The sequence below is a fragment of the Cupressus sempervirens genome, chromosome 11, assembly GCF_028749045.1.
Source record: "Cupressus sempervirens isolate cs-2001-9-10 chromosome 11, ASM2874904v1, whole genome shotgun sequence".
Lineage (NCBI taxonomy): Eukaryota > Viridiplantae > Streptophyta > Pinopsida > Cupressales > Cupressaceae > Cupressus > Cupressus sempervirens.
Genome location: NC_143128.1, coordinates 482,468,308 through 482,612,486, shown reverse-complemented (window position 1 = coordinate 482,612,486; position 144,179 = coordinate 482,468,308). Strand labels below are relative to the sequence as shown.

General features: G+C 35.0%; 1 protein-coding gene across 4 annotated transcripts; it reads right to left on the bottom strand.

Annotated features, from left to right (window-relative positions):
• Positions 1-29,922: 29,922 nt before the first annotated feature.
• On the bottom strand, positions 29,923-107,879 carry LOC149530480 (O-fucosyltransferase 38-like). 4 transcript variants are annotated; one of them, XM_089808755.1, is made up of 12 exons: positions 107,478-107,879; positions 80,665-80,839; positions 55,705-55,783; positions 55,251-55,318; positions 32,620-32,708; positions 32,286-32,463; positions 32,018-32,146; positions 31,702-31,835; positions 31,377-31,590; positions 31,048-31,232; positions 30,865-30,960; positions 29,923-30,736 (listed from the first exon to the last, which is right to left on the bottom strand). In XM_089808755.1, the coding sequence occupies exons 1-12, from the start codon at positions 107,519-107,521 to the stop codon at positions 30,607-30,609; spliced, it is 1,521 nt and encodes a 506-aa protein (XP_089664881.1). In that variant the 5' UTR covers positions 107,522-107,879; the 3' UTR covers positions 29,923-30,606. The 4 variants fall into 4 exon arrangements, with proteins under 4 accessions (XP_089664881.1, XP_089664883.1, XP_089664882.1 ...); XM_089808757.1 differs by lacking the exon at positions 80,665-80,839 and having other exon boundaries at positions 107,478-107,652; positions 107,795-107,872; XM_089808756.1 differs by lacking the exon at positions 80,665-80,839 and having other exon boundaries at positions 107,478-107,878.
• Between the last annotated feature and the right edge of the window lie 36,300 nt (positions 107,880-144,179).

The following is a 144,179-nucleotide window of genomic DNA, read 5'->3' as shown; positions in this document are numbered from 1 at the left end:
GGAAAATCTTTGGCCTCTTGTGCTTGTTGTTCAAAACCAGACATCATTTTCTCTAAAGAGTCTGCGTCACTATCAATATTAGCAAAGCTAATATTATGGCTATTTGGCTTTAGAGAAGCTTTTTCAGGAACATTTTCATGTTCAAGAGTATGAATTACATGCCCTGGAGATTATGTAGGTGTATGCATTGGAGATTCTAAATCAACAATTGTGGGGGCAGAGATTGTTTGTTTACCCGTATTATCAACAGATTTTCCTCTCTAAAGGTTAGATATAGTTTCTTGTGGCACTGGAGGTGCTTCCTCTAAATCTTTCCTTGTGGTATTTGTTTGTGATTTTCTCCTCTTAGAGTTTGAAGCCCTTAGAGGTGGAGTTCTCTTTTTCATAGTCTTGGGTGTAGACACAGAAGCTGAAGCTTCTTGAACTATTTTATATACTACCTTTTTGACTCATACGACAATTTTCTCTCTCATCCCCATTCCTTGCCCTCTAGGTCCACCCCTTTGGGGTCCCACTATTTTGAGTTTTACAAAATCATCCCATGTCCCTAGATGTTGCCTAGTCAATTCCCTTTCAATTATGGTTCATTTTAGCAGTGGTGGGACATCGATTGGGTCTTACCTTGTTGCACATAAGCAACTTTCCTTTTAACAATACTATAAAGGAAACTAGGGAGATTTATAGGACAGTTATCATGCCGCGGACTACTCAAAATATTCAAATGAATAGCATGCAAATAGGTATACTTCCCTTCACAGGTAAAATACCTTATGATAAACTCAACAGGTTGAATGAATTGAAGGGCAAGAGATAATTATAATGTACCTTGCTTCTTGTTTTCCTCCAGCAGAGGGTCTCCATACACTGTGAATTGTGCCTTTGCGGCTTGTACATCCATGTCTTTTGTCCATCGTTCCCTGTCTGTAGGTAGACCAGTAACCTCTACCACCACCTATTATGTAAATTCTATCATGATACCCTTGACATTGGCATACCCATCCTGTAGCGTATTATGAAATTGCAACACAATTTCTTCATCAAATTGCTTGAGGTTGAGGCAATAAGCTAACCAACCCCACCATTGAAACAAATTGCATGTTGTTGGGTTTGCAAGAAAGACTCTGTGATTCGTTGGTTCATGTCGTTGAGGTTCTCTACCCATGTTATCCTTTGAAGAGTGCTATAGCTGATGAGTTCATCTATGGTTGATTGAAAATTTTGAGCAAAAACAACTGCAAGGGTTTCAATTTAAACAATGGCATATTGGGAAAGAAAAACAATTTTAAGCACTTCTAAACATCATATCCTTCAGTACTATATGATGGAATTTTAAGCACCAAAGCATAATGAAGATGAAGATTGTGCTCAATACATATGCCATATTAATGAGGGGTTATGTACTTTGAGTTAAATTATAATTTAATGGTTGTTTTTTAATTATTTCTCACACACCATGGAAGTACAAAGGACTGCCAACTCATCACTGAGATGACCTTTCCCCTATACATCATACATGCCAAATTAAGATCAACTTATGATTTTGATTTTCCCTCCCCCCAACTAATCAGAGGCTAGGTCCCACTAGATCTTAAACATTACAAATTCTAAAAATCAAAATAACACAATTTTCTAAATAAATAATAAATTAAATAAATGTAGAAGGGTCAAGTGTAACCAACCTGATATGCAATAGGAAGGGTGCTCCAACTAGTATTATAGTGGAGAAATTAATGAAGTGGATTGGGAATGAAAAGACAAGAAGATGAAATGGGGTGAAGTAGAAAAGGAAATGGATTTCACATAAAATGCAAAAAAAATTATTATGAATGCCTTGAAATAAATTCAAGGTGCTACAGGTGTCTAAGTGGAAGACTCGGGCAAAGTGGCTATAGGAAGTAATGTTTAATTTGTGTTGAACAGTTGAAGAAATTCTTCCTAGTTTGTTGGTTTGTGATATAGCTTCAAGCGATGCCCATTAAATAGGAGTTTGAACTTGACCAAATCAATTGTTGACGGTTGAACTGCTCCATTGTTAAAAATTGCTATGATTTCATATGGACCAAGCCATCTGGTCTGAAATTTCCCTTGGTGATACTGATATCTAGAGTCATATAGGAGCGCCCAATCACCAACAAAGAATTCTCTATCTTTGATAAATTTGTCATGCCACTGCTTCCACTGACTCTAAATTAGTTATGCGTTGTGAACAGTTTACTTCCACCATTCATCCAACTCATTGAGATGCAAAATGCGATCCTATTGTGTTGAAGGAAGAGTAATATCAAGTTCCAAAGTTGTCTATAGAGTCTTATGCTCAAATTCAATGGGCATGATACAGTCTTCCCATATCGGAGTTCAAAAGGCGTAAACCCTATAGTAGATTTCCATGTTGTTTTGTATACCCATAAGGCCTTAGGAAGTTGAGCTGCCCAATCTTTCCTATGCAAGGACATTATTTTAGTGAGTGTGTTTTCTAGCTCTCTATTTTCACTTCAACCTATCCATTGGCCTATGGATGATACGAGGACGATTTTCCTTGTTGAATTTTGTATTCCTCTATGAGAGCAGCTATCAAATTAGATGTAAATTGAGGGCCTTGATTTGATTGTAATTCTCTTGGAACACCAAACCTTGTAAAGATACATTCATACAAGAACTTTGCAACATTATTATCATGGGGGTGCTTCATTGGTTTCACTTCTGCCCATTTGGTGACATAATCAATGCATACCAAAATGTAACTCTTCCCTTTTGAAGGTGGCTCAAAAGGGCCAACAAAATCGATCCCCCATTTATCAAATGGTGCTACCACTATCTGTGGTTGCATGGGCATTTCATCTATTTTCGTTGGTTGACCCATTCTCTAGCATTTGTCACATCTTTTGGTATATTGAGCTGCATCCTTGTGAAGTGTGGGCCAATAGTATCCTGTATTTAAAATATTTAATGTGGTTCTCTTGGAAGAAAAGTGGCCACCACAGGGTTCATCATGACAAGCGCAAAGAACATCATTAGAATCATCCTCTCTAAGACATCTTTGTGTCACCTAATTTGGTCCAGTATAAAACATGAACCCAAAGATCCATGAAAATTTGAAACTCTTATCTACCAACAACCGTCTTTCCTTTGTAGAGAAATGTGAAGGTGCCTTACCAGTTGTTAGGTAGTTGGTAATGTCAGCATACCACTAGTTTTGTGCTAACAAAAGAAAGAGATGCTCATGGGGAAAATTGTTGTGTCTTCTATGGCTGCAGGATCATTAGGTGTTTGAAGATGAGATAAGAAATCAGCTACAACATTTTCCTTACCTGGTTTTTCGATAATGGTAATGTCAAATTCTTGCATTAACAGTAACCATCAAGCCAAACGTTCGGAGATTGCCAATTTATTCATTAGATATTTGATAGTGGAGTGATCTGTATGTACAAATATCTAGTAGCTTGTAACATAATAACTGAATTTATTCAGAGCATAAATTACAACAAGCAATTCTTTCTTAGTTACAGTGTAATTATACTCCACTTTTTGAAGATTTTTATTGATATAGTAAATTGCATGTTCCACTGAATCTATTTTTTGGCCAAGCATTGCTCCAATGGCATGATCTAAGGCATTAGTATGTATGTAAAAAGGTAGCTCCCAATTTGGTCCTCGGAGAACTAGTGTTGTTGAGAGGACTTCCTTAAGCTACAAGAAGGTTTTTGTACAATCAAAATTCCATACAAACTCTGCATTTTTTCAAAGCAAATTATATAGAGGAGCTGCAATTTGACTAAAATCTTTGATAAAACGTTGATAGTACCTTACATGTCCTAAAAAAACTCCTAACATCTTTCAATTTAGCTGGTACAGACAATGTGTGTATAACCTCTATCTTTGTTGGATCCACTTCAATTCCTTTGGGGGAAATAAAGTGTCCCAACACTGCACCTTCCTACATCATCATGAAACACTTTTCATTGTTTAAGGACAGGTTGTAGTCTTTACATCTTTGCAAAACCTTTTCTAGGTTTTTTTGAGCTTCTTCAAAGGTTTTCCCATATGTGGTAAAGTTGTCAATATATATCTCCAAACAATCTATAGATATGTCAAATAAAATACTTAGAACAACTCTTTGGAAAGTTGCAAGTGCATTGCATAGACCAAATGGTAGGACTGAATAAGAAAATGTTCCCCATGAACATGTGAATGTGGTCTTGTCTTGATCCTCTGGTGCTATTTGTATTTGATTGTAGCCACTGAACCCATTCAAGAAGGAAAAGTACTTCTTTCCTGCAAGATTATCGAGAACCTAATCTACAAATGGCAATAGGAAATGGTCCTTCTTGGTAGCTGAATCGAGTTCTCTTTAATCTATACAGACTCACCATTTTCCTCCATTTTTTGGAATGATAACCAATGGTGAAACCCATTGACTGTCTGAAATAGGATAGATAAAGCCAGCATTGAGCAACTCTTGGAGTTCATTTTTGACAATATCTCGTAATGCTGGATTTATCCTATGTTGAGGTTGTCTTACAAGGTTGCAATTAGGACTTATATAGATCCTATGAGTACAGAGTGATGGGTCCAAACCTTTCATATCTATATAATCCCAAGCAAAAGCATCTTGGTTTTTTTGTAATAGTTGCAGGATATCGTGATGTTGTGCCTAAGATAAGGATTTGCTTAAGTTTAGTTCTCTCCCTAGGGCAATCGCTACTTTAACTACTTTTTCAACCATTGAAATCTGAGAAATTGGTGGTGAGTCTATTTCATGTGGTAGGAGTGAGTGTAGAAGCTGTGTAGAGTCAGAATAGTGAAGTTCACATGGCAATGGCAGAATATTTTCTAAAACACAATCCTCTTTGGAAAATGTTTCAGGTTGCATTTCATACTCATTCAATATGATAGAAGAAATGACATCATCATCCTCTTTAGTGCTTACAAATGAGTCCCTTGAGATCATCATCAATTGTTTAATAGAATCTATGTCCATATCAAAATCACCTAAATTTGGCCAGACAACTTGATCATCTTGTAGCAAAGGCTGAGCAAGAGAATACAAGGTTAAGTTTTTTTAGTGTTCATACCATCTAAAATGGTCATTTTCCCTTATTGGCATGCAATATAATCATTTTCTATGGCTAACCATGGTCACCCTAGACTTATAGGATACCCTCTAGTACTTATTTTTGGAGAGATTACCACAAAATCAATTGGGTAATCCCATGAATGTAGTGTAACATTGACACCTTCTAACATACCATCAGGAATGATGGTTGAACTATCTACTAATTGTAAAATTATTGGTGTTTCTCTAAGACAAATTATATTTAATTTGGACATGACTTCATTGGTCATTACATTAATGGATGCTCCTAAGTCTATTAGGACATTTTGCACTTGTATTCCTTGAATGGCAAGTGTTACTGCTGGACTTCCAAGGTTTGCATACTTGGGTATCTTAAGGTTATCAAGAATAAGATCAGAAAACTGGCCAAGGACATGGATAGTCTTTGGGTCCTTCTTTTTCCTACTTGGATTTTTAGTACAGGCTTCTTTGATAGCTTTTGTATACATAGATACTTCCTTTATTGCATCTAGCAACAAAATTTTTACTGTCATTTGTTTGAGTTGTTCAAGAAAATCCATTGCAACTTGATTTTCAACTAGTGGAGCTTGCTCTATTAACCTACCAAGAAATGGTGGTTTCTTTGTTGTAGGAGAGATAGTGGTTGCAGGCTCTTGAACTAACTCAGCAAACGTATCATCAACTTCTGTTATAATGGGCTACTAAGGTGATGCGTGTCATCCCAAACCATAAATGAATGTTATTTAAGGTGATGGAATAGCTTTATTGCTTAGTTGAAGGCTTTGCATTATTGGGATTAGGCATAGGTTGTGCAGCCAACTGTGGCTATTTTGGAGGGGTTGTATTGGCTACTGGAGGCATTAAGGCTTATTGTTGAAGAGGTTGCATCAAGGCTTGTTGGTGCTACTACTGCTAGTTTTGGGGTTGTTGCCAACCCTGTTGAGGTTGTTTCCAACCCTGGTAAGGTTGCTGCCAACCCTAGCTAGGCTATTGCAAACCCTAGCTAGGAAGTTGCCAACCTTGTTGAGGTTGCTACCAATCTTGGCTAGGCTACTACCAACCCTGCTGAGGTTGTTGCCAACCCTGGTTAGGTTGTTGCCAATTATTATAACCACCATGTTTCTATTGTTGTCATTGACTATTACCACTATAATTATGAATTTGATCTTGGGGAATACCTGATCTTGGAGCCCAAGGCCTTTGTTGAGCAACATAGATGACTTCTCCATCTTCATCAATTACCTTGAATTTAGTAGGCACGTACTGTGACTCTAGATTAGCAATAGGCTTGCACCGGTAGTTACATTTATTTTCTCTACAATGAGGGCAATATTTTGCTAACATAATTTCAGCATCCTCCTTTTTCTTCCATGCTTGCATGGTGTCTAGTTGTGTAGTGACATCATTAATGATGTCTTGCTTGAAATCTAATTAGAGGTTTGACAGCTCTCTCTTGGATACTTTGGCACCAGGAGATTTTTGGAGTAAGTCCCTCAAGCCTCATCCTTTTTTTATTGTTGCTCTGGAATAATTCAAGAAAATATTTTGGATTTCAGCCCACATCTTCTATGTAATGTCACCTCCAGCCATTAGGTCTAAGGCTTCCATACTCGTTTCGTGCACTCCTTTTAAAAAGAAATGCTTTTGGGACTCCTCGTTCAATTGATGTTGTGTATTATGTTGTAAGTTGAACATGAATTGTGCAACATAGTCCTCCAAAGTTTCATCCTCTTTTTGTGACATTTTGAAAATGTCATCCACTTTTAAGTCATGGCCCCTACAATATTCCTTATATTTAGTAAGGAACAAGTTACTCATAGTTAGCCAATCTGCCATAACATTAGCACCTAGACTCATAAACCATCTCAAAGCAGCTTCTTTTAGAATTAATGGAAACAACTTCAATTTATGAGCATCTGTGGTGTAATCATAACTTCGGCAAAGAATGTCAAACTCAAAGAGAAAGGTTTCTGGGTCTTCAATAATGAGGCCATAATACTTTGGAAGGGTGGTTGAGGGTATTTTTTCAAATTTTGATTACCCTGACAAGTGGGAATTGGAAAGGGAAAGGTAGGCTGAGCAGCTGCCATTTGTGGATTTCCTGGTGGGAGTGGTTGGTAAATAAGTAAAGCTAATAGATTATCTTGATATTTTGGCTCAGCAAAAAGATCATTTAAATGAAAAGATTCTTCAGATGTGGCTGGTGATTGTACTTGATCAGGTGCTTTTGCAAACACGTTCTCAAATAGTTCTTCTTCTTCTCTTTCTTATGCTTTAGGATCAGGATGAAAGGGATCTTCTTGATTGAAGTTGGAAAGAAATCTTCCAAGGTGGTCTCTTCTCCTATGCATGAAAAATACTAAAGAATGAAATTAACTAAGTGACTTGATAGTGAACACTAGACTGACACCATCCCCAAAAATGGCACCAAAAATGTCAAGCTAATATAACACCTTTTTAGTTGAATGATTTGACATCCTTTACTACTAAAGTACTATGTTGGTCTTCATTAAACATCAATCAGGAAGCATGAACTTGAGATGATGTCTGCAAAGTATATACTACCTTGAATAAAATAACCATTAAAAAAATCAATTTTATCAAAAAGAAAGATAACTATATTATGACTGGAAGGAAACTCAGATAATTACTTAACCATACACCTATGCACCTACTCCTACAAGAATAGTAACTAGTTCTATTTCCAGTCGCTGTAAGAATAGCAATTCTAAACTTAACTTAAAAAATTGAGTCTAACTCCTAATTGCTAAAGTAAAATCCAGCTCCTATGTTGGCCCCAACGAAAGAGTAAAGAAAAGATTAACTCAGACTGAAGTGTAGAAACTTAGTAAACTCATGTGTTCATTCAATAAACAACATTACACTTGCTTTAAAAACAACAGAATATAACTGATAACTCTCATCTAACTTTGTTTGTTCATTCACTACTTGACCTTTTAGCTACAATCAAGGTCTTATTTAAAAGAAAGGAAGTAACAAATTCCTACAATTATGACTTCCTCATAAAGGATAATTCATTATAGCTCAAGATTCATGTAAACATGAAACATGATAAGAAACATCAGGTACCTCCTTAATTTCCTATAAATATAGAGTGTAGTGGACATTAGATCTACTCTTCTACATGACATAAATGATTCCAGGAATTCAAGTATCATGCAATAGTTTCTCATTAAGAATGTATGTTGACTAATTGATTGCCATGTTAAATTGCTTTCTCATACAGCTACCTCATTAGGTCCTTTATTATTGTGTTGAAAAGGTCCCTAATTATTGCTGCTAAGTTTCTGGTTGTAATGGTGCCATAATGCACCTCCTTTAACACTTGCGATTCCACAACGCTAGACCTTCGCTTGAGCTATTTTAACTAATTCTGACTCAGCTTGGATACCTATGGTCATTATTCAATGCACACAAGACTTCTTACAAACATTTATTTATATTTATTAATTTATAAAGAGAAAGCATTAGTATTCAATTAATAGTCTTTGCAGTCTCTTCGGCTGTAGGAAGATCTACCCATGCCAAACATTCATGAAGAAAGATTTTTATCAAAAAAATGAACCTTTTGAGACATAATTCTGATTATCACTTTTATGCCATATGTTCATAACTTACCTCAAAAAGTACAAAATATTATACTTAAAGGATGACAAAGTTCAGCATGTTATAAACAAATGTTCATAAAAAGGATAAAAAAGACATCTATTTCTTCATATCATCACCCAAGTATGGAGAAATATAGTTACTAAAAAACTTGCATATTTTGGCTTCTTTGTTACCTAATAGTTACTACTGCTAAGCAACTACTAACTTGAATATCCTACAAATCAAAAAAAAAAAAGTTGGAAAGCTACTTTGTACCTTCAAAAAGAGAGGTATATATCCTTTATACTTAAATATCTACTACAAATTTATAATATATGTAATGACATTTATATGTTTTCAATGTAGGTGTAGTCCAAGACAACTTACAAAAAAAGGAAACAACACAAATTGAAAGAAGTTAGCTCTCTCACAATTTGAAATCAATTGACATGGTTGTAAAACCTCAAAAATCTTCTAAATTGAAAGGTATACAAGATATAGTTTGCTTCTTGACCAAAAATTGGTATATTTTGCAACGACATTAATGTCTATTTAATATTTACATATACATAATTTCTAATATTTCACATTCATTTTCAAAAATAGGATTATTTGAACAAGACTAGAAAAAGGAAGACATTACCAAACATAATAAAAAATATTGCTTCTCATTGGTGGAATAAAAGGATATGAGTTGGAAAACTTGACTCTATCATGAAAAAACCATCAAAGCTATTCACAAATATGGCTGCAAATCTAAACATTGACTGCAACATTTTCTACAACTCACCAAGTGATCGAACATGCACAAATTCTTTTCTTATTGCAAATTAATTAACACAAAATAATTTTTTATCTAATTGTTAATAATTAAAATAATCAATATAAATTATCTTTTTAATTAAATAAATATATCAAAATTAAAATAAATAATAATAAGATATCTAATTCTCTAGAATAATAAATAAAATAGATTTTTTTTAAATAAACTAGATTTGTATAAATTGAGAAAAAAAAAATTTTAATTTTGACTATAAAATTAAAAACATTGACTATTTTTTATAATTAAAATAATTAGTATGAATTATCTATTTTATTAAATAAAAATAACAAAATACAAACATTTATAATACAACTTCCAAACTAACATACAAACATTTACGATACAATGTCTCGCTCACAGATGGTTTGCATTTTGAATCGACATGGCCCCAGAGGGCCCAAACCTGTAGGAGATTCTGGTGTGCATGGACCTACACATGGTGTTGGTTCTTTAGAGAGAAGATTCTCATGCTTTGTCAGGTAATGCTTCTAGTCTAGTCAACATACCTATGCCAATTTCCTCATAACCTGGAGTTGACTCTACTCGAGAGGAGGATGGGAACATTGGTTCTTCCCCCATCCCCAATAGAGGTTGGAGAAATGCACTCATTGCTGGAAAGGATGGGAATCCAAGCTAGTGAATCCCAAGGTTATCCATGGTGCTACCAAACCAAAAATCACCTACTTAAATAGTGTTATGGAAAGCATTACTACCACCCTGAAATATTGTGTAATTGGTAGATTTATTTCCTTCCAACCCATGATTGAGATGACTAGGAAGTGGGTGGTATAGAAGTGTCCTATGAAGGATAGTGTAAGCATCTTGGACATTCCTAGTGGCCTTTTCTACTTCTGGTTCATGACTATTGAGGATCTAGCAACCATACTTTTTGGGATGTGGTACTATGGGAAACATTGTTTAGCCCTGGCCAAATGGAACCCTACTTTTGATGCTAGCCAAAAACTCCAAAGCTTGTCCTCGGTGTTGGTTCACTTGTTAGGCTTACCGCTGGAATTTTGGGATGAAAGTATTTTGAGATGGATAGGAAACACTTTTAGACATTTTATCGTTGCAGACCAGGTAACTCTACAAAAATCTAGATTAGTTTTTGCTAGATTTTGTGTGAATTACCATCAACAAGGCACTCCCGAACATGGTACTAAGTAGGGTAAAAAAGTCTAGACTATAAAATATGAGAACGTTGGCCTCTACTACCAAAAATGTGGTCATTTTGGCCATGTAATGACAAATTGTAATGTCCTAGCGTAGAAGGATAAGAAAAAGGAGGGCTCATCAAGTATAGTTAGGTCTACCATGGTGCTAGGGGAATCTTTGACTACTCTTGTGGGGGTAGAGGTTGAGAGGAAGGAAGATAACCTAGAAGGTCTAACCACAAAGGGTAGATTTAAGAAAGATAGAGAAGTGGTAGCTGACCCCCTAATTATGTTGTCAAGTGTTGTGACAAAAAATGGGACAAATGTGGAGGAATACCCTTTAGGAAGGAGATTGATGACCTCCTAAACTCCCTAGTTATGGGAGGGGATACCACACACCAAATTTTGGAAGAAGGTGAGATTGGGACCCCCCGAGGAGACCCAATGGAAGAAGAAGTTACATGCAATTATGTTGTTGAGTGCCAAGTGAACTCAGCCAGGACTCCTTTGGTTACCCAAATCATTTTGGCCTAGAAATAGACCACAATGTTGGTGACTTATGTCAAGAACTCCTTACCTCTAAAGGAGGTAGGAGGAGTTTTCAACAAAAGAGAACTACAAAATATTGTTAACAGCCCCCATCGGGGGAACGTAACCTTGAAAATGCTCAAACTAGTGACTCCAGGGGAAGTTGTTGCCAAAGTCATGAGAAGTATTGAGGTGGTTGAGGATATGATGGCTCACTCAGTTCCTTCCTCCCCCAAATGAGTGTTACAGGAGATTGGGAGTTCCCTAAGAAGAAAACTAGGGGTGAGAAGAAATCGAATGTGGAGGTGACAAATATTTTGGGATGTCCTAATAGCATAACAAAATGAACAAAGCAAGAAACAAGGGAGGTGGCTAGTGGAAGATATCTTACACTAGAGACAATCAAGAAAGGTAAGAAATGAAATTTCTTTCTTGGAATATTAGGGGGTTGAATAACTCCTAAAAACATTATGCTTTTAAGCATGTATTCTAGTTGAAAAGGTAGATTGTATTCTCATATAGGAAACTAAGATGACTAATCAAAATTTCATTAAGCTTGTTGATAAGTTATGGCCTAGGGTTTTCTTCTTCCATTTGGAACTGGAAGGGGCCTCGAGGGGGTATAGCAACTATGTGGAATCCCAATGGATTGACTCGAAGGGAGGTCCATAAGGAAAATAATTTTATGATTATGGAGCTCAGCAATGGAAAAATGTTGTGGAACCTAGTGAACATTTATGCTTTGAATTCTAGGGCTAGAAGATGTGAAGCTTGGGGGAGGGTAGGAGGAGTATTGGGAAATATGAAGGATAAAAATATTATGTGCATGGGGGACTTTAACACCCCCCAATATCCCTCAAAAAATTTGGGGGCGAACAATGACTTCTCATAAAGTATGCAAGATCTCTTAGATTTTATTAATACATATGACCTCGTGGATGTTGAACTATAGGGTAACCCTTTTACTTGGACCAATAATAGGAAGGAAATGATTTGATCCAATTTAGATTAGATAAACTCCTAGTCTCATGGGACTAGCCACACCTCATCTCCTTGTCCCTAGTTAACCTTTCACGAACTATTTTTGACCATTCCCTGATTTTGTTCAATTAGGTGAATGGTCTGGTGAGAAGGCCTAAACCTTTTAAGTGTGAAATTATGTGGCAATCTCATCCAGACTTTAGAAATAAGGTGGAAGAATGGTAGAACATCAGAGTGGATGGGACTGCAATGTTCAGGCTTACCTAGAAACTGGATTATGTTAGGAGGAATGTAAAGGAATGGGCAAAGAGATCTTTTGGGGATCTGTTTAAAATTAAAAGGGAAGTTAAAGAGGAACTTAAAAGGTTACAAGTAGCCATGGTAGCTGGGGACAACACAAAGGCTACCACCTAAGAGGAGGAGCACTACAGGGGGAAGTGGAAGGAAACTATTAAAAATGAGGTCTTCTGGAAGAAAAAATCCTAAATTGCATGGTTTTCTGAAGGTGATAGAAATACCTCCTTCTTCCATAGATCTTCTTCAAAACACAAAAAATGGAACACCGTTACCTCCCTTGAAGAGGAAGGAGGGAGGAACTGGAAGGAATAGGAGGATAAGGGGAAAAATATGGTTGAGTCCTTTGTGAATGCCTACAAAAGGGAGGACAAGAGGAAAAACAATATGATTAGGTGAAGTATGCTCAATATCATCCCAACTGTGTTGGGGAATGAGGAAAATGATGAACTAAGGGAGAAAGTCTCTAAAGAGGAGGTGAAGAAATTTGTGTTTTCTATGAAGGCTTTCAAGGCACCGGGCCCTAATGGCTTCCCTCTAGTCTTCTTTCAACACTTCTGGGAAGTGATTAAAAATGAACAGCACTTCTAGGAAGTGATTAAAAATGAACTAGTTTGGGACACTAGAGACATTATCAGAACTAGGAAAATGCTAAGGATCAATAAAACCTTTATTGTTCTCATGCCTAAGATCCAAACACCCAAAACCATTAAGGATTTTAGACCAATTAGCCTATGTAATATAATATATAAAGCCTTCTCCAAGGTGATGGTCAATAGGATAAAACCTTTTTCTAGAAAAGGTTATTGGGGACCCATAAAAGGGGTTTGTCTGGGGTCAAAAAATCCTAGATGTTGTGATTACCACCCATGAAATCATTGACTCCATGGAAAAAAGTAGAAGATTGGGTATGACCCTTAAATAAGATATTTCAAAGGCCTATGACATAGTTAATTGGACCTTCCTATACGATGTGTTGGAATAAGTGGAATTCATAGAAGACATTTTGAATGTCATAAAAAATACGTGGAAACTGCTCAATACGAGGTGTTTCTCAATGGGACACCCTGGGGAAGTTTTGAAGTTGGTAGAGGTCTAAGACAAGGTGACCCTTTATCCCTTTACCTATTAATTATGGTGGCAGAAGTGTTGGGTAGGTCATTTTCCAAGTTGGTTGCATCGGGAGATTTAAAAGGCATCCAACCTACTACCACACTATCTACTGAGGTAATACAACAATTTGTGGATGGAACTTTCCTTTTTGGAAAGTCCTCTATCTAGGAGGCTAAAGCTTGGAGGAATCTACTCACCAACTATGAGGATTGTTCAAGTCAGCAAATAAACCTAGTCAAAAGTAAGATATATTTTTTTAACACTCCTGAGGTCTTGCAAGTTAAAGTTAAAATATATATTGGGATGTCACTTAGCGAACCTCCTGGACACCTACCTTGGTCTCCCCTGATGATAAAGGATGTCTCCACCACCTTCTGGAACACTGTTCTAGAAAGGATGCAAAAGAAACTTGTTAGGTGGAAAGATAAAATCCTTAGCAATACAGGGAAACTCCAACTATCGATGGTGGATCTGTATGGAATACCTCTATACTTTCTTTCCATCTTCAAGATTAATCAAACTATGGCTGAAAAACTTTAAAAATTGCAAAGGAACTTCCTATGGTCAGGCACGAAGGAGAGAAACAAATTGAACCTTGTCAATTGGGAAACTGTTTGTAAACCCAAAGATAAGGGGGGGTTAGGAATAAGAAGAATTATTGACTTGAATAAAGCCCTTCTCACTAAAATGGGTTGGAGATTGTTGGAAAACAAGACCGGGTAGGGAAGAATCATGAGGGCTAAATACCTTGCCAAAACCCAATTCAAGTATAATCTCCTCAATAATAACCTCCTAAGTGGTTCTAAGGTTTGGAATAGCATCCTTAATACTAGGTCCCTTCTAAGGAAAGGGGTGAGGTGGTTGGTAGGAAATGGTAAAAAAATAAGATTTTGGGACGATAACTAGTTGGAATGAAACCACTGATCTATAGCAAGCTTAATGGTCTTCAGGAACCTTTAAAAAGAATGGTGGGGGAGAAGATGGCAGACTATATTGATGTCCAAAGGAAATGGGAGCGCTTATTTACTATTAATATTCACAATAGGGATGACCCTTTGGTTAAAGAGTTGGAGGAAATGATCAGTTACCACAAAATTCCCTTTCATGCTCAGCATGATAAGGTGGTTTGGGATAAGAGGACTAATGGTCAATTCTCAGTTAAGTCTACCTACCTCCTTATAATAAGGATCAAACCCCTATCAGCTGGAGAAAGATCTGGAATAGTCAATTGCTGCTAAAAGTTATTTTTTTCTAGTGGACAGTCATGCATGACAAGATCTTAATTATTGAAAATCTAAGGAGGAGAGGCATAGTGATTACTAATAGATGTTATCTCTACAAGGAGGAAAGCATTGTGCACCTCTTTCTTGAATGCCCCTATAATTAAAAGGTATGGTCCTACATTTGGAACAAATTCTCATTCATTTAGGTCATGAACAGAGGAATGGAACAATTTGTGGAGAACTGGAATTTTCCCTTCGACAACCCCGGCTCAAAATTCTTTGGAATATCCTCCCCCCACATGTTTTTTGGGGTGACTAGAAGGACAGGAATAATATATAGGATCTTCAAGGAGGAAGAAATGGGGGTGGAGGTTGCAGGGGAGATATTGAGGAAGCTTTTTACGGAGAATGTTATAGTAGCTAAGTTTAGACCACCACAGGAACCCCCAAGCATGAAGGATGGGGAGATTGCTAGAAATTGGAACATTCTCCCCAACTTCCAGCACTTTAACAACTCAAAAATTTTAGTAAGAAAAAGAACCAATTGGATCCCTCCCACCATGTCTACTATCAAGCTCAACTTTGATGGTGTGGCGAGAGATGGTTTGGCGATAGCTAGTGGTGTGTTGCAAAACACTAGGGGAGAAGTTTTGTTAGTCTACTCTGAGAATTTTGGATAGGGAACTAATGATGTGGCTAAGGCCACTGCCTTACTTTGAGGTCTAAAAATTTTTTTGGAGATAAGGTTTAAGAAGTTAAGCATAGAAGGTGATTCTAAACTCATCATTGACTCTATCCAAGGGTGGGCCCAACCAGGCTGGGCTATACATAGAATCTTGGGTGATATTTGGCAATTCTTGATGGCCCTTGATCACTATGAGTTACAGCATACTTACAAGGAAGGCAATGTGGTGGTGGCTGTTATGTCAAGCTTGGGATTTGATTCAGGTAGCCTAAAAAACAAGACGAGCACTAAAATGCTACCGAACTATATTAATTCCCTCATTAGCAGGGAAAAGACCCCTCCAAACTATGATTGATGAATATCCAAATTTGGAGAACTGGCAATTTTGGCAGTCTTCCTAGTTTTATTACTAGGATGGTTAAGACTGCCTTAAATTTGACAAGATAGTTCGCGAGGTTCAATTATGTGGATTTCATCATGCAAGGGCACAAAAAAAGGAAAGGCGTTGATAACTTCGGATTTAGAAAAAGAGCCATTATTTTTTGTGGTATTGGCTAATTACAGAAAAAGTTATCATTATTATTATTGTCAGATCATTAAGGGATTTCACTCGGATCCTTTTCACTACCCGTAATGATGTTTTAAGACTGCTTGAACATTCTAGATATTGCATCCCCATGAAGTGTAAGGAAGAAGTTACTTTAATCTTCAAACACATTATTTACCTCTAGGTATGCAAAAAATTTGGTGGTGTTCTTCTTGCAAATGAAAATTACCAAGCTTGTTGAAAGTGATAATGTTGAGGAGCAGTATTCCACGGATGGGGACCTTAATGGACTGTTACCCATGAAGATGGAGTATTTCTCCAAAAGACATGCAATCTAGATAATCCTAAAGGAAGGTGGGTTTGTCCCTTACATGCAAGCCATAGTTGGTTACGACAAGAACTATTCTCAACAATTCATCCATAGCTAGAAAGACAGGAGGGTCACTATCAATGGTATCACTTTTTAGGTGAACAAGGAGTCCATGGCTATGGTGATGGGCCTTGAAATAACTAGCAAGAAGTGGCAAAAGATCACGAAGGTGACGGATGAAGCTAGCTTGTCTATTTTTTCAGAGGAAATGAAGCCCCAGACCGGTATTATGGCGAAATTCAGAGGGATAAGTTATCAGAGCCTTGGGACAACGTGTGTCTGGTCATAATGAAGTACCTCACCCTATAAGGTAGCTATGGTGTGTACTATTTCTACCATTTTCCTTTCCTTAATCACTTTCGTAATAGGGATTTATTCTACATTTCTTTTTTTCTGATGAATGCCCTAGAAGAGGTGGTTATGGATGTCAAGAAAAAAAGAAAGAAAGGGGCTAATTTTATGTGATATCCCCATTTCGGCATATAAGTATTATACATAGTATAATATTAATAATCGATAATTTATGTAAAATATTATTATACTAAGACACAAATATAGTTTGTTATATATTATATAATTAGATGTTTGAATATGTCATATATTTATATATAATTAGATATATGAATATGTCATAGATAATTAATACATATATGTATGGCAATAGTATATGATATTAATCTTGTTATATATTAAAATGATATTTAATGATTCATATAATCATATATAATTAATATTAATATATATCATTAATATATAATATATAATCATATATAATCAATATAATAATATATAATATAACTACCTTATTAAATTTAATGAAAAGACACGTTCCTATGAAATGCTGGATATATATAAGAATACCAAAATTAAAGAGGAGAATATGGAAAATATTATAGAATGGATTCAGATAAGAGAAAAACCTGAAGATGTCCTGAAATCGGACATTACAAGTGGTATGTCTAGAAACGGGACATTACAAGTGGTATTAGAGCACTCGATTCTACCAACCTGTGAGGACTACAAGAGTTTGTGACAATATATGAAGAACTAACAGATTTCTCATCCACTTAACCTTCAAAACATACCAACTAAAGAGTTTAGTTATTAAAAATATCATCATATGACATATGAAGAATCTCACTTTGTTAGCGTCTTGATGTGATAAAGGGAAAACGTAGCATCTCCAACGCTCCAAGGAGAAATAAAACACAAGGTTGATGCTCTTATGAAGAAGATTATATTGATAGCGGACCTGTGGTTCTCACAGTGAATTAAGTATTTAAGGAAAATTGAAGTGCAGGAACCATGTAAAAGAAGGGTGTAAACCGTAGCGATTTGACCATCTGACTTAATAATGATAAATTTTGGTCAAAAGTTCATCCTTGAGGAGTATAAATGCGTAGAGAACATAGTAATTACCAACATATCCGATGTAGGATGACGGGAATGTGATCATATATTCAGAGAATACTTTCTTCTTGTGTTTCAAAGATTGAAATAGCATATCTCATTGAGAGGGGTCTGCAAGTATTGACACTATAAATTTAGAAGTAATCATGGATGAATAGGGACTAGTTAAAATTGGATCAAAGGATTCCTAAAGCATTTGATTCTATTGAAATCAACTGTGAATGCAGATAATTGGAATAATATCTAGATTGATTAATGATAGAATATATTCGGTACACATCGTAGAAGAGATTCAACAAAAAGTGGATCAGGTCATATCCCCAAACTGACAACAACTCAGAATATCAAATTATCATCAGATGATAAGAAGCCATCTAGTAGTGTATTTGAAGGAAATCAATAGCTACAAAGATCGAAATAGAAGGATATAGCTATACATCAAAAACAAGGAAATTTCCCATATGTCAAAAGGAACCAACAAATCATGAGATTTGGATTAAAAAACGTGGGACGAAGTATTAGACAGATGCACTGTTCTCCATCGGGTTTTGCATGAAGATTCACACCAAACATCATTGGTTTTGGACATTAAGATTTGAATAAGATCTGCATCGAAGGAACAGATAGGATATTCACCAGTTTCTGTGCCAAAGTACACCTGAATGCATACGTTGATTCCCATCAAGTTCCATGTGGAGGTATCGACTGCAATACGCCTCGCAACAGCAAGGATTCTATTATAGGGAGATGAAAAAAAAAGTGTGGAAGGAAGGATATACAACGAATCACATTAAAATTGCATTTAAGCAAAATGTGGATCACAATGACGTGCAGGGTGGTCTTAATTGGGTTCCACACCAGTAAAACAAGGTATGACCGCATGTGTGATAGGATCGGTATGAAGACTCTTATAAGCATCCACGTCGAGTTTTGTAGCAGCACTCGGTGACATGGATGTTAATTGAACCATGAAAGCTATTCCATATATTTAATGAAGACCACCCGAGTGAAAGTTATATGAACTTTAAAGAGAAATTGCCAATGATTCCATAAGACGACTCAAGAATGAATCAAGCAACAACAATAATGCAAGCGCAACGATAAATTTTGAAAGTTTGAATTCTTCTACAACAATGAGAAGTATTATACACAACAATTAAAGGCTAGATGATATAGGATGATATACCATCGAGAGTTATTAACCATCAGAGGGTAGTATTCATGATATCGGATGCCAATGCAAAGTATGGAGTTTGAACAATATATCGTTGTAGATCATAATTAATGAATCGATCACGATGATTCTATACCATAGATGTCATCTGAAGTAGTCAAACTCTAAACTAAATACACTCAAATTTACGTGTATAAAGGTGCCTTTGACCAATAAATAATGATCGATCAAGATAATTCGAAGATGAATTAGGGGTTGTAAAATAATATTTTAATGAACTTCCTTGGAACATCCATCTTTTATTGGAAGGGGCAGACTGTTGTAAGGATGAAAGACATAGGTAATCGAATAGAATGAATGAAAATATATTAAGGAAAGATGTAAAGAAATTGCAGGTTAAAAGAGGAATAGAAGAATAAATAAATAAAACAAAATTATTCGAATAGCATGAAATCAAATCGACATATATATAGGTGGAGTGGATCCCATTGATTTGTATGACATGGAATGGGATGTGCAATCAAATTGATGTGACATGAAATACCATTCTTTAACTTGGAAATGGGAATCATTGCAAAAGCAATGATTTAGTAATCACATCAAATGGTATGAGAGGTGAAAAGTTACGTTGAAAAATTAGACCATTGATCAAAGATGAATGGTCTCCATGTGTCAAGTATTCTATTGAAGGACATTCATTTAGTAATCTCAAAGAAATAATGGATCAACTTCTATAGTACCAGTGTAGGAACCACACTCATCTCTATATGGATGTTTGCATGTCACTATAAAGGTAACAAGGTAAGTTCTTTATTATCTTCATATATTTTAATATGAAATAATTGTTAGTGTCTTTGTTATTATTGACACATTTTGTTCTTTTGATGAATATTGAATAGTTTAAATGCTTACTATCAATGATTCTAATCAAATAATTACAAGGAAATGGCATTGATTTTTAAGTTGATAATTTAATCAAAGAATGTTGTTAAAATAGGATTATCTAAGGTCATCATCTTCCAAGATAAGGTAAGGCCTACGGTGGAATGGGCTGGGTCACACCACTTGGAGGTAGTGGATAAAGCCTATGAGTATCGGGTAAGGCCTACGATGGAGTGAATATCCCAAGGTACATCATACAAAGGCACTATCTTGGAGATGATGGTTGGAGAGAGGTAACGATAATGAGGGAGAATGGTGAGACCTACTAATTTGGGTAATAGGGCACCCCATTATGGTTTCCCCTCCTATAATTGAATGATAGGATTAAGTATCTGATATTTCAAAGATTATGCTTTAAAAGGACTTCTTATTAAAAAATAGTTGATAGAATCACCTTAAGATCATGATTCTCCAAGTTGAGATAAGGCCTACAATGGAATGGGCTGGGTGACATCACTCGGGGTACTGAATAAAGCCTACGGATATCGGGTAAGGCTTACGGTGACGGGATATCCCAGGGTACATCATACAAGGGCACCTTCTTGAAAATAATGATTGGAGAGAGGTAACGATAATGAGGGCGAATGGTGAGGCCCACTGGTTGGGTAATAGGGCACCCTATTATGGTTCCTCCTCCCATATTTAGAAAATGATGAGTTAATAAATAGATTGAGACTATAAACACCTTGTCAGGAGATTGATTTATATATAATGTGTACTAATGATTTTGTTGTTGTAGGTTCACAATCAAGGAATTGCATAACATGTGTCTTCATCTGTCTACATCGTGTTTGCTTCGTGTCTTCATCTATTTGCATCTTGTTTGCTTCGTGTCTTCATCTGTCTACACCATATTTGCTTCGTATTTTTATTCATTAAGATGTATATTCCATTATTAAAAAATTAGGACTTTTCTATGCAAATATGTTTGTATCTATGAAGAAGTTTGTGTATGAATGATTTTGCTTCAGGACAAGCAAATTTGAGAGGGGAGGACTGTGATATCCCCATTTTGGCATATAAGTATTATACATAGTATAATATTAATAATCAATCATTTATGTAAAATATTATTATACTAAGATACAAATATAATTTGTTATATATTATATAATTATAAATATTAATTATACACACACACACACACATATATATTGTTATATATTTATATATAATTAGATATTTGAATATGTCATATATTTATATATAATTAGATATATGAATATGTCATAGATAATTAATACATATATGTATGGCAATATTATATGATATTAATCTTGTTATATATTAAAATAATATTTAATGATTCATATAATCATATATAATTAATATTAATATATATCATTAATATATAATATATAATCATATATGATCAATATAATAATATATAATATAACTACCTTATTAAATTTAATGAAAAGACACATTCCTATTATATGTTGGATATATATAAGAATACCAAAATTAAAGAGGAGAATATAGAAAATAATATAGAATGGATTCAGATAAGAGAAAAACCTGAAGATGTCCTGAAATGGGACATTACAAGTTGTATGTCTTGAAACGGGACATTACATTTTACTATTTTGTACCAAGGGCTCTTAGTTTCACATAGCCCTATGCCCTCTCAGAGTGATTGTCATTGATAATTTCCTCCCCTCTATTAACCCCCTTTGTCTAGAGTTTACAGGTGGTAGTTATGCCCCTACTCCATAACCCTCACCCAGCCAAACCCCAGTCAAGAGCAAGAAGAAAAAACCCCAGGTTCCAGAGTTGGTTGCCAATAAAAAAATCAAAACTTAAATGAGGGTGGAGGTGGTGAATGGGGACTCGAAAAGAGATCTGTGGGAACAAAAGAAGATCAATTACATTGGCCAAGACCAAGGGTAGGTTCAAACAAATGGCTCAACACTCATAGGAGGATTAGGAGGAAGATACTAATTTAGAGGAGAGTGTTAAGATTTCAGGGGATGGTAAGGAGGAAATTGAAGGATGATACTGATAATAAAGAAGAGAAGTGGGATGACACTATTGATGGCACCTGGGATTTTGAGGCGAAGAACCCTACCAACGACTTGTCCCAAGACCCCACTCACATTTCTACCACTTTCACCCTATTATCCATTGCTAACCAAGAAGACCCCAAATCTAATAAAGCTTCTCCCAACACTATTTCTTCCCCTTTGAGGAATGATGGTACGGAAATCTTAAGGGATCCCACTAACATTATGGATGTGCAGGATAAGAGGAAGTCACCAGTGAATTGCAGCAAGGCAATAAATTTAAGTAATGTGGAGGAGATGGTTGTTACTCATAAAGACTTCCAAGAATTGAAGGATCGGTGTAATGTGCTGGAGGAAAGCTTCACCTTCTTCTCAAAGTTCACTCTGAAGGTGGCCCATACAACTACGACCACCCTCCAACTTTTGGCTCAAGAGGAGGAGGAAGAGAGCCTTGGGAATGAAGATTCAAAGCTACTTTATAACTTCCTTGCGGAGGACTAGGCCAAAGTTCTTTTGGCCTGGAAAAGAAAGAGGGTTGCTAGTTAGTGGTCCTTTGTTCCTGTTCCTAGGGTTATTTTGTGGGTTCTTTGTTGGTTGTTTCTTTTTGCCAGTTGTAATGGTTTTTCTTTTTCTGTTGAACTTGGGTATGGGTTGTGGGTGGTACAATGCACTGACCACCCATATGCCTTTTGTAAATTTGTAAACTCTGTTAGTGTTAAGTACATGAACCTTAGTACTTTTATTAACTATTATTGTGTTACATGTTTTATGTAAATTGTTAAGGGGTCCATTTGGTTGTTTGTTGGTAGTGTTGCCATTGTTATAAAGGGCCAACCCCCTTGTTTGGTTGCTTTTATATCAAAAACAAAATTAGAATAAATAATAATAAGATTCCTAAATCTCTAAAATGATAAATAAATAAATTATCTACTTTTCTAAGTATTTTAAATTTGCCTAAAAAATAATGCAAAAATCTTCTCATGTGTTGAGCTTATGCCTATAAATATACAGTCTCAGTATTTCAAAGAACCACAAAATTGAGAAGACTCACACAATAAAAGGTATTTGACATATTTATATGAATAAGGTTCAAATTATATTTTCAAGTGTCAATGTTTTGGTAGTTGACTATTTTGTATAGTGTTAAGTGCCAATTATTCATTTAATATACTTATTGTTGTTCTTTCTTGACTTTTCTATAGCAATGGCTTGCATTTATTCTTTCAAAGTAGAGGAGGTACAAACAGAAAGAGGAATGTATTTGTCATTCAATCTTTAGAGAAAATATTTATTTCATCGTTCTATTATTTTAGTGATTTCTTATGTGTAAGAGAATATTTATGTGTTTGTTATACAGTGTTCTCCAACTTCTCTTTGTTCAACTCTTATTTTGTGTATTCCTTTTGATATTGTACTATTTTGAATTAAGTCCTTCAATGTTTTTGTTGGTGTAAAAAAAGTATTTTTCATTCATTAATTGGTACACTTAGACTAGGCAATCCCTATTTCCAAGGTATAGTGTCCATTTATCTACTTTATCCACTATCTTTTACTTCCAGGTTATGGAAATTAATAAACTACCTTAGCCAATTATAGACATTTTAAGTGATGATACTGACAAGGATGTCCCAAAATTGACTGAAATGTCAATATTAGTAAATACGATAAAGTTGAAGAACCTTGATTTCTCACCATTGTATGTCTTCTAGAGTGGCCACTATAACATCTCTAACACATTCTAAAGGTGATTGGCTCATAACCAATATGGGTAAATTCAAGTGACAAGGAACCACTATGTCATCTATCTAAGAAGAATCATATAAAGACTTTGGATAGAACCATCACACTATTCTCAACAAGAATTCAAACTGGTAAATGGCCAAAAGAACACATCTACATGGAAAAAATCTCACATACAATATTCCTACAGAAAAAGGCAATCCATTTATGCAAAATTAGTTCAACAATATTCATACCAACAAGATTATATTGTATTATTCTTTATTACCTAATAGTGACTATTGTAAATAAAATACTAAGTACAAGCTCTTCTAGATTAGGTCACTACACACTCTAATTTAGCGAAATTACTCATTTTACCACTATAGGGAACAAGAAAGACAAGAATACAAGGTTTACTAGGCATCTCAAACAAAAGGTATATTACCACACCACATTAATACCTCCTCAAAATTTTCAAATAATTTTATTTCAAAATCGAATGTTTTTCAAAATAAATATTTTCAAGGCGATTGACAAAAGCAAGGCAATAACCAACAATACTAAAAGGTGTAATTGAGAATGATAGGGTACTAAACAAAATGATCCCATGTTTACAATAGTCTACTTGTTCCAAATACAATACATCAAGGGAGACAAAGGTAGCATAAAAGAGGTTTATCGGGTATGGAAAAATAGATATTGACAAGCTTGTATATTTTGGCTTCTTTGTTACCTAATAGTTACTATTGCTAAGCAACTACTAATTTGAATGACCTAAAAAATCAAAAAATATACTGGAGATCTACTTTGTATCTTCATAAAGAGAGGTCTATATCCTTTACACACACACACACACACACACACACACACACAGATAGATAAGGACATTTATATGTTTTCAATGTAGGTATAGTTCAACATAGCTTACAAAAAAAGGAAACAACACAAATTGAAAGAAGTTAGCTCTCTTACAATTCGACATCAATTGGCATGGTCGTAAAACCTCAAAAATCTTCCAAAATGAAAAGTATATAAGGTATAGTTTGCTTCTTGAACAAAAATTGGTATATTTTGCAACCACTTTAATATCTAATTAATATTTACATATACATTAAGTTCTAATATTTCACATTTATTGTCAAAAAACATAATTATTTGAACAAGACTTAAAAAAGGAAGAGAATGACAAGATACCAAACAAAATGATCTCATGTTTACAAAAGTCTACTTGTTCCAAATACAACACATCAAGGGAGACAAAGGTAGCATCAAAAAGTTTTCTAAGTATGGAAAATTAGTTATTGACAAGCTTGTATATTTTGGCTTCTTTGTTACCTAATAGTTACTATTGCTAAGTAACCACTAATTTGAACCACCTACAAATCAAAAAATATAGTGGAGATCTACTTTGTATCTTCATAAAGAGATGTCTATATCCTTCACACACACACACACACAGAGATAAGGACATTTATATGTTTTCAATGTAGGTATAGTTCAACACAGCTTACAAAAAAAGGAAACAACACAAATTGAAAGAAGTAAGGCAAAAGTACTTAAGGCAATAACCAACAATACTAAAAGGTGTGATTGAGAATGACAGGATACCAAACAAAATGATCTCATGTTTACAATAGTCTACTTGTTCCAAATACAACACATCAAGGGAGACAAAGGTAGCATAAAAACGGTTTTCCAAGTATGGAAAAATAGTTATTGACAAGCTTATATATTTTGGCTTCTTTGTTACCTAATAGTTACTATTGCTAAGCAACTACTAATTTGAATGACCTAAAAATCAAAAATATTCTGGAGATCTACTTTGTATCTTCATAAAGAGAGGTCTATATCCTACACACACACACACACAGATAGATAAGGACATTTATATGTTTTCAATGTAGGTATAGTTCAACACAACTTACAAAAAAAGGAAACAACACAAATTGAAAGAAGTTAGTTCTCTCACAATTCCAACATCAATTGGCATGGTTGTAAAACCTCAAAAATCTTCCAAAATGAAAGGTATATAAGATATAGTTTTCTTCTTGAACAAAAATTGGTATATTTTGCAACCACTTTAATGTCTATTTAATATTTACATATACATTAATTTCTAATATCTTACATTCTTTGTCAAAAAAACATAATTATTTGAACAAGACTAGAAAAAAGAAGACATCACCAAACATAATAAAAAAATATTCCTTCTCATTGGTGGAATAAAAGGATATGAGTTGGAAAAGTTGACTCATCACAAACAAACCATCAAAGTTACTCACAAATATAGCTGCAAATATAAACATTGACTGCTACAATATTTTTTACAATTATAACTCACCAAGTCATCTAAGATGCACAAATTCTTTTCTTATTGCAAATCAATTGATGAAGTAACCCTCATTCACCAGGGAAATAAATCTAAGGACATAAATATCTTCCTTCGTACCCAAATTGGGCATTGGGTTATCTTTACAATTTGCGCAATTAATCATTCCTCCAAGCTATGCACACCAAAGAAGTATCATTTCTTAGATTGTTTATGACATAGGATTTTGGGATAAATTGTTAGCATGCAAACTCTTACATTAATTGAGTTGACTTATTATGTGTTACATCAAATTTGATGGGCATCATTCACACATTCTAAAAATAGATGAGTTTTTCTTTGAGAGAACCATATAGGAATGCACTAATTGTTAATAATCCAGAATGCCCATGCACCATCTACATGTAAACTCTTCAAATGATGAAGATTTAAAACTCACTATCCTTTTAGCCAAGTCATTCCAATTAAGGACTCGACAGATTCTAGCAAGAGTTTCTTACAGTTTCACCAATTGCTACTTGATCTCATTTTGCAAAGTTTACACACACACACACACACACACACACACATATATGCTCCTAATTGTGTCTATTTTGTTGTTTTTATTGCTTTTCTAATCCGTTAGCCCTATTTATATGATTTTTGTTTATATTTGTTCTATGGTTAATTTTTTTAACTTTACTAATTTGTTTAGCATTATATATTTAGCTTCTATTGTTTATAGGCTTTTGTCTTGTGTTTAGATTTTTTGTTTAGTTTGTTGTCTTGTTCTATGTATGTATAGGTCCTATTTTTTTATTATATCTTATTTACTTATTGTGTTGTTTTTTCTTTTCTCGTATATATATATATATATAATCTTATTTTAACCTTATGTTTTTGTATTGATTATTTTCTTTATTTTTAATTTTCTTATTTTTCTTATTCTATCTTTTAGCACTACATATGTATATTCAAGTTATACACATATATATTTTGAGTATTATATCTCATTTCTATTTTTATTTAGCTTCTTTGATTTAGTTCCCTTATTTAAATTTTCTCTTTTCTTAACCTTTTCAATTTTTATTTTTATTTTTATTTTTATAGTTAATCTCTTCCATCCTTTTCTTCTTCTTTTTATTTTCTGCTTTCTTGGGTATTATTGTGATTACATCTTTAGAGAAATACACAGTAAATCCTTACATGAGTTAGTGTGTTGTTGATCTACAAAATCATACTATGTGAAAAGTCAAAAGGTCATTTCTTGACAAAATAATGGTTTCCAAACTGAAAATGACTTGAATGTCTGCATTTCTACAAGATGACTAATTAAAAAAAGAAAGGTTGAAAAATTAGGCAATGTAGGTAACTCTACCAGGGCTACGAATGCATGACTGGTAGTAGAGAAATGTCATGTGAAAATTGAGACAATAACATCGTTGGGTCTATAGATGTTTTTTTGGCAATAAGGCTCTATTTGATTTGATATTAGGAATGACCAAACTATGTAGCTCACTATGACAATGGATTTTAGACTATGCTCTCTCTAAAGGGGAATGCTTAATTCACATGCACACATTAGAACACATGTTCAATTCAACTCCTCTGATAGAATGACATTGCAATCTATCTCTTGATCTATAAATTTGTAGCTTGACAATGTCACTACTAATTTTATACACTAGGTTTGTTAGATATTATGCATTGTACTTACCACCACACTCTTCCCCTCATTTGTACAACCATTTAGTATTTTTATTCCACACCACAAGTCTTAAATTGTCTTGATTTTCTATCATTGTAGGTGTTTCTTTCTTCTGTTGCTTTCCATGCCCTTTTACACCTCATATTTCTACATCCAAGCCTTGGGGATGCACAAATATGTAAGAAAAAAAAGACTATGTGAATCTTAAAAAGGTAATCTTCATTGATACATTCTACAAAAATTGGGTACAACAACCCATTATAATACAATTGTTCACAAACTTCTTATTGCATGATGAAAAATATTATCTATATTTAATTAAAATATATACAAACTACTACTTTAAGCTTTACTGATTTTACATAATCTAGTAGCTAAATGTAAATATATTTGGATTTATATTTAATGATAACATACAATGTCATGTCCAAATATTAAAATTATTATAATTTTAAGATAGCACTCCAATTACTATGACAAGTGAATTGATATTAAATAAATGTCTACTAATTGAATATCTAAATAAATCAAATATCACAAATCCAAATGAAACTTTCTTTTCCAATATTTTTCTAAATATTATAATTGCAAAAAAGATCGCATTTCAATTATATAATAATGTTTTCTTCAAAGTTGTACAACATAAGATAACATTAATTCTAATCAAAGATAAAATATGTTTAGATATTTATTAGTTGTTATCTTCACTTTTAACTATTGTTTTTCTTTTTCTATTTATTAGTTGTGATCTCCACATTAGCTCATGTTTTGATCTTTTTATTTAACTTTTGATTTTTAGAATTGATTTAGATTTTAGTTTTAAAATTATTTTTATTTATTTTTATTTTTATTAGTTTAATTTTTTCTTTAAAAAATTTTTTGGTTTCTATAATTTATTTAGTCAATAGAATATTTGTTAGACGTTTTTTTTTTTTTTTGGATCTCTTATTAATTTTTCATAATAGACTTTTTAATGAGTTTTTTTTAAATGATTATTTTTGTTCATGTTTGAGAAATTTAATTTAAATAAATAATATTTATTAATCTATTTGAAAGATTTTAGTAAATATTATGTTATTTAAATTAAAAATTATTAATAATCTAATTTGTTCACATAAAATTATATTTTAAATATCCACTCTTAACTTTTTTTTCTTTTCTTATTTATTTAAAAAATAATTACTTATGATCTCCACATTAGATTATGTTGTGATCTCTATTTACTAAACTTTTGATTCTTTAAATTGATATAGGTTTTAGTTTTAAAATTACTTTAAATTTTTTTTTTATTATTAGTTTAGTTTTTTCTTTAAATATTGTTTTTTTCAATTTCTATAATTTATTTAGTCAATAGAATATTTGTTAGAGATGTCACTATTTTTCATATTATTTTTTTGTATTTCTCTTATTAATTTTTCGTAATAAATTTTTTGATGATTTTTTTAAATGATTATTTTTTCATATTTGATAAATTGAATTTAATTGTAAAATTCTGAAATCATTGAACACATTTCTTAAGCAATATTCAAATTTCTTAAATATTGTAAATTTTATATTTATGTTTTAATTTTTAAATTTTTTATTTTTGTATTTTTTTTATTTTTTTAAATTATATTTACATTTGTTCATTCTACATTTTTCTCTTAAATCTCATCTCCTATCAGTGTATTCGTTGCATGCACAAAAGCATGCGACTTCTAGTATTAAATTAATGTCTACTAATTGAATATCTAAATAAATCAAATATCACAAATCCAAATGAAACTTACTTTTCCAATTTTTTTCTAAATATTATCATTTTATTTCTTTACTTGTAGTAATAAACTAATTATTTTGGTTTTATTTCTTTCTTTAGTTGGTAGTTGTTCTTGATTTGCGCATGACTCTTCCCTACCCCTCCCTCTCCTCTTATTGCTTAGCTTGGTCTGCAACATATCATTCTGTTTCTTAGCTCTCGTTATCATCCTAATGATGGATCATAGAGTATGATCCGAAACGTTGATGTTAAAAAACATACACAATCACACCCAGAAACGAATACAGAAATATTATAATTGCAAAAAAAATCACATTTCAATTATATAATAATAAGTTTTCTTCAAAGTTGTACAACATAAGACAACATTAATTCTAATCAAAGATAAAATATACCCCAACATATACTTAGACCAATAGATCAATGATTACATATTGATCACACACGACAAATAATTTATATTTATTATTAACATTAATTAATTCAATCATTAAAATGTTCTCGATAAAATTAGAACTTTTAATAAATTAACAATTATCAAAATCATCACATCCAAAATTGTCTATGAGCTGTTCCTTGCACACCCTATCGTGCAAAGTGCTAGTCTATCTATATATGGGTAATCATTTTAATGACTTCACATCAAAATGATTCACTTGACTCCTCTATATACGCTATATTCCTCCCTTTAAATTAAAACCGTGACCATACGTCAGCTCAGAATATAACACTATATATGTTCGAGAGAAGTCTTCGGATCGGCCAGAGTCATAGCCAGAAGTAAAAAAATGGCTCCTCTTTTATCTCAGTTTTCCTGACATTGTCACGTAGCTTTCACATTCCCTGATTTATCCACTTGCATTACTTTACCAGCAATCATCTAAACGTAGGTTTCATTATGCATCAAGAAAATCTCCCAGTTTATGACAACAATTTCCTCTGAAATACTTCAGACCATGATTGGCATTCCAGATGTTACTTTTCTCGGTTAACTGAGGTGTGTCATCCAATACAAAAGGATGAATCCCCACTGGTTCTAGGTCTCAAAGGTCCAGAAGCCAGAACTTTTTGAAACTACTTGAAGATTCATTACGGAAGGACTATAGAGACACTCGTATCAAAACGGATACTTAAAAACATATAAAAGAATGAATTGGGTTCTGAAGAATCCAAAAATCCCTTCTATCTTGAACGATGCGTTCTGCAAATGCATTCAGGAAATGGGTTTTCATAAAAACTCTCTTCTGTCCGAAAACGACCCCGACCTTTAACTCCTGGTAGTGGGCCTTGTCTTTTCCGTGGAGCTCCTTGCCTGTAGTTTCCAGTCTCAATTCGTTTTAGAAATTAATCTAAACCAATAATAGGAAACTTCAACCACGTATTCAAGGAAAGAAATAATAAGCAGATCAACATGTTTGATAGACCAGAGGTATAGGTTACCTCAGCCTGTGCATCTCCATTACTGATCGTGAGAACTCCGGACCTTCCAGCAACTCTCCCTTATCAAGTTTCTGAAACAAGGCAACTAGCCCTTTCCTGTAACGTGCAAGGTTTTTAGATGTCATATGAAATGTTATTAAATCTCTCGGGGAAGATAATAATGCCCTAGCTCTCTAACAATACCTGTCTGGGTTGATTGTCTTGCGATGACCAAGAAACCTGCGGTGTCCTTCCACAGCTCTTGCCATGTTTCCCGAATAGGAAGGAACAAAAGCATTACTTTCTACTGAAATGATATAATCTAAGGCTGCTGTTTGAGAGGCGTGATTATAAAATGGTTTAAGTTCATTTCGCGTTGCAAGTGTCTCCTGATACAAAAATAAGAAATCAATCCGCAGGGGCACATTACTTTGAAAGGTTTACCAGGACAAAACGGAATTTAAAAAATAAATGAACAGGCTCATGAGACAAAATTGTTAGATTCCAACAACATTTGACCATATCCGATAAACCTTGAAAATTAAATTTGGAAAATGATATTGAAGTTCTCCAAGATGTTTGCTACCACCATATATCTCTCCAGCTGCTATGTAAATCCTGGTGTCTCGAGGATATCCAAGAGCCTGGAGAAAGATCCCAACTTCTTTCGGTGTAAGTGGACAGTATCCCCCAATTCTTTGGTCAGTGGAATTAATCTTTTTAGTTTTCCAGTGATTAGTATTCTGCCTGCCAAGTGCAAATACATTTTAATTTGACCTTCATATCATACAGCTTTTGAAAAAAGCAGACATCGTATATTACTTTATAATATCACAGAAGGTAAAGAAGTGATCTCGCCTTATTGTTGTCAGCTCCTCGGCCTCAGAAGTTGTCAGACCATATGTACAGCCAGTAAAAGCTAACATATCTTTCTCGTAACGTAAATGAAGAGCAATATAAGGTCCATGTCTTCTCATCCTTTCCACCAGCTTCTGTTGTGTCACTATTACCTATGCTCAGAGCCTAACTTGGCAAGGATGTGCCGTGCAGATTTATTCAAAATACAAACTCAAATAATGCCGACTGCATTAATAATAATTTTACTTTTATGGTGATAACTGCTCACATAACATTATAAATTTAGAGCATACCCCTTCTAGGTGAGAAAGCATACCTTTCCTAACAAATCAATAGGGGGAGCAAAGCGCAAGGCATAATAAAATGCCCGACATCGCAGTCTCTGAAGATCTATTGGCAAGTTGTTATTTGAGAGACGTGAATCTGATTTGGCAACATTAATAACCTGTAAATCTGTTAGCTGATTAAATTTTGTGTCTATGGCTTAACAATTCATGAACCAGACACGAGTAAAATTTCTGGATAGACCCTGTAATACATTTAATAACATTCTTGCCAGAGAAATATAAGAATGTGTTACTCACCCTATACTCCTGATATAGATGGGCCATCTCTTGATAATAAGTCAGGCCTGACCAGGTTGTGAAGTGTTTCCGAGCTTTTGGAGTAGATTCCAGCTCTTTGGGGAGCTCTTTTATGATTTTCACATCTCCTTCAAGAGTCTTGATAAAATATTCTTGATCAAAAATGTCAGAGAAAATGCTGGATGCAAACATTAAACAAAAATTGAGTGAGAAGCAAACATTAAATAGATGTGGAAGAAACAAACAAGTAAAGTTCTGAAGACACTACTTAAAAAGAAACTATTAAAATTGTCTTTAAAAAATCAGTGCAAAAGAAGCTTCAGTGGCATCGCACCTTGAATCATGCCAGTAAGATCGCTTATCTAGCTTTGGGATAACAAGTGTGGCATTCATGATCCGTGCCACTGCCACCATGTCACAGATCTAAGCCAGAGTATTGGAAGTGAGAAATAAAATTTTGAAATCAAACCAGCAATTAAATTAACACGGTGTGCAGCTCATTTTGTGTTTCATCCTTACAATATAATGTCTATTCTGTTTCTTGAATTGAAAAGTAGTTTGCTGCCAATACATAATCAATGCAGATAAAGACATTCATAATTCAAATGAATTTTACCCATACAGAACTATAACAACAATATAGATGCATGTTGGGAGATGGATACCGTGACTATAAAAAGGTTTCAATTTTTCAGGTCTGGTTTAATATCCCCATTTTTGTGAGCATCAACTTCTAGAGGATTGGCCTATTCCTTGACCCCTCAATAGGCTAATGGAGCTGTTCAGAGGGTCCAATTTGGTTATCACAGAGTTTTTCAAGTGGCAGTTAACCGTTACATCACTAGATCTTTCTTATGTTTTGAGGCTAAATTATGTAGAGGTTTCTGGCTATGTTTTAAGGTACTCAATATTTATAGTAAGAAAGTGCTTGTTTGAGAGGGACCCTTACCAATTTTAGCAAGGCAGTTGGATGCATAGTGAAAACAATGGTGGGACCTCTTGGTTTTGATAGAATCAGATGCATAGTGAAAACAATGGCGGGACCTCTTGGTTTTGATAGAATCGAGAAATAATGAGTATTTTTGGAGTTATGACAAACAAGTAATACTTTATTAATAATTAATTAAAAGTGGCCTGTTAATAGGCTTTTGAGGGATCATCCTCTTCCTCATGGCAGAAAAGTTAAATTGGCATCCATTGGATCCTGGTTGGCTAAAGATTAATTTCGACAGGGCATCGAAGAGTCACTGCAAAAAGAGAAGATGGCAGTGTCATAGCACTAGTAGCAAAACAAATTGCAGACAGAACCAACAACCAGGCGCAATATTTGGCTGTTGTCAAGGCAACTTTGCTTGGAATCAAGTTGGGCGCCCACAAGATCCATCTCAAGGGTGATTTGCAATTGGTAGTGAACGGGATAGCTAAAGGGGCGATGAACACATGGTATTTGGACAAGCACATCAGACAGATCCAAAACTTGTTGGAATGTGTAGAGGAGTTCAGAATATCGCACGTGTCCAGGAAGGCTAACAAACTAGCCAATCATTGGTCAAACGTAGGAGTTAAAGGTTCACTAAATGATAAATTTCAACTTTTCAAAGATTATAGGGATATCACTCCATCAGATTTTGAGCCATCAAATCATGAAAGTTGTGGAGGCCGTGATTCATAATCAAGTGGAGGCAGAGTACTATGCTGAAGCGTGCTGAAATGGACAGTTGACATGTGTGCATAGGAGAGAGAGTCTGATTAATGATGGTGTGAACTCTGATTGTAGCCCATTCTGGAGACTTTAAAACTTGTTTTTAAACGGCCCAAAGCTTGTTGGCCACACATTGAAGAGCTCCAAGCTTGTGGTGAGTGCAAAGTAGTCTATGGTAATAAATGGAGGCAAACTTTTCATTGAAGACGATAGGGAAAATCCCATCCCTTGAAGGACCAATTACAGTAAAATGACTGCAGAATGTTTTCAAATATGATGACAAGGTGTTCTGGGAAGCGGTGAGGCTAGTATTTGGGCAGGAGTATTTGGAGAAGGATTGGAGGCCACACTCAATTCTGGACATCTCATCATTGTTCCTGGCCCTGGTGCTAATGGTGGCAGAATCAAAACCAGAAGTCTTGAGTGTGGTGAGGAGTTTGTGAACCGTGTAGTTTTGGGGGTCGGGCTGCATATGGGTAATCGTCCATGGAGGCTCATCGGTCGCGGTTTAATCGAATTGCAACCTTTGCTGATTTGATCATCAGCAGAGCCTAGGGAGGTGCATTTACCAGTGGCACAAATGCGCTGGTGCAAGTTGATTCTGTACCTGCACACACACGAACAAGTTGAGGCTCTGAGGCTGGGTGATCGCCTAAGGAAACAAAAGGTGACACCGGAAAAATCTTTGACGCCAATGAGTGAAGAAGGCTGCCCATTAATTAGCAGGCAGATTCCAATAAAGCAGCAGAAGGTGGCAGAAAATGCAAGTCATACTGACAGTGTTGTGACGGGTGGATATTTCCCTTTCGAATGATCGCAGTGGCGCTGCTGGGGATGCAACTGATAGTGGTGATGCCCAGGCTAGGGTTGGAGCTACTGATGGGTCTGCTGGTATTCCCCATTTCACCAGGGAGGAGGCCTTCAGCTGGTTCAAGTAATTCCTGGGTACAGTTCGATAGTTTTTTAGAGATGGTGGGGTTTTGGGTTTTTTTTTGTTGTAATCAGTGGATCAATCTTTCTGGTTAGGTAGTGTTCTTAGGTGATGATGAAGTATTTTGCTTCGATGCCACTGGGTGGCCTATCATATATGTAACCTTTTTTCTCATATTAATATAAATTATTGTGTTACCAATCCAAAACAAATTAATTAAAAAGTGCATATCATTAAAGGATATTTGACTTATTATCGAAAGGGATTATTAAATGATCATAAAGTCAAATTATAAAGTGCATATGAGGAATTATTTAAAGAGCCAATTTAAAGGGAGATATTAGTGATTATTAAGAGATAATTTATACTATTTTGTTGTGCACCAAAAAAAGGGAAAGGTAAATGAAATAACAGTGAAATTTAATTAGATGAAGCCAAATGCAAATTAGATATTATAAGAAGGCTCTGAAGAGGGATTGGATTATTCTTGAGCATTCAACACTTGTCTTTTCTGGAGAAGCTTTGGCTTTGAAGAAGAAACCTAGGGTTTCATTTTTAATTCAATCTTGGAAAATGTAGCCTCTCTTTGATTGTGCTGGTGGCTTCATAGAAATATCAATTGTTTCACAAAGGGTTTTGAAGTTTAGTTCTCGCAGATCAGAAGTTTGTAGATAAATATTTATTGAATTCATTTAATCAAAATGGTGGTTTGTGCTTGCTTCTACATTGGCATGTGGGAGTCTTTCTTGTGCTATAGTATTCATGTGGAGACATTAATAAGTATAGCAGATTGAACGATTTATCAGTCATCTACTCTACTGTTTCATTTCCAGAATACTGGTAATCCTGTTATCTTCTAGATTCTGAGTATGCTTTGGTATTGTCGAGGCTTTAAAGAGATAATCAATAGATTAAAGGTTGCATTTTAACTGTTTGACAAGTTATCCATTACCGTTGATGAAAATTAGTCTTGAATATGCATGCCAAGTGTTCAAAAAAATGTCCCTTCGCTGTAGATGAATATTGATTTTCCTAGGATGCATGGAAAGTATTTGACAATATGTCAACTCACTGTACAAGTTGATTTCGGCCACTCGCATGTATGAGAAATGTCAAAAACAGTTTGTATATCGTATCTATTCTTTTGTCAGCCCATCATCGATTATTGAAAGCATTCAAAAACATCATTTGCAATCTCATTTCACATCATTCCAAGTAAGCTTATACAAACTGAAATGCAAATCCAACAAGCATAAAGATTGTATAGAGAGTGTTTGATGATATTCTGTGAACCTCTAATCAGCAATTTGAGGTCAGAATTAGCAAGGGATTTCACTGGTATTAAAAAGCGGCACTCATCCAACATACACTTGAAGATATGATAACTAATTATAATTGATCCATCAAAAGATTGCTATAGAACATTTGATCAGTCCAAGACAAAGTTATCCAAGGCATATTTCATGAAACTTGTAATTTATTGAGGACTGAACAATTATGGAATAGTGCATGTGAAGAGGAGGAATTCTCTTTATAATTCCCTCCAACACTAATCTGCCGATGCAGAAAATTGGGTAGTACATCTCACCAAGAGTTGAGAAAGTAATCTCTAAGCTTGAGAAGGCTATAGGTAAACATGGAAATTTTAGCACTGAAAGTGGGGAAGAGAAAGAAACCCCTTAGAACTTTCAAAAGTACAAATAATTCTCTCAACTCAAAATAGACGTTAATAGAGGATATAATAATGTGATGTCAACTGCTGGCTGTTTTTAAAAACAAGAAACATTCAACACTTCAAGGATACAAGAAATCATGGCAAAGGATATGTGCTCTTCAAAGGGGGTACCAAATATCATATCATTTATAGTTGATTTATATTTCATACAGCAATTGTTGAATTATTGTTCTCTGAATAAAATAATTCTCCCTCCTAGTTTTCTAACATTGTACAAGAGCCTTTTTGATGTTACCAATGTTTATTACATTTACTACAATGCTGTCAAATTTGCTCGTGTTAACTGACAATTTCTGGTAAAAGCATTTGTACAAAACCTAGCAGATGGCCTCCCCAAGGAAATGTGAAGTTTTAGAAAATACAAGAAAAGATTGATTAATGGTTAAAGTCTTAAAGACTACGTTATGGGTTGAGGAATGCCTGTACAACCAAAAAAATGGAGTTGCATTATGTTGTGAGATTTTCGCACCATCGCAAATGTGGACCACCTCTTTTCGCTCGTAGTTGTTAGGTCGGTTAGTTTTTGGCGTTAAGTTTGGCAGTTTGACACTTTAAAAGATTGAAGGGTCGTATAGAATTCAAGTGGCCAAGTTGTGATTTTTAAGTGGAAATGTTAATATTGAAGTTGGTTGGGGTCATGTTATAGTGGGTTGGACATAAAATATTAAGCGTATTTTGTTAATGTTTAGCCCATAAATAAAGATAAACAACAATAAACAAAAAGAAGAACAAAAAAAGGCACATAAAGATACAACAATTTGTCTTGGGAAAACCCTCCAACTTGAGGGGAAAACCCAGCCATACCAAGAAAATCTATTTTATTAAAATAATAAATATCCAAGTACAAAGTTTTCAGCTGAATAAATGATCATCACAAAGCAACCATATGTTTATATTGAATAGAGAGACTCTTCATATCATAACTAACGGTCTCTTCATTTACCAAATACATGTCTCTTCATATTTCCAAAATGCATGCATGTCTCTTCACACGTCACATGTCTCTTCGTATTATTAAATGTCAAATATTTAGAGTGAGACACATGCACACCTTGGATGCCATGTCGTGCTCACTTGGAAATACCATGAAATGTCAAGAAATCCATAAGTTAAATTCATAAAATATTAAATTTGGCCTATGAGAGTTTAGCAAATTCTAAAATGGCTCATTTTAATATTATAAAGGGGGTAAAAGATGACAAAGAAGGAAAAGGATGAAGGGAGAGGAAGGAAGCTCAAAAGTCACATGTTGGTTCCTTAAAAGAAGAATGAGGAGTTCATTTGGGATATGCTTGGTTTATGATTCATACTTCATTTTCTCTCTTGGAGAGTTATCTGGAAAGCTTCGGCTTTCATCCAGTCCAAGGACAGAAACCCTTGTGCCGGTAGACAATGGACGCAACCCCATTGTCCATGGAGACTTTTAGCCCCTTTTAGAGGTTGATTTTTCAATAAGTCCAAATTTTGAAACTTGTTTTTCAACGGTCTCATTTTGAAAATTTCCGGAGTTGGCTTTTATCTTCTTAAACCCTAAGCAATCAAAGAGAGGGTTTACCTTTGTTTTAATTTTGAACATCTTTATTTTAAGGTTTTTAGTTTTGCTAGGGGGGATTTTAAAAGCTGTTATATCCTACGTCCTTCATGACTTTATTTTGTTTATCCCCTTTTCGCAAGCATTGATCATGTCAAATCCTTCTATTTTAATTCATTTTCTTGATAGTTCCTCACCTTTGGTGGACCCATGTCATCGATTTGTTTAATAGCCGACAAATCATGATTGAATCAACATTGTCGCCTTTTCGCTATAGGGACGTGCAAAGGTTTTAATTATTGACAAAATACGACCATTTGACATGTGTTTGATTGGCCATCAAAAGCATCAGATGAAGGGTGTTTTAGACCATTGGATCCTAGCAAGATCAAGGGTAGTCATTTTGTCGCTATACCAAGATGAAAGGTCTTTATTCTTTGCGACAATGCGACGTAAGCACACGTATACCTGGTGGAGCCTAGGCATTGATGAAACTTGTTTTGCTTATGTTGCATGGATTGATGAACACGTGTTAGAATCAGGAATGATTATAACAGGAGATCAAATAATTATGTTGCCGGTTTTGACACCGTTGATCTTCATCAAGATCAATGGTTGTTGTGTTATCGCTCTAGTAAGGAGCAAGATTTTTAAAGAATGCGACAACACAACAATGTGCCACACATCCTTGGTGGGGCCAAAGTGTGTACAAGGTTTAATGATTTATGTTTGTGTTCGAATGCTTCCATGTAGCACAATCTTGGATCAGCTCATTGCTTGAAAGACTACGGATGGTGATCGGTTACAAATAGTTGGATCAAAAGGAGATCAACGATTGTCGTGTTGATATAAAAATATTCAAGGTTTTTAGCAAAAGCAAGATAGTGACCGGGCGACATGTGTAACGATGATGTCAGAAAAAATAAAAAGAGGTTATTATTTCTACCAAAATCTAGGCTGTTATTTTGAACAAAATCAATGAATGTCGCTTTCTCGCTTATTAAAACTGTATGCTTGTTATCTTGTTAGAAAATGCGAGCGTCTGCCACGTGTCCAAAGGTTTTTCAATTGTCAGGGATTTTTGAGCCGTTGGATCAAATCTACATCAATGGTCATCTCATTTTTGCCAAATAAAGATGCGAAGTTTTTAATACTATGACAATATGACATGGTGCTACGTGTCATAGGTGGGCCATCTATCTAGCAAAGCAATGAAAATGGCAAGTTTTAATCTGTGCCACACGGTGCAAAGGAGATCGATGGCAGTCACTATGTCACAATATAGACATGCAAGGTTTTTACTCATAGCGATAATACGACATGTTGACACACGTCCCAAAGTTTCTAGCGAGTACAGCGAGAGCTCGTAAAGACAGTGGTTTCTAGCTAGCGAGATGTGATTGGTTTGACTACCATATCGGCATGCATAAAGATGATTCAGCAATGAATTTCAACTACGACTGTCGAATGTGTTATTAATCAATAGTTCATTTTCAAAATCGCCTATGAGACATGCATACCCATTCTCTGCAACATATTAATGGTGAATTAATTTTCCTCGTGTAAGTATAATCTGAGAATATAATGCGTATACATCACATCTTATTCTGCAAAGGCAATCAATTTCTAGAGCAGAGCAAAAGAATAAGAGATTTAGCGCTAGAAGGTTTTGAATTGCTATAGAAAAGAGAAATGAGAAATAAATCAGTAAGTTTTTGTTCTCATCTTAGTAAAGAGATTTGTTTGTACATGAAGTTTTCATATTTCTTAAAAGATGCCTCCCAGAGGAGATTTTTCGGGAAAGACAAGAACGTTGATGATGATTTCCTTGAACAATTGAATGCCTCAACAAATGATTTGGCCAAGAGCAAGGAATTGGTTCCCAAAGCTCCTAGATTGAAGATTGATGAGGGTTTGTATGACAAGGAGAATTTCCTTAGAGATGCACAAACATCTACAGGTGGTTTGGAATTGTTTAAGAAATGGTTTTCCCAGTGAAAACAAGACACCCCTCACAGTAATGTATGGGAATTTGATGTTGCAAGGCTTATCGTGCCAAGAGTTTTTATGGATGTAGACTTGCTAACCATGCTTGCCAAAAGATGACCCTGTGTTATGATTGGTGAGAAATCATTCTAGGGATGGCCTTTTCAAGATTACAAGAGCAGTAATCAGCGAGGTTTTTATGTTGAATCCTTACATCGCCCTTCATGAGGAGATTGATTTTGGTAAGTTACAAGTGAATTATGATGTTCAGAGGGTCTATCTCAGGACTAGACCACTGCAGGAGCACTTTGCCAAAGTAGGAAATCTGACATTGGTTACGTCATTTACCCCAGAACCACTAAATCCCAGAACTCAGGCATTGTATGTTTCTTTGTGTAAAATTTTTGGCATGGACGAGCAAGATTATGTTCCAATTTCCCTGATGTACATGATGGTCCAAATCTTGTAATATGGAATGAACTCCATTTTTTATTTTGCATCCTTTTTAGTAGAGGAGATACATAATGGAATGATAGGGATAAGTAAAGAGAAAGTTGATAAACCCTTTGGATGGTATTCTATGCTCATGTACATGTGTTTGTTTAAGGGAGCCTCTATTTTTTAGAAGGGGATGAAGTTAGAGAAAGAATGTGGAGGTGAGAAAATGGAAATGTAGTTGAGGAGTGTTGATATGTCCTAGGAAGTAACGGATGCCAGTTTTGTTAGATTTGGTAGATATTTTGCATTGTTAGTAGAAGACAACCCTCGAATCCCCAAGCCTCTGTTGGAACTAATCGGACCTAAGGAATATGCCACTAGGTTGAAAGTAAGTCACAATTGGGGGGATATCATCCCATACCTGGTGTCTACTGCATTCAAAGTCTATGGTTTTCACGAAAAGCCTCATGTATTACCCTACCAAGTTCCCCTCAAGGTAGGTGAAACTGAATTGTTGTAGCAAGTTGGAGGGTTAGAGAAATAAGAATTGGTTGGAAGATCAAGAGGAACAATATTTCCTAGTTTCACTATAGCCCACCAATTTGTTATAACAAAGGATGAATGGAAGCATTTGGGATAATTTTTGGATAAGTACCAAATGGCACAATCTCACCCCAAGTTCCCAGATCCAGAAGGCTTTTATGAGATGTTCAAGGAGAGGACAAAGGCAAGGAGTTATGTGCATAATTTCTACTATCCTAAGGATGTCACAAGTAATGAGTTCTCTTTGCAAGAGCAAGAGATAAAGAAAGAGAAATGGCGAGTATTTAAGAAAATAATGGACTTTATAGATGCTCTAGATAAAGATTATGATCCACTAAAGGATATGAAGTTTTGGGGTGACAAACTAAGTTAACATCACATTTTGCTGAAATCATGCAAGTCTTGAATGAGAAGAAAGAAGCCCTAACTAATACATATCCAAAAAGGGCAAAAGAGGTAATGAAGAAGCTTGCAAACACCTCTGCCATGAATCCAGGGCAATACACCCTCCAAAGAAGAAATACTGTTTTGCGGAACATAGATGTTCACCCTATTCTAGTATACCAGAGGCAATATTCTGAAAACCCTCCCTCAAAGCCATCTGCAAAGAGACAAAAGTTGGAAGTGGGGACTTCCTCAAGGGTTGAGGAATATTCACCCTCCCAGACTCCCATGCACTTTGATAGTGAACACACGATGAGGAAGCAATTTAGGCAAATGGGGAGCCATGGTTATGTTTTGATAACAATAGCAAAATTGGAGGAAGGAATGCCACAGGAGCCCCCAATGTCAATTTTGGACCTCACAATTGAGGATTGTAAGGGAAGAGAAATGGATCCTGTTATTGAACAAGCTTCCAAGAAATTCATTTTTGATGATGATTTTGTCAAATCAAGAGCATTCATTCAATTCTTGTGGAAAGAAAACATTTCAAATTTTGAGGCAAAGTGTAACAAATTGAAGGCAAAGTAACCTGGTAAAGAGGACTGTGTGATAGAAGGGGAAGTAAAAGAAGAGCTAATGCAAAATTGTGATAGTATAACTCTTGAAGCAGGAAGGCAATTGCTGAAAGATGTTGGTGTCCTGATACTCCCTAAATGGGATATTGCAAATGCTATGGTATTTGATGCTATCAGAAGGGAAAAGGAAACGAAATTTAGGATAGAGGAAGACGCCAAAGAGGCTCATAAAGGGGTGAAGTATGGTGGAGACCACCAAGCATTAGTGATGTGGTCATTACAGACTAGAAATGAATCTAGGCTTCAAGAAATTTTTGATGCAACATGTTGGTTCCCAAAACCGCAGATTGGAAATCCAAGAGCTTGCTACTTCTCCGATAGGATTCTACAATCAATTCTGGCCAACGAACGGGAATACTTCTCGATTCCCCTGCACTTCAGGCTCCGCTACACCCAGGCGAGTAAACTTTCACCTCCAACGCTGACTCTCTAGTTCAAAGTTTTTCTATAGCAAATTTAAACTTTGGAGTTCTCCAGCTGGCAAGGTCCTTGAACTCAATCAAACTGAAACTGGATGCTAGATAATCGTTGAATGTTTTATATAATTGAATAATAATTAATTTAATGCTTGTAGGAAGGAAGTTATAGATTTTTTTACTTCAATTATAAAAATACTAGTGTCTCTGCTCATCCAGGCAATAGAGTCAACTTCAGTGAATTTTCATGTACAACTTCATAATATTTTACACACTTTACTACCAACGATTAAATAATCAAAATGTGACAGATCAATTATTATGGAATCTTAAATTAGTCCAAATTGAATTTTAACTCCTCTGGGAGACAAACTAGACATAGATATGGAAATGATTTAATGTTTCACAATATTTGTGATGATCAAATTTAAAATGCTAAATGACCATGTTCACTTATTTAATATTTAAATTGTATACAGAATTCTAAAAAATAATTGCAAAGGACGATTCGCCTGCAATTTAAATCTCCATGCCTTTAATAATAAACAAGACTTTTTATTTTATTATTAAAATAAAATAATTGAATAATAATAAAATAATTGACTTCATATTACAAAGTCATATTATTGCTCCTTATTCCTCCGTACAAATAAATATAAAATACTTTCTCCTAAGAGAATATGGATATGAATGTTCCGATATTTTTTTTTTGGTTCAATGTTCTTATTATTATTTATATCTCTTCCTTCCTAAAGTCATGCCTTTTAGAATAAAAGGTCATATCTTTTCTTAAAACATAACTCACCCTGTTATTTATTATTTATTTAAACACACCTCCTCTTCTAATCGCATCAAGTCAAGTTTTTAATCTATGCTTAATCAGATTATATTATTAACCAAAGTGTATATGGTAATAATATGTTTGATGAATATCTAGAACCGCCATTGGTATATGATCATAGTTTTTTTTTATAGTTACTCACTTTTGACTTCCTCTGATTATCGGGCTGCTCACGGAGGCCATTCTTATGCTCAGATTATACTTTCACCTTTTTTGAATCCACAATAATTTGAAGATTTTTTATTTATTGTAACCATAATCTGAAGTTTGTCATTGTTCCTTGTCTCTAACAGATGTCGTGACTTAATTCAAGCTTTCCGTGTCACTCGTTTCCATCTTTTTGACGCCACTGTTGTGGAAGTGTCTGAATGCATAAAATTATCCAAACTGGGGCGGCACATCTTCCATGTTTGCTCCATACATTCTAACGTGGCAACGTCTATAAATGATGAAAGTTAAATGCAAAAATCTAGATATATCACCATCTGACCTCACATTAATCCTTTTGCCTTTAAACTCTTTATATTTCTGACCTGTGGCTTCCAATCTCATGTTCAAACAATTTGTACTTCATCCATATATGCAAGGCATATAGACCAACGTCCGTCTTGCATTTTCATTAGTCCCACGATACTTCTCATGAATATGGAGGTTGACTGGAATCTATATTCTGTATCGTTTTCATGCCCTCCGTCCTCATTCTGAATTACAAGACTCATTCTCTTTGATTGTCGTCACCACTCACGTGAATTTGTATTATGGGCACTAGAATCTCCATTATCGTGGATGAGAGATGAATCAAAGATCACGCCAAAATACTAAGCTCTTCAAGAAAATCATTTCCGGCATTTGGGAATCCTATTTCAAACTCCTTGAATGAAGAATCAATATGTAGTTTTTGTTGTATTATATATCACTGAATATTTTGTTACTAGTAGAATCTTCATATATATCAACAGTCCAAATTTGCTTAAAACATTCAGGAATAAATGTTCCTACTGTTTCTTTAGTGTATGGAGTTGTTCATACTGGGTTACTAACCTGGGACACAGTGTCAAACACTAGTAAACTTGAATGAATTTTTTCACAGTGAATACGTTCTAGTACGAATAGTTCTGTTTAAATTGCCTTTACCATGCTCGCTCTCTTTGTACATTTGATGTTAACATTGTTGTTCATTTTTTGTCAAATGGAGGCAAAAGAATTTTGAGCTCCATCACAACACACAAGAAGCCTGATGGTTTACAGGGTATCAAAAACTGATAGTGAGCAGTCAGCCCTTATGAATAAAGAAGTTGCTGATTTTAACATAGATGTGGCCAGGAAAGATAAGCAAAAGTTCATTGATTTAAACACCAGGTTTGAAAAGGTCTTAGAAGTTTATAATGAGAAGGGTAGGAAAATTAGTGAAACGGAAAAAATCATTGCTAAATTTGAGAAGCGGCAAGGAAAACGAAAGATTGTAGAAGAACCATCTCAAGCAATGATTGCAGCATCCCCTGTTGCACCTCCTCCTACTTGACCAATTGTTGAGATACCAGATACCCCTCTGCATCTATGGTATAACACTAAAGAGGAGTTGGAAGAAAAAAGGCCAAACTCAAGGTAGCACAATTAGAAGTGCTACAAAGATATGAAGATAAAATCAGTGATATACTTATGTTTTTGGCTAACCATGTTAATTGGAGATTGATTTATTATAAAATGTCTAAGTTAGTGAACATGTGGATTGATATAAATAAGAATGAAGGTGTGCTAAGGAAAATTTTGGATAAATGGATTGGTAGAGAAAACGATATGGTCAGCTTATGTGCTAATGTGATTGACCAAACAAATACTAGCACACTAATTGAGAAAACATATGATCAAACGATTGATTTACTAGATTTTGATATAAGGAGAGAAAAATAAAAGGATGTTTCTCCAGATATGCCAATAGAAGTTTTGATCTTTTCCCTCATGTCATAAATAGCCCAACTAATATCAAGCCTAAAGAAGCTTGGGGAAATGAACTGAAGGAAGCTCTGGGCCCACGATGAATGATATAATAAATAAAGAAGACAACATCTTGTTTGCAAAGACAGTTGAGGAGATTGTGAATGTTCAAATATTCTTTGATTCTTTCAAGCCTAAGATAAAAGAGTTAAAGAGAATATGGAAGAACATCGTGATCAAGGAAAAAGAAATTATTGAGTTTGAGTGGCCCATTGATACGGTTTATGATGAATGGTTGATAAAATATGGGTCCATCAACCAAAGAATCATGGATGGAAGCAAAAGAGCAGAAACAGAGTCAAGAACAAGAAAAGGTGGCCCCACAACTTGTAGAAGAGACAGAACAAGAAAAGGCATCGGAGGTTGTTAGTCAGCCCGAACAAGAAAAAATTGAAGAAGCCCCTACCCCACCAGAAAACACAAACAGCGAGGATGCATATCAAAAAATGATTATTAGAGGAGAAGAAAGCAGTTATTACAATAGGATACCTTACTTTTGTGGTGCATCCACTATGATTATACTTATGTAACAAATCATAAAACTACTTTCAAATCATACAGAATATGCCACATATATTCAAGATCAACTGTCTCGTGAGGTTCTCGTGAGTTTACTTATAATGACTTTTTGTCTCAAGTGTAACTTTGTTTTGTTAAAGGACAGTTGTCCTCTTTTCTCTCTAAGCCTGAAGCTTGTTGCAACTCACCACATATAAGTTGGTTCTCAAGGCTATAGAAAGGGTCATAGTTTTCATTTTGAATGAATGTATATTCTGATGCTTTGAGTCGATCCATTACCATAAAGTCATGTTGTTCAAGAAGTGTCATTAATGGAAATACAAAGCTAAATTGCTAAGTTTGTTTGAGCTTCCTCATAGAATATTGATACTGAATGGTATATTTTTCAAAGAAGATAATACAAAGCACTAACTGGTTGGTTACTCAATCCGGATCTTGTCTCTTCTTCTGTTGCTTTTAATTTTTTGAAATCTGATGATAAAGTCTATTAAATCCCAATTATAATTCATTTCGGATTACATCTTAGTTCATATTTTGTTGATAATCTAATGGATTATGTAAATGTTTGATGTGAATTGGGAGAATTGAGAGTTGTCAAAAGAAGATTATGATGAGAATGAGATTTTAGATTGAGTATTGTTTTCCTTTTCACAAAGTGATAGGATAGATCTGATATTATGTGTCAAGTTTTGTAAGTAAAAGCCCAAATGGATAAAGCATTGCTCATGTTTAAGAATTGGTAAGCTTTGGATGAACTTTATAGTGCAAAATTAATCAATCAAACTTTAAAATCTTTATTGTTGTAAATTTCAAGTGTAGCCTGCACTTGATTTAAGGAACTTTACGGTTTAAGGAATTAGCTATCTTGCATGCCTTCTTCGGACCTTAAATTAGAAGAATTACAGGCATCTATCCTTTATACTGGAATTTGAACCAAGAATTGATAAATGTGTGGGAGACTTATAAATTCCAAGGTATACCCACCTGAATCCTGCAAAATTTAGAGGGAAGAAGACTAAAAGTCTTAATAGTTGGTCCTTTGGATTTGCCCTTAGAATACTTGTTATGGGTTTCAGCTAACTCCTAAGTATTCTATGCAACTTCAAAAGGTGGTTAAAATCTAGTCAAATCAAGAGCCAATAGAGACGTCACAACAAGTTTATTATGTGTGCTTACAAAATCTTTCTTAGTTTTCCAATCTAACTATAATATTGTGTTTAAGATTGGAATTTTGATAGCTGGTTATTGTATTGCTGATGTATACTGCAATAACATATTTCTACAGAAGTTATATGGACTTACTAGTTATAATATTGTATTGCTGAAAATCATAATACAACAAAAAAATTAGAGGTTCTTTTATGAGCATTTGTTGTGTAAATCTGAAAGTTTATTGCATGAGCACTTTGCTTTCATTTTGAAAATTTATAGTGAGAAATTGTGGAAAATATCCATCTGGGATTATTACACATAATAAATCTCTCCTTTAGCTACTAACACAATACAAAGAATTTTCTCAATTTCAACATATCGCAATATTAGAGATAAAGATCTCTATCGCAGCTATAATTTTGAACACTCCCTCTTAGCAAGAGAGATCTTTAGTCTAGTAGGTACACATAGTTGCAACCAAAAATTTCAATCATAGATTTTTTCAATAAAACATTGTTATCCCAGCATAACATTATTCAACATAGTTACTTCATAAAAGCAAAATTTTAAAATCATGGAGTCACACAAATGACTTCCCCCATGCCTACTCGCAAAGGGTGGAACAAAGGCTTTCACCATAGACTTCTTCCAGAGAAGAATGCATTTCCACCATGCCTACTCGCATAGAGTGGATCCATCATACCTATTAACTGAGGGTGGAACAAGGGATTTCACCTCAAAATTCTCTCGCAAAGAAGAACTCATTAACAAGATTTGTAAGAATGGTTGAGATCCTCTCTCAAAAGAGACTCGCTCTCTGCAGAAGCAGCACTCTCGCTGCTTTGATTAACACAGTAAGAGAGTTGATTTCAAGTTGACTAAATAGGGAGCTTTAGAAGTCACACTGTCACATAAGCTTGCAAAGAATTAGACATATCCCTCTGTCGCACAATCTCCCTGTAAAGTTGAATAGTCTCCCTCTAAATATGATTTCTTGTATATCATCTTCCTCTTTTAATGAGGATATGTATCATCAATTCAGCCCCATGACTGCAAGTAGCATCTCCATGTTTATTTCTAAAATCTGTATAATTCTACATATAATCTTCTATCATCCCATTGCTTGTTGTCCTACAACCAAGAGGGATTAATAGTAGCTCATAAAATCAACCTATCATAAAGAGGAATATAGAGGTCAATGCTAAAAGCATACACTGTTCCTACAGATATAACGAAATTCATGATCAATATTCAAAGATATAATCATAAAATACTTTTTTCTTTGTAGTCTAATGTCAGCATGCACATAAATATGGATCAATAGATAATGATTTCTTTTATAAACACGGATCAGCATTCATATGATGATCAAAGAACTTGCTAAACTAAATGCAGCCACAACAATAAACGATTTGACCTAATCACACCCTTGAAGATCTACGCTATGATTTGATTTATAGATGCTAATCTTATTACCTCTTGTAGATTGCTAAAATATGTCCAAAACATTGCAGCTAGAATCTTTGTCCCTTATTGAAGGCAACAATTATTTGGTGATCTTACAATGATCAAACCAAAAAGAAAAACTTTTAACTCATAATACAAAGCCCTTTTATGCACAAAATGATCTCAACACAATCATATGAATTGCTCATACACAGGGCATAATATTAACTTCTGAACCAATTAGAGAGTTAATCTTAAAATCAGAATGATAATTATATCTGCAACATCCAATCTACAGAATACCATTCATATCACTAAGTTCTCAAAAGAATCTATATCTTATTTCAGATAGAAATTCTTACAATAATATTTCTGCCAGTAATTGATCCGAGAGAGAAACATAGAATAGGAGACGTAAAGATATATTGCACCTCCAAGGACAAAGGATGATCCTGGCTAGCAAAATGCTTGAACATAAGAATACATTCCCTGATTGCATAAACCAAGAAGGAGACAGCTACTGCAAGTCTTAAAGATTCACCAAGAAACTGTCATCATGTGGCATAAACTACACTGCTAGACTTTGACTGCACACAAGGGAACTGTCACCTGAAGGCCAGGAATACATTTACGAAGCCATTAACAGATCCAGATAATACCAAGCCTCAACCAATGACACCGCATGATCAGAAGTGGATGAAGGCAACACACCTAGGGACCACAATGCCAAGAAGAGAAGAGATGCACTTAAAACAAAGTAACCAATACGAAGACATTCGCACACATAAAGAAGGAATGCCAATGCTAATAAGGAAATGATAATAAACATAAAACCAGGAAAAAGAGGCTGCTGAGACATCAAAAGTTCATTAAAAAATTGGCAACTCATGAATAAGAACCACTGCACACGAAGAAGGAACCATCATGAGCACGGAGATGACGCAGGAGTAATATGGACATAAAGACTATTCATAAATACATATAAATTCCTGTTAATTGCACAGAGTTGTTCTATATTCCGCAATGTCAAACTATTTTGACAATTTTCTGGATATATTACTTATATTTAAAAATAGATAAATATATGTTAGTTCAATTTAATGTCAATTATTTTTCCGAATTTTTATCCTTGTCGAATTTCATCCTAATTTTATGATCGAAGAACTCAAATTTGAATTTGTACCTTGTGACTTAGATAGTACATATCAAATACAATAAAATGACCACAAGTCTAAAAATATTTAAATCTCTGCCAAAGATTGACATGCAGATGAACATCATAGCTCTAATAAACAATATCCTTTACTGCATCCTGAGTTTTTTAAATACAGCTATGCCTCCACTGTTATCCTGCACATATGGTTTTGTAGTAACAAAAAATATGCCAACAGATTGAACACCTATATCCCAGTTCATTGTTTATGACAAACTGAACCTTCTTGCCTTGTACATTGCAAAACATGTGATGCATGGAAAGTGGGTCGTTGGAGCAAACACGATCCTCCAAAAAATCTAAGCAGATCCAAAAGAATGGAGATCATATACCAACAGAGCAAGTTATCATGGCATTGAGTGAGTGAAATTCAAACATAGCCATATTCCAAGAGGGAAGTGAAGTTTGGTGACCAACATAGATTCCCATCATATGAAACATTGACAGCATAGATCTAAATAGCATCCAATCACAAGGATAACCACCATCATGTTTGTTGTTGCAACCATTTGGGTTCCCAAGTACAAGTAGACTGTAGAATATTGTCCAGAACAATGTTTCTACGGGCCCAGTAACCAAACATTGCTACAAGGTAAGAAAGAGAAATGATTATGTATGTAACTACTCTTCACCACATAAGAACATTTGATGGTTTGGAAGGTTTGGAAGGTATAGCAGCTTTGACCCCTAGGACGGCATTGTGGGTGACGTAAACCAAGATCACAACTCCCAGAATATTAAAAACTACATCAGCAATGGATGAGATTTTATATGATAATTAACATCTTTCACTCGCCCTCGACGACCAAAGGCTCGTTAATCATCTTGGAATAGCTAAGGTACATCACTTCTGCAGGTAGATGGATTCAAATCATTGAATTACAATCAGGCAGTTGTGTCAGAATGAAGTAAAATTAAGTAAAAATTGCAATGAGGTCAGACAATCTGATGTTCTTGCAGCCTGTACAAACAAGGTCGTGAAACCATTTCAATAATTTACCCTTCTAACCATGTACAGTACATCCACTCTAACTTCTACTATCAATTGGTATTCAACAGCTATCCATAAACCAAACTGCTCAATCTAAAGCATTCTGTCCTAGCTCATGATATTGATCAAAACATTTTCCTAGAATCAACCCATGCACTTTAACCACACGCCAAAGTATGTATAGTATAGTTATTCAAGATTGTACAAGCAATACAACTCCTAGACCCATCCTAGTTGTGTTACTGGATTAAATAAGCTGAGGATTCCAGCATCAACCATACTGATGACATGTGGAATGCTGCATACCGCTGTTTTAATATTACAAAATGACATGGTTTGACGCCAATCTTCATAGCTCTGTCCTCCTTTCTTCTTTGGTTCTCCACTTTCTTTTAAATCATCTGTGCACAGCCTAATGCCTCTGTTTCCACATTTGCACATATATCTTGGCTCTTTCAGTGAATATCTTGACATAATTGCTATTTAGTAAAAGTAGAACAATACACATATATTGTCCATGTTTCACGCCGTGCATATATGTTTGTGAGAAATATGTAACTATAATATCTGGCTCCATCTTTGAAGTAGAAGGTAATGACTCCTCAAGATCACCATTATCCTCAATCATGATGTGATCAACCAATCCAATGCCTCCTACTTCTGCTTTTGTTTCACCTTCTTTTACTCGCCTCTCATATTCTACGCGCAAGGAATACTCATCCTAGACAGTTTAGACACTGTGTGGACCAAATATCATCCATGTCAATCACCTCATGACCTTAGGAGCCCTCCACCATCTTTGAGCAAAGGATAAAGTTGTATTGTATGAAGAAAGGGTCATTGAGGCACTTTGTCAGCTTTTTGCACTTTTGCATGTGAATGACATCAAATAAGCTCCAATTGCAATCACACATAAAAGAGCTATAAGATTGAAACCAAAATCCAATACATCTTTTTAAGTATTAATCATCCCACCAAGAAATTACAGAGAAGACAATCATAAACTTCTAAGTGGGCAATAATTGCATGAACTAAAAAATTAAAGTAAAGACAGACTTTTTGTGAGTTGACACTGGGTGGTTCCTCAAACAGCCAGGGGTGAAAAAAGGAGCCTCCCTCTTATGCATGGTTGTATAACTATAGCTCTATGATAATCAGGTCTTGACCTCTTTCTCTTGCATCATCCTCTCAATGCATGTTGTGAATGTTATGATAAATTGATGTTGTTGTAGTTGTATTAAACAAAGGAGATGAAAGCTCCTTATATAGATTTACAAAGACGATGTTTCTAAAAGAAATGATTGTGAACTAATGACAGAAATAGAAAGTACCTAAAACTAACTAAGATGACCATAAAAGGAACATTAGAATATTCTAATACCCTCCCTTAATGGCCATTGTCTAACGATTGTCTTTTGGTTACAAATTCTAAAAAACATTTTGCTGCTGCTAAGACCCTCCCTGGGTCTGCAAAATGTTAATGACCAAGAAACCAAAATTCGTCCATAAAAGGTCAGAGAAGGGCGCCCCTTCTTGAATGCTATGCAAAATGAGACAAGAGCCTACCACTAACTCTGCCATTGAAATAAGTCTACCACAAAACCTCCCAGAATCAGCAAAACATTTGATCAGAAATCATCACAAAACGTCCAACCTGATGTTGGATAACAAAGTTGTTCTTCTCTAGAGACAGAGACAAACAATGAGATCAGCTAGCACGATGTTAAGGAAAAATCGGAAAACCCTCCAAACTTTGCAAATGAGCATGATGCTCCAAAATGTAGAAGTTGTGAAAACCAACTTCACAAATTGCCAAGAACACCTGCATGCAAATAACCTGTACTGAAGAGAAACTAGAAAAGGAAAAAGCAGAGCTTGGAAAATCTCAACGGTGTGAGAGCAAAATTGTATTCCAAGTTATGAAAACAAAAAATACAAAAGTTCAACCTTAAAGGTGAACGAAACCCTAAAGGGAAAAGAACACTAGGTTTGCGCATTATAATTAATATAAAATATTAATTATATGCACCTCAGAGAAAGCTTAAGTAACTAGAGTAATAAACAACTTAATTAACTAAATCAAGGCGATCTAATTAATAAGCATAACAAATAATTACTCTAACACAAAATAGATTGCAAAAAGGCGTGATTTTTTTAGGAGAAAAATCAAACACGATTTCTGAGGTGAAAATTTGATCAAAACCTAGCATGATTTTTGACGTGAAAAATCAATCAAAACCAAACAATACAAAGCTTCATTTTTTAGGAAAAACAATAAAACCCACTAGATAATTTTTGAGGAAAAAATTATAAACCCACAAAGGAATCCCACATGACTTTGCGAATTATAGAATCAGAAATTTTTAAGGGAAAAATTATAGAAGCCCATAAAAAAATTTTTTAGGAAAAAAATTATGAAAACCCATCAGAAATTTTGAAGGGAAAAAATTATGAAAACCCATCATAAATTTTTAAGGGGAAAATTTATGAAAAGCCATCAAAAAAAATTTTAGGGCAGCAAAACATGAGACTTCTCATGGTAAACCAGCACATACAAGTACATGCAACAAACATGCAAGTACATGCAACCCAAAAAGAAGAGACTTTTGCTGCAACCAAGAAATCACGAGATCAAAACCTTTAACTAGGCTTGCGATTTCCAGCAAAAGTCCTCTAAGATGAACCACAAAAGTTTCATAAAATGCCTCTAATGATTTTTATTTCTAAAAATCGAAAAAACAAATTTCTGGAAAAAATTTCAGATTAGAAGAGGCTCGAATTTTCCTTAAAAAATCCACCAAATTTTATAAAATCTCATCGACCTGCTCTGATACCATGTTATAATAAATCAATGTTGTTGTAGTTGTATTAAACAAAGGAGATGAAAGCTTCTTATATAGATTTACAAAGACGATGTTTTTATAAGAAACAATCGTGAACTAATAATAGAAATAGAAGCTACCTAATAAGCTAAAGACTAACTAAGATGACCATTAAAGAAACATTAGAATATTCCAATAGTTAGGACTTGCATAACCTTCCCATTAACCCTAGAGATATTTGTGTAAAAATTCTTGGGTTTGAGATAGTGCTTGTTGAATGAATGGATTAGTATAGTTGATTGTTTCACCTCCATTCAATAATGTTCCAAAGGGGTTTTATTTTCTTCTATTCTCCCTAAACTTATAGATGTCCTTGACCTTATCTATGGCCTTATATAGGTACCCTGTCGGGATATGCTTCCCATCCACCTAGTGCAAAACCATCATTAAAAGCTTTAACACTTACGAACTTCAAATAATTGAATGACATTTAGTAATTACAATTTAGAAAGACTGAAAGTGAAACGTATTGTAGATAAAACAAACTATGCTCTCTAATGTATAGATTGGCCTATTCTAATCTGCAGAGTGCTTATGTACTTAAAACTAGATTTATGACTGTTTTATTCCTCAAGATGTAATAGAGGATAGGATACCTAGTGCAGCTAGTTTTCATAAAAAGATATCAAGAAGTTTTAACGAAAAAAAATATTTAATCGCTTTGTATTAGAGTTTACTTGTTCAATATCGAAAGCAGGTGCATATTACTAAAAATATGGACAAGCACATGTAAATAGGTTGAAGATTACTTGTGCTATATTCTGCAGTATGTTAATTAGACAGAAATCAAGTGTAAATGTTGGGTTCTAAGATAGTTTTTGTAGAGAGTATTATTATTCCAGTCATGCAGATTCAGAAAATGTTAGTCTTGTTTCATTTTGAGTCATATTTCAGTTCCATGTAAAGAAATTGAAAATGGAGTCCAAACAATTTTAATGTTGCATTCAAACTCAAAGTCAATGAGTTTTGAGGTTCGCTCATTTACTGAAATGAGAACTTTCCGGTTCTATCATTACCTTCGTGTGTATCATACAACTAGATGTATAAAGCAATTTGACACCCAAGTTAAACATATATTACACATCTAGAGATTACTTGGGGGCATCAATTTCATTAAAATGCACTGTCTATTCTTCCAATAAGAGAACTGTTATGATAAAAAGAGCAATTTCTTCATTTAAACCTTTGCCAATGATCCATCATTTGCTGAGCCCTAAATATCTATTCCCTTAACAAGTCAATATAATGATAAAATGGTATATTAGTGAGGCTTTCATTGGATGATTTCAAACTATAAGAATGTGTCTGTAACTGCAATGCATCATAATAGAAAATGTATAACCACTTAAATTGCATATTATTCACAGAGATAATCCTAACTAAGAAAAAACTACCCTTCTTCTAGAAGAGGAGTCATAAAGGAGACCAAAAACACCAGAATTAAAAAGACTAATTGGTGCCATCAAGATACGTGATATTGTGTTTTGACTTGAAATTCAAAATCTTTAACTCTCCTTCCACAACAAGTGCAACTAATTGAATAGAATGGTAGATTTTTCTTGCATACAAATCAAAAATATTTTCTATTAGACTCTATATGCCAAAAGACATAAGTTTCAATTTACCCCAGCTCGCATTTGATTCAGTCCTCCATTGCTTTGGACCAGTAAATACCTACCCCAATCTTGAGGAACTGACAAACAAAAGCAGGTGTTTCAGAATTTGTATAAAATAAAATTCAAGAAGCTTTTGTGTTATAGATATAAATGTAGGGTAGATCAAAAAGGAAAATTTACAATTTCAATTATATAATTAGCTTCAATAACAAGAAAAACTGACATAAAGGGTCCATGATTTCATGAAACTGAAAAATAACTTCTCTAGAAATTACTTTCTTCAAGTCAAATCTTCTAGCATGTGGTCTTGCCTGTTTATTAGGCTCATGCTAAATATTCCTACAGTACTCAACTGGATAACCGTAATTTTGATAATATAGAGCTAGACAAACGATAAGATACTTAATGGTATAGAATGAGAAGCATGATGTAAAAAATAAATATATTATGAAAAAAGAGAAACCTGTGTATGAATTTGTTGAATGAACACAAGGGCCTAAACCATGACTAGATGGAGCCTTCCACAAATGTTTTTCTTGTACCTGGGTAAGAAAACAATCCCAACACCAAAAAGTGACAATTAAATTTACAAAATTGGATTTTTAAAATTCAAAATTAGAATTCCAAATTAATATGAATGCATATAGACGAGATGCATGTTTTCTGAGCACAAATGGACAAAGATAATCAACACTCTTTACCAAGTTTTTTAACAGTCAAACACCCATTAAATATTATAAAGTCTCCCAAAAATTACAAATAATCAAAGTATACTAGCTCCATCAAGGAAATGGTGCAAAGTCAATCATAATAGACTATAGTGTTTTGTACTACTACAAGTCTAGTAAAGAAGCCCTCACAGCTTAGTGTAGCTCAAATTAGGATAGACATATTAAACCTTTGAATTGTACTGAAAATAGAATGTGTTTCTATTTTCCATTAGTTAAATGTGTTGCAGCAACATTATAAACATTTTTGGACGAGCGAATTTTTTATAATCACTCTATTCTATAAGATCCAGTTTTGTGTGTGGGCAAGAGGTGGGAAGCAAGACTGTGAGGGTGGCAATCATCTCTATACGGTAATTCTTAGTCAATAAGATCTTTACCCCTTTATTTTAGAAGTTATACCACCAAACAATTCTAACAAGCATGCTAAGTGGGCAATAATTGTGGCATTATTTATGTTCATCTTTAACTATTACTTTCATTGGGATTTCAAGATTGCATTAAGGACACCAAGCCCCCTTTTACAACCTAACCCTTTCATGCGTATTTGGTATTTTTTGTTGTTTGCAATGATTCTATTGATGACAATGCAAAACATGAGGACTCGCCAATGACTTCATCAAATTTGTCAACTTGTGATGCAAATTGTGATATATACAATCTTTCCCTTATCAAAGAACCACCTTTTACAAATTGTTGTCTACACATCATTGGTAACCTCTTCACTGAATCTCATATCTATGATCATCCTCATTATTTGGAGGATATTGTTCAATAGTTTGATAGGGAATCCACGTTTATTGGAAGTTCATCGCCTTTCTAGAATTTTTGTGACTGGTTTATTAATTGTAAAAAAACATTTGATGATTCTCTTGTTAAAATATTTTCTTATTAATTTAATCATATTAATTTAATTATGTTGGTACCAAATATGGACAAAGTTTTAAAACTTTTAATTTACGACTTCGAACCATTTTGAACTAAGGTTCAAAGATGTTCGAAGTGGTTCAGTAGTTTGAAATGTTTTCGAACCAAGTTCAAAGTAGTTCGAAGTGGTTCAGAGGCTCGAAATGGTTTGACATACAGATTCAAAATCAAGTTCAAGCTCAATATTTTCAAGATACACCAATTCAATGTTCATTATTCAAAAGTGCAGCCACATGGCTCAGATTCTCAGATATTCATAGTTCAGAATGTTTGGAAAGTCTAATACAGTTCAGAACTCAACTCATCAATTGAATTGCAAGTTTCAATGAAAAGTTTGAAATCTGAAATGTTGGAGCCATCTCTAGGAAGTATGTATATCACTCCAGAATAAATTTCAATTAGCAATCAGTCAATCTCCACCTCATTATACAATGGAATCAATGTGGTTTGTGCATAATTTCTTTAAAATTAGAATCTTGGGTTGAAGTATTTGATATGGCTACAAAGACATGATGTATAAGTGGCAATTCAGCAACACTTCATAACCTTATTGTGTCTCTCATTAGAGGCCAATTTATATAATGAATACAATGGTGGTGGATAATGTCAAAAGTGACTTTGTACTGCTCATTGAATCATCCAATAACATGTGCCGAGCACCGAGAAGTTCATTATGATAGTCAAACCCGAAACATTCGGTGGTATACGCAAATTTCTTTGACAGTATGCCCGAGTTCAATGAAAGACACAAGCCAAATTTGTTCACGATGATGGCAGTCATTCTTCTCCAGAACACGGTTCTTGAGACCTGTGCAAAGTCTCATATGGCAAGATGAGAGAGGTCGTGAAGAACCCACGGGCTCTTCTTTAACAAAAATAAACAATTGCAGAGAGAATGATTTCAAAGCGCCGAGTCCTTCGGGGACAAGTATAGGCACGAGTTCCCTGATGAAGGATGTTCGAAAATCATCCATTCATTGAGATACCGAGCTCAGAAGAACAAAAACGTAGGCATGGTATGCATCGGGGTTCAATCAAATTTTTAGTCACGGGGCACCAGGTATAATGGTAACAGAGCTCGAGTTTATGAGTCCTCATTTGTTGATTTCGACCATACATGAAGGCTATCTAACGTTGCCACCGAGCCAAAGACGTGTGTACACAACAGATATGATGCATACGAGAAATATAAATGACAACAGTCGGAGACAAGAATTCGTCTCTATCATTTTGCTGAAGCGTGAGTTTGAGAGACACCCGCTACACATTTGAATGATTTGCAATAGATACATCACCTGTGGGATCACAAACTTTCCAAGCACCACTCAATATCCGAATGGCCAAAGTTCAACTAAGTTTTGTATTGTAATACCCAATTCCCATTTCTGTAGTGCCGACAATATACACAAAGTGTTTGCAGAAATGCCAAAGATTCTTGAAGGCTCGGGAAAAGTCCACGACATATCACACATGACGAGGCATAGAGATATCGAGGTCATAAAATTAATTGATTTGCATATGGTGGGGAGTTCTCTTCTTGCCAGTCAAAGGAGTCCTGGTATCTTTGTTCAAGGAATGATGCTCAAGCCCGAATGAATGTGTCCACTTTCACAGATGAAAGCTCGAACCCAAGAAGTTTGAAGCCATTGTAGTAGAAAGTAAAGCATGGTTAGGCAGTGAAGGCGGGCCCCTCTTCATTTTGAAACGAATAGATAGCCATCGGCCATAAATCCTATGTCATAAACAATTTTTGGGTCATTATAAGATGAATTTCCCGTTTGCCACATTATGGGTCACTTGTCATTACATTTTACAGGGGGCTTATGTTCACCTATCATAAGCAATGCTTTTGATATTTTAATGTAATATATACCCGATAGGTGATAAAGATGTATATCTGGAATCCAAAAAGAAAATAATTCCAAGGCGTCGAAGGAGTTATTCCAAGAAGCAGTTATCCAAACTGAACAGCAATCGACAACAGGGAAAGATAAATATGCCTCAGCAAATGTGAAAAGGGGTTCCACTGCTACTCTTTCCTAGAGACTGCAGACTGTGTGCTATAGCAGAGAGAGGAAATTTTCAAGATTTGTTCCATTTCTTGTGAGAGAGAGAGAGAGGGCAGAGTTTATTTTCTGAACTGTGTTAGAGATAGGAGAAATTTTGATTTGTTAATGTAATGTTAAAGAAAAGAGTTTCAATTTTCCTTTTAGATAGTGATTTTTGATTGTAAATGTATAAGAGGACCTTTGTTGTCTTTTACATTCAGAGAAGGGAGACAGGAGGATAATTGTATCAAAACTTTGATTATGATGCATTTTCCTTCCACTAATCACAATCTGTGTTGTTTTCAGTTTTCTTTCAAATACATTTCATTGTCACTGTTTTCGGATTATGCTATCACTTCAAGATATCTCCTAAAGCTCTGATTCCTCGTTTTCTCAAAAGGATGGAAAATACTTTTTGATCTCATTTGCTTTGTAATGCAGCATTTGGGCAAGTGAACTTTGTGTCATCTGTTGTTCTTTGTTGTTCTTTTCTTTTCAATTTCTTAGTTTTCACATCTACTTTGTCTATACGGGTAAGATGTTTGTAATCCTTTCGTGCTTTCTGGTTAAAAGCATCCATATTCAAATTCATTGTAAATCATATACAAGGAGCTGTACCCAGATAAATTTAGAGGGCGCTTACACTCTTTCAATAGTGAAGTGACGCAACTGTTAGTGCTGATTATTCTCCTTACTCAGGTATTTAGAGTTATATTTGCATGTATTTTCTTGGAGGACAATTTGTTCACTAACAAATTATTAAGTCACTTATTATCTCTAGTTTACTTAAACATTGGGCATATAATAATTAAGTGTTTTATTAATTATTATCATGCAACCTAGGTTAGTTACCTGTTTGGGTTTTGATCTCCTTTTATAAAGATTGATCTCTTTGTAATATATTTATTCACTTTTGATAATAGCAATCTCTCTTTTTGCTCATCAAGAATGTCTCAATAATTTTGTGCTTTTGAATTTTTGATTGTGTGAATCTTTTTTGAGCCAACATTTTGGGTCATACTTCTCAACTCCTTACTGCTCTACTACCCTGATGATGGTTCATAGAGTGACCCAAAACGTTGGCTCAAAAAAAATTCACACAATCAAAAATCCAGAAGCACAATTTCTATGATGGATTATGGAAATGCATTTACAATTTAAAAATGTCTCCTCTGTGGATCTGAGAATTTCAGCCTCCATAGCTTTTGCTTCTCTCTTTCTGTGAAAGGTGTTTGCATGCAGGTGATTCTTTGGAGCTGTGGGGTTGATCTTTCATTAACTTCAACATGGTATCAAAGCCATGCCCCTATTCTATTTATGAGGGGTTTGGCTTGGCTTTCATATCTATGTTTTTTCTTTCAGAGGATTTCATTTTTCAAATTTTTTTTGTATTGGATCTGGGGCTCACCTTTTTCAGTGCACTTTGAGCCCAAACGGACTTCACCGTTCAGCTCAGAGCGCCCAAAAACCCTATTTTCATATAAAATTTGTCCAATTTGGACAAAGTTGGAACCTTACGGCAAAAAAATATTGCTCCTTGGGGCAAGTTTTCTAAGGCGGCAATTTTAATATTTTTTGAAATGAAAATCAAGATTTTTTGACACGAAAATCAAGATTTTTTCCTCAAAAATCGAGCATTTCTGACACAACTTATGCACTTTTTGAGGCAATTTTGGTTCGGACCATCACACATCCGGAGGCAATTTTGGTACATAACTTGCACACTTCTCGAGACAATTTTTGGTATGAGCTAACACGCCTTCCAAGGTGATTTCTGGTGCTAGCAGGCACACTTGATTCTTATTTTGCCCTTCCGGCTCTTTTTTGACCTACCTGTGGTTTTTTTATCGTAACTTGCTCATCCAGACTCTATTTTTCGCAAACGAGATATCGTCGGAAAGCTAGTTTTGAGCCTATTGTGATGGTGCAATTTGTGTGGACTTTTGATGTTGTTTGGTTGCCATTTTATGCAATCAAAGCCAAAAGTTCTATTTTGCACTCCAAAAGATAATGTTTTAAGCATCCGATCTCCGATTTGGGAATTCTTTATATCGTTGGAAAGATCTTTCTGCACTCTTTCCATTGATGCTGGTTGGTTTTCCAAATTTGTTCTAGGCACATCCCATTCAATTTTTTGTTTTCTACATTCTAGTGGATATCTTGGTTGTTTCAGGTCCGAGGATCAATTTTGTTGCTTCAGATGATTTGTCATGGGTTGTACTATCTCTTGTATCAGTCTTATGTCTCTTTTGATCTTTGATTGACATCATTTTGTAGTATTTTTGTAAACGCACTAAGATAAAGTACCACTCTATTACATTTCAAGATCTTGCACATCTTTGTGTTTTGTTGTACTCGCACTACATTATAAAGTGCCTTGGGGGGTTTCATGTTGGCCATATTCACCATCTTCCTGTGTCAAGTGAGTGTTCCTTCCACGACCTTAGCCTCATGATGTGTCGATGACACGTGTCATTATAAGTGTTTATACTTCTTTTGCACTCTCGATTTTCCTGATTCTTCTTTCTGCAAGAAATATTGCATTCAATTTCAGTGTTCATGTCTTACCTCTCGGCATTATAGGGGGGTTATGTTGGTTCTATTGCTTTCTTGGTTCGATGGAGTGAGCTATGTATTCAGTATTTAATCCTATATACTAAGTGATTGCAGTGGTTGGATGCCTATGCATTTCAGTGAGATGGATCATTTACCATATAGACATTCTTTCTTTCCTATTTTCGGAGGCCATGAAGATACCTTCCATCTTTGATTAATCAGCCCTTCAAACTTAGTCTTCTCTACCTGGTCATGTTCTATATAGTGGAGGTTCTTCAGATCAATAGTTTGGCAATGTTTGCAGCTTCATGCTTCAGTGATGTTCTTCATGATCATCTTTTGTTCCTATCTTCTAAGACATTCCCTAGTTTGGAGGCTTCTTTAGTCCTTCACTAGTTCTTTTTAGCATTATTTCCATCTCTTTTTGGAGTAGAGTTTGACCTTATCTTGTAGAGCCTCTTTTACTAAATGTACTAAGGATAACTATTAGCAACCATGGGTGCCAGGCAATTAATACTAGTACTGGTATGTCTATTTTTGAAAGTAGGAGACTGTGTACTTGAGCATGCCATTTTTCCTAAATGTAATTCAATAGTTTATAAATTTTCTACATTAAAACTGAAAATATCATGACATTAACCTTTAAAAACAAGAACACTAATAAAGTTTAAAGTTATTTTTTGAGTTTTAACTCACAAATGTCAAAGAGATCATACTACATATTTGATAATACAAATTATTATTTAGAAAGGTTAATAGATTCATACAGTGACATGAATAGAAAACAACAATCAGAAATCAGAAATCTGTCGTCTACACTTTTGTCTCATCCATTTATGTGTCCTTGGCTATGATGCTCTCCAAATACTCGTCACTCTTAAGTTCAAGTTCCTATATTGGTAATAGAATTGAGGGTGAACCACTAGGGCCATATGTTTTGGCCACTTCATCCACCGAGGCTGTAACTTCTCCACCAAGTGAAGTTTTGTCCCATTTTGCTAAAGAACCCTCCTTGTACCCAATCTCTACACAAGAGAGAAGGTTAAGTATACTTTGAAAGTACACCAGGTTCTCCACTTTGTTTAACCCTAAGGGGTTCATCTTTAACAAATGAGTAAAGCCATAAGTACTCTGATTTCTGTCAAAGGATAAAGGGCTGGCTACTTGTGAGAGTAGTCTTATTACAAATTATTGCAATGTAGAGATTTCACCCCCATGGTGATACCATCACTTTATAGGGTCTTCCTTTCCATGCATACCATATAAAGCTTCCATGGAAAAAAATCACCATGAACACATGAAAATTTATTTCATTGAGTCCTCATGAAAACTTGTTCCATCTTCCATGTTTCTTTTCTTCTATCAAAGAATATAGAGAAATAACTATTGTATCTACTGATTTCTTAACTCTTTCACACATGGAATATATTTCTTCTTAAATTTCTCCTAAACACGACATGTCTGATGCTACAAATTTGATCCCCTCACATATGGGCTTAATAGAAGTCCATGAAAAAATTTCAACCAACTATATTCATCAAAACCATACCTCTCATCTCAACTACAGCATCTGATGTAGATTGTCTCTAAGCTGCCCATGCATCACTAACTACTATGGACGATAAAGCTCCTTTGACTTCACAAAGATGCTCAAAAAAAATAAAACAAGGAGCAAACAATGTATCAACAGATTTGAGAAGTTCCGCCTTTGCAAATTTTGATAAAAATGGTTTGTGTCAGCGATGGTTATATATAAAAAATCTGTATTGTTCTGCCCTTTTCAATGAGAACTGAATTCCACTAGAACATATCTTTGAGTGCAATATTCAACAAATTTACACATGGTATATAAAATATATGCCTATACTGTTTTTGCACCGGCATGCCTATTGCTTTACAAACAGTAGCAGCATTTGTATATACTTGGACATGTGATGACCCCACTTCCTCAATGCCATCATATGGCTCGATATTGTTGATGAAGGTTTTGTGACCACTACAACATGTAAAATAAAATACTAAGAATTATATCCTCTCTTGAACAAAAAAACTTCAAATGCTAAATATTGTAATGAATGTGTGATCAATTGAAGCAACCCCAAGGTTTACAGTAAAAACATGAATATAATCATCTCAAAAAATTGATCAAGTCTTGACCAAAAATGTTAAAAGACTAAAGAATAGGGTTAAATGCTTACCTTAGACACTTAAATCTCCTTTGTGCAAGCTACCTAACACTCTACAATTGATCCCTTTCAAAAAACACAAATGTCCTTCAAAATGCCAAAATGGAGAAAAAAAGAGTTGAGCGAAGACAAAAAGATAAAGAACTTTTTCATATGAACCATTTCAGGGTTTCTTTTAAGAAGAGGGGAAAAAATGTTATTTTTAGTGGTTTTTGTCACTTTTGGAGGGTACCCTGTAGTATAAGATTTTTTTTTTAAAAAGAAGAAGCAGAAAAAAATCACATATTCAAAAAAGGTAATAAACTTGTAGAAAGAGACAAAAAAATAAAAAGCTTAAGGACATTTCCATAGTATAAAGATACAAAAAGCAAATAAAATAAAATTTAACCTGTGAATTGAAGAAAATAGATCTTTGTCATTTATATTCATATTGCTGATTACATAAGCAAATATTCAAAAACTTTTTAAGAGGGCAGTCACCAAATAATTGTCTAAGACTAAGATCAAATATTAGCCAAGCCTATGATGTAAATGAGATCAAAATTCATTAGACAGCAATCCAGCTATTGTTAGGAATTTAGTAAAACTAAAAGCAACTTTGAAATGATCCAAGACTTCCATTACAATTGAGTCAAGGAGTTTTGTAGGGCTAGTGGAATATTTGAGAAAGCTTTTGAAATCATATTCTACAATTGGAATGATTTAAATTCCATAATGGCAATTGGTAAGTCCTTTATATGGAGGAGAATTCAACAAAAGGCATTTCCTTAGTTGAAGTAAAAGATAAGCAAACAACTAATTTTGGCAATACCTAGCTTGCAACTACTATTTGTAGGTGAAGATAAATGTTAATAACAAAATTAAAAATATTAATGAAAAATTAAAAGTCAAATATACACATACATAAATAAAACTGAATATATCAATTATATATTTAAAAATTAATATTAACCTTATTTTTATTTTATGATTCATTATATAACTATTACTATATATTAATTGATAATAATTTAAAAATTCTAACTTCATAATATTAATTATAAACTATATTTATAATCTCCTTCCCCATCAAAGTGCCATCTATAATAGTGTGTAATACTTATAATTTTACAATTAGTGTATAATAATAATTATGTACTTGTAGCACTAGGCCTCAGAGGGTTAATAATCTGCCAGAGGATGCGAAAAAGATGCATTGGAAACCACCTGACAAAGGGTGGATCAAGGTGAATTTTGACAGAGCTTCAAGGGGTAACCCGGGACAATCAGAAGCAAGGAATGTGGCTAGGGATGAGTCTGGAAGCATTTGGGCAATTGGTGCTAAGCACCTTCCTAAGGGAACCAATAATAAGGCCGAATGTTTGGTGGTTGTGGGTGCGGTCCTCGTCAAAAAACTAGGGAGTACAAAACTCCACCTAAAAAGAGATTCCCAACTCATCGTAAACGGAATCGCAAAATGTTAATTGGACACCTGGTATCTAAATAAGCACATTAGGTGGATTCGGGCTCTCTTGTTGGATTTTGAAGATTTTAAAGTGACACGTGTTTCAGGAGGTGAACTCATTTTAGCTGACAAAATTTTGATCATAGGAGCTAATGGATCTATTGAGGACAATTTTGAACTTTATGAAGATCTACGGCACCTTCTGTACCTAGATTCTTCTTGCCTTTCGAACTCCCCTCCCCTTGAATGATTATCCCCATCACCCAAAGGATTGGTGTGAGGTGTGAATTTAAGGGAATGGAGGCGCAAAAAGTACAGCTTGGTTTCCAAAAGCAATAGTATTGGGGATGTGTCTAATTGAGGTTGCATGTGACAATATGGGTGGGGTCTTCTCAAGATTTGTGGCATTATGATTTAAGATGGTAAGGTGCAAAGGTAAGTTCACACACTTCAAAACAACTTTTCAGTACAAGTTGGCCTTTAAGAAGTAAAGGGGTTGGCATGTTGGCCACATATAGCTCTTTCTATTAATGGTGTTTATCTATGTTTTGGGTGGTGTTTGAGTTGAGTAAAGGAGGCCATCTTCTCCCTACAAACCATGAGTCAAATCTTGTCCTTCAAAGGGCCAATTTTCATTGTGAGAATGTGCCACATATTCAAAATGGATGACATTAATTTTGGGAGGCAATCGTGCAGATTTTTGGGGAGGAGTTTCTTGACATTGAACTTCAACCAAGGTCAAACCTAGATATCTTCTTCCCTCTTTTTGGGTTTGGCTCTAATGGCAAGCTCTTCATAGGAGGAGGTGTTGCACATGCCCCACGCTTGTATTGAACCCAAATGGGTTGGTGGGTAGGCTGGGATTGTTGCCCATGTGGAGATTGGCGTTGGTCTGCACATGTATCGTGGCACATGGACACTGATCGGTGGCAATGACAAAGAGTTGCAACCACTCATGATTTGGACATCTATTTGTCGGCAAGAGACTCAAATGGTGAAGGTCAAGCACGGGTGGAGGGATTTGGTCTCTTTTTTGGATAAGTTAGAGGCAAACAAAGTTGCAAGGGCAGAAAGAAAGTGAGGAAGGTGACTCCAATAAGGTCCTCTAACCCAAGAGATGAGGATGGTTATCCTCTCCCTCACCATCAGTTGCAGGCTAGAAAGAAGGCAGGTGTCATGCATGGTATTGTCTCTGTTGGCAGTGTGCAAGGTGAGGCTCTTGGAGCCTCTAGAGTTGATGACGCAATGGAGGGTGTTGAATCTAATGAACGTTGTGATCGGGACGTTGTGGCTCATGTTGGTCCCTCTACTTCGAACTTCTCAAGAGAGGAGGTTGTGAGGTGGTTTGTATAAGGTCAGTTTGTGTGCCCAATTTTCTGTAGTATAGGCTATGTGTGCTACATCTCTATTCCTTGGCTTTTGTTTTGTTTGTGCGATGGGTGTGGTGTAGATTGCCAATCAACCAAGATAGTGGCTCAGTGTTTTGGGTGTTTGAGTTATCGCCACATAGTGGCATTTTGATTGTACTTAAACTTATGAATTAATAAAAGCTTATTTATTACCAATTAAAAAAAACTATATACGTGTACACATTAGAATCTATGGGGCAAGGCATGCAAGGAGCTTGGGTCATATTGAATTCATGATTTAAAGAAATGCATCAATTATTTCAATACTATCTTACAAGCCCTCGCCATTTAGGATGATTGAGGCCCTTTCAAATTTAATCGATGACCATCATTGTTCCTATGTTTATGGTTTTCCAAAGGTTAGAAAGAAGACTAAGGGCAAAATGACAAGTTGGTTACATACAAATTTTGCATTGATTTTGATTCTCTCCAGTTTCAGCCCTAACTTTGAGATTTGGTAATTTTGTGAGTTTTCCTAGGGTTCCATAGGTTTTTGCAATGATGTTATCACATTTTTTTCTTGTTTTTAGGAGTTCTAACATGATTTAAATGTAATTTGAATGTAAAAAACCACCAAAAATTAGGTCAATGATTGGTCAACTATTTTTTCATGGATCGTGATTTTTTGGGGAAAAAATTGGCAAGCTCCATAGTTTGCGATAGATCAGGGAACTTGTATTTTTGCAGATTATTGCTTCTTTGTTCGTAATTATGAAGGTCGTCACTCTCCCAAGGGGTAAAATGATGAAAAGGGTTGTGAATCCCTCAAAAGGTTGTAATTATGAAATGTTGTAGCTCTTTGAAGGTCAGCAATGATGATGGTTTAAGACTCTTTTAAAGAGCTGTAATCATAAAAGGTTGTGACTCTCAAAGACTAGGAATGATGAAGGGTCAGGCCTCTTTCATAGGCTGGTTCATGACTCTTGCCAAGGGACAAACATGATTAAGAGATGTCACTTCTCCCTCACATTGGAAGATATAAAGGGGAGAAGGTTTCTTTTAAGGAGGATCCAAAAGGGATCAATTTGGGGGGGAAATATCATTCTCGAAAGGAAAAAATGGAAAGTGGTGACTCAATTCTCATGAAAGGTATTGATCCTATCACCATTAAAATATAAAGGAGAAATCATTCCAAGCAATCAAGGGACTTATATGTCAGCACTTGCTCAATCATTACTCGTCGCTCTATTAATTCCCATTTATTCAATCATCCATCAAACATCATTGAAAATCAAACAAAACAAACCAACAACCAATTCTTCCATCAATTCAATCAATCTATATTAATAATTCAAACATTAACAGAGTCAGAGCATTGGTGAAGGAGAATCATTGAGCATTCAGTCTAAGCAAAGTGCTGAACTCATTATTTATAAAATATCAATCAGCAGCTCATATGTCTATCCAATATATTGGTATGAAGTATAATGCATAATGAATCGTCTGACTGTTATTGGTCTTTCATTTGTTAGGAAATAAAATATTACAATATATATAGACACACGCACTCTTCTATTTATTGTTATTCTTGCTATGATTGTGCCTATGCATAATAGACTAAAAATAATGATCCCTTCAATATTCTCATCCAATTGGCCATCCCATTTTGAAGAGGAGATGATTCATATGAGGAAATGCAAGTAGTTAGGAAACAATTACAGTTGACATCCCAAGTGGGGCTGGGACGCCAAACGATGGTTGTCTTTCCGTACTCCTAGGCTGGGTAGAACAGCTTGAAGCATTTCGTATGATCTCCCAGCTGGTGCTCCATAATGACAATGGGTTGTTTGGGTAGAACTTCAAATGAGCTCCTTATGTACACTCTTAATATTATATAATGATGAATTAGAATTCTATTTGTAGTATTGTTGGTGTTGGCAATATGGCTGGGTAGATGTATGAGTGTTGTCATTTATGGCAACATATTCATTTTGCTATTTCATGATGTAATCAGAGTTAGAAAATTCTCTAAGTGTTAGATAGCTTGCAGCAGTACAAAGACAGATATGGTATGTACGGATGACAGACTTCGAGTTAGCTCATGCGCAATTGAGGAGTGATAGATGATAGTATCATGATGAGGTACGTCAATGCGCAGATCTATACAGACAGTACAGCATAAGTTTCAAAAGGATTACCAGTAGAGGAAATTAACAGAGCAAAACAAAGCATGTCAGTAAATGGAAGTGTATGCTTAAGGAATTATTTTGGTAATAAAATAATTACTTAATCATGTTGGGCCAACATCCTAGATATTTACCCAAAGTTATTTTATAATCAGTCAAGCGTGTGAAACCATCAAGGCCGACTGATTAAGAATTTTAATTATTTGCAAGGTATAAGTAAAGGTCATATCTTGCACAGCTAAGATGTGAAGTGATGTGATGAGAAGTAATCAAGCGAATGTGATATGTATGTGATGCGAACTATTGTGAAAGATATATATGCCAACTTTGTATGATGTGAGCAAGTGCGAAGTACAGCAGTGAGACATATTGTATGTATATCTATTCTTGTGAAGAATCTTATTTGTATATTGCATGTTAGGGCAGTGGGCTCTTCTTGCATTCATCGTAATTGCTCTACTAACACCTAACAGGGTTGAGGCTTCTAATAGGGCCTAGTCCTCTAACAAGGACTCGAGACACTATATGTAATTCATAGACTCCTAACAGGGTCAATATCCTTAACAAGATTCTTTTGTTTAGTGGATCATCTTGTGGGTATCATCCCCACCGAAGTTTTCCCTTGGCCAAGGTTTCCCTAGTTAACAAATAATGGTGTTATGAGTTCTCACTGTGTATGGCTATATTTACTATTCAATATTGTTGGTTTACTTTCATATGCAAGTTATAAAGTAATTAACAATATCCAGTTGTGGGCAAAAGTTTGTAGAATACTGATTCGCCCTCCCCCCCCCCCCCCTCAATATTATCTATTTCTAACAGTTGGTATTAGAGCACAGTTACTCAGAAGAGGCTTAACAACTTGAGTAAGATCCTTACGAATATGGTACAATTGAAGAGAAACTTTGGAGAAGCTCTTGAGCAAATTGATCTTCTTACTGAAGAAAGAGATAACCTGGAAGATAGGTATGAAGACGCAAAAGTTTACATTGGAGAAACTAAAAGACAAGATTGATGATCTGAGATCTAGAAAGGAATCGAAAGACCAGACCAATGACACTGATGACATAGAAAACCTCAAGAAAGAAAATGAGATTTTGAAGCGTGAGTTGAAAATTGTTGAACTTAAGTTTAAGAAAAATGATAGCAAAACTGAACCAGATCTAAAATCTGAGAATGCAAACCATAGATCCCAATTAAGTCAAGTAACATCTGAACTAGATTGTATTAAGATAGAACATGTTGAATTAGAAAAGTACAACACTATTGTGAAAGGAGAATTAACACAAGCTAAACAACTGTTAGAGAAGCTTTATACCAGCAGTGAGAAAATTGATGAACAAATATTTCGCCAGAGACACTCTTATGATAAGACAAGCTTTGGATATCTTATTGGAGAAAAATCAGCCAAGAAAGTTGAAATTAGAAAAAAACCAGATCCAATTGTTGAGTCCCCTAAAGAATCTAATCTGAGTAAGATTGAATCAAGCATAACTACAAAAGTATCTAAAGAAGTTGAACTAGTTGATTTGTTTGCGAAACATGATGAACCAAAGAAAACAAAGGAAGTTGATGAACCTAAGCAAGTTGAATCATCGAAGGAAGTTAGACATGAATTCACAGGTAAATGTTTCATACACAATGAACTTGGTCATATGAAGAGAGATTTCACAAGTCTTTTAAACCTATTACTAATTTCTATTGTTATAATTGTCATGGTTATGGACATAAAGTAGTAGATTGTAAGAAACCTAAGTTTGATAATAGTAATGCAAATAGTAGAATGTTTAGGAATACTAACCCTGCAGGTAATGAGAGAGGGAGATCACAAAGCAGATCTAATGATGAAGAGAAATCTAATGGTGAAAGGAAACAAGTCGTATGTTACAAATGTAACAATCTTGGACATATAGCAAGGAATTGCAGAGTACCTGAAAGTCAGAATAGAACCAATCAGAGAAGGAATGCACCTGTATGTCAATTATGCAATAATTTTGAACAGACAACAAGATTTTGCAGAAAGGACAGAAGGAACTTTAACACGAATCCTAATTACAAAAGGAACAATAACAGAAATGATAGAAGAAATGATAATGCGAGCAACAACAGTCATAAAGGAAGCATTTGTGAAAGCTATTAATCTAGAAAGTTCTCATATAGTTTTGGAAGAGCAGTATTTCGATGTACCTAATGGAAGATTGAAATCAGCAATTTTTTGTGACTCGTCTTATTTAAATTAAGCATTTTAGTAGAGGTAAAGTGTCAGTTAATCAAAAATAATGATAGTATGTGAATTAGAAGTTGCCCTATCAGTAGAAGGTAGATGACATAGAGAGCAAGCCATAGTCGAGTACGCAAGCATTTTGATGATCGCAATTGTCATATGGAAGAAAATGAGATTACTGGTAATCAGTAACAACTTTTGAAGATGAAGCAAATGTGCATTTAATGCGGAGTTAAATTTGAAATGATTTAAGGATTGCGAATAAGATATTCAATACCATTTGATCGTGCAAAGAGCTTGGGGCAATTTATGAGCGATTTGATAGTGAATTCAAATGAGAAGTGAAGCATTCGAAGTGGGAACTTGTAGAAGCCCTAATAGGCAATATTAAAGATATTTTACGAAGCTTTAAGTTGGAATTTTCAGTATCAACAGTTAGCAGTATGGCAAGTCAGTCAATTTGTGATATAAGTGAGAAACCTAGGTACAAATTCAAGAAGCGCCCATTTGTTTCTCTCATTGATGATCCATTAGGAGCATTTTCTCAAATCTCGTCAAATGTACTTCACGTATGTTAGCACCCAATACGATCATGGTTTTAAAACTTCAAGTGCAAAGTTTTTGAACCACTTCGAACTGAAGTTCTAAGTAGTTCAAAGTGGTTCGATGGTTCAAATCGGTTCAACATGCAGATTTGTTAATTCAGAATGGTTCAGAATTTGTGTTCAGCTTAATACCAAAATCCAGTCTCTGATCATAATCCAGTTTTAGTCAGTTCAATGGTTTTAGAAGATGCAGAAGTGCAGGCTAAGATGATGTGCTTGATATGTATTACGAAGATCCAAATACTTATCCTCTCAGCTCCAGACTAAAATTGTTCTAAAACCCCGCAGACTTGTTATGAGTAAGATTACCTTGTCATTATAGAAAGCTCTATATACATCATTGGTGGATGGAATTGCACTTGTTTCTGTAATTATGGCAATCCGGCTATAGAAGCCTAACAACTTGAAGCCCAAGTTTTGTGCTTCAAATTCTATTATGAGGTAACACTATCAAGAAATGGGACTCTGCTTGGATTTTAGCCAAAGAACTAACGCCGCTGTCAATAAGTGGGCAAGCCATCCACTCACAAAGGTTTTGTATGATGCCCAAAAAAAAAACTTCGACCCGGATTGCTAGAGCCAAGGCTTAAGTTCAGTGGTCCACCGACAGATGCTATGATTATTGAATTGTTAATGTCAAAGGATCCAAATTATCGGCTCATTACTATAAGACCACTCACACCTAGAGGGTTAGCTATGTGAAACGAATTGGCAGCCAACATGTGAAGATCTCATAAATATGGTTCATCGAATTGTACCAAAATGATGGCATATTGAAAGATGAAGTTGTTGGAATAGTTGATATTTTTCCAAATCAAGCACTTGACTTCTATGGTGCATTAAGATCTCGCACATACGATCAAATTGTTCTAAACGATTGGACCGTATAGCTTGGAGTGATATTACTCTTTCACTTTGGAAAAGAATAAAGACAGCATATTGATACAAGGATGCAATAATCAACAGGGGATATTTAGAGATCCGCGTGCAAATATAAGCCATCTTATGTGGACACAATAAAAACAATGGTCTTCATTTCTTTGATAAATCAATCACCGGCTCAAGGAGACCGATCTGCTCGATAGAGATTTAAGAAAGCTTTCAAGAAAGAGGGTATAATTGTCATCCCATGGGGTGCCTTGCAATCGATCGAGCTAACTGATACCAATAATAGCATTTGTCGTGTCATATCCTTTTTCTACATGATATGATAACAGTTCGGCAGGGATAGATATGGAGCAGCAGACTTGTGAGTATTGCAAGGGCGGGCATGACAACCTCTTTAAGATGCAAGAACTGCAATTCTAGCCGTTGCTAATCTCGCTTTGGTTGGAGGATGAATCGTATCTTGTTGAATGAGAACTATTTAAAGGAGACGTGAAACGAGTTTTGAATGAGAGCGTGGTCTCTGACTGCGCATTCAAATATAAGGAGCAACAGAGGTATTAGAAGCCGCGGGTTCCTCCACAGTATAAACTCATCATTGGGGAATGTTAATGCAGATTATAAATAAACATTGGTCTGGGCATTGATAAATCAATTTGTGAGCTCGGATCTCTCCTTTTTCGAAAGGGATGGATGGCCATTGACTATGGCTTTTATATCATGAACAATGCATATAATATTTTGACAAAGGAGATTCGGAAGCCTATGGTGAACTGAGAAGTATAAATGTTATGACGGAAAATATAAACATTTTAGAAGTTGATGGTGATGTCGGGTTAAATGACACTGAAGGCACAGCTAAAGAGGCAAGTATTTATAGGGATCCTGGATGTCTACGTTCATCTTTGCCAAAGATATTCACAATATCTGTATCTATGACAAGAGGATGTGCATGCTAAGTCGTCTCTTACTAGCTAGCCGAAGGGAGCAATCTCAATTAAAATATCTAATGGAGGAGGAAAGAACTTGGGTTCAATGAGAAGTTGTTGCTTCTAGTAGTGTAATGGGCACCCACCGGTTATAACTTTATGAAAGACTTTGCAAGGAAGCTCTGATACCACTGTAATGGGCACCCCTGAATGTCCCAAAAAACTAAACCAAATTGCTGAAAGGAATTATGTCAAACAGTTTGCATTGAACTTCTTAAAAGCCCTTATAACTCTAGAAATCAAACGTTTATTTGTTTGTTGTGTTTCGTGCATGGAATTGGTATCATACAACATAAACAAGAAAGAAACTACAATAATATGCAAAGTGGAAATGAACTGCTGCTAATAAAATGTTATTTTCAGAATTCATAAAACCAAATACATGGCAGATTTATCAACTCACTAATTACTTCAGCAATATTGTCATAATACTCCAGCCCATGCTTACGAACTTGCTGCTACAATACTTTGTCCTCCAATTAGTCCACTACCTTCATAATACCATTCCCTCCAAGCGGCATAAGCGTCGAACAAGTAGTGAAGAAGATATGAGCAAAATATCAAATCTGCCTGTAGCCGGAAATGCAACTAAACTGCCTGATAATGAAGCCAAAAACAAAGAATTCCAAAGGCCAAACCCCAAGGGAATGACGTCTAGAATGTTAGAAGAGAGGATAGACGTCCTCAAATGCCAAAAACAAAGCTGCAACTCACACACCAATTTCTTCTCATATTCAACCTGCCTAATGAAGCCACAAATGCTTCCTTTTATTCTATTTCCAAGGCTCCGCTCAACTCATATGGGCAATGTGGGATAAAAGATGTGTAATATATAAAACATATATTAAAATACCCCTTATGTCTCCCTTAGGTACACACTACCATAAAATAAATATTAAAGTAACACTTTAATATTTTACAATTAACTAGACGTTACTTTAATAAAACTTCAGGCATTAAAATGTATTAGCAATCGGACTCCGAATAATGCGAGTGATAGCTCATCGGAAAGCTCTCACCGAGGAGTATTGAATCCAATCACCAAAATTGACTTGCACTGTGTCCTGCCGACTTACTAAAAATAGTAAGTATGCCTGAAACTGAGTAAATCAACTTCGTTTTGGCCCAAACTGGAAATGACTAGGCCAAAACACTCCAAGATCCCATTAAACCCTTCGTTAGCCCTCGGGACCATGTAGAACAAGGCTAACGCACACACACTTGGTCAACTGCTAAAAGGTGGGATCATTACAAGTAGTCAACCAAAGGTTTGTGAAGAGGGAATGGCAATGCTATTCACAAATCCTCTTGTAAATATTGAACCCGAACAGACTATGGTGCAACAGCAAGTAGTTGATATGTATATAAAGAACATGCTACATATCTATGGTAACCCGAGAGATGTGGTGATTGGCAAATAAAAGCATATGGAAGCTATTATTTGAGCCAAACGATGTTACACAAAGAAACATAGGCACTTATCCTTTTTAATATTCACTTCCCTTTTCAAACTTTGAAGATGCCAATTGTCTATGCATGTATTATAGAGGCCCCGTATTTGTAAGGATATGAGATGATGTTTATAGGAATATAAAATAGAAAAGGGAAATCATTAGAGCTTTTCAAGAATCAGTTATGAAACTAAACAGCCATCGACAACAAGGAAAAAGATAAATATGTCTCAGCAAAAGTGTAAAGGGGTTCCATTCTTTTTCTGCTTCCGGACTGTAGACTAGGTGCTCTAGGAGGGAAGGAGATTTTCCAAATTGTTCCATTTTCTTGAGAGACTGTGAGAGACAGAGCATGAGCAGATTTTTCTTTTCTTCTGAATTGTGTGTCTAAGACAGAGATAAGATTTTGGTGATTGATGTAATATTGTGAAAGGAGTTTTTGTTTTTCTTTAAATAATGGTTTGGTTGTAATGCGTAAAAGAGTTTTTATGGTCTTTTACAGTCAAGGAAGGGAGGCTGGAGGTTAAGCACATTAAACTTTGATTATAATGTATTTTTCCTTCCACTAATTATGATTGTTACGTCATTTTCAGTTTTCTCTGAAATTACATTCTAATATCATTGTTTCCTTGTTACACTATCATTTCAAAACATCTTTCAAAGCTCTGATTTGAATTCTCTCAAGAGGACAGAAGACATGTTCTTTATTTTCATTATGTAATGCAGCATTCAGCAAATGAACCTTGTGTCATCTATTGTTCTTTACTTTTCTTTACCTTTTAGTTGTTAAGGTTTACGCATCTAGGCTGTATTTACGGATAGATGATTGATATTCTTTTGTGCTTTCTGGTTAAAAGCATCCGCAATTAATTCATTGAATATCTCACACGAGGAGTTGTACCCGATAAAATTCAGAGGAAGGTTATCAATCTCATGATAACCTATCCAACTGTTGATGTTGATTTGTCCTTTCACTTGGATACTCAGGGTCAGATTTGCACGCATTTTCTCGAAGGACAATCTGTTCACTAACAAATTTTTGGCAACTTTGCTGGGGATTCGAAGGGAACATTTAAGTGCCTAACCTTTGCTTCCTCAGTTTTATGATTATCTCTGTGTGTAGGAGATTGGCGACTCTATATGAAGACCATGCCGAATATAGAAGTTATGAGAAAACCAAGGCCAGATCCTTCTCTCCTTGAACTCTGTCAAATTGAAGATAAAGTGTTACATGACTTTGTGGACAAATTTACAGAAAGTATTTCCAAAGGTATCCAAAAAAACATAAGCTTTGAAGATGATGCAAGATCTTGGCTGCTGTGGAAAGGCCTCTGCGGAAGATTTCATAAGTTGAAAGATTTGCAAAACCTTGAAGAGAAGGTGGCCCGGTTGAAGAAGCATTTGGAGGTAGATGATGACGAACCTCCCATTATCTCAGTCTCACCCATGTATCTCAATCTCCTTGTCATGAATGACCAAGAAGTACAACCAGAGTTACTCCAGCCTCATGTTGATCCAGTTTCAACGAATGAGAACATATGTGCCAACAATGGAGAAATGGTAAGCAATAATGGTCAAATCTTATCTCAAGATCTTCCTTCGTCTCATGTAGAAAGTTTTATAGTAGAGCATCATGGTGATTGTTCTTTGCCTGAAGATTCTATTGAAATGCTTTCTCGGGGTGCTTTGTCTGAAAATGAATCTTTAAATGTCACAAAAGATTGCGAGGGTATTGGTTCTTTGAATGAGAATGTAGGAAAAGATCCTTTTCTTGAATCTTTTCATTCTGAAGATATTGCAGCAGCAGACCTTGTAGATAATGCTGATTTTAATGGAGGTGCATTCAAATCTTTTTCCCCACGTCTTGAAAGTTTCAATTTCAAGACTATTGATAGTCTTCTTGTTTCAGAAATCCCTATTGGTGAGAAAGTAGACAACTTGCCTCCGGATTTTCAATCTTTCACATTTGATGTTGATCATCTTTCTTTTAAAAATCTTCTTCATGAAAGGATTCAGAATAACATGCAGCCTGAAAATGAACTTCCTATTTTTATGAAGAATGTAGATAATTCCTCGTGCTTACAAACCAGTGGTCAGCCCATGCAAAGACTTGTTATGTTCGATGATGAAATATGTAACTATGACAAAGTGAAAGTGCATGAAGAAAATCTTCTTTCTCATTATGAAGATACTGAAATTAGTACTCAGTTTGTAAACTGTCCAGCTGAAGCATCACTTGATCAACAAGAAGAAATCATTGGCAAATTTTTGTTATATCTTCAGCAAGAAGATATCTCTCAAACAGCCCTTTTGATGGTGATTCAACTCTTCATAGAGATGAGGCAAAGATGCCTCTGGATAAAGACACCTTTGCTGAATTTCTGTTTGAAACAAGGAAATATGAAGCTCACTTTCAATCTAAGGGTGACTCAGCTGATGTGCTGGAGAATGAAATTCTTAATGAAGAAGAGGAAATCATAAGCACATTCTTGTCATCACTCAAACCGGGATAATGTCTCAAATATTTGTTTAAATCAGATTCAGAATGAAACATTTATTGATAATTTTTCTATGCATAGTTTTGCTGATGTGGATTGTGGGAGAAATACTGAAACATGTGATGACATCTTGGAAAGACAAAGGGATGGAATTTATGGCGTGTTTGATGACAGTTGGTTCCTTGAAAGAAATGAAGAAGACATATATCCGAGGGTTGATTCTATGTTGAAGGAGGCGTCATTATGGCTGCAAGTTGACCATGACCATGTGCAAGACTTGAATCTTCATGGCAGTATTTCTGGGTATTGTCCGTCGCCTTTAGGTGAGGTTTCTACATTTCATGTTTTTCAACTTGAAGTAGAGTCTTATCCTGCCCATGTGAAGGATCAATTCTTAAGTGAAGATGAGTACTATGATGAGTTATGGCTGTTCGGAAAAGAGTGTTGGATCAGCATATGTACGCAGTCAGTTTGAAGTTTGACACTGAAAGAGTCATCATCAAACTATGGTTTGGAGCTGTTCCATTGAGGTACGCTTTGTTGATTCGGAAAGGCTCCTATTTCTCCCAACCGGTAAATGGATTTGCATAACTTCTTCTTTCTTCGGGTTCTTCTGGTAGGTTCTTTTCCTACCTTTGTAAATATTGTAAATAAGTTTTCGTTGTACGTAGTGGTAGTTGGAATAATGTGCAAGCCTCATGCTTGCTAGTAGTTTAGGTGTTTGTTGTCCGTTTTGGTTTGTTGGTCTTGCCCTACTCCCCTCCGCCCCCTCTGCAAGCAGCTCCTAGTCTTTTTTTCTTGCTGACTCTATTTGCCTTGTCTTAGTCCTGGCTGAATAATGACCACCGCAAACCCCTTCATGCATTTCCTTGAGAATAACCTTTGATTGTGCAAAATCTAAACAAATTAATAGAATCCCATCTTGATTTTTCCAATACAAATCTCCTTGAATTAAAACATATTTCGTAGCCTGTAACTTAATAGTCCTTTTCTAATTTTCATTCAATTCATCTCTACATTTAGTATGCTGCAATTAACATACTATATCTGTGTACCAAGGGCATCTCTCAATACTAACATTTTGATCACCATAAACTTAGTTAACTTGTACGACTTCCAAATTTGACTCTACCATAAGCTTAGCCAATCCCTGCCCTCTAACTAATTCTATAATCTGAATATCTATATTGAATTCTTGGATTTGATTTATCCAACAACACCATCTTCCAGTAGTTTCAAATTGTCTAAATATGTCCTTGATGGCAGCATTCGGCACATAGGCGATAACCTCAGCTCCTACTAAATAAGGTCGAAAAGATTTCACCGCTTTAACAAGAGCATAAGCCTGTTTTTCATTTATGTCATGATTTAATTCAGTGGCTTGTAAACTCTTGCTAAAGAATGCAATTGGTTGTTCATACCCGTCATCATTTTTTTGTAGCATAACTACGGCTATGGTATGGTAAGAGGCAAACGAAAATTATTGGAATGGCTTCTTAAAGTCAGGAGATTTCAGAACCGGGGCTTGTTTTATAGCTTGCTTTATCTTAGCGAATGCCCCTATAGCCTCACTATCCCAAACAATTTTTGCCCTCTTCTTAAGCATCTTAGAAATAGGTTTGACGATTTCAGCAAAGTTAGAAACAAATCTTCTCGCAAAGTTGATTTGCCCAAAGAAAGATTGGATTCCCTTAGTTGTTATGGGTATCTGAATATTATCGATGGTTGCTACCCTTTCAGGATCAATTCTTACCCCTTCCTTAGAGACGATATGACCTACCAATTTTCCTTCAATTACCCCGAATTGACATTTTTAGGATTCAAAGAGATTCCAAATTCAAGGGCCCTTACGAAAATCTTCTCTAAGTGCTTATAATGGTCTTCTACTTTCTTTGAATAAGCGATAAGGTCATCTTGGTAAACAACCATGATTAAGTCAATTAATCCATCGAAAGCAACATCCATTGCCCTTTGAAAAGTAGCTCCCACATTTGTTAGCCCAAAAGGCATCCTAGCATAGACATAGGTACCCCAAGGTGTCGTAAAAGCAGTCTTATATTGTTCGGATTCTTTAACTTTAACTTGATTATAACCTGAGAATCCGTCCATCATAGATAGTAATTCATTACCGGTTACCTTTTGCAACAAAATTTCCATGTTAGGTAACGCATAATTGTCCTTAAGGGAAGATATATTCAAATTTTTGAAACCTATACATAACCGTATGTCTCTGTTCTTCTTCCTTACTAGAACTAAATTTGAAACCCACGTAGAGTGCCTTATAGGTTTTATAATTCCAGCATCTCTTAATTTGATGAGTTCGTCTTTCATTTTTGGAGCTAAGGTTGGATTTATAGGACGTTGTCTTTGTCTAAATGGTTTGGCATCAGGTTTTAAAGGAATTTCATGCTGAAACAAATCTTCCCTATATGCTTTGAGCTCGTCGTAACTCCAGGCGAAAACATGCCTATATTTTCTTAATAAAGCAATAAGGTCAGCCCTTATTTTTTATGACAATTTCTTTCCTATGCAAACCCATTTGGGAGAACTTTCACTTCCCAAATTTATTTCCTCAATTTCATTTTGGATCTTAGTAGATTTGTTGTTTTTTGGACTTTCCTTTTCATCAAAAATTTATTCTAAAGCAACCAGACCCTTTGGTATTTTATTTGTTTTTAATTGCATTATTTCCTTTCCAAACAATGTTTCCTTACCTTCTTTTTCTTCTACACACTCATTCCAATCAATGAATTGGCTTTCATAATCTTCCTAACAAGTCAAAAATTTAATGATATCCTTATCGTCTTCAAAAACTTGCCAGTTTTGAACATTGTCTGGTATCGAAGGTTTTTTATTTCAACCTAAATAACTTCATCAAATGGGATATCTATTTGCCTAATAGCTAGGTTAGCCATTATATCAGCTAGATAATTAATTGATCTATCAACCCATTTAATTGAAAAGGCATCAAAAAATTCTAGCAAATTCCACACATAGTTTCGGTATTGTTTTAACCTTGGGTTCCTAGTTGAAAATTTATGCCTAACTTGTCAAACAATTAAATCCGAGTCCCCTAAGACAGCAACCATTTTAATCCCATACACTTTTGCAATACCCAGACCAATAATTAACGCCTCATATTCAGCTATGTTATTAGTACATTCAAAATTTAGTAAGAAAGAAAATTTAAAAGTTTTACCTGATGGCGAAACAAAAATAATGCCAACCACATTTCCTTCCTTACTACATGCGCCATCAAAAAACATTTGCCAAATATCATTACAATTTTCTTTTACATAAATAGAAATTGGATCAACAATCTTAGAAATAGGTTTAGTTATGCTTACCTGAAAGTTGTCCATGTTCGAATTACAAAAGTTAACCTCAGGATCCGGAATATAATCCTCGACCAAATAGTATGACTGGGGTTCCCTTTTAATTCGAATTTCCTTGCCTCCCACAGGTATGGTAGCGTAAGATAGATCCAACTGCACACGACCTCCAACCAAATTCGACCATTGCCTAGATAACAACATATCATAACTTGCTGCTATTTCAACTACTGTAATGTCAGTTCTGTATGATATATGTGGAAATGATGGAAAACGAAATTCAACACTTTTAATGATTCCAACTACAAGTACAGATCTGTTATCCATGGCATAACATTTTCCAAAAGGAGTATCAACTTTAAGACCTATTTCTTTCATTACATCAGCAGACATGATATTGACTGCTACGCCAGAATCAATCATACAATTCTTTACCAATTTATTATTTATCAACAGTGTTAAATAGAATGGGTCTACTTGATTTGACCTTTTATTTAATGTTGTTCCTAAATATACAATAGGTGTTTCTTCATTATTTTTAACATCATCCTTCTTGTTAATATCTTGCACACTAGATAATATCTTCATAGTCTCATCCCTGTAATCAGAAAATTTCATCATCTTCATTAGAGGCACAGCAATTTTCAACTGAGATAAAGCATGACTCATAAAACTATGACAATCAGATATTTTCTTACCATTAGTTTGCACGACTCATTGCTTGGTCATCCTATAAGATTGACTACCTTCCTTTTGTTTGGCTTGGGTTTGTTTACCAGGCCTTTTAGATGCTTCCGTCTGTTGCTGATTTCTCGCAAATATACCAGCGGGACTTCCTTGATCAGCACTATTGTCTTTATTCCTTCTTTGGTAAGTATGCTTAGCGTGCTCAACTACTGCAATAGCATAAGCTCTTCTTTCTTCTAGTGTTAATCTGTGAAAGGTAGGATTATCCTCCTCATCTGAAAACACTTGTTGAGCACATCGCTGCTGGTTAGAACCCCTATAATAACAATCAGCATTTTGGTCTTCATTTGTAGAGTTGTCTTCATTTCTCCCCCATAATGGTTCGGATGATATTGTGTTGACTATGGGTTTTTCTTCACTTTCCTGATTTTCTTCTTCAAAAATAGCTTGCGCAACAATACAATGATTAGGATCGTGGGGCAGCCTGCAAGCATCACACCATGGGCCATCATCAACGATATTTACTTTCTTCAAAGAATCAGGTGTATCTTTAGTATGAATCAGTCTTTCTGGTTTTCCATCTTTCCAATTCGTGTTGTAAGGCATATCATGCAATCTTACTCTGTCATTTCTATTAAAGGATGGCCTCTCATTTCTGCTTTGTTTGACTTTTATCTCCTTCAACATGTCCATTATTTCTTTAAGTTTGTCCTTCTTAGGGTTTTGTGGTTTATATAGTTTTGGATCATCCCTCTTATTAACTCTTCCTGCTGCCTTCCTATCATTTTCAATAGTCATAGCAATTTTGAAAGCTTGAGGCAGCAAAAAAGGTCTTTGAGATCTTATTTCATAGTGAGTTTTACTATCAAAGGCACTTAAGTAAAAATCAATCAAGAATAAATCTACCGGCCTAGTTTCTCTTGGAATCCTGTTGAGAACCTTATTAAACCTTTTGTTGAATTCTGACACCAATTCATTTGAATTCTTTTTAATGCTTGTTAATTCATGTGACGCAAAAGATGTATCAGTGTGATCCCCACATTGCTCGATAAACTGATCTGCGAAATTACACCATCCAGATATGGATCTATCTAGCAAACTTCTATACCATTCCGCAGCATCCTCGGTTAACGATTGAACAAACAATTTCATAAATACATCTTCATGATCCTCCTCAAAATCTTCAATCACATTTTTTAGGTTAATAACATGTCTTTCAGCTGATTCAGTTCCATTTCCTGAAAATTTTGGGATGGCATTCCTTAAGTCATTTGAAATAGGATTCGAATATCCTTGAATCCCATTGAAATCAAGTTGTCTATAGCATTCAATTGCCATAGGTTGCCTCATCATTTGATTTCTATTGCCTTGATTTTGCGCCACATGTCCTTGGATGTTTTGATTATTGTTATTCTGATTCAGCCAATAAGGTTGCCTAGTATTCCCACCATTTTGCTGAATTCCTCTATTATGTTGTCCATTGTTCCATGCTCGTTGATTATTATGTCTATTAAAATTATTATCTTGATTTCTATCTCTTTTGTTCTCATAGAATAAATAAAGCAAAGATATAGAACCCCTACCTCTATGGTGGAGAAATATAAAGATGACATATGTTTTATGGTAGAGACTGGTACTACTTGTATGAAAGCAGTGGAAACTAGAGTAAACTTTATTGAACCCATGGGATATGAAATGAGTGAAGAACTCATTGAAGGATACCCAAAGATTATATTGCAGTCTGAAAGAGACACTGAATGTCCAAGATGGGGTACTTATGAAGAGAAGATGAGGGAAGTTCATCCTGAACTTCATAGTAAAAAGATCAAAAAGAATGTGGAAAAGAAGATAGAATATATTCTTAAGGAGGCAAGAATTCAATGAAATCAAAGGCATAGCAATGGAGATGAAGGCCAAAGGGAAAACTGAGGTGTTCGCAGCCAGACCTATTGCTATTGCAGCACCACCTGTGGATGTGACAATAGCAGGGCCTACTTCACAAATACCTACTGTACCTTATACAGCAATTGTGCCAGTACAGCCAATCAGGCTACAACTTGGTCAGCAAAAGAGGAAATCTAATGATGGTGACAACAACATCTACGCAGAGGAAATCTGAGAGATTGGTGAAGGTTAAGCAAGAACCAGCACCAACCCCCAAGAAAAGGGTCAAGCAAACCTCTAGTGGACCCAGAAAGAGAAGGAAGACATTGCAAATCAGTGAGTCTGAGGAGTCTGATGAAGAGACTTAAGAAAAACCAGTGGAACAGGCAGTTGGAGAAGGAAGGACACCAACTGGATATGGGACCAACATTGTTGGCAATATTACTGCCTACTCCAACTTAGATGAAGAGGTTGATGAAGAAGCAAAGAAAAATGCAAAGAAGAAGAAGTTAAAGGCAGAAGAAGAAGGGAGAAAGAGAGAAGAAAAGAATAAGAAGGAAGAAAAGAAATGAACAGAACAAGAAAAAGAAGAAGAGAAAAGGAAAGACGCAAAAAAGGAGAGAGAATGATTAGAAGCAGAGAAAAAGAAAGTTGAGGAAGAAAGAATGAGAGAAGAGAAGGAGAAGAAAAGACAAGAGGATGAAAAGAAAAGTACTGAATTGAAAGCAGTCTCACTCATTCTAGCAACAGCAGCAACAATATTCAATGATGACGATGACCAGAAGGGTTTGATGAGCTCCTTGAGTAAGCCACTTGAGAAGAATATGTTTGTGAAGACTTTGGAGAGAACATTGGCAGAAGTTCTAGACAAAATGCAGAAGACAGTACAGTCCACAGTTATAGAACCAGACTTTCAAAAGAAGGCTAAAGAAATGATCAGATCTTTTGATGCAGAGTTCACTACCTTGTCTGAAATTGCTTCAGTAAAAGCACAGACAAAGCATGATGCATCATTGTTTGACACAGTATGCAACAATGTCAGGAATGACTTGCAGGCATTGAATGTGTACATTAAAGAGCTAAGGAAGAGCATAGATGAAAGTAAGAAGTTGTATGGACAATGTGCAATGTCGTACAATCATCTATCAGATTTTGATAAACTGGTCAAAGGCCAAATGAGTGAGCTTCAAACACTCACTATCAGATTGCAGCAACCTGAGGCAAATATTGAAGTTATTGGAGCAAAAATGGAGAGGATTCACAATGATATCAAAGGCAATGAATCTGATAAGGAGAAGGTAATAAAGAGATTCTCTATCCTTAAAGAATATTTATCTCCTGAAGTTATCATTTTGCAGAGGCAATTAGAAGAGTGTATAGCAGCAAAGGCATCTTATGACAAATATGCTTATACTGACTTCAACGCAGTGGAAGTGGCATCCTATGCACTTTGCGCACTCATCAGTATATCTAATACTGTCAAGGAAAACTGGAAGAAGGATTTTGTAAGCTGAAAGCTGATTTTACAAATTGCATATCCAAAATGTCAAGTTGATCAGAGGAAGTCAACATAGTTTTGTGTGTACAAATTTTTTGACACCTTGCCATTGATGTCAAAGGGGGAGAAGTATGTAAGGAAAATTGTATGTACATGTTTGTATATGTAAGGGAGAAGTATGTAGAATTGTATATGTATATGTAAGGGGGAGCTTAGCTATGTATTTAAGATATCATTGTAAAGGAGTGATCAGGAATGTAACGATCCATCAAAACATGAATAAAATTTTTAAGTTTTGCAAGCAATTTTTGTTTAGTTAATTTTTGTAGTTATTATTCTGTATGACATCATTTTGGGACTTAGCCAATTTTTCCAAATGTTGCCATCAATGCCAAAAGGGGAGATTGTTGGCAATATGGCTAGGTAGATGTATGAGTATTGTCATTTATGGCAACATATTCATTTTGCTATTTCATGATGTAATCAAAGTTAGAAAATTGTCTAAGTGTTAGGCAGTTTACAGCAGTACAGAGACAGATATGGTATGTACGGAGGACAAATTTTGAGTTAGCTCATGTGCAATTAAGGAGTGATAGATGACAGTGTTATGATGACATATGTCAATGCACAGATATGTACGAACAGTACGGCAAAAATTACAGAAGGATTACCAATACAAGTAATTAAAAGAGCAAAACAGAACGCATTAGTAAATGGAACTGTACGGCTTAAGGAATTATTTTGGTAACAAAATAATTACTTAATCATGTTGGGCCGACATTCTAGATGTTTACCCAAAGTTATTTTATAATCAGTCAAGCATGTGAAAGCATCAAGGTCGACTAATCAAGAGTTTTTATTATTTGCAAGGTATAAGTAAAGATCATATCTTGCACAACTAAGATGTGAAGTGATGTGATGAGAAGTTATCAAGCGAATGTGATATGTATGTGATGCGAACTATTGTGAAGGATATATATGTGAGCTTTGTATGATGCTAGCAAGTGCAAAGTACAGCAGTGAGACAGTATGTATGTATATTTATTCTTGTGAAGAATCAGTGGGCTCTTCTTGCATTCATTGTAATTTCTCTACCAACTCCTAACAGGGTTGAGGCTTCTAACAGGGCTTAGTCCTCTAACAAGAACTTGAAACACTATATGTAATTCATAGACTCCTAACAAAGTCAATATCCTTAACAAGATTCTTTTGTTTAGTGGATCATCTTGTGGGTATCATCCCCACCGGGGTTTTCCCTTTGCCAAGGTTTCCCTTGTTAACAAATAATGGTATTATGAGTTCTCTTTGTGTATGGTTATATTTACTGTTCAGTATTGTTTTTGATAAGATAAACAGGTTTTAAGGGATCCTGAAACCCATAAGTTTTACAAAAAACAAGGCTGATAATAAGCAAAAGAAGCCCAGCCAAAACAGAGGTCCAACAGCTGAAAAAAGCCCGAAGGCCCAGCCCAAAACAAAGGCCCACAGAAAGGCCAGAAAACAAACAAACTAAAACAGACTACAGAAAGCCTGTCCAAAAGCCAAAAGCCAGAAAGACGAAAAAACAAAAGACAAGAAAACTAGTCTTCAGTTATCTTCTCCATTTCCTGCATAGTCTGAGCTGCCTCGACTATCTTTTGTTGCTCCTTTGCCATTTGATCCTGGACCTTCTCCATGCCCTGATCCATACTGGTGAACGTACTGATTGTGGCCTTGTCATCATCCGGCCTGGCCTTATCCCTGTTCTGTCCTCCCTCCTCCACCAGCAAGCCCCTATCCTTAAGTTTACCAGCAAGGGATTGGATGTTGTCATTCATCGAACTCAGGAGAGAAATCATCTGACTTGCCAGGTTGTGGTTGTAGTTTTCAAGATTTCTAAATCTCCTTTCATTTAAGCTTTCTCTGTTATCCTGGTCCTCCTGGTGTCAATACCTGTCTTATTCTTAGTACTTTCCATCTGGGATACCCTTTCTCTAACTTCCTCCAACTCATGGAAGAGCCATTTGATTGATCTGAAGTTGTCAATCATACTACTGCGGGCATTATTTAGAAGGTTCATTCCAGTCTCCCTTGCGTTGTCTGAAATGGCCAAGATAGCTGGGTCTATGAGCTCATTGAGCCTAGGCTGCTCCAGGTTGTCCACCAGGATCTGAGGGTTCATAACTTCCCTAAAAATCCCCATAGTAGCAGTCCTCACATTGAAATTTTTCCAGGCCTTTCTTCTATTATTGACCTGCAGTTCCCCCTCGTTCTCACCAGTGATGACATTCACTTTTTCCTCCGAAGGAGGCTGAGACTGGACAGGGGAGAGGGGAAGAGGAATAGCATCCGTCCTCTGATTTCTAGTCTCCTCAACTCTCACTACCTCCCTCTTCCGTTTTTTCCCAAGTTTCTCCTCTTCCAACTCCTCCTCCGACTCTTTGTCAGAATCTTCCGTATCCATTTCCTCCTCCTCCTCAGCATAACTCTCTTTTGCTTGAGCTTGGTCGTGATCCCTAGGGTTTTTCCTGCTAGGAGTTGTAGCTATGGACTGTTTCCTGTCTTGACCTTTTTTCTTCTTACCTGAGGTAACATTCTCCTCCTCCGAGCTAATGCTCTCAATGTCATCAAAGTCTGAAGAAAAGTTGGAGCTGCCTTTGTCAACATCCTCAACTTGAGGAGGGTTATTGCATATAGACTGAGCTTTGAAATGCTCATGGATGAGGAGCAATAATCCCTCATGCAAAGCAAGGTTTACAGTGGCTTTCTTCTTGAAACTAGAGATTGCCTTGTTCATAGAAGTGAGAAGGTAAAAGGGAATGGAAATTCTACTCTTATGGCGAAAATGATTTAAAATCACAAAATGGTGAGTTCTGACCCGATCAAACCTAGGGTCCAGGGGAACATAATCAATGAGGGCATATAAAACATACCTCCAGAACTTCTTTATAGACTCCGTCACTACTGTTCAGTATTGTTGGTTTACTTTCATATGCAAGTTATAAAGTAATTAACAATAGCCAGTTGTGGGCAAAAGTTTGTAGAATACTGATTCACACCCCCCCCCCCCCCAAAATGATCTATTTCTAACAGTGGGATGGTATGTTTATTTATTTTTTGAAAGTAACCCGATTGCAGGCTCTAAATCAGGGAGTTAAGTTGACAATTACTTTTCGCAACAACATCCATACCTTAGTTGGGAAGTCTAGGGAAAATTAGGTCCCAGCCAGCAAGGGACATTACAAAAGTTCAAGTACAGCTTCAACCCTTCATAAATAATATCAGCAACAAAGAATGCAAGCACAAATCAAACAATTGAGAGAAGTGGTCAAATTGCAATTGGTGCATTTGATAGGCATATTGAAGGACACTATGAAAGTAACAAATTCTATTCAAATCCCAGCAAGTATTGTAGGAGGAGAGACGACTCTACTGACCAATAAAATATAAATCTGGTCACCACAACAAGCAACTCAGTAGTGGGGCAACCCCCTATGTAGCTCAAAGGGATCTACAAACATATTACCATAAGGACCCATCACCAATTTGACCTTTGCAAGAAGTTTTGCAGGATTTGACTTCACAATTTCTTATCTTTTTTGTGGATAGAGCTAGCATATTTTGAGTACAAGACATAATCTCATAGGGGGTATTTGATGATGTGGGAATGATGTTATGTATGTAAATTGGTGTATTTAATTGTTTTATCCTACCACTTCCTTTACAAATCTTATTGGGGTATAAGTACAACTTTCAAGAGAGTAGAGCAGCACTAGAGCTAGAGTAACTCTCTTCACTAGCTTGCACTAAAACTTGATGGAGTACAACTTTCAAGAGAGTGGAGCAGCACTAAAGCTAGTGTAATAGGTTGGGTGATCAACTCAGCAATTTTTTCCATGTCAATTGCCTAAATCACGATACGTGCATAAATCGTCATAAATTGCCATGAGAAATTGGTTGTGCGGCAAGCTTGATTAGTGACTTAAAAAAATAAAAAATAACAATGATTTTTTTTTTTTTACATTTGCCTTTCTGATAACCCTAAAGGGCCTCCTATTTCTTTAGTATGACAAAGATAGAGAAAAAGTGAGAGAGAGAGAGGAAGAGAAAAGAAAAACCACAGGTTTGCAACCAGCAAGAGAGAAGAGCATCAAGGAGATCACAAATCAATTTGGGGAGGCCACAAGTTTGCATTGGGAGCATTAATGAGTCAATAGCAACATTCCTCAACTCATTTGCAAGAGGTAAGAGTTGATTTTTTCTTGTATGTTAGTGTTTTCTTCATTTTTTGTTAAATAGTTTTAGTTTTCATTTGTAAATCAGAATCTTGAATGTTTTTTTTATTTTTACTAAATTGCAAAGTAGTGTTTGTTGTTCTTTTATTAGTTCAATACTCTAAGTTTTTAATTGAATTTTCTTATTGCAGCAGCCTTAACTTTCATTTTCCATAATGGGTAAAAAAGATGAGGCTTGGAAATGTTACAAATGTAAATGGCGGAATACTTGAATGAATAAATCAGAAATCAAACTGATCTATATATACAAAAAAGTCGAACCTGCTTGAGGAATATGCATATCTGCAAGCATCTGTCGGAGCCAAATTGCTTCACAAGCTGCCTTGACAGCTCCTCTATATTCTGCTTCTGTAGAGGAGAGTGCATGTGCTTGTTGCTTCTTACTGATCCAAGTAACTGCTGCAGATCCGATACTAAACACATAGCTAGAAGTAGATTTCCTATCATCAACTGAGCCGGCCCAATCGGAATCAGTGAATCCACTGAGCTGAGGAGTAGTACTCCTTGTGTAAAGAAGACCATAATCTAAAGTACCATGTACATAGCGTAACACACGTTTCGCTGCAATCCAATGATCAGTCTTGGGGTTTGTCATGAACCGTGAGATGTAGCTGACTGCAAAACTGAGATTAGGTCTAGTAGTAGTAAGGTAGATGAGACTACCTACTAGCTGCCTGAAGAGTGTTTCATCTACAGGAGGAGAAACAGATTGTGCGGACAATTTCAGACCAGTCTCCATTGGAGTGGAGGCAGATTTGCAATCCTGCATTCGAAACCTATCAAGCAAATTTCTGGCATACTTGGACTGAGACAAAAAAATACTATTGTCAGTCTGCCAAACCTCAATACCTAAACAATAATGAAGCAATCCGAGATCTGTCATATCAAAAGTTCTGCATAGATCCTGTTTGATTTCTGAAATCAAATGTTCTGAATTTCCAGTAATGATCAAATCATCCACATAGACAACAAGAAAAAAAATATCATTACCAAAGTGTTTAATATATAGATTACTGTCTGACGAACTACGCTAAAATCCTTGAGCAACCAAGTAATGATCAATCTTTATGTACCAAGCCCTAGGGGCCTGTTTAAGACCATAGAGGGCCTTCTGGAGTCTACATACTTTGTGTTCTGAACCAGCAACCTTAAAACCTGGGGGCTGCGTCATGTAGACTTCTTCCTGTAATTCACCATTGAGAAAGGCGCTCTTCACATCCATCTGATGAACTTTCCAACCATACTGAGCTGCAATTGCAAGAAGAATGCGAATAGTGCTCATCTTGGCTGTCGGTGCAAATGTCTCCTCATAATCAATGCCTTCGCGCTGAGTGAATCCTCAAGCAACAAGTCTAGCTTTGTATTTGTCCAAGGTACCATCTGCATGGTACTTGACCTTATAGACCCATTTACAGCTAATGGGTTTCTTCCCAGGAGGGAGATCTGAAAGAACCCAAGTGTGGTTCTTTTGAAGACTCTGAAGCTCAGAATCCATTGCTTGTTCCCATTCTGGAATTCCTTTGGCCTCTGCATATATCTGGGGCTCAGGAATACTGTGGATGTTGGCCATAAGAGCTATATTAACTGTGTTGTGCTGAAGGCTCTTATTTCTGGAGGTTCTACCCTCAATGAGTTCATCGGGACGAAGATCACTAATCGTTTGAGCCCACCATTTTGGCCGAAGAGTCGAGGAGCCAATATCAGATGCTGACGGAATAGCTGAATGAGAAGCAGGAGCAGGAGTTGTATTATCTGGAAGTGACTGAGGTGGTGTATCAGTAGCATCAGATGACTCATATAAAATAAAAGAACCCAAGTCAGAGTTTGCTGAAGACTGAATCTCAGAATGTGGTGGGGAGTCAGAGAGCGGAAATGGTCCAAATTCCTCATCAAACACAACATCACGACTGAAGATTAAACGATCAGTATTTACATCAATCAATCTGTAGGCCTTATGTGTGTGACTGTATCCTGTAAACATAAGTTTCTGGCTTTTGGAATCCAACTTAGTGCGTTTGGCATCAGGAATCCATACATATGCCAGAGAGCCAAAAACTTTCAAATGGTTGATCCTAGGTTTGCGACCAGACCAGGCTTCCTCAGGAGTCTTATGATTAACTGCAAGGGTGGGTGACCGGTTAAGAAGGTAGACAGCTGTGGATACTGCTTCTGCCCAATATTTTCTGGGAACATTTCTATGTTCTAGCATAGTCCTAGCCATTTCTGTGATGGTACGGTTTCGACGCTCTACAACACCATTTTGCTAAGGGGTGTGAGGTGTGGTGAACTGACGTCTAATGCCATGAGTAGTACAGAAGGCAGAGAAAGTAGAAGAACAGAATTCCCCCCCATTATCGGTCCTAAGAGTACGGATGGAGGAACCAGACTCTTTTTCTACTAGAGCTTTAAACTGCTGAAATACAAGAAAGGCATCTGATTTTTGCTTAAGAAAATATACCCACATTTTGCGATTGAAATCATCCACAAAGAGTAAAAAATACATGTTCCCAGTAATAGAAGGAGTATTCATAGGACCACATACATCAGCATGGACTAGCTGGAGTACTCTGTATGCCCGCCATGATTCACCATTCTTAAATGGTGTCCTATGTTGCTTCCCTGCTTGGCAAGCTCCGCAAACGCGATGGTTCTGGGTCTGAATATTAGGTAGGCCATGGACTAAATTATCTCGAGCAAGTTGTGCTAGATATTGAATGTTCAGATGACCGTATCGCTGATGCCAGAGACTGCTGAGAGCGGATGATTCGGCGATGAAGGCATGCTCAAGGGAATCGCCTGAATCTACAAGCCTATAAATACCATGATCCTCAAGACCGAAAGCAAGGGTAGTGCGGGAAACACGATCAATAATCGAACACTTATTTCCACTGAAAACGACATCCAACTGAGGAGAGTGCTTCATAATCTGACTAACAGACAGAAGATTATGTTTCATGCCAGGAACATAACATACATTGAGAAACATGAGTTTTCTTCCTCCAGACTGAATCTGAACATTGCCCTTGCCGACAATATTGTATTCTTCACCGCCTCCAAAGATTACTAAGTCAGAATAGGGAGTGAATTCAACAAACCAATCACGCCTATGAGTGAAATGTCGGGAGGCACCAGAATCTATGTACCAAGCAGAAGATTTCACATGATTTGCAGGTATGCTGGCCATAAAGGCATGGTAGATAGATTCTTTCTGCTCTGAGTGTTGGGCAGCATTGGCGTGCTGTTTAATTGAGTCCAACTTTTGATGCTGCTGATACAGATGCTTATAATATGTGAATATTTCAAATGGTACAAACTTCGAGGTGAGAAAATGAAAGACCCAAAAAAATTGGAGAAGTAACCAGAAAAGAGCTTGAAAAACCTAGAAATAAAATGTTGTCAAAATCCGGATCCGCTGGCTCGAAAATCGAGGCACAAAAAACGAGGCACCCACAAAAATCTGATGAAGACCCATTTGAGATTTCAAAAAACCCACCAAGAATATGTGCTCAAAAAAAATTTCCGAAGTCAAAAACTAGGGTTTCGAGCAGAATAACAGTCGGCAGCCAAAAAGGTCAAAAAGGCAGAAAAAAGATGTTTGTAGGTGAAAAAAACAACAAAACCCAGCAGCTGAAACGCGAGCAGAATATCCAACAGGGATAGACAGACCCGTTTTTGAAAAAAACAACCAAAAAATCCCACTTTTTGAGATCTAGATGTGAACAGATTTGAAAAAACGACCTCCAGATTTGAAAAAATGACCTTCAGATTTGTGACTTACAGACTAAGCTACAAGTTTCCAAGAACGCCAGTAGCTGAAGACACAATTTTTCAATCGATTTGCACAGAGGGTTTAAACCCTAGCTCTGATACCATGTTACAAATGTAAATGGCGGAATACTTGAATGAATTAATCAGAGATCAAACTGATCTATATATACAAAGAGGGGAGTCAAATAGAATAGAAACATTCTATTCTAGACTACACCTAAATATTAGAAACATTCTAATAATTACAGAGATATAATAAGATATAATAATGAGCATTAAAAAGAAACATGAAGGTTATTTTAATAGGAAATATACTGAAGAATTTCCTAGAAGAACAAAACATCAATCAAAATGTATGTTTTGTAAAGCTATAAATTCTAGTGACATCTATAGATTCAAATGCCATATTGTTGGCATACCTGGACATGATATTACCTTGTACACTCAACAAAGTGTTGAGGCAAAAGCACTTTTGTTATGTGGCATTAGAAAAATATGAACAAGAGAAGTTAAATAAGAAAAGGCAACTTCAACAGGTAAGTGCTGTTGGCTCCCATGCTCCCACAGCCGCCTCTGCAAGTTGTGTTTGAGAGGGTTCTTCTACGCCTCCCTTTCATCCTAGTGCTAGTGCTAGTGTTACTGCTTGTGCTAGTGCTAGTCATTCTTATATTGAGCTTGGTCCCATTTAATTTCAGCCTAGAGTGCGGAAGTCCAAATTGGTTAGTTACTTTGTGTCGCGCACTACTCCTAGCTCACAACCCTCGCTTGAGGGCATGGGTTTGAACAAGGAGATTCTTGATGTTGCCAGAAAACAAATTTGCAAATTTTGGTACTTTTGCAACATTCCATTTATTGCAGCCAGGTAATTAATTGTTTTTTATTTGTTTTATTTAAGTTTAAAGTTAAATTTTAATTATTTCTACTTGTGTAATCATAGATTCATATTACATAATGATTTGTCATTTAAATCTAAACATAATCTACTTGTGGCAGGTCTCTTTATTGGCAAGGCATGATAGATGTCGTAACTATTTCTGGTCCAAGATTTGAATCCCCTACCGAGGCTAAGTTGAGTGGCTACCTCTTAGATGAAATGGTAGAGGATATCTAAGTTGCCGGTACAGGTACGGATATAGGTACAGGGACGTTGATACGATACGCTAGTACGACAATTTTTGGGGGGCAGTTTGGGTACGTTTGGGTACGGCCATAAAGAAAAACATAAAAATTATAACTATATAAATATTTGCAGGCTTAAAAGTAAAAACAAGATCAAAATTCAGAATACCACAGATTATACATGGTAAACAAACTCAAAATTGCCATTAATATTAAAAATTCAAAATATCTCAAAACATGAACTTTATGACAGATTATTCAAAATTTCAATGCATTCATTGGTTCAACATTAAAATAGCACACTTAGTAATTATTAAGGACGTATCAATGATATAGGCATCATATAAGATCATCAGCATCAGAATAGAACAGATCATACATGCTGCAGCTAAACAAAATCAATACTGCCATTAATCCTAAAAATTCATAATATGTCATAACATGAGTTTTATGACAACTTATTCAACTTATTGTTCATTGGTTCAACATTAAAAGAACACGCTTAATAATTACTAATTACGCTTCAATGATATATGACGCTGCATCATATAAGATCATCAACATCAACATCATCGGTGACAGTGACATTAGATGATGCAAGTAGATTAGAATCACATGCAACCCCACTACTACTTGCACTAGGAGGATGGTGGCTACCCGACTGCACATCCAGTAAAGATTGTGCAGCAGCTGAAAAATCCAAATCAATTTGCTCCGAATCTACATCCCAAAACTTTATGCCCCCTTCCTTGTACTCATTTGACTATGAGTAAGAAGGCGCAAGTTGGAATGCACATAAACCAGCTCTTCTGCCTTACTTGCAGCCAATCGATTGCGTTTCACTAAGTGAATAAAGGAGTATGTACTCCAATTTCGCTCAGATGAGGAGTAACTAGCAACCTATTGAGACAAAGTGAGGGGTATAAAAAATGTCATTCAAATTTTAAAGTTAAGAATATTTGTTATTTTTACAAATTGTAAACAATATAAAGTTAGAGAGTGCAATAGAAATGGAAAAACTTACTTGTGATAAAAGTTTGATTGGAAGAGTTTGGAGGTGCGGTGATGTATGACCATTAAGGTACCACCAAGAATGAGCATCCTTTGTATACTTGTCACAAAGAGCAAAAGCACTTTGACCATTGGAAGCTACAAAATCAGCAAACTCACTTGTAACTATATTCTCCATTTCATGATCAGGGAAGAGTTTTGCAAGTGCTTTCCTACACCCTTCACTAACTTCTGCATCTCTATATGGTGGTACCCTTGATGGCATAGCAAGAATTTCATCACTATAAAATTTGGGAGTCAATGCAAATGCAAGAAGATGGAGTGGGGTGGTCATTTTATTCCACCGCTCAACACAAATTGTTTGCACCTATTTGAAGAATGTTTCTTCAAGATCTTGCTCCTTTTCATTGATGACATGCTTCATTTTCTCAAGCATTGAATCAATTCCATCATATACCTCTCCCAAACATGGATGATCCGTGTCGGTATAACGGATCATACTCATGATAGGCTCAATAAAACTAAGAAGATATTCCACTCATTTCCACCAAGTGTCATCCAATATCATTTGTTTTACATTTGTAGCCCTTTCAATGTTGGATTGCCTCCATAGTGACCAGCTTTGACTAATAACCATACTAGCAAGTGGCTCTCGTACCTTCACAAGTCTCCTCAACACAATTGTGTTGGATGCAAATCGAGTCTCAGCAGCCTATTAAAAAATAAAAAATAAAAAATTGAATTACAAACTAAAGATGTGCTAAGTTTAAAAACTGAATTCATAATTATTAAAGTGAAATACAAAATTCAAAAGTTAAGAACTAAACTTAAAAGTATTTCAATTACCTTTAGCAACTCCAACTAGGAAAATGATCTAAAAATGGCCTGTGACATGTGATGGTTTGTGATGAACATTTGGATCTCTTCAGCGTCTGCATAGATATCTTTGATCTTGAGGAAATGGTTTTCTTATTTCTGTCTTCCATACGCTACTATAATTATAATTAATGTTCACTCTATAGAATTTCCATTCTTGTGATGTGTATAAATGTCTATTTATTTGCAGTCTGGCTTTGATACCATGTTAAGTAACATGGATCTTTTTTGCAAATGTGATAGTATGGCCATTGTAATTGATATGTTCCAAATGCAGATTTGGATCTCATATAAATATGAGAGGAGACATATCTCATATGAAGAGACATGTCTCCAAGGTTTAATCATAATTTAATTAATATTTCATAATAATATATATATATAATTATTATTATTATTATTACATGAATACTTATATATAGAAAATGATGATTTACCAATAACAACAATGTATCTTAGTTCAAATTTATCCGATTGAAGCTACAACTTTAACAGCTACGACCACTACAGGGATAGATGTAGCGAATTGCCTCTTTGATGAGGAAGGTTTTTGGGCACCTACTCAAGAAATAATAAAGGTAAATTTCTTACAGTTTAACTTTAATGATTTAGTTTTGCTTTTAGTTTTATATTTAAGTTTTGACTCAAATGTTATTTTTACATCATATGTAGATCAGTAAGCCCCTTGTATCTCTCCTACGAACTGCTGATGGGGAGAAGCCCTCTATGGGCTACATATATGAGGGCATGGATAGGACCAAGGAGGCCATTAGATCCCCATATGCAGGCATGCAGGAGAAGTATGCCCCTATTTGGGAGATCATTGATAGGAGATGGCAAAATCAGCTCCACAAACCCATCCATGCAGCAGCCTATTACCTTGAATCCAACTTGACTTCAAGGCGGATGAGGAGGTTCTAACTGGCCTATATACAATGATGCAAAGGTTGAGTAGTGATGGCAATGCCTCAACTACAACCATTGAGCTAGACAAATTGAATAATAATGAAGGGTAAATTTTCTCTAATAGGATAACCATAGAAGCTCACACATCATTACAGCCAAAAAAAATAACATATTCTTAAAGTTAATTGTTACAACTTATAAGTCATACATTTTAGTTTTTGGTTTTGTAATTTAGCCTTAAAATTATACTTGTAAATGGGACTAATTGTTTTTCTTTTCCCTTACTTCAGATAGATGGTGGCAAATGTTTGGGGCCTCAACCCCAAATCTTCAAAGGATTGTCATTCGTATTTTGAGTCAGCCTAGCAAACCTTCTGTATGTGAGTCCAATTGGTCCATGTTCAAGCATATCCACTCGAAAAGGCGAAATAGGTTGTCTGTGTAGAGGTTGTGGTAGACCTTGAAAATTTCCATGCCATATTGTACCATAAATTTTCAATTTCTACTTGATAAATACCTTGGTAAGTATATTTTTGCTATTTCGGGGGGGGAAACTAGGAGTACCTACAAAATGGCGAAATTTCATTGTTTCGGGTAATACAAGGCACCCCGCGAAGTAGCGATTATTTTGAACGACTAAAGATGAAAGGCTTGCGAAGTAGCGATTTGTCGAGAGATCGTACATACTGACATAAGGTGACTGCAAAACAGCGATTTTCACTGTTTCGGAGGTACCTTCGAGAGGGGAGAGAAAAGTGGCGATTTTCGCTGTTTCAGAAGGGATTATTAGTAAACCACATAGAGAAAATGCGAAATGAACATTTTTAAAAGGTGAAGTAATTTTGTGTACCTCAAAGTACGAGGTATTAATTGCAGAATGTTTAAAGTGACGGGTAAGCGAAGTGAAGAAGTGACCACTTGTGCGAAGTGTCTAAACTCATAAATGAGAATTAATAGAAGAATGAAGGCAATAAGATATTAAAAGGTAAGAAATCATTCTCTACGAAATACCATTTTCAAGCTACAGAAGGATTTGGAGAACAAGCGAGTTGCAAGGTTGCATTTTCAAGCTTTGAAAAGCCAGAACTTAAGTTTTTTCCTAAATTTGAGACTCCTTTTCAAAAGGCACCCAAGAAAGAGGTTAGTGTTAAGAAAGAAGTTAGTGCTAAGAAAGAAGTAACTGTCAGGAAGGATAAAGGTGAAAACAGAGAAGACAGTCCAAAAGGCACTCCTAGAATTATTTCTTCACTCCTCTGCTATTGGGACCATGTCCATATTTTCTGATGAATATAGTGGTTGTAAGGATGTGAATTTGCTAGTTTATGGTAGGTCTTTGATTTGCTACTTTTATGCAAATAAAGATCAGAAAGAACCTTGAAACGATGCTTGGAAACTTGACCTAGGCAAAATTATAGTCCCAAATGTGTATGTAGACATTGAGCTTATCAATATCCTAGCTGAACATTATGAAACAGCCACAAGAAGAGTTAGAAAACCAGATGTAATGCCTCTATTGGTCATAAGTAGGTCTTGCATTTAAGAGTGTTTTGGTTTCAGTACTCAGGCTCTTACCAAAATAGATAGAGATCAATTAAGAGTTGACTATAAGAGGACAATGAAGTTTAGGCTCACTGAAATTGCACATTCCATGAATAGGGGACAAATAACAAATTGATGCCCATTGAAAACATGGGTCCTCATTCTATTGATAAGTTTATCGATTTTTTCAAGAATACTTATTATGGATGGGTTCAATTGTTTGGAAAGATTCTCTGAAGAAATGATTCCCTTCAATTACATGTATATGTCCATGAGGATTCAAAACCCCCATTCCTATCTAGAGTTTTACTTTGCTAGTGAAATTGAGAACCCTTCATACACAATTAGCTAGGTGGAGGACCACCAAGTCTTTCAAAAATTATTCTTTGATGTGTCATCAGCTACTATTTCATAATGTTGACCAGTTCAAGTGTTCTTTGAAGCTTACTACCACTAATGAACAAAGCAATCCATTGCTCATCCAGATGTGGTGCAAGGCCTAGGATAAGCATGGTAAGGATGGGGATTTCAAGATATTTAGAGATGTGTTTGTTGTGTGGGTTACTAGTCTGCTTGGAGGTTCAATTACCAGGATACCCAAACATATCAAGGTCATGTTGAGGCCAAAAGAAAATTTGCTTGATGGGAAGTATGAGTTCAGCTTTGGGGATTGGATATGCAAGACTGGTTTTACTCTAATTAGGTTATATGGATGTAGACAGCAACCACATAGGCTACCTCAATTTGTGTCTAAGAGGATAGGTTTCCTTGAATTAATCTAGCAATTGATATGGATAGAAAAGGGCATTGCACAACCTAGGAGAAAGGGGAATCACATGCCTCATTTTATGAAATTTGATGGCTTCATAATAGGGTAATCAAATATAAAGGAGGTGTAAGAGTACATTATGGATAGTTTTGGGTTTTAGAGTGAAAAGGTAAGGCAATATAATCCCAAGGGAGATAATAAGTCTTCTGTTGCAAGATTTGATCATCAGTTTAATATTGAGGAGGACGTCATAAGAAATTGTGATCATATTCCTAAGATAATGCAGAGGATGAAGAAGTGGGGTATTCTGCTAAATATTGAGAAGCAAAGGCTAAGTCCAGGACTTCAGTGTTTCTATGATGAAATTGAATTGGAGGCTATTAGGGTTGACAATGCATTCAAGAATTTGATGAGTTGCATCAGAAGTACATAAAACAGAAAAAAGGAAAAGAAATTGAGCAACCTCAACCCTTAACCACCCAAAAAGGTTCGGCCTCTAAACCCAAGATTAGTGTATCTAAAGAAAGCAGCACTCTATTAGTTACTTATAATGATTCATATGAAGAAGAAGGGTCAAAAGAGGTTGCCCACATTTTGGAAAGCTTGAAGGAAGGTATTGCAGTTAAAGAACCATAGCCTACACCATTGTTTCAAGAAGAAATAAATGGCTATCATGCATTGACAATGGAAAATGATGATCCAATTGACACTATTTTTCAGTGGTTCATTAAGCAGGAAGACTTTACCAGGACACGGGAGTTTAAAGACTTCTGGATCAAATATAGGATGAAAGATTTTGATGAAAGGAAGAAGAAAAGGTTGTAAGGGGTTGATGAATCACAACATTCTGCTATAGATCAACGGATGATTGATGAGTTGCATTTAGATGATATAACTTGCACTAAAGAAGAAGCCAGGGAGATTGTGCACAAAAGTGATATTCTTATTGTGCCTGACTTGACACTCAAGGAATTGTTCTTGTTAGATCAAGTGAGGAAACAGGAAGATGCAGCATTTGCCACCGAGATTGAAATATTATAGAAACTGGAGGGGTCGGGATTTGATCCAAAATTGAAGGCATTGGCTACCTAGGTCACTTTCAAAGGTGATAAGCCCAAATTTATTAACATCTCCAGAGGGACACGGGGAAAGGCAGTAGCTCAAACAATAGATAACACCAACCCCCTAGTTTCTACAAATGAATCGATGCATAAAGCCATGTTTAATAGGGCTCAAATGAAGCATATGAAGGAGAGAATTGAGGAGTTGCAAATAAGGGAGATGGATATGAATAAAATTATCAATAAAATGCACACATAGTCAAGAAGGTTGCAGAGTCAGCTTAATAACATGAAAGCTCTTCCAGCACTCAAAGCCATTGTTGTCCACCAACTAATAACCCCAACCATTGAAGTTAAGAAAAAGCAATCTGAAGAGGTCAAGGAAGAAGATATACACAAGGAGTGCACTTATAAGAACCTTGAGGATATCCTGGCATTCAAGATCAAAATGATTGAAGGAAAGTGCAATGAAGTATATGAAGGGTTCCAATGTATGAGTAACATGCTTGATTTCTTCAAGGATGCGAAGGCTATATTGCTGGAGTTAGAAAGGAAATGGAAGCCTTCTCGGTGTGAATTGGGCCACCTCTGTGAAATAACATCAAGGGATCCAGATGCCCCTCGGCAGATTAAGGATACAGTTGATGTGTTGGAAGCTATACTAAAGACTCTGGCATATATGGAGCAAGAACAGATTTCCTTTGTTGAGCATTGTTCATACTTGCTTTGAAGAATGGTGATGGAAGAACCAAGAGCTTGGATGAATGGAAAGGTGAGATGATGACATTGCCGCAAAGGTCTATGGTTCGCTTCAAGGAAAATGAAGGCTTTCACATAAATGATTTCCATACCCTATTGGATAAGATCATTATTCTAGAAAGTAAATTTGCCAGATTTCAAACCAATGTTCAAGTTGCTACAATGTTCAAACCAATGTTCAAGTTGCTACAAGAAAGAAGTGGCAAGATATACAAAAGTTTATTACTAAGATCTCCATATTCACATGGCCCACACATGCACAGATTTCCAAATGGATCAATGGCTACATGGCAGTGCCTAAACCGGAGCAAAAGGAAGCAACAACTAATGAAGAAGATGAGGCTGCTATTGGAGAATGAAGGACATGGAGCTTTTGTTAAAGTACTTTTTAGTTTATATGCATAAGTATTTAGTTGGTTGTGAATAGTTGTGATATGAAGAGATCTGAAGCTCTATTGCACCCCTTCATTTTGTATAAGGAGGGGTAATGGGATCTCATTTTAAGGACATAAGTTATAAGATAGATACAATACAAGTTATCCAGATACAATCCGATATTTTTTGATATATTTCCTCTTTTATGCAATATTATAAAACAATTTGAACTTTAATGGTTGATGCAATTTCATGGTTTATGCAATCTACATTGTTTTGTTGTTGTTCCTTATTCCATATAGTAACATAAAGACACATTTCCTTTGATACTCAATTTGGATATTTGGATGTTCAATAACTCATTTGTTAGTATTGTCCTTTTGAATTCATGTTATTGTTGATAGATTGAACTTTTATGCATCTTTGATCATCAAATATTGCATGCTATGTAATGTTTGTCTAACTAGTCTCCATCATCGGGGTTAAATTCATTTAGACTAGGGTTCATATTCCTCAAGTTCTCTGTACAATAACTGATGTTGTGTCCTCACACCGGTTTCTCAGTGTTGGGGGTTTAAATGTCCCTTTTCAAACTGGCATTTCTTTTTTTATTACTTCTGGAAAGGTCCTTGTGAGAAAAAAATAGTTCATTTTCGATGGCTTTTAAAGTTTTAATTAAAAAGCTTGTTGTTGGGTCTGTGTTATCCTCCATCAATGTTGAACCTATTATTTGTGATATGTGAATTTTGAACATTTATTTTTTGAATGCATCTATGCTAAGAAAGTTTGGTCTATTTTTCTTGGTCTCCCTGTTGAGTGGAATAAAAAGTCTGGACTGTCTTGGAGTGAGTTTCTTGTTGGTTATATTGAATCCTTTGATTTCTATCAGAATAGATTTTGATTTGTGCTAACTGGTGAAATTCTATGGCTTCTTTGGAAAGATGGAAACAAAGAGATATTTCAACCTATTAGAAGATGCCCTACTGATTTAAATCTTAAACTCAACCATTTTTACATAATGTCACAGGTTTCTATCTGCTTGGATATTCCTAAAAGCAAGATCATGAAGCTGATATATGATGGATCCATGCTGATCCATAAGGATGAAGTGAAAGCTGCCAGATATATTAACAACTATCAAAGTTTTCTCACACAAGCTGAGATGGATGATCTTAGCAATCTAATGGAAAAGTGTCACCTGGATTCAGATAACAACAGAGGTGGATCCAGTCACCAGGACAAGGTCAATCACAATGGAATGAACAGCCTGAGTGGTGCAATACAGAATGTTGTCTCTGCAAGATTCCCAACACAAGGATGCTGGAACAAAGGATCTTAAATTCCTATAGTCTGATATGAAAGATTATGATCTTTTTGTATTGTAAAAATCAATGTATAAGATACTCATGATAGATCTAGCATCAATAGATAGTCTCTAAGCTCTTATATTCTATAGGCCACCTCCCCCAGTTTTGTAATTGCTGATATTTATGGGGGCTGGTTAGTTTGTTTCTTACTACTCTCTGGACTTATTTTGTTGTTCTTTGTTTTTAAACTATTTTAATACAAAAAATAACTAATGCTCTGCACATTGTCTTCAAGGATTTGATGATACTTTGATTCAGGGTTAGACTATTTACCCAATGGCAAAGGACTGGTCTAGCTATTGTTAAGTTGATCAATAGTTATAATTGGTGAGGTTTTTTATCTGATTACCAGCATTACATTAAGTCACTGTATCATTTCCATTATATATTTACATTTAAAACAGTCATTTAAGTATTCAGAAAGCATTCAGCCTTACACCTATGATTTCTCCTTGGGAATAACTTGCTATCTCAAGAGTATCAATCAATAAAATCTGCATAAGTTATAACAACTAGTTATCATGAGGGATACCCACCTAGGTTAGCAGATCTTGAAGTGAAGAGGATTTGATCATTAAGCATCAATCCTATTTGTTGGCCAAATTGTGTTGGATCACTCAGCATTGAGCAAGCAAGGCTCATAGGTTTTCCAACCAACAATTTGAGGAACCAATAGGTTGATGATCTTGTCTTTGTTCATTACAACCTCCACCTTAGGACCAAACAGATTTTGACTGCTGATTCCTCTCCAATCATTCTCGAAGAGATTGATCCAGAGTCAGAGTAGCTCACTAAGGCGTAGCTCACTAAAGCTCATGATGTAGCAGTCTTCACTAAGGAATACCATGAGTGGGTTGACCAAGTAGATATCAAGGCTGAGGTTGTGGCCATGGCAGAGGAGGCTAGAGCACATTTAGGCACTGGTAGATGCACAAGTGTGCGCATAGACACAGGGGGGCAACTAATCTATTCATCTGCATTGATCGACCCAGGCCCTGGTGAATAGTAGGGGCCCCTCCGTTTCTTTGTCTACCAAAACCAAGAGATAGGGATATAGCACCCCAAGGCAAGCTATTCTAGCCCTGCCTAGCCCAGAACTGCAGATAGGGGATAATTGGAGGTAAGCCTCGGGAGAGTCCTTGCAAGAATCTACCTCTGATGTTGTTCATGAGTCCATCTCACATGTGGAGGCTATGGCTCATCAGTCCTCTAGGACCTACCTTAGACGCCTTTGTAGAAGGCAAATAGAATACTCAAAGGCTAAGGCTCAAGCCGAGCTTGAGGATGATGATGAGGCTTGAGCTAGAGCCTTGTTTTTTCATTTTGTTTACAGATAGACATATGTTTCATGGATCTTCATCTTACATACATTTTTTATTTAATCATGATGTCATTGGTTTTATGGATCTTCATCTTACATACATTTACGAATTGACAGCATTTTAATTATATATATTATGTCATGACTCATTTATGATCCTATGATTTCTATTTACTTAAGCTATAATTTACATTTCACATATGTGATGGATTTATTAATTATGTCTCTTGTTTATGTACGTTAGCTTCTATTTGATGATGTTATAGTGTGTTTAATGAATATTCATTAAGGGTGCTTAAAATTAAGTTTTAAATCATTAAAATCTCTAGATTTCAAGGAGTTTTTCAATTGGCCGATTCACGATTCAAATTGGCCTTGCCAATTCCGAGTTTTGGTTCTTTGTTGAATAAGTCCTCAAGGGCGGAGTTTTCCAAGACTTGGGAATTATAATTCCAAGTTCATCAAATCTCCGCTATGAACCCTCTTGTGCAGGACTTTTGCAAAATTCGATATTTCATTCCCAACATCCCAAAATTTTCACCATCTCTCCAAGTTGAAATGCAAAAACATTGAGATGAGAAATGAAAGATGTAACCCTAAATAAAGATTTTGGAATGCAAGAAGTTGATCAAATTTGCAAATGAAGAAGAGGAGTGAGACACCAACACTTGGGCGGAATTTTTGAAAACTTGGGAATTTCATTCCCAAACATCTTAAAATCTCTGCCCTTAAAGTGATGGGTGCTTCAAAAAAAAATTGATTGGAATTGATGGAAAAGACAAAATGATAAAGTGAAAATGGATTCCATTCAAAAGATGCAAGGGCCACAATCTCCCAATTGAAAGAGCAGTGATCTCTCAATTACAAGGGAAAACTTGATGAATGAATCAGAATTCAGAGCTAGCAGAAGGAAAGCGGTCTGGGCTTAAGAAGGAAGAAAATCAGAATTAAAGCTTGCAAAAGAAGAGAAATCTGGGTTGAAACAAGAAACCAGACCTTAGGAAGGTCAAAAGCAAAAATAAATGTATTTTTATATATTGTAAGCTTTAAGATTTCCTTAATATTACTTATTCTTATCATTTTGTGAGCTTGATAATATTTCTCATTTGTTTTTACAAGGTATCCATGAAGGAGAGGATTGGAGAGTGAAAGATGGTGGCAAGGTCAAGCTCAAGACTTCAAGCAAGAAGATGGTTTGAGGTAAGGATCAAGATGAAGAAATTAAAGAACATCAATTTGCAAGTAAAATCATGCCAAGGAGAAAATTTAAGAAGATGAAGCAATTTGGGAATATGTCATCACAATTGTAGGCTTGAGAATTAGATATTTTCTCATCACCAAAGAATTATTCAAGACAATGAGATAAGGACACTCAAGTGGTTCCCACTTATCTTCAACCAATCAAAGGGCTCCAATCGCAACTATTCAAGCACACTAAATCATATTATGTCAAATGTGCATGTGGAAGGCATCTAGTGCCTCTACCTAATCATTTTCTCATTGGCTCTCAAAGGCATTGTAACTTTCTTAATGGCCCACAAGAGGATGCCTTCTTGTGATTGGCCAGCATTAAATGTTCGTTGCTGAAAACCATAATTAGGGTTATGTTAATCGATCTTGGTCTTTGATCTTGAATTGATCTTGTCCTCCATTGTAGTCGAGCAACTATTAAAGGCCTAGGCCTTCTCATTTGCAACTAAATAGATTTGAGGTAGAGTGACAAAAGAGACTTGTTAAAATAAGTTGCCACAATGCTATCACAGTAATTGTTGATTCATTGTTGGTCTTCATGGTGGATTATTTGTGTTGCTTTGGAGCATTGCATGGTTCTACATTTCCTTAGTTAGAGTAGATTTCATTTCATGTTGGTTAGAAGTAGTGCCTAGTTGAATGGAAGTGATTTTGGATGCATCTTTGGTGAACTCATTTAGACCAAACCAGTAGCTACTTGTTGATTGCAAGTTTTCCTTGCATGGCCGAATGACATATATATGAGCTTTACTTTGATTATTGCTTGCACATTGATATGGATTGATAGATGGTGTTAATAAAATGGTGGCAGTTTGAACATCTTACATTTACCTTAGAAGATTGCACTAGCCTAGTTGATGTGGATGGCTAAACTAAGTCTAATAAGAGTAACAGAGACATCCATAGTTTCTTACATTTGACAAATAGATTAGCTTTCTAAACCCTTTTACTTTGTTGGTTAGAAGAGGTTAAAGTCAAGTTCATACTCCTTGATTGAACAGCATAAGTTCCTTTGTGATAACCTACATATCACATCATAAAACTGAGTGAAAACCCACAATAAGAAGGAACCTTAAGGTTGCCTCATTTGATCACACAATCCAATTGTTTAGCATATGAGAATCCTAATTCAAGAGAGAGTTGGAAATTTAGTATTTCATCCTAGTATACAAAGCATTCAATTTTGTATATTGTAGTGAAATAGAACTCACATCAACAGGTTGCTTTATGGTTATTTTTAATTTTTAATTGTATGTTTTTTCTTTATTTTATCGTCTTCTATTATTTTTTCAATTTTGTGTCCTTTTGAGGTTTTCTTTTTTTTCTTTCTTTTCTTTTATTTTAGTTTAATTCATATTTTTATTTTCTTGAGGCTTATGTTTTGCCCTTCCTTCTCATTTTGCATGCTCCCCCTCTTCCCCTTCCTTTCTTATATCTTTTGAGTAAGTCATTGTCTTCATTTTATATTTTTTTCATCTCTCGCATTCTCTTACATCTTGATGATGGATCACGGAGTGTGATACAGAATGTTTATTTGATGTTAAAAAATATTTACACAATCAAAATAAGAAGCCTATTCAAACACATTTTTATGGATTAAGGAAATCTGATAACGCTGAAATCTATAATAAGTTAGTCTCCTTGAATTTTAAGTTGTCTTGTCGTAACATATAGGGAACCAACGAGATCATCAGTCTTTGATGGTTCGTGTCATGGGAAGAGCTGAAAAAAAAAAAATGAGGGCATCTCTACAGATCCGATTTGAAATGTTGTTTTAACTGCTAAACCAAACGGAAAATTTCTATGCTACGCCCAACAAATGCACTGCTTCAATGCAAGGGAAGCAAAAACTGGGAGGATCATAGTGTGACCACCCGTAAGGGCACAGAAAATTTCCAGAGGAAGAAATTGATAATAAATAGCATCAAACATAAGTGAATCTATAAGTTTTTAAAAACTCAGGGCAGTCATAGGTATATTTAATAGAACTCCATTAAAAATTACTTTCGGATATTAAGAAGGCAAAATTGCAAAAATAACCAACCGACTGAAATTCACAAATAATAATAAATCTCTTGCAGTCTGTTGGAATGTAGTCAAGCGGTATGGTGGAACAATTGTCACGAAAAATAATCCGAGTTTAGAACTGTTTGGACGTACCCCTAGCGGATGTGCAGCTTGATGCAGGGCAATCAACTTTCCATAATAGGTATTCAGTACCAGTTCAAAACTCACAAGACATTATCTTCGATTAAACACAAATAGAGTGAAAAAGACATTTATAATTGATCATTTAATACTTGGATTGCGAGTTGCGATCATCAAAAGATATGTGTTTCAAGCCCGAAAATGATGTAACTTACCACAGTAAGTTCCAGGGCACTGATGTGCTTATTCTGAAGATCATCTGTTGGCGAGCGTCCAAAAGACAATGTGAAGAGCAAAATAGCTAGTCCCACTGAAACATAACTACTCGCAGCCAGGCAAAAGATACAACATCCCGTGCTGAGAAATCTATTTTGCGTTGCCATTGCTCACCTGACCCAATTCACATGCAGAAAGGCCGCTGTAAACCATTTCAGTTGCGAAACAAATTGATGTTTGCTAGGGATATATTTTATGTGTTGTTAGGTAGTTCATCTATATTCATCTGCAAAAGGCTGAGTCAGGCTTCACGAACCTTTTGGGACACACGTTTTAGAATGGCCTTGGCTAGGTACATTATGGCCGCCATACTTCTTGGCCACTTTCATTTAATTCGCAAAAGAAAGAACAAAGCAACAATTTTCAAAATTCGCTTTTCGTTTTTACTTAATTCAAGTATGGACCCACAAAACACCACCCTTGACATTCTTCAAAGAAACGTACACAATATTATAAAAGAGGGGTTTTAAAAAAATTTGGAACGCGAGTTTTTATACTAATCAATTTATATTTATAGGCAAGAGCCTACAACACAATGGTAAATTGTGAGCATTAATCTTGGCTTCGGCCTCTTACCGATAAAAAAAAAAAATACAATTTATATTTGTATGTAGTTATTTGTTAGGAGATGAGTTATAAGTTGAGTTTAAGGAATTAGGCGATCTCCATATTATTTCTTACGATGATAAAGTCTTTTGTATTTAATAAGTCTTGATTCTTGTTAGACTTGTTAAGAACCATTCAATTTCATAGAAGAATAAGGATCTATTTTAGGATAGCAAACACTATAGATGAAGATATATCACACATTATTGAAGAGGTTTTAATTTAGGCTAATCAAAGATGGTCATATAAGCATAATTTAATTTAGATAGTTATATAATTTATTTATTTTTAAATTTATAGTAAGAAAAATTAATCTAAATTATAAACGAGTTGAACGTTTATCTATTGGAATTATAAATGGAGGATTAGGTTTAGAATTTGGTCGTGATATTAAAAAATTAGTGCTCATGGATTACTTTTTATAATCTTTTGCTAACCCAAAATTGTATCCATGTTGATCTAATGTATTTGGGTCAAGTATGCACAACATGGTTGTAGTTGCAACTCATGGATCTGATTAGAAAAATGTATACTCCTAATGTTTATTTCAATACATTTTTTTCTCTTTATTATTGTTTAAACATTGACAATTTTTAGACATGTCTAGGGGAAAGTTAAATTGTGAGGCTCGAGTTCTCCTCAATCAACCTATGTTTTATTGGCATGCAATTTGAAAAAGGAAGCAAGGTAGATTGATCATATTTCATGTTGCACACTCAAAAGGAAAATGACCCACTATACTCAGTGGGACTTAAGTACTTAGCAGGTGCAATGATCCTTCACTGATAATAATTAGAATAATTGGATTTGAGGGAAATAGGAATGACTAATGTAAGATAGAATGCTAAATAAGCTAATGACAACTTTGGTAGAAATAAACAAGTAGAAATTGGATGAATACATGTGATGAATAGAATTGAAATTGCACTAAAATACTGACTTGGGATTTCAATTTGAAGCTATTTTGAGATTATAGGATTCTTAGTTGCCCTGTACTTGGGTATAGCTCGCCTAGTCACCCTATACCCTGCACTTTTGGTCAAAAAAAATTTTAAGATTGTATAATAGATCTATATTGTCCAAATCTCCAATGGTAGGTTGATGCAGTACAAGGCTAGTCTATCCCTAAAGGAGATGATCAAACCCCCAACAAATACAACACAATAGAAGTACAACAAGATAAAATTGCAAACTAACTCTTTTATTAACAATGGGCCTTGAATTACATCAATTGAACCACATACATATCAGGTTGTAAGGCCTTCCCAATTAAGGAAAATACATTCCAGGTTACAAATCAAAATATTATCTCTTGAGCTATCTAATTTCTCTACCATGCTTCATTTACAAGACTCAATTACATTACATATATAGCCATCTAGACACAAAGGTTAGCTTAGAGTTCACATTCTCCAATATTAGGAAACATGTTATACAATATAGGAGTCATCTTCAATGAATTAATGACTAAAAATACATAAAACATTATAAGACATTTAGCAACCTTAGATATAGGTCCACACATCATCCAACTATCTAGATCTAAGAGCGCATAAGCTAACTCTCAAATATAGAACCTCGTTGAAATAAATGTTATACATCGTATGAAGAGAAACATAGGAAATCAACCCTCGAGAAGATGAAGCATAACTCTAACCAATTGTAACATTGAATTGTGTGAACATAGGATAGTTATCCATGATAGGTCCACAATAAGAAACCAAGCTTGCAGAATCTAGAAAGGGAAATCAAGTGATTATCAAATCAAACTATCAAATAGATAGCTGGAGAAAAACAAAAAACAAAGCAAATATCTTTGTTTGGACGATGCAAGATTGCCAGTACCCCAAGGATGCTCCTGTATCATAGGTTCAACACAAGCTCCTACACACAAAACAATGGGGAAGAAAGTTTTATAAAGGGGTTTTCCTCAGTCAAAACCCTATTTGGAATATGCCTTAAATAAAATAAGATAAATGAAAGTGTGTTATAAAGTGGAGGTTAGATCTAAGAAACTAAGTATATGATACATTAGCAATGCAAATGTTTTTTTGAATGTGATCAAATATGTTGATGAAAAACTTTGGCTTCACACAAAAGCCCAAAAGGAAACTATAAAAGACGAACCCTTTTGCAAAAGATAGCATAATTTTCCAAAATGCTTGATTAAAGAGAGAGAGAGAGAGAGAGAGAGGTAGAGAGAGAGAAGTTGAAGACTTGATCTCTTTGTGGTTGAATGATTGAATGCATGATCTTCTTCCTTGATGGTGAACTCTTTTTATTAGCCTTTGATGAGTGAAAGAAGTTAGATCCATGAAGAAGATTACCTTGAAAATTCCTTGGAATACTTGAAGAATGTGTAAGGAACGATCTTGGATGTCTAGATGAGAAATTGTAGAAGACGAATTGAAAAATATCAATCATGGTTTTTGAATGCTTGATTGTGGATACCCAGATGAGGAGAGTTTGGTTTCTTTTATACCTCTCACATCATTTTTTATGTTAGAACTTAGGATGTTTGACCACAAATATGGAGATCCCACCAAATTACTAAGGTTGAACCCTAATTCAAACTTTTACCTAAGACTTGGGGTATAGGATGCCTAGTCACCCTATTCCCACAACTCATAACTCAAAATTACACTACGGGTCTCATATAACTAGGAAATGTACAAGATTCTAAGGTTTGTGTGACTTTGAGGTTCGAAAACATAGTAAAGGTCTAAAAAGGTAATATGTGGTCTATGTAGAGAAACAAATTATTGGATTGGGGAAATAATAAAGGATCATGAATAGAAATGAGTGTTCATGTCGAGTTTTAATGAAATTAAAAGAAGATTTGGCTCATGTTTGATTTAAGTATCCATTTTAAGTGTCATACGAAGTCCTATTAAGTGTATTGAAATGGAAATACACTATGTGAGTGGTAAACAATCATAAAATTGTACAGACCTAGAGGGCACTTAGAAAATTTGATAGTATATTTGACCCCACTTTAGTCATGGTATAAGATCACTTTGTGTGCATAGAGAAGAAAACGTGAGAGAGTGAGAGATGATCATTGGGAAAATTGCAAATAATTAAGACATCATTGAGTTTAAAGTCAATATCCATAAAAAAAAGATCATATCTCATACATCCATAAAAGAAATACAAAATCCTAAAGCTTACTAAGATTCCAAGTCAAATAATCGAAGAGACCTCGATGGTCCTGATCTCTCAACCACTAGTATCATAGTCAGAAAGTTATTTCAAAAGAAAAAATGGTCACATAGAATGGAAATAACATATGCTAAGGATAGAACAATAGTCCATAATCTAACCCCCTAAAAAAGATATGAGAAAAAGGAAACAAAGAGAGAGACCATGAATCCAATATTCCAACAAGTTGTATTATGTTAGGTGACCCGTGAAAAATGAAGAAGAGAAAAGAGGATAAAGGTTAAAAAGTTGTATTATGCTAGTTCTACTCACTCCAATGAGAGAGAGAATGTGAATCAATGGCCTATCCATCTATGTTATACTAGTTAATTCTACCTTGAAAAAATTGCACAAGGAAGTTAATGAAGTTTTGTGCACGAGGTGGCTTAAAACAATTTTTGCACAAGATAGTTAATGAGATTATTCTCGAAGAAATCATAGTCTATAAATAGAACCATGAAAGCAAACAATATAAAGATCAATGAAATAATGTAGTATAGGGTGAAAGCACAAACCCTTGTCACACTTTTGTAAACGAAAAGGCTAACAAAAGTATAATTGTTCACCTTCAATGACATTAAATTGGTGTTATTATCTTGAATTTGGAAATGAAGTAAACTAATGAAATGTGTAGAAATGGATGAAGTTTAGGATTATAATATTTAATAATTATTTAGAATAAGAATTGATATAATTTCCTAATTTTTAAAGACAAATTATTAGCTGCTGGAAAACATTGAAAATTGGGGGTCTAGTTCCCACCACAAAACTATAAGGAAATAAATTTACTTCCTTTTGATCTCAAACTATGTTATGGATAACATATATAGCTAGAACAATCAAAAATAAAAATGAACTTTAGACTTATATTTTCTCTTTTATAATGAATTAAATCTCAACTCACCTGAAATCGATAGTTTGCATGTCCCACCACATTTTTCAAAACAAATCTATTCTAACCAAGAGAAAATTTATACATTCTACAAGAGGACTCTCTCCTCTAGAACGTTATATAATTTTTATATTTTTTTGATATGATTTAATATTTTTTTCTTTCTCAAAACTGACATATTTTCGAGTGTTAAAATACGTGCTTGTAGATTTTTTTAATTACAATATACTATATCTAATTAAAACACTATAAATTCTACATGAGAATATTCTTGACTCTGGGCTCTATAAAATGGTGTCTATATGTTATTAAAAAAATATCATAAAAAATAGTAAGAGTTATTGAAATGCCACTTTTCTAAAATAATTTTATTTCTTTAGTAATTGGATACAAACTAGTATAAAACATGCATTCAATAGACATCTCCAATTGGAAAAGTGTGAGACCATATATAACTTAGCTAGAATAAATTTATCAAGATCATATTTTTGAAAAAAATTGATTTTAAGATAAAAATACTCAAATTCAGTCATTTTGATAAGTCAGCATGAAAGGTGACATAGCTTTGAACTTTTACACTATAAGGACCAATAAAAGTGATCAATCTAAGGATAAAAAATGATCAATCTAGAGACCAATAAAAAATGGTTAGTTTCAAGGAAAGAATGGTCTCCTTGGGGATCAATAAGGTTACATTATGTGCAAGGATACTACATGCATGCCCTCTCTTTATGATGACAACATATAAGTATGGTGGATTCGTAAGAAATGAAGAACATGGATTCCCACTTCCAATGAAAAAAGGAGACATCTTTAAAATAAAAAAGTATAGAAAGTGCCTAGCAAAGAGTTAAGACTCTTGTTATATAGAGAATGGATAATGAAATTATATCTTCTAGTAGGAAGTTACCCTTTAAAGGAAGGGATATGGTTATAAGACATCTAGATTCAATAAGAGTTATTGAACACAGATAACATATTCAAGACAAAGAGGGAAGGAGAAAAAGAATGCATCCTTTTAGACACCCCCCTCCCCTTGACCCTTGCTAGGTGAAAAGGGGATTATTGATGAATGATAATAAACTCTAAGACCCCAAGCAAGGGTATTTGTTTAGGATAGACATGCACTTTCCAACAAAGGAAAAGTTTTTAACTCAAGATGTAAATCTCTTGAAAAAGAGAAGATCCTTATGTAAAAAACTAACTCTATGCAAAAAGGGAAATCTTTTGACAAACATATACCACATTGAGAGAAATTGAATCCTTAGAAAGCAACAAGATATGAAATGAAACCTTGCCTCCCAACTTGGTGAAGGCAAGGGAAAAGATAACCCATTATAAGCCTTGGATAATAGGTATTTAATAATAGACACACTTTCAAGAAATTATAAGATTGTAAAAAAGGATGTAAATATCCTAAAAAAAGAAGACCCTTACATAAAACAAACAAATCCATCATGTTATAAAACAAAAAATGCAACAAAGGGATAATGGATCTCTTGGAAAATTAGAATAAGGAAGGATGATCAAGTATACACACCTTAAATATTTCTAGGTAAGATAATACTTGGAAAAGAACAACACATTGTGCATCTGAAGGGAAATGTCATTTATAATAAATATGTACTTGTTGGCCAAAAGTGCCTTCCTATAATGCCCCACCAAGGGATACAAAGAATTTCACTAAGTTTACCAAACAATTTTTTTTTTAAACATGAAAGATAAACCATTCATAACATTCGTGGAAGCAATAGAAATAATTCGAATAAAAGTAACATAACATAGATACATAACAGATTACATTCTTTAAAGATTCCTTAACGTTGAATCACATCTAAATTAACTATTCATCTAACATTACATCTTTATGAAATAACAATGATACATCCAATGTTCTTAAACAATATACAAGTGTCCTTTTTTTCGTAATTGCATTTTAGTTTAGCTCAATCATCCACTGTACATGTTACAAGGTATGAAAAGCTTGAAAGAATATACATCCATATAAATAAAGTACATCATCATCCAATATTAATCCATGATGCAATAACATAATGAAACCACAAACCATACTTGATACATCATCACAAAAGATATAAACATTCATCATAAAAGATAACCATACATCACAAACATAAATAACTAAGTGCACGGTTCCTCCCAACCATAAATAGAATCATTAGACCATCGTGGATCCTAGCCTTCCCTCCGTGCGTAACATTCCAAAGCACCGAAGAGATCATCGGCTATTAACATAATAGGAATGTCACTCCTAAAAACATCCTACTAACATGCAAAGTAAAGCATAGGATACCATCATCTAACATATACAAATCATCAATATAAGAAACATACCAATAAATACATCCATCATAAGGTATATCATCTATCATAATGATCCAAGAACAGAATGAAGATAAATACCAACCAAGAATGCTCCAGCCACGGTGTCTTAGACGGATCTCAAATGATAAGAGTGGAAAATACACTACCACCCAACTGCGTGGAGCCTAAATTGTTCACTCCCACCGTGCTGAGGAGATAATCTCAAGTCCCAAACAAGCTATCCAATACACATAGCATAAAAAGTCCAGGAATCCTAAAAGTATACTAACTCAAAGGTTCCATTCACACAAAACCGACATCTAATTCCTAGAGGCACACAATGACATGTAGGAAACCTACTATGCAAGCGGGAAAGTGTCATCGCATTTATCACGTACAAGTTACCCTAGTAGTTAGCTAAACTCTATGGGTCCATACTGATCTCATGCGGCCACTAGTATCCTCTCATACTGATGAGGCATACTACGGAATGCAAGGTCGCAACCATGCGTTCTCACCACTCCCATCCTAGCCTGTACAAGCACTCAAGGCATGGGCGAGAAGATCAACAATTATCTTTTTAGGTTCATTTAATCCCCATTTAGTGTGTAAATGTTATCACTTATTAACCAAACTTACAATGAGTTACCCTAGCAGCCACTTAGGGCCCCAACCCCCATTGCAAGCCACTTCCTGACACTACAAGTAGATTACCTACCCTAAGCTCATGGAATCATAAAATCACCACAATCCTGTACAAGTGACTATAAAGAAAATCCAAAAGATAATCCATAAAAAGAATCATCAAATATCCACAATATAAGCATCAAATATCCATAATAAGAATCATCAAATCTCCATGAGCATCTGAAAAAGCATCCATAGAAAATCATGACCACAACAGTTCTCTATTGGCAACTGAAGGCATCACTAATAATCATAAGTATCAATTGGTTCTCAATAGCCAAAATATAATGGTTCTCAACAAGCAACCAAGAATATCTCAAAATCATACTGATCGAAGACTCTAAAATGGTTGAGTCAAACATGTCACAACATGACATCATCAAGAAATAAATCCACATTTCAGTCCTATCATGGCGACTAGAAAATAAACCAAGGATAATTGATCGATGACTCAAAAATGATTAGCTCAAGTGTCTCAGATACATATACATCTCATCTTCACACATGAAGACTGATGAACAATAACAATCAGTAAATACAAACATTTCATAAAGCATACGATCACATTACCATGGTTGGGCTTATAAAGATCGAGACCAAATAAGATCAACATACTATCACATCTCATAACCCCCGAGCCTCTGGTAACAACCTAGGACTGGTCAACACTAGTCAACCCAAAACTCAAAACAAGAAGCATATAGAATACATGATGCAAACACATGTTTTGGTTTTGCTAAAATCTCATAGTTGAATTAAGTGTAGAGGTATCACTTTTATGTTTGCAAGTATACTTCAAGTGTCCTAAGTTTCATCTTTTGACCTACAAGTCAACCCATTTGTTCCCCGATAGCATTATCTTAAGAATAACTTAAGGATAAATATTCACTAAAACTAATCATCATTGACCTTTAATTAAATTGTTCTCTATATTTAACCATGATTCATATTCTGATTGATTAACTCTTCTTTTAAGGTTACATCAACTTCCAATATAAATCAAGGATCATTATTCGTCAAAACGTAAGAAAGCCAATTACTAGTCTTCGAATAAGAAGATCATAACTTTATTAAAATAATCAATTAAATCTATCAATTAACCTGGATGCATAATTTCATGACTTTTATCATTCTAATAGTTTTCAATTATATATTACTAAGTCTTCACCATTAAAACATCTAAGGTCATTATTCAAGTCATTAGATTAAGACCTATCAACTTGATATCAATACTTTTACAATCTCATTAAAAAAATTATATCAATTAAATCTCCATTACTTAACTTAATTGTTAATTAAATCTAATTAACTCTCATTAATTAATTTAATTAATAATTACATAATCATAGCAACATTCCAATTAATATCAGTTGACTAATAATTAATTAGAATTTTGTAAGTGAAAAGTCAACTATAATTCAATACTCAAATGATCATATTAATAATTCAATAATAATAACTAGTTAATATTAATAACAAGCTATATTGAAAATCTTAATAATAATTCCGTATGACCACATTCGTCATCTTTCAAAGAATACCAACATTCTTTTGACTAATTCGTATTATCATCAATTTTCAAATAAGACTCTATCGCACAACTTAATTATTAATATCATAGTTATAATATCAGCTCAATGAATATCAATTGATCTATTATACTTCCAATTCCCAAAACTAATATCTTTACAAAACTTTAATCATTAAATAATCTTCACTAGATTAAATCTAATCGAATTTATTGAAAACCATTATTTATTAATAGTTTGTTAGACCCAACAAACATTAATAAATAATAAACTCATCAAAACTATTATTAATTGATCTTAAAGAAACCTTACAAACTTCATTGGTTAATATTTAACTAATTTTTAGAACGATTAAAGTGTACCATTAATCTATTTAATAATACAAATGTATTAATAATTCAAATTGTTGCTATATTATAACAATGTTATAATGTAGCTATGAATCCTTGTCAATTAAATCTTAATCCATTATCATTAAAGTCTCCTCATTTAAAAACGTAATATAAAATTACCATCTCTAGATTGTTAAATAGTATTTAATATACATTAAACTATATTAAAATTTCTTTTCTTTTAATTTTCTCTCATTTAAAAATCCATTTACTTAGATTGACTAATAATTAATTACACTTCTACTATTAACTAATCTTAATTAAATTTGATTTAATTAGATTAGATAATAAACCATATAAAACTAATGCATATTAATAAGATTCTAATAAGGAAATATTGTAATAATATCTTTAATTCATTCCATGCTTTGATATATATTATTTTTGTGAAGTTTAAGCATAAAGAACTCTTGGTTATGGGAAATGAAGAAATATATGTCCTTGAATAAAACAGTCCTAGTACGAGGGCCATATCTCTCTAATGAACCGTTGGATCAGGCTGAAATCGAAATATGTTAGAGAGGACCAAGTTGAACCAATTCTGACCGGAGCGATCGAATAAATTCGATCACGATAAAAAGTTATGAATGACTGAATTCGGGTCTATCCAAGGGGCAGCGACAGGACAATTTGTGATGAATTAAGAATTTCCTCTTAAAATAATTGTTCTCTAAATTTACCCATTCATCCATCTAATAGGTTTGTCCATACACATCTGAAAATATAATTTGATAGAAAGATTATATCTAACCATTCAAATTTTCAACTTAGAATTTCTATTTTAATTTCAAATCTTGTCTATCTAATTTCACAATATAAATTCGAACCCAAACTCGATTAAGATCTAATTTCTTTCTCATTTGGAACTAGGATTTTTCTATTATTTTCTTTGCAACTCTACATATCTAGATTCCAATTTAATTGTAGATTCATTCACAAGAGTATTTAGACACTTATAACAGACATGATAAAGATAGAAAGAGAAATAGTGCAAAGAGAATATGCGAATATCACGAGTGCACCTGGACACTGATGCTAATCCGCCATACCTCAGAAGTCCAAAGAAAATCCCTTCCTTCTCCATTATTCACAATTCCTCCAAAATCCAAGCCAATCGAATTCTCCAAGTGACTAGAAGTGCTAGAAGAAGCCTAGAAGCATGTAGAAACATATGAGCATATGAACTTTTCCAATGCATGTAAGCTTTGAAGCTTCCATTTTAGCTTAAAGCTTGTAGCTTGTAGCTTCCATTAAGCTTGTCCAAACACACTAGGAGAGCCTCTATTTAAAGGCCTCTAAGATGCATCTAGAGTGTCTCTAGAAACAACTAGAAGATAAGCATGGCAACCAAGCATGAGTCTCCTCCAACCTTCTAGATGAGTCTTAAGGTTGTAGACACCATGTGCTCAAATAAAATGCTAACTTCTAAGTGTAGACAACTTGTGCATTCTTAGAGTGCAAACTCCTGTGTTGTCTACATGACAACTCCTGAGAATTTGCCAACACCTATGTGAGCAAATATTAATATAATATTTAATTTACTCTTTCTAATTTAATTTATTTATTTATTAAATCTCATGCACTAACTTTAATAATTCCACTTTTCAATCTTAATATATTTATATTTTAATCACATGAAATCTAAAATCTTTTAGTATATTTTCCACTTTTAAATTTCATTTTCCAAAACTTTATTGCTAAAATATTTATTAGCTTTAATAATAATATTATTTAGTCATTTATTTAAAAATGAGCTCCAAATATATTATTATTAAAATAAATATTGTCACATTCCAACTTTAAACTTTAAACTTTTATTTTCAAATTTAATTATTTTATTTAATTAATTTTTCAATTAATTAAATAAAATAAATATTAAAATAGCATATTAATTTTTCATTTAATTAAACTATTAATTAAATCTTTTAATTAGGCTTAATTAATAGAAAATACATCAAAGACTCATAAGGTAAAAATATGAAAATTCATCATAGCCAAAATACATACAAAATCAAACCAAAGGTTTAAATCACGAATTACGTCATCTGACGCATTCAGAGGGTACTCAACTCAGATACTTGTCCTAATTTTCCAATTAGAACAAATGGCTTAAAGGGTTGGGATTTGGACTTGAGAATTTATCTCCCCTCTCTTATCATTGAGATAATATGATAGGGTACGCTCATCCTGACAATTCAGGGAAGTCGATACTCGGTACCTACAACTTGCATAAAAACCATGCATGTATAAGCACAATATATATACTAAGCTAAACAGGCAATAGTAGGAAGTAGTGCATCGTGTAGATCCCGACTAGCAGGTGACTACGACTCCCTTCCTTAACCATATTAGACACGCCATACAAAAGCAAACACGCAAAGCAAACACACACACCATACACAAGCAAGTATGGGGTAAGTATCCATAAGAAAACACATATGATAATAAATCATCTTACTAATCATCATTAATAACTGCAAACACTGCAAATAAATAACATGCATACATGAAATGCAAAATCTAAGTAATCTCATCACATAATAAACTGAATCCATAGCACAATATCTGATAATCTCATAAGAATGTTGCTAACCAACAACATAAAACTAGCTCTAAAAGAGTTTAGCAATGATAACAAAATGCGAACCAGGGGTAGGCACTACACTTCTCGCCAAGGACTAATTTCAAATGTTTGAACATCATCCAATAGTCACAAGATTCAATTCTATATTTTAAATCTCAAAGCTACAACAAGATGGTATGGTCCTGATCTTACGATAGCTCATGTATCATAGGATTGTTGAGTGAATCAAGCAGTGATAAGATGCTATGAGGCTCTTATTGGTCGAGTGGTCGAGTTGTCATAACATCGCAGATAGTCAAGAGATCATAAGTCAAAGAAAGGTCTCACCCTATTTTGTTGCATCACCTCTTTAGAATAAATTAGGTTGTTCCTTTCATGTATTCCTTCTCCCTTTTCTCTTCAAAAATAGTTTAAGTACATCCTAATAGTAGAGGAAGCTAACCTTCTCTAGAGACTCAGCCTCATAGTTCAAGTCCCATAGCTTGGAGGTTGTTTCCATGTTTCACAAGGTTGTCTTTGGGTAAAAACTTTGGACAAGGGTGAAAGCTTTTGTGACAACAGTTTTTGGCACGCTCAATGGGACAATATATTAAAACATTTAAAGTTCATTGGCATTGAAGAAAGATTCCATGTTCATGTTGAGGAGATAGTATTGCCTTTAGTGTAAAGCCTTCAAAAGCTCGTTTGTTCAAAGGTACTTAGCAACTCTAAGCTTTAGGTCCAATCTGGTTCCAGACCAAAGTTGTTGTGATTCATGGCCAAGACACACACAAGGGCATCTTCCAAAGGTAATTTCCAATACCAAGAGCTTTCTTTTTCTAATCCAAGAAGAAAGGCTAGGGTATCTCTATCACTAGTTAGGAGTGTGACAGTAACACACACCCTTGCAAGATCCATCTTCACTCCCCCTTTTGTTAGATCACAACCTAGAATACCATATGCTCATATCAATATATCACTTGCTTACATGCCTAGAGCTCATGGTTTTTCCACCTTTAATGGTGGGAGCCCCCTTCTATTAGCTCCAATGCATGACATAGTAGTATTAGCTATTAAAAGTATACTTGAGTTTACTGGTGAAACCTCCATCTCCCCTATTGAGCATATTCAAGAGGTGTCTAATGTCTGCAATATTCATAGCATCATTGAGGATGATGTAGCAATCAAGATTCTAGCCTCATCCTTGAAAGAGAAGGAACTAAGATGGTATAGAGATTTGCCTCATAGCTCTATTACTAATTGGGATGGGTTAGGAGTAGCCCTATGCAAGCATTTTGAGGAAAAAAGTGATCACCTATCACTTTTAGAATAGTTGACAACTATCAAGAGGCCCCCCCATGAATGTATGACTAATTTCAATTATAGATTTCAAAAGACATGGGATAGAATATCTACTGCAGTGAAGCCCTCTCCTGGCAATGCATTCTTGTTTTATCTCAGAGCCTTCAATAATGCTATTGCTACCACTCTGCAATCTATGGGAGTAGACACTCTACAAAATTCTTATAAGGTTGCCATAAGAGCAAAAAATATTTTGATACAAGAAGGGAAGTTAGCCCCAAGGCCCCTAATGCCTTTCTTCCCTAACATGCCCAATCATCATCCTATTGTAGCCCCTATTCATGTTTCCTTTGTAAGTATGCCTCTTGTTGTGGTCCAAATAGCCTCCACATCCTCTAATGAAGTTGATAGTATTAAGGCCATGATGTAAACATTGATGCAGAATGTTGATAGGAGGATGCAAGATCAAGAAAAGAAGATGGAGGACAATAGTGTAGTAGTACAAAAGATGGGAAATGAGTTGGTATCTATGAAGAAGCAGCAAGCTCAAAATAATAGGCATCTCCAACTTCAAAGTCAAGGTCACATTCATTGTAGACCCCCAAACTAGAGCCATGAGTCATTTCCCCTACAATAAGAATAGACCTATCGACCACCCCCAGACTTTAAATACCAACCTAAATAAGGCTTTAGTCCCTGAAAACAATCTTGCCCAAGATCAAGATTTATACCCTTCTTGTAACTTCTCCTATGGATATTGCATGTGTTAGAAGGTAGAATCCTACTTGGCTTTAACTGTACCAAAGCAAGCAGTTGCCCAAAAACACAATGCTAATCAACCTGCTGATACTATTTGGCACGATGGTTGTTCTTTCATGAACCATCTAGTGGAAGAGCATTGTAATGTAAACCAGGATTCATGTGCCTACAATACCAAGAGCAAAATAAGAGATGTGGAAGAGGTTACTCCCCCTCCTCCTAATCAGGCTTCAACATCAAGTGTAGTGTTGCATGTACAAGTAGTTTCCCAACAACAAAATGTGAATCAACCTACTAATATCCCTCGGCAGCAAAGACAAAATGAAAGAAAAGGAGATGTGAATAACCCTCAAGTTGTTCTACCTCAAGCTTCTACTTCTAGGGCTTCTACAAAAATATCTAATGCATCTTTTAGTGTGGTAGATCAAACAAGGAAGAACAATGTGAACATTTCTATGTGGGATGTTGTTGCTACTATACCGTCACAAAAGAGGCTATTGCAGTAGGAGTTGGAAAACATTGAACTCAGAGATCAACTATCTAGCATGGAGAATGTTGTGAGTTTGGTACAACCATCAAAGGAGGTAGAGACAAGTAAAAAGGTTAAACCTCCTCCATTTTATATTTCTCTAATTATAGTAGATAAGATAGTCCACAAATGCATGATTGATTCAAGGGCTAGTAGTCCAGTAATGCCCAAATGTGTTGTTGATATTTTAGAAGTGAAATATGAACCCATTGTTAAGGATGTATTGCAGCTAGATGGTAGTACTGTCAAGACTATAAGAATCCTTAGAAATGCTAAAGTGGCCTTACATGCATGCCCTAGTTGTATTGTAGTTCAAGATATATGAATTGTTGAGATTAAACCACACTTTGTCATTTTTCTTTCAAGAGATTTTACTACCTAAATAGGCAGTTACATATCTTCTTATTGGTCATATATATTTTTTAGAACTAGATATGGAACCAAAGCTTCAATCAAAGTAGAAAAATTAGCCCTCCATCATATTGATCCCCACACTCCTAATCTCATCAATATGAACTATACCATCCTAGAAATAGATGAAAATGACACAATAAATGAGCCTACCACTTCTTTAGTAGAGATACCTAATTTTTCTCTTAGATGAGTGGGCTAATGCATATTAGTTTGATCCTATATCAGAAACCTTGGAGATAGGTCTTGGCACCTATTTTTTATCAGAAAAGGATGCCCTTATCCCCAACTTAATGAAAACCAAAGAAGACACAAGTGGGATGTGGAGTATGTATTTTGATGAATCAAGGAATAAAAATGGATCAGGGGCTAGTGTGATGTTGATTTCTTCTGCACTGTAAAGGTACTACTTCTCATTTAGGCTTCAATTCAGTTATACCAATAATGTGGCCGAGTATGAGGCATTGATTCAAGGTCTCTTACTTGCTCAAAAAAGAAGAATTCGAGCATTAAGTGTATATAGAGATAGTGAGTTGGTGGTCAATCAAGTGAGGAATCAAAATATCACCAAGAATAGTTTGCTCAGGTCTTACAAACATAGACTATGGGATTTACTTGAAGGCTTCAATGCCTTTAATATCCAGAGCATCCCTAGGAAAGGAAATAGAAATGTTGATAGACTTGCGGCAGTGGGTTTCATCTTATGATGTCCCAAGAAGCCTAAAAAATGAGAAGAAGTAGAAGATCAAAGTGGTGGTCAAACCCATTGTCCCTAATAGTAATATCATTTGGTAGGTCTTTGAATCTAATGCACAAATTGTGAGTTTCTTGCAGAATGAAGTAGAGTTCTCAGATAAAAATCAGTCAAGATTGCATGACCAATATGGTGAACAAATCATCAACCTTGTCTCCAATAAGTTGCCTAAGGGTCTCATTATGTTAGAGAGTGTCTTCAATCCTGATGACCATGTGAGGATAGAGGCATGAATCTTGTTGCAAACAAAGGAGATCATATGCTAGTCATGGTTGTTGATGGGAGAACATTAAACATGGGGGTGGTATGTTATTAAACTAATCAAGAAAGTTTTGTTCATCTATGTCAATAATTTAATGATGTATTTGCTTGGACATATCATGATTTAAAGGGTTTTGACCGTAGTCTATTTCAACATACTATAGATCTAGTTGATAATGTCAAGCATGTTAGGCAAAAGTAGAGACTAGTAAATCCCAAGACTAGGCCACTAATGAGAAATGAGTTGTCCAAATTAATTGAGGCCAATATCATTTTCCCTATTAAGCACTCCTCTTAGGTGGAAAACCTTATCCTTGTTAGGAAAAAGAATGGAGAAATTAGACTATGTGTAGGTTTTAGGGATCTTATCCAAGCCTCTATTAAGGATCATCATCCTCTTCCTTCCATAGAACAAATATTGTCCAAAGTTAGTGGTTTAGAGAGATTCTCCTTCTTGGATGGATTCTCAAGTTATAATCAGGTGTTAGTCAAAGAAGTTGATAGATATAGAATTGCTTTCACTACAAATGGGGCACCTATGCCTATAGTAAAATGCCTTTTGGACTAAAAAATGCAGGTGCCACATTTCAAAAGGTAATGGGGATGACCTTCAAAAATATAATTGAAAGGTTTGTGTTGGTCTACCTTGATGATATCATAGTATATTCAAAAGATGTAGTAGAGTGTTTTGGTCATCTCAGACAAGTGTTTATAAGATGTAGAGAGTATGGAGTAGCTTTGAATCTAGGCAAGTGTGTCTTTGCCACTAATCAAAAGAAATTATTAGGACATATTGTATCTAAGGATGGTTTGACTATTGATCTAGAAAGAACAAAGGCAGTAGTCACCCTTTCTCTTCCTAGTCACAAGAAAGGTTTCCAAAGTTTTCTTGTTAGAATAAATTTTGTGAGAAGATTTATTACTAATCTAGCTACCATGGTGAAACCTCTTACATCAATGCTTAAAAAGAATATGGTCTTCTCATGGACCAAAGGAAAGAAAGTTTTGAAGAAATTAAAGTAGCCATAGGTTTATCCCCTACTCTCATCAATCCAAATTTTGATAAGGATTTCATTGTTTACACCTTAGGGGGTGAGTCAAGTATTTCTACTATTTTGACTCAATTAAATGAAAAAATGAAGAGCAGCCTATTGCTTTATTTAGTGAAGGGTTGAAAGAGTATGAAAATAAGTACAACTATGTGGAAAAGCAGGCCCTTATGATCATAAGAGCCTTGAAGAAATTCAGACACCTATTGTCTCATAACAAAATCCATTTGTTGGTCCCTCATGCAAGTGTTAAGGATTTTTTGTTGAGCAGATATATTAGTGAGAAAAGGGTAGGTTGGATCACTAAGGTGATGGAGTATGATGTGGACATCCAAATTACCAAACTAGTAAGAGAGAAGAGGTTGTGTAAATAGATTATCTCATCTCACAAGCCTGATGAGGAAGTTGTCTTGGTATTGGCAGAACTACAGGAGATGAGGAATGATAATCCAAGGAGTTGGATAGATAACTTGAAGATCTTCTTAGCTGGGAATGGATATCCTCAAGGGTTGGATTAAGCTAAAAGAAGATAGTTCAGGCTACAGTCTATTCCTTATGCTATAATTGATGGTGTTCTTTTTAGGAGGGACTTCAATTGAGCCTTGCTGAGGTGTATTGGCATATATCAAGTAGAGAGAATGATTAAGGAGTTTCATGATGGTCTTGATGGTGGCCAGTTTTTAGTAAGAACTACTACAATAAATATCATGAGAACTGGTTACTTCTAGTCATCCTTGTTCCATGACTACCAAAAACATGTAAGGAAGTGTGAAAAGTGTGCTTTCTTCTCATGTAAATAGAGACTTGCATGCCTCCCACTTTACCTCATCCAGGTCAATCAACCTTTTGCTTAGTGGGGATTAGATTTTATTGGTTCCATTCTGCCTTCTAGTTTTGGTTATAGGTGGATTTTGGCTACAATAGATTATTTTACAAGGTGGATAGAGGCAATAGCCTTGAAGGATTCTATAGAGGCTTCAGTTGTGGACTTCCTTAATGGAATTGTTACCAAATTTGGTACTCCTTCCACTAGAACATCAGACAATGCAAAATCATTTGTAGGAGCTCAGATTTGTGAATGGGCAATTGATCATGGTATTTACTTAAGCACATCTTCCAATTACTAGCCTCAAGATAATGGTTTGGCTAAGTCATCCAATAAGAATTTGATCATAATCATCAAGAGGACTATTGAAGATAATCAAAGGTGTTGGCATCAGAAATTGAAGACTGCCCTTTGGGCTGATATAATAACACCTAAAAGGGCTATTGGAAATTCTCCTTTCATGTTAGTATATGGTAGGGAATCTAGACTTCCTATCTCATTGGAGTTTCTAGCCCTAGCTGGCTCATCAGTTGGAACTAATTGGAAATAATGCTATATCTGTAAGAATGATAGATTTTATGGAGCTAGAGGAGAAAAGAAGTCAAGCAATACAAAGCTTAGAAATACATCAGCAACAGATGAAGAGGATCTTTGAGAAGAAGGTTAAGTCCAAAACTTTCAAGGAGGGCAATCTTGTGTTGAAATGGGATGCAGATAGAGCAAAAGTAGGGAGACACTCAAAATTTGATACGTTATGGAGTGGTCCCTATGTAATTATTAGTTGTAAATAGGCCAATGCTTTCCAGTTAAGCAAACTTGATGGTGAAATTCTGTCTATTCCAATAAATGGAATATATCTCAAGCCCTATTTCTAAGAAAAAGATGAGGTTTTCTGTACATAGTTAGAGTAGTTTGCTTCTTGTTCCCTTCTATTTTCTAGGAAGCGCATGGGCACATGTTATTTTTTTCTGTAGCAGAGAGTTTTTGTTCCATTTTTGCAGAGTTACAAAGGTAGAAAGGCATGTTTTATTGGCTCAAAATGTGGCATAAGTAATAAATTTGATGAGTTTTGTGGTTTCAAAGACTCCATAGCCCAATGGATATTTTGGTGGCCACTAGTTATATGCCAAGTAGAATTGCATCTACCTTGAGTTGCTATAAATGTTGGCCAAAAGTGTCTTCCCACCAAGGATTAATTTCAAATATTTGAAAAATACCCAATGATCACAAGATTCAATTCTATATTTTAAATCTTGGAGCTGCGACAAGATGGTATGGTCCCGATATTACGATAGCTCATGTATCATAGGATCATCAGGAAAATCAAGTAGTGATAAGATGCTACGAGGTTCCTTTTGGTCAAGTGGTCAGGTTTTCATAACATGGCAGATAGTTGAGAGATCGTAAGCCAAAGAAAGTTCTTGCCCAATGTTATGACAGTAAGAGATTATAAGTACCATGAGGATATGTTCCAATGCCATGAGGTTCAATGATCATAGGATCACAGAGTTGACTTCCTAAGTCACTAATGCTATGAAGGGGAAGGTGGATTATATGATCTTAAAGTTGTAAGGTCACAAGCACAAGTGAGGACACGTCACGATAAAGATAGTCAAACCATGCTTGTAGGATCATATGGGTTATTGTCACAACTATCAATATCACGATGGACTAAAATCGTAAGATTGTAAAGGTCAAGTCAACCATGTCATGACATCATAAGGGAAAAAATAATGGTACCACGATCTTATGCCAGGGGTGTTAAGGGTTGTCATTCTATCGTGAGATCATATGATCTTGTTGTTGTTGGAGAATCGTAAAGAGAATGAAGGATGGGCTCGAAGCTATGAGGTATTGGCAATCATAAGATCATAGAAGTTAGGGTTATGAACAAAAGGTGATTTAAAGGGTTTTGACCACAGTTGATGCTCGTAGGATCATGAGTTCAATGTTGACCAAAACATATAAAGAACTTCACCCGCCAAGCTAGAGAAAGGGGAACTCCCAACCAATTAGGTAGTAGGAATGGTACAGAGCAATAGTTGAATATAGTTAACCTATGCTTTCCACTTGATTTGGAAGTTTGATAACAAGAGGAAATAACTCTTTGATGATAGATTCAATCTTTTCGATCTCTTGTAACCACTTTCATCGTTCCCCAAGCCTAATAAATGCAACAAAATACTCCATCACTGTCAGTTGATCCATCTACTCAGTTAGAAGGTTAATGGTTGTTGTTCTTGTCCTCTTAGGGAATTTTTGGTGGATAAGTGATCTTCTTGTGTCTAGATTTGCATTGTGTTTAGATCTTTTCTAGTTTTGCAGTAATTATTCTCTATAAATTTGATTGTAGTGGTTGAATTCTATCTTAGGGTGGAATCTATCTAAGTTATGCTTACACTATAAAAGTAGACATTGTTCTCTTTCTTAGGGGTGGATCTTCTCTATTTCTTTGGTATTGCGTTGGCATACTACTGTAAATTGCCTCTTTGCCTCTAAATTATATAACATTCTATCTTATCTCCTTCAACCACCAATGTGTTGTATAAGCTTTGTATACCTCTCTTTGATGTACTATGGATATCTATAATCTAGATTTATATATCTCTTTTGGCCTATGAATGATAAGAAGTGAAGCCTTTTCCTTGTGTTACTCATTTGGTTGTTTGATTTGTATGTAGCTAATACATTAAAGCAAGCCTGAATCTGTATATCTTTGAATTACCATGATAATTGTATTGTGCATGTATGGGTAGAGATTGGTCTAAACACCCTATTTTGGTGCATCACCTCTTTAGAATAGATTAGGCAGTTCCTTTCATGTATTCCTTCTCTCTTTTTCTTCAAGAATAGTTTAAGTGCATCCTAATAGTAGAGGAAGCCAACCTTCTCCGGAGACTCAACCTCATAGTTCAAGTCTCATAGCTTAGAGGTTGTTTCCATGTTTCACAAGGTCATCCTTAGGTAAAAACTTTGGACAAGGGTGCAAGCTTTTGTAATAACAGTACTTTAAAGAAAAGAAAATGTTGTAAAATAGAATATAAATATCCTAGAAAAAGAAATAATCCGTACATGAATGTAAATAATTCTATGAAAGAAAGGATGTCATGTTGTATGCAATAAGGAATATTATGTTACTCAAGTAGTATGATTTCACCAACATTAATGATAATTAGCCCCAAAAGGATAGGTTGGCAATGTCACATAGTGAAAAACAACGTTATAGAAACTTAGATGGTTTAGTCTTATCATGTAAAGGCTCCATTCATTGCTACATATTTTTTGAATCATACAATAATTAATGAATTTTTGAATCTTACATTTTAAATCATAATATTCATTATTTGTATGGCCACAAATTTGATGATACATGCAAATGGAGGAACGATATTGTTCATTTTTTAAAGGGAGTGTAGTTAATGTGTCATGGAAAAGATCAAACAAAATATTCTCTTATTGTGATGAGAAATTAGGAGAGGAAATTATAGATTGATTAGACAAAGATTAAGGTTGGAAACCTAGAGCTTCTTTCTAAAAGTATGATATAGATTTCTTATGGGTTTCAATGCTTGGTTACACATATCCTATATAAATTCCATCGTCAAGGTTAGAAATATAAAAAAGAGAAGGGTTACACTTATGTGGGATAGGGTTAAAATTTAAAGAGGTACAATCAATATCCATACATGTGTTACATAAGGTGGCTAGGTCTCAAATTTAGGGATTTTATTTTTACTACAGATGGTGTGGGTAAAATCTAACATTCTCCAATCATGTTCTTGAGGATTTTTGCTATACATGTATGGTACTACACGATAATTGGGTTATGTAGCACCTTTTACAATAACTATTGGTTTATTTTTAGATTAAGGGGTATCTTAAGTGGTCTTGATTTTATTAGGTTCTTATATCTTAAGTGGTCTTGATTTTATTAGATTCTTATATCTAACCTCCCAATATGTTTGCAACAAATCAAGAAATGTAGAGCATATGGACACTACGATTCCTAAAGGTAAATTAGCACTTCCTTAAAGGCTGCATCCTCTATAGTAATATTTTAATTTTCCTTTCTAAATGTAAAATAAACTAATTAACATTTAGACAATATTTTCCCAAATATATTTATTTAAGTTGGAGCATATTCTCTAAAATGACACCCTACTTTTTATTTTTATTTTAGATAGATTACCAACTTTATCTTTGTAAGGACGCCATAATGTACATGCACTGTAATTCTACATATCTATAATTTAGAAAATATAAACCAAAGAAACCTTTCAATATGAATGGGATAATCTTAATTAATAAATCATCCACAATTTAGGTGAAGACATGTATCTAAATAACAAGGAGCACATTATATATTCATATACATAAAAATAATAATCTTTGATCTTGTAAAACTCACATCTAAATAAGGAAATTAAAAAATAGAGCATTGTTGTAGATATAATTATCCAAGGAAAAAAAATACAACTCTTTCATAAAAGCCTATGTTACCCCACTTTTCTAGAATAGCGGGGCAGGAAATGTGTTTGTAGGATAGTTTTTCTTTCCAAAGTAGGGGACAATAGGGGGATGACAATGGAGAAAATGTTGCAATACTGGGGGGGGGTGAATCAATGATCCATGAAACTTTTTAACATTTAACATTAAATCAATGATGCATATGCAACAATTACTTTTATCATTAATAGATTTGCATGTTTTAGATGCAAGATAAAAAGAGTCAAAAATCACCTTATTAAACCCTTTTATTATGCCTCACATAGCAAAAAAAATCCTCATTAAAAAAAATTACCTTACATAGAATTCATTAGGCCTCACATACCCAATATCATGTCTTACATAGCATATACAACCTCACATAACAACTCAAAAAAAAAAACCCACTTCCCATTACAATAGAATGATAAATGAATTATTTATTTCAATGGGTTACTTTGTTTACGTGTCGTTGAAAAAAAGAAGCACTTCCATTTAGGATTGGTTCAGCCCTCTAAGTAGGTGGTCTGGGGTCATGCAAGTGCCTTGAGTGGGTATTTGACTGGATCTAGCTTTTGTCCCATGTTCTGCTTCACTTTCCCCTGTTTCCAACCCTTTTCTAGTATCCTTTTTTGAATATTTGAGATCTTTGACCTTCTAGGTCAAGGTCAACCTTGACTTTGACCTAGGTCAAGAATGACCTCGACCCTAACCTAGGTTAGAGTCAACCTCGACCTTGACCCTAGGTCCAAATTTCAAGTTCTAGAGGTTTCGGGATATTAGGCTTTAGAAAGTTTTATTTATTGCTTCTGGGTTAGTACTTTTGGATTTTAGAATGGTAAAATCTTCAATTGTATTTAATTTAGGTCCATTTATAGTGGTTAAGGCTTAATTGGAATTTAATTCTCCTATGTCGGCCTCTCTAGAAGTGTGTTTCCTATATTAGTATAAAAGGAGGCCTTTCTCTCTTATTTTCACAATCCAGAGATACATATTTTCCATGATCAAGCATGTACCTTCCATTGAATTTGAGCATAAGTGAAATCAAGTGATAAAGCAATCAAGGAGAAAGGAAGCATTCAAGAATTCAAGTATCCAAGCATTCAAGCATTCAATTCATCAAGGAGATCCATTGATACCTATTGAAGGATTCAATCTCTTTGGAGCCCTCTTGTTGAAGATTCTAACATCCACATTCATTCAAGCCTCTTTCTATTCCAAGATCCATTCAAGATTGGTGTTGGAGATCTAATGAAATTGATTTGAGACATTCTACATTCAATTCTACATTTATTTGGAACATCAATACTTGTGGATTTAAGGATTTGAATCCTCTACAAGGATTTCAACATAAGAAAGGCGAATACTTCCATTTACTTTATTTATCTATATTCAAATTTCAATTCCATTTTTAAAGATTAATTCCAAACATGGGTTTGACTAAGGAAAATCTTGCATCCAACAATAAAATCCTTTTTCTTGCAAGAGCAAGTGTGGGATAGTGAATATCAGTGCAGATTTGAGTACCCTTGTCAGTGAACTTTCGAGATCCATGAACAAAAATTATGTCAAAGTAGTGCAGGTCAAGGTTGGAAATAAAGGGGTAAGATCTTACCCCTGCTTTGGGTCAAAGTCAAGCTTCTTTAGAAAGGCAAAATGTTTCTAGGTTTTCTCTATTTTTGCATTTCTAGTCCAGATATGATTGTAGAATTTCTCAAAACTGTACACAGACATTAGAAAACAACATTTTCCAGATTTACCCTACTTTAAGGTTAGTATTTTTTTTCAATTCAATTAATATTTCAATACATACTTTCTATAACAAGATATAAGGTTCTCTTCTCTATTCATATTCTCCATAGATTGACTCTTTTGTGCATTAACCTTTTTGGTTGATCAATTTGGATCTCTCCTTTGGGAATTTGTATTTAGTGGTAGATATTATATCCCTTTTATTTCTCTACAATTAGATGAACACTCTTTGTTCATCTTACATTTTGGTGAACCCACGATAGACAACTCTTTCTTTTATGGTGTTAGATCTTGCATGTATTAGATTTTTTTATGTGTTTTGCATCTCATATAAAGTAGAAATACAAAAATATTCATTTCTTCATGTTTTGTGTTTTCTTAGTTTATTTCATTTGCATTGCATTGGTATATGAGCTTTACTACCTTTATTTCTACTTATAATATTATGGTTATAAGAAGTTGTAGACTTATGGGTGCCTTTGATCCCGAGTCTTCCTCTCCTTTCTTAGGATCTTGGATGAAAATTTGATTATTCATGATTCCAAACCTATTATGGAGCAAAACTCTTCTAACTCATCTCATGATGAGGATGATTCTTTAAGAGTTCCTCTTGAACAAGTCCAAAAAAATTCAACTAAACTTGATAAAATGGGTAATTGGCTTATTCAAGAAAACCATAATCAAGATTCTATTCAATTTATAGAGGCTCTTAAGAAAGTCCTTCGTGATAATGATCAAGGTGTTAATCTCCTACGTGGTATCACTCACCTCATACATTCAATTGTTAAACATTTAGCTCAAGATGCTTAAGATTTAGGATTTATTCCTCTGGTTACTAGTGTCAAACCTTTTTTAGTTCCTTTACCTAGTCTTCCTACTTATACCCCTCCTTTGGTGACTATAATAATTCCCTCTCATCTATGAGTGTTCCTCTTATATCCCTCCCTACATCACAACTTTTTTACCATAATGTTCCTTTTACTTATTTCAATCCTCTTCCACATGTGGTTCCAAGTGTTCCTCTATTTGTGTCTTCCATTCTCGTCATTTCTTACACTTTACCTAGTGTTTCTAACATTGTTGTACCTACTATTTCTTCTAATGATTCAAAAATTATCATTTTGGATCAAACTGTGTTTGCTTCTTTAACTCAAAACAAGTTTAGCATTCCTACATGTGGCATGGGAAGTCCTCTATCCTTAAACATCATTCATAGTCCTATTCCTTAGCAAGTTGATATGCCTCATCTTGAGAATTACAATAGAAAAGGAGACCATGTTACTCATGTTAAAAAATTTCAAATCCTTTATAGTGACTACGTTCATGACCATAGGATTTTAGCCAAGTTGTTTGCTTGAACATTTTGTGATAAGACCTTACAATGGTTTTGTTCCTTTCCTTCTTATTCTATTGACTCTTCTCCAAAACTTGTCAATGCCTTTATTCAACAATTTCAAAATAACATTGGCTCGCAAGTGTCTTTAACTGATTTAATGCATTGTAGACAAAACACCATGGAAAATTTGACTGAATTCATTGGTAGATTTAAGCATTTACATGCTCAGATTTCTTATCCTATTCCTGATATTGATATTCAATGTATGTTTATTTCAAATTTGCAAGAGGATATTGGAGATAAGATTCTTCTTACTGAATTTACCTCTTTTCAACAACTTTGTGCAACACTTCATCATTATCAATTACAAGTGAGTCAATCTGAGAGAAACACTCCAGTGGCTCCTATTCCAGTTGATAAGAGTGATGCTTCTCCTAATCCAAACAAATTTCAAAAGCCTAACAACTATGTCAAGATAAACAAACAAGCAAATATAGTTGTTGTTCAAGTTGTTGTTGCATCTCACAATGCTACTTCCACATCCACTGCTTTTTGTTTGAATCATACGTTTACTCCTCTCTCTGAATATTTATATTTTATTATGAATATGTTGTTAAATGCTAATATGATTACTTTACCTCTTATTCGACCTCTTTTACCTACTATGATTGTGTCTAAATCTTTTGATCCTAAACCTTTTTATAAATACCATCGTCAAAATGGTCATGATACTGAGAATTGCTATTCTTTAAAACATAAGGTTCAAGACTTGATTGATTCTAATGCCTTATCTATTAATAATTTTCATGGTAGTGGGAACAAGTTCGTTTCTCCTCCTAATCCAAACCTTCAAATCTATAATAATCCTTTACCTACATATGATACTAATGCCATTTCTCAACCATCTTCTATGGATATTGTTTGTGATTCAAAGATGGATGATATTAATCATATTTTCAATGAAGTGGAGCATGTTGATTTATCACAATCTGTATCTCCACCTCAACCTCAAACTCGCCCTCAAATTCAACCTTAAGTCACACAACAACCTTAGTTTAAACTAAAAACTCAACCCAAACCTCAAAAAAAAAAAAGAATAAAAGACCTCAGGAACTCTTGATTACCTTTGACGATTATGAGATTATTAAAGCTCATGATGGTCCCCTTTACATTTATGCTAAGATTACTAAGATACTTACACATGATTGTCTAGTTGATCCTACATCCTTAGTCAATGTTATTATTGAAGAAAATCTTTTTATGAAATGCTTGCAACATGATTCTTATGATACATCTGATGTGTGGATTCAAACTTGTAATGGTTTTCTTTATCCATCATTTGGTTCTATTGATTTTCTAATTGAACTTTGTGGTAAAATTGTGAACACTACCTTTGTTGTTGTTCCTACTTTTGATAATTTCAAGTTAAGCTTGGTTTGCCTTGGTTGAATGCCATGCATGTTGTTGCTTCTCCTATTCATAAGTGTCTTAGATTCATTCATGATGAAGAAGTGGAGACAATTAATCATAGTTTATATCAACCTTCTAGGCCTAGGGATTGTGCTACACTTGACTTCTTTTGGCCTTCAATACCTAATTCATGTCCTTCTCAACCTGATAATTATTTTTGCTCATATCAAGCGTATAACCATCACAAGATTCTTGAGTTAAGAATACCTTTGATGGATCTTAATCTTGGCCTTTTTCCTACACCTTCCATACCTCCTTTATTTGTGGCTTTTGGTTCCATTAATCAAGCTCCTACTGTTGCTTGTTAGTCTCCTGAGAATCCTATTAATCCTCCTATAAAATATGTGAAGGATCCGGTACTTGTTCCTCCTAGTTCTCAACATGTTTCAAACAAGACAAAATGTAATTGATCTACTAATGAACATCATAAGAAGTTTCATGCTCAAGCTAAAGCTCATACTTATGTTATTCAAAGTTCTTTGTCTTCTTTTGATCAATCTATACATGATGTGTTAGAAGAAGTTAATGCTAATAATGAAGTTTAGATGCAAGATTATGATGATTCTATTCATATCTTAGATCCTATTTTGATTAATCTATATGAAGAATATGCTCTTGATGATGCCGATGATGTTAATGATGAATATGAGACTATTGACATTGACATTGATTTACCTAAAATGCTTTCATCACAATTGATCATCACACCTAGTATCGAACATGATAATTCTCAAGAGGATCCTTGTTTGGAATTGGTTATCATTCCTACTGTGTTGGATATAGTCCCTCTTGCGAGTTACCCACCTTCCCTAAATAATATAGAATGAGATGGGTAGAGTAGACAATGTGCTTGATTGGCTAGTCCTTCATGGTAGCCTTTTGTGTGTTTGTATGTCATACTGTGCTTCTCCCATAACATATTTGCTAATTTTTTTGTTAGATTCTTTTCTATGACCCTTGTTTCTTTGTTGGTGTAAGGTGATAAAGGAATCAAATTTTTTGTGCTACTCCTCTATATGTATCTATTTTTCTTCTATATGTTGTTCTATGCTTTGTTGTACCTATGCTTTTGTTTGTAAAAGTTTCCTTGTATAATCTGCTTGGATCTGTGACTTGGTAGCACTAATTATTTTTGGTCTCCATGTCATGGTCTAAAAAGATTCTTCTTCATAACTCTTCTATGTTCTTTCCTCCATTGTAATTTTAGTTTTACTTCTTTGGGGAATGATTTCACTTCATTTGCAATAATATCATATATATATATATATATATATATATATATATATATATATATAATCTTATGATCATACTGACCCCATAGAAGTTAGGTCCCTTATGTGTTCTATGTATGTTTATGTGGTATTTCCTTTGATTTGTCTTCATTTGGGGGCATCTCGCAATGGAAATGTAATCAATGGAGTTGTTTATATTTCTGTTCAAGCCATTGCTTCTATTAAAGTCTTAGCAATGAATTTAACATGGGGCATATGCTCTACTCACTTATTGCACACACACACTTTCAATATACATATATTTTTCAAGGTACTTCTCTCCCTTTATGGATTAGTGAGTAATCCTTAAAGCATGGAATTTTATTTTTATAGGATATCTTGATCCCTCTAGTTTCAATTTTTTTTTTTGATCCCTTAAAGTTGGATCTCTTTTGCTTTTGGTTTTACTTTTATGGAATAGAATATGATGAATATGAGACTATTGACATTGACATTGATTTACCTAAAATTATTTCATCACAATTGATGATTACACCTAGTATCGAACATGATGATTCTCAAGAGGATCCTTGTTTGGAATTGGCTATCACTCCTACTGTGTTGGATATAGTCCCTCTTGCAAGTTACCCACCTTCCCTAAATAATATAGAATGAGATGGCAAGAGTAGATGATGCACTTGATTGGCAAGTTCTTCATGGTAGCCTTTTGTGTGTTTGTATGTCATACTGTGCTTCTCCCATAATGTATTTGCTAAATTTTTATTAGATTATTTTCTATGACCTTTGTTTCTCTATTGGTGCAAGGTGATAAAGGAATCAAATTTGTTGTGCTACTCCTCTATATATATCTATTTTTCTTCTATATGTTGTTCTATGTTATGTTGTACCTATGCTTTTGTTCATAAAAGTTTCCTTGTGTAATCTGCTTGGATCTATGATTTGGTAGCATCGATTATTTTTGGTCTCCATGTCATGATCTAAAAAGATTCTTCTTCATAACTCTTTTATGTTCTTTCCTCCATTATGATTGTAGTTTTACTTCTTTGGAGAATGATGTCAATTCATTTGCAATAATATATATATATATATATATATATATATATATATATATATATATATATATATATATATATATATATATATATATATATATATATATATATATATATATATATGGTAGGTCCCTTCTATGTTCTATGTATGTTTAAGTTGGCATTTCCCTTGATTTGTCTTCATTTGGGGGCATCTCGTAGTGGAAACATAATCAATGGAGTTGTTTATATTTTTCGTTCAAGCCATTACTCCTGTTAAAGTGTTAGCAATGACTTTAACATGGGGGCATACACTCTACTCACTTATTGCACACACACACTTTCAATATACACATATTTTTCAAGGTACTTCGCTCCCTTTATGGATTAGTGACCAATCCTTAAAGCATGGATTTTTATTTATAGGATATCTCGATCCCTCCAATTTTAATTTTTTTTTTGATCCCTTAGGGTTGAAGGTGTCCTTAAGGTTGGATCTCTTTTGCTTTTGGTTTTACTCTTATGGAATTGAATATGATGAATATGATACTATTGACATTGACATTGATTTACCTAAAATGATTTCATCACAATTGATGATTACACCTAATATCGAACATGATGATTCTCACGAGGATCTTTGTTTGGAACTGGTTATCATTCCTACTGTGTTGATATAGTCCCTCTTACGAGTTACCCACCTTCCCTAAATAATATAGAATGAGATGGGGAGAGTAGACGATGCACTTGATTGGCTAATCCTTCATTGTAGCCTTTTGTGTGTCTGTATGTCATACTATGCTTCTCCCATAATGTATTTGCTAAATTTTTGTTAATTCTTTTCTATGACCCTTGTTTCTTTGTTGGTGCAAGATGACAAAGGAATCAAATTTGTTGTGCTACTCCTCTATATGTATCTATTTTTCTTCTATATGTTGTTCTATGTTATGTTGTACCTATGCTTTTATTCGTAAAATTTTCCTTGTGTAATAAGCTTGGATCTGCAACTTGGTAGCACTAATTCTTTTTGGTCTCCATGTCATGGTCTAAAAAAATTCTTCTTCGTAACTCTTTCATGTTCTTTCTTCCATTGTGATTGTAGTTTTACTTCTTTGGGGAATGATGTCAATTCATTTGTGTGTGTGTGTGTATATATATATATATATATATATATATATATATATATATATATAATCTTATGATCATACTGACCCCATAGAAGGTAGGTCCCTTCTATGTTCTATGTATGTTTATGTGGTATTTCCCTTGATTTGTCTTCATTTGGGGGCATCTCGTAGTGGAAACATAATCAATACAATTGTTTATATTTCCATTCAAGCCATGCTCATGTTAAAGTGTTGGTGATGACTTTAATGTGGGGGCATATGCTTTGCTCACTTATTGCACAAACATACTTTCAATATACATATATTTTTCAAGGTACTTCTTTCCCTTTATGGATTACTAACTAATGTTCGATACAATTGTCTAATTGTGTGTTGTCTTTGATGTTACATAGATGTTATATCAGTTGTCAGTTAGTGCTTACCAAGCTCACTTGGTTAGCAAGACAATTTTGCTTGTCTATTGAACGTTCCTGAAGTTTACTTTGTGAAGGCAGTGTCTACTGAGCTCACTCGGGCGTCGAAGGAAATTATGGTAGAAAGTAGTGTCAACCAAGTTCACATGGTCAACAAAGGAAAGTTGGATAGAGTTAGTGCTAACCAAGTTCATTTGGTTAGCAAAGGATTTTTGCAAGTTCATAGTGTTAACTGATCTTCTCTTGGTTAACACAGAAAATCCTCTTAGAACTAGTATTTACCGAGAAGGGTTGACTAATAAAGGATTTTGTTGTTTTGGCATGAGAAGCTTAATTATTTTAAGTATTGTTTCTAGCCGACTATGATGATAAATATTGATGATTGTAATTTATTGAGCCAACTTGACAATCTGGATGCTATAAATATAAGGTCAAGTTGTGATTTTCAAGTGTGTGCAAGTGTTGATTGAATTGAGAAGAAAAGAGTGATAGCTAACTTGAAGGATAAGCAAGTATCCTTGTGGAGCAAAAAAGTGTTATTTGATTAGGAAGGATAAAGTATGAAGCAGAATAGAGATCTATAATCAGAAATTTAGTTGCATCACAATTAGGTCATTTCATTATTAGTCTCTAACCATTGTAGCAGTGATCTAAAATCTCTTAACATAGTTGGTTTAACAGCCAGTTGTAAATCCTCTAACAAGGCGACAGTTCCATTGAATTGTTTTAAGACCTCTTGCAAGGCCACTCCTAACAGGGTGATTAAATCCTCTAACAAGGTCACACCTAATAGTGTGTTTTGTAACCTTTAATGGGGTTGGCTCCTAATAGGGCTCACTTGAGAAGAGTAAAAAACAATAACTAGTTACATTGGTGGTTTCTCCCATATTGGGTTTCCATGTTAAATCCTGGTGTCTCATGTGTTCATGTTATTTCTCTTATGCTTGCAAATTAATTATTGTTAATGTTTTAAGATCTGCTAAAGTAATTCACACTCTACATTTACAGAGTTACAACATTTTCTATGTGTTTACCGAGTAATAACAACAATCAGTTTTCTCAGTCTAAATTTTGTTGTTAACATCTAAGGGATTTGGGATTTATTTTACTGGTAACTGATTTACCCCCCTCTTAGTTACTCCTTCTATATTTCCAATAATTAGTATCAAAGCTTTTGGTCCTTGCAGGGAAGGTTTCAAGGACCTAAGCTAAAGATCAGGACGTCTTACAAGAGAGAGATTCCAAAGCTAAACAAAGACAACTTTTCAGCATGGTAGGGACTCATGAGACTTCATCTAGCCACCATTAGTGATTCAAGCTTGAAATACCTTGATGAAGAATACAAAACTCCTACTGGTACATTATCTGTTGGAGATCTTGCTGAGAAAAAGAACCATAACATCATGATGATTGATATTGCATCTACTCTTAGCTATGATGAATTTGATGAGATAAAAAACTGTGAAACTACTTTTGATATGTGGAACAAGCTAAAGGACATTTATGGTGGTGATGACAATGTAAGGAGAGCCAAAGCAGAAAGCCTTAGAGGATAGTTTGATTAGATTAGAATGAGAGAAGATGAAAATGTTTCCAAATATGTGGAAAGAATCAAAGCTAGTTTCAGTGCAATCAAAGCTTCTAGAGGAGAAATCAAGGAAGAAACTATTGTAAGTAAAGTTCTTAGAACATTGCTTCCTATCTATGTAATTAGAGTGTCTATTATTCAAGAAAAGAGATGTGACTCAAATCACAAATTAAGTTTGGATGCCTTAGTAGGAAGATTGACAACTTTGAGCCAGACAACTTTGACAATTATGCTCCAGCTTCCAAAAATGTTGAGTTTTCATTTGAAGCTAAAATTTCACTCAAAGAGAAAGGCAAGAAAATAAATGACATTCAGTTAGGAAGTGAAGAGGAAAGTTCTAACAGTGATCTTGAATTTGTTGAAGCTTTACTTGCAAAGAAATATTCTAGAGGTAGAGGAAAGTACAAAGGTAAAGTTCCTTTAATCTAATTTTCATGTGAAGAGATTGGTCATATTGTTGCTAGGTGCCCCAAAAAAGAGAGCAAGGATGAGAAGAAGAGTCACAAGTACAAAAGCAAAAATGATTTCAAAAATCACCAATCATACAAGGAAAAAGGTAAGAAGAGTTGTTTTACGGCTAAGGATTCTGATAATAGTGAAGATGAGATAGTACACATTGCTGTAAAAGATGAATCTAATGAAGAAGAAGATAAGATGGCACTTATCTCTCATGTTAGTAAACATGATACATGGATCATAGATAGTGGATATTCACATCATATGACTGGAGACAAAACAATGTTTGAACACTTTGAACACTATGATGAAGGTAGTGTAAGGTTTAGAAACAATGAACCTTGTTGCATAAAAGGGAAAGACTGGATCTTATTAACCAATGAACTTGTATGTGACAACGCCTATTGGGTTAAAGGATTGAAACATAATTTGCTAAGTGTAGCACAACTAATCAACATTGGATTCAAGGTAAAAGTCATGCATGGCAAGGCAAGTCTGCTGGATGACAAAGGGAATCTAATTAGATCAGGCAAACAAACAAGAGGTAACCTATTTTATCTTGATCTTGGTGATTGCTCATGTTTTATTGCTCAAATGGAAGAAAGTTGGTTATGGCACATAAGATTGTATGGCACAGAAGACTATGTCATGTAAAGTTTGATAATATGGTCAAGATAAGAAAATTCAAAAAAGTAAAAGGTATATTTAGTTTGAAGAAACCAGATGTTGGTTTATGCAAAAATTGTCAGATTCGCAAAATGGGAAAGACTAGTTTTAAGAGCAAAAATTATCAATCTAAAGATGTATTGGAAATTGTACATACTAACCTATGTGGACCCATTGGAATAGAAAGTTATAGTGGAGAAAAAATCTTTATTCTTTTTGTTGATGATTATTTTAGAATGATGACTGTTATGTATCTTGGAGAAAAGTTAGAAGCATTTGAAAAATTCAAATGGTATCTAGCAAGAGTAGAAAAAGAAATAGGAAAAAGATTGAAATGCTTAAGATCAGATAGAGATGGTGAATTCATCTCCAATGAATTCAATAACTTTTGCATTGAAAGAGGAGTTAAAAGATAGGTATCAACCCTTGGTACTCCTAAGTAGAATGGAATAGTTGAAAGAAGAAACAGATCCATCATGGATTGTGCAAGGACTCTAATGATTGAAAAGAATGTTGCTATCAAATACTAGAAGGAGGCCATCAACACTGTGGTCCATACTTTGAATCGAGTTCAGTTCAAGGACTCACATAAAACTCCCTATGAATTATGGTATGGCTACAAACCCAATGTAAGTTACCTAAAAGTATTTGAAAGTAAATGTTATATCTTGAAAGAATCTAGAAAAGGAAAATTTGATGTGAAAGGTGATGAAGGTATATACTTAGGATATTCTTGCAAAAGTAAGGCATATAGATGTTTGAATTTGTCTATTCATAAAATCATAGAAAGTGCACATGTGAGAATTGATGAGTTTGTAGAAAAAAATGAAGAAGAAAGCAAAAGGGAACCGAAAGATTATAGAAGATTTGTCTACTTCAAACCTAATACATTGCCAGGCACATCTAACAATAAGGAGACTTCACCTCCCAAGTCTTCCTCAGCTACCGAGTTGCAAGATGTACAAACCAAGTCACAAGGACCCGAGTCACATTCTGAAGCTACTAAGCCAATGCCTACTGAGTCTGAATGACTTGAGCCAGAAGTTGAAATTTAAAATGAAGATAGTGCAATTCATTCAAAAGGAAAAGAACCTATATTGGCCAAGTATGTCAGAAGGCATCATGCACCTAATTAGATTATTGGAGATAAATTAAAAGGTACTATGACAAGAAGAAAATTGAAAGGTACATGTTTACTTGTTGGTTTTGAACCTAGAAGTGTTAAAGATGCATTGGAAAATAAAAGTTGGATTGAGGCTGTGAATGAAGAAATATAACAAATAGAGAAGAACAAAACTTGGGCCCTTGTTCCTAGGCCTAAAGGAAAAAATGTGATTCAAACAAAATGGGTATTCAGATATAAGCTGAATGGAGATGGACAAGTACCAGGAAACAAAGCTAGATTAGTGTGCAAAGGCTATTCTCAAGAAGAAGGAATTGTTATAGTGAGTCTTTTGCTCTTGTTGCAAGATTAGAAGGTGTTAGGACCCTACTTGCATATGCTGCTCATAGAGGATTCAAAGTTTATTAGATGGATGTTAAATCTACATTTCTCAATGAAATTCTTGATGAAGAAGTCTACATTGAACAACCATAAGGTTTTTTTGATCCAGACAAAAAGGAAATGGTCTGTAAATTACACAAAGCATTGTATGGTTTGAAACAAGCTCCTAAAGCATGGTATGAAAGGATACATAACTACCTTATACAATTTAGTTTTTAGAGAACTAATGATAACAATAGTTTGTATATCAAGAAAGGACTAGATAACAAGATTGTATTGGTAGAGATATTTGTGGATGATACTCTATTTACAGGGAATGATGATCTATGCAAAGAATTTTTAGAACAAATGAATAAAGTGTTTGAAATGTCCATGTTTGGTGAGATAAAATTCTTTGTTGGATTGTAGATACAACAAAACAAGAATGATATCTACATTACTCAATCTACGTATATTAAAGAGATACTTAAGAAGTTTGATATGGAAGATTCAAAACTAGTTGGTACCCCTATGTGTACTGGACTTAAGCTTATCAAAGATGATGATTCTAAAGAGGTAGATCAGACCTTATACAGATTAATGATTGGAAAATTATAGTATGTAGTTTGTACAAGACCTGACATTGCTTTAGCAGTTGGGATAGTGGCAAGATTCTCAACAAAACTTAGAGAAAACCACATGATGGCAATCAAAAGAATCTTGAGATATTTAAAAGGCACTAAAGACTATGGTTTATGGTTCAAACTTGGAGGAAACTTAGACCTAAATGTATTCACTGATGTTGATTGGGTAGGAAATCTTGATGATAGAAAAAGCACAAGTGATGGAATATTCTTTCTTGGTAAAAGGTTGGTATCTTGGACAAGCAAGAAGCAAAATTGCACATCCCAATCTGTCGCAGAAGTAGAGTATGTCACAGTAATAGTAAATTGTTCTAACATTGTTTGGTTCAAACAATTATTAGAAGGCATGAAGGTTGAGATCAAAGAACTAATTATCATGTTTTGTGATAACACCAGTGCAATTAACATATCAAAGAATCGAGTGATGCATTCCAAAACTAAGCACATTGCTATAAAATATCAATATGTCAGAGAACTAGTGCAGGACAAAGAAATCAAATTAGAATATGTCCATACAAAAGAACAAATTGTAGACATATTCACAAAGCCATTACCTAAGGATGCATTCCTGTATCTAAGAGGTAAGCTAGGGGTCATTCCCCTATCTAAAGCTCACTAAATGAAGTTTTAGCGATGCATCAACCAGAACCAAGTTGAAGATCAATCAGTTGATGCAACATAGTCAAGAGAATATTTCATATGAATTAGTACTCAAGGTACATTCATACTAATTTGGCATGTGTTGTCAAAGAGGGAGAAGATTACTATCATATCTTTCTGAAATTTGTTTATATCTTTTTGAGGGAGAAGTATACTGTCATAGAAGTTATGTAATTCCTTCACAGAGGGAGATTACTGCATGAAAGAAGAAG

Bases quoted from the DNA above. Each gene is read 5' to 3' on its own strand.
- LOC149530480 (XM_089808754.1), bottom strand. From the start codon at position 95,224: ATGACCACCCCACTCCATCTTCTTGCATTTGCATTGACTCCCAAATTT. The intron at 32,147-32,285 runs GTGAGTAACACA...ACAGATTTACAG, and splicing joins ATCTATATCAGGAGTATAGG to GTTATTAATGTTGCCAAATC. The intron at 30,737-30,864 runs GTAACCTATACC...TGGAAACTACAG, and splicing joins ATGGAGATGCACAGGCTGAG to GCAAGGAGCTCCACGGAAAA.